The sequence below is a fragment of the Eumetopias jubatus genome, unplaced genomic scaffold (assembly GCF_037043125.1).
Source record: "Eumetopias jubatus isolate StellerSeaLion01/CBP00866 unplaced genomic scaffold, mEumJub1_p1.0 scaffold_5, whole genome shotgun sequence".
In the NCBI taxonomy this organism is placed as follows: Eukaryota; Metazoa; Chordata; class Mammalia; order Carnivora; family Otariidae; genus Eumetopias; species Eumetopias jubatus.
The window spans coordinates 108,302,867-108,445,375 of record NW_028274811.1 but is presented as its reverse complement, the minus strand read 5'-3'; the positions used below and the strand labels follow the sequence as shown (position 1 = coordinate 108,445,375).

General features: G+C 47.6%; 2 protein-coding genes and 1 long non-coding RNA gene across 5 annotated transcripts; 2 read left to right on the top strand and 1 right to left on the bottom strand.

Moving 5' to 3' along the window:
• Positions 1 to 59,176: 59,176 nt before the first annotated feature.
• Positions 59,177 to 111,105, top strand: LARP1 (La ribonucleoprotein 1, translational regulator). Of its 3 annotated transcripts, none has more exons than XM_088023489.1 (19): positions 59,177 to 60,065; positions 90,632 to 90,693; positions 90,937 to 91,002; positions 91,985 to 92,159; positions 93,102 to 93,230; positions 93,307 to 93,513; positions 93,613 to 93,775; positions 94,674 to 94,818; positions 97,896 to 98,070; positions 98,220 to 98,362; positions 100,191 to 100,583; positions 101,533 to 101,656; positions 101,782 to 101,987; positions 102,437 to 102,543; positions 103,399 to 103,550; positions 105,980 to 106,124; positions 108,862 to 108,971; positions 109,169 to 109,296; positions 110,869 to 111,105. In XM_088023489.1, exons 1-19 carry the CDS (start codon positions 59,624 to 59,626, stop codon positions 111,076 to 111,078), a joined length of 3,282 nt encoding a protein of 1,093 aa, XP_087879615.1. In that variant the 5' UTR covers positions 59,177 to 59,623; the 3' UTR covers positions 111,079 to 111,105. The 3 variants fall into 3 exon arrangements, with proteins under 3 accessions (XP_087879615.1, XP_027962334.1, XP_027962335.1); XM_028106533.2 differs by having other exon boundaries at positions 98,193 to 98,362; XM_028106534.2 differs by lacking the exon at positions 93,307 to 93,513 and having other exon boundaries at positions 98,193 to 98,362.
• Positions 111,106 to 117,287: 6,182 nt separating this feature from the next.
• Positions 117,288 to 137,798, bottom strand: FAXDC2 (fatty acid hydroxylase domain containing 2). The gene is made up of 9 exons (XM_088023488.1): positions 137,676 to 137,798; positions 132,003 to 132,065; positions 127,316 to 127,407; positions 127,081 to 127,184; positions 123,767 to 123,888; positions 119,517 to 119,722; positions 118,913 to 119,018; positions 118,395 to 118,561; positions 117,288 to 117,613 (listed from the first exon to the last, which is right to left on the bottom strand). Exons 2-9 carry the CDS (start codon positions 132,033 to 132,035, stop codon positions 117,457 to 117,459), a joined length of 987 nt encoding a protein of 328 aa, XP_087879614.1. The 5' UTR covers positions 132,036 to 132,065; positions 137,676 to 137,798; the 3' UTR covers positions 117,288 to 117,456.
• LOC148164395 (uncharacterized) lies at positions 127,381 to 137,897 on the top strand. Its single transcript, XR_015768208.1, has 3 exons — positions 127,381 to 128,116; positions 128,735 to 128,782; positions 137,412 to 137,897. It is a non-coding gene; the product is annotated as an uncharacterized LOC148164395 (long non-coding RNA).
• Positions 137,898 to 142,509: the final 4,612 nt, after the last annotated feature.

Sequence of the window (142,509 nt, the reverse complement as noted above, 5' to 3'; positions counted from 1 at the left end):
CACTCAGAGTTGAAGCCGGGGGCCGAGGACATCATGTCTATCCTGCTGTCTATCCATACACTGGGGACCGTCAAGGAGTGGCTTCAGGGTCCGGGTTTCTGCCTAGAAGAGGACCAAGCTGGAACCAAAGACTCCAAGGGAACCTGAGGATCAGAGAGGGCATGAAATGTGCCCAGGGCCGTACAGCACACAGAGCCAAAGCAGGTCACACCTTCTCTGGGTCTCAGCAGCCTTGTCTGCCCAGTGGGGAGACATCTGCCAACCCCTCTGACTTCCCACCCCACCTCCCTGCTATAGACCCTCATGCTGCTGGTCCTCACCAATAAGCCCGAAGCTCCTGTTATCTCCAGGGCCCTGGAGCCTGCTGATTTCTGGAACAGGGCCCTCCCTCCCTGGGGGGACCAGATGGTTGGGACCATCAGGGCTGCTCAGGCCTGATACGGGGCTCAGTGGGCCCTGGCCTTTATCAGTGGAACCTGTGCTCTGAGCAGGCATGTGGCCCCATCTAAAAGAGGGAGCAGTGGGGAGAGGGTGCCCTGATCCCGAGCAGATGAGATACAGGACAGGGATGTTTTTCAGTAAATTTTTTTTTTAAATCTATACTGCTTTCTCTGATTAGGAAAGTAATTTAGGCAAGTGACAGTAAGTTCAACATAACAGAAGTAGATGGTTTTGAAAGTGAAAGTGCCTATAAATCCACCTCCCAGACATAATCCCTGGGCCCAGATTGGGGTCATCTCTCCAGAGTTTGTCTGCACATAGACTAATATTGCCAATTATTTGCTAGATTGGAATCATTCAATAGAGCTCAGTGTGGTGGCTCCGAGTGTGTCCAGGTCCCGGGCGTGTGACTTCATCTCTTTGAACCTCAGTGTTCTCTTCTATAAAAACTCACGTGGACATTGTCAAGGTTAAACAGAGTAAGACACGTGAAGCACTTAGGCTGACCCTGGCCCACACTGAGCTCTGGACAACTGTCAATGTCCCCAGGGTGGTCCCATAATTTGCCTTTTTTTTTTCCACTTAAGAACACAATGTGCACATCTCTCCATATTGATGCCAAAGTTGTAGCCCTCTCTTTTTGACAAATCCAGAGCTTTCCTTGTGTGTGTGAATCATCATTTGTTTTTGGCTTCTTGGGGTATTTTTTAAGATTTTATTCATGAAAGACAGAGGGAGGGAGGGGCAGAGGGAGAAGCAGGCTTCCCAATGAGCAGGGAGCCCAATGCGGGGCTCGATCCCAGGACCCCGGGATCATGACCTGAGCCGAAGGCAGAAGATTCGCTGACTGAGCCACCCAGGCGCCCCAACATTTGTTGTTTGTTTGTTTTTAAGATTTTATTTATTTATTTATTTATTTGACAGAGAGAGACACAGCGAGAGAGGGAACACAAGCAGGGGGAGTGGGAGAGGGAGAAGCAGGCTTCCCGCGGAGCAGGGAGCCCGATGTGGGGCTCGATCCCAGAACCCTGGGACCATGACCTGAGCCAAAGGCAGACGCTTAACGACTGAGCCACCCAGGCGCCCCCCCCAAAATTTGTTTTTTAAATCAATTTTATTATGGTATAATTTGCGTACAGTAAAATACACCCATTTTAAGAGTACTTTTCAATGACCTTCAGAAATTATACAGTCATGTAACCAACCATAATCAAAATCTAGAATATTTCTGTCACTCAGAAAGTTCCTTAATCCCTCTTTGTAGTCAGTCCTTTGCCCCAGGCAACCTCTGGACGGTTTCCTGCCCCCATCGCTTAGATTTCCTTTTTCCAGAATTTCATTTCAATGGATTCATAAGGAGGCACTCGCCGGGGCTTCTTTACCTCGCACAGTGTTATTGAGCTTTTGACCCATGTCGTGGGACCGAGAGGTGATTGCTTTTCATAGCTGAGAAGCATTCCACCGTGTGGATGTACCCAGCTTGTGTATCTGTGCACCTGCTGGCAAACATCTGGATTATTTCCAGTGTGACGCTATTATTCCCATGTGTTTAAAATCCCAATGAGGAGGGACACTGAGATGGCTTCTAAATGTTTACTGTTACCTTATAAATGATACTGCAATAACTAGCCATGCACATTTTCATGGTCATTATTGCCAGGGGAATGTCATGATGCTAGAGGTACAATAGAACTCTTTTAAAAAATGGACCCTCCACCACACACCCCACCCCCACCCCCGTTCCAGCTGGGGACACAGAGGCCCAGACATGGCAAACTGTGCAAAAAGCATCCTGTGAATCAGTTTCCATGCAGGAGACAGAATGCAACTCTACATTTACCCCTCTCTCCCCAGGGCCTTGAACAAAGCAGGGCATTTGCTTTATAAGGAACACTCCCAGTGTATCCCCTAGTGACATGCAAGATCTCACTCATGACGATGATGATGATGGTGCTGGTGATGTGCTCCCCAGGTTAAGAACCAGTATTGAATGCTAGGGAGTGTTCTGAGTGCTTTGTGGGGATTGACTCACTTTAATCCACACGATATCCCAGTAAAGGAGGAAAATTGTGATTTCCAGTCTATAGTTAAGGAAACTGAGACACAGAGAGGTTAAGCCTCTTGCCTGAAGTCACACAGCCTGGAAGTGGCAGGGCTGAGACTGGCACCAGGCAGTCAAGCTCCAGAGCTCACGAGTCCCTGGGAGCAAGGAGGGTGGCATGGCACAGTGGACCTAGCCTGAGTCGGATGCCACAAGGCCTGTGCCTTTTGTCCCCAACTTGCTGTGTGATGTGGGCAGTCTGGTTCCCCTTCTGGGACTCAGGTTCTTCACTTACCAACAGGGAAAGGGAGCAGTTTGGCAGATGATTCTCGGATCCTCTGACAGTATGGTTTAGACTATGTTCTAGAGCAGGGATGCTGAGAGAAACGGGGCTGGAGGCTTCCCACCTTGAAGGGGGTCAAGAGAGGAGGTGGTCTGGTGGCTCTTCTGGGCACGAAATTGGAAGCCTGGTCTCAGTCCCCAGTGTCCAGCTGGCCCTGAGGGCAGCGGATCCGGCCTCTGTGCCCCGGGGTAGGTGAGGCTGGCCCTCCCTTCACACTGCATTTCTCTGCTGGCCAGCCCCTCCTTCACCCTCCAGGCCCCCCATCTTCGCCTGCCTTGGCCCTGCCTTCAGGACCCATGCTAGAGCGGCCCCCTGCCTCTCTCCAGCTTCAGTGAAACCACGTCCTTGACCCTGTTCTCAAATCTATACCAACTAAAAGATGTGTATTCTATATCACATTTATTGAGCACTGTTATAATTTACATGAATTAACATTGAATCCTCCCCATGACCTTGTGATGTAAATATAATATTATCACAGTTTATAGAGGGAGTATCTGCGGATCAGAGGAGTTGAGCACTTTGCCCCTGGTCACACAGCATGTACAGGGCACAGCCAGGATGTGCGTCCAGGAGCTGTTCCCAAGCCCATTATCTTAACCACCACACTACGTCTCCCCGCTTAGGTACCCCAGGACCTCTGGCTCCCTCCTACAACATCTGTCCATCAGCTAGGGGCTGAAGTACAATGTTGCTGTTAGGAACTCACTTCCCCAGAGTCGATTATCTTGGGTTCCAATCTTGATACCACTGCTCACTGGCTGTGTGTCTTTGAGCAAGCCTCATAACGTCTCTGAGCCTCATTTTGCTCATCTACAAAATGGAAATAACAACAGGATGCACCTCCCACGGTGTGGTGAAAATTAAATCAGTAGTGTAGACCAGTGGTTCCAAAGTATGGTCCCTGGGAAATCCTCTAAGTTCCCTGAGATCCTTTCAGGGGATCCATGAGGTCAAAATTGTTTGCACTATAAGACTAGGGTGTTATTTGCCTTTTTACTCTCATTCTTTCATGAGTGTACAATGGGGTTTTCCAGAGGCTATGTGTCATATCTCACAACAGACTAAATACAGAAGCAGGTATGAGAACCCAGCTGTCTTCTTTTAAGCCAGGCATTAAAGAGATTTCAAAAAATGTAAAACAATGCTACTCTTCACAATTTTTTTTGTTTTCAAAAATATGATTTTTCATAAAATAGACTCTTTATATTAGAATGTTTATTTTTACACTAATTAATGAATACTTATTAAATATCATAGTTTTAATTTTTAATACAGTGAATGTTGGTAGGTATAATGACCACAAAAAGAAGATCTTTGGGGTCATCAGTAATTTTTAAGAGTATAAAGGGGTTCTGAGACCAAAAAGTTTTTAGAACGGCTCTGGGAGTGCAAGGCGCTGGCTACATCTGTGGAGGGAGACACCCTTGACCTTGAGCTTGCTAAAACTCATCATTCTTTTTCACCAGGACTGTGTCTCCCCTCCTCTGCCTGCCCTGCTGGAGGTCATTGCTAAACCGCAGGTGACTGAACACTGGCCAAGAGACACATGTCAGACCTTGGCCCTGGTTCCCCCGTGGTTGATTGCTATGTATGTGACCCTGGGATGCTCTTGGTTTTCCCTTTCCTCACCTGAAGGACAGGCATGGTCAGCCAAGCAGATTCCTTGGGTACCTTGAACTGCTAACATGTGGAGAAAGTGTGAACAATAAATCCTAAATCTGCCAGCCTCGAGGTTGGAGCTTGAGAACACCAGTAGGAATGCAGCCATTTGCGCCCAGCCTCAGAGGTGACATTTGCCACGGCCGGGTCAAGAGACAGGATGCCAGTGTGGGAAAAGCTCCACAGTGGGGTCTCCTGGTCCACGTTTCCAGCCTTTGCAAACTCTTTGCAGTGCAGGACCCGCAGCCTCACAGCACCTCAGCAATGGCACCTGTGAATGGGAAGATTGAACACCAGCTTGCCGATGTTCTAGCTGGAGCTTGGGAAGCCCCAGTTGTGCACAGCTCCTTTGTCTTGTCACCTAGAAGGTGGCAGCGTGTAGAGGAGAGAACACTGAACAGAGGGAGGGGCTGGATTGGAAGCTGCGCAGCTTTATCCAGCTCTGCCAGTCTCCCGGATGACCTCAGGCAAGTCCGTGTCCTCATCTGAGCCTCAGCTCCCAGGAATTTAACATGGGCACAGCCTGGTGGAACTGAGTTGGCTTCTGCCTGCCCTGCAAATCGGATGGCTGGTTGGGGGTTCAGCAGACACTCCTTTCTCAGGGCCTCACATCCCAGACTGAGATGCCATCCCCAAACATCCTTGGCTTTCTCCAGAGGGCCAGTCTCTTCCTGAGTCACTCAACACAACTTTATTCAGCACTTATTGTCACCAAGCCACAGGGCAGGTTGGAGCCCAGATATTTTCAATTCCTTGTGTTCCAGTCTACTTAATCAGTACTCCAGAAACATTCACTTGGGGCCCAGGGCTGTGCTAGAGATAAGACAGGAATGAACTCTGGTCTTTGTCTTATAATGAGCCTGGGACCTCACTAAAAGAGGCATTCACTCATTCATTCATTCATTCAACAAAAACATACAGAGCACCTACTCTGTGCCAAGTCCTGTGCTATGAACAAAACAGACACGGGTCCTGCGCTCATGGAAATTATAGTTTAGTAGAGGAAGCAGACATTAAATAAATAAACACACAAGTACAGGTATTATCATGCATTCTGATGACTTACCTGAGCGGCATGAGATGGAATAATAGGGAAGATTTTTTAGTGGGGATTGTGAACAGCTATTAGTAACGCCTTAAAAGGACAGTAACACAAGTGCATAAGAATCTGGAGGTAGCGGCTGCTGGTATTAGTTCAGCAATTCAGGAACAGAAGTCTCTGTTGTACCTCATGTTCCCAATATAGTTGCTGGAGTGTCAGCCTTCACGTTTGTATTCCAGACAGAAAGCTGGAAGGATGGGAGATCAAAAAGGTACACCTTGGTTCTCTATCCCCCTTTTAAGGAACCTTCACAAAAATCCACACAACCTCTGCTTATATCTCATTGGCCAGAGCCTAGTCACATAGCCACACGTGGCTGGAAAGGGGCTGGTAAATGAAGAAATGAGCTGGGCATCCTAATGAAATAAGAATTCTGTAGGAAGAGTGAAAGGGAGAAGGAATATTGAGTAGGTGTATTTGTTCCCTATTGCCACCATAACAAATGACTATAGTCTGGGTGGCCTAAAACAATGGACATTTATTCTCTCATGGTCTGGGAGGCCAGAAGTCCAAAATCAGTATCACTGGGCTGAAATGAAGGGGTTCGCAGCACCCCACTCCCTCTGGAGGTTCTACAGGAGAATCTATTCCTTGCCTCTTGCAGCTTCCAGTGGCTGCTCGCGTTCCTTGGCTTGTGGCCACATGACTCCAGTGTCCAAGGCCAACATCTTCACATCTTTTGCTGCTTCATCTTTATGCTGCCTTCTCCTCCATACATGTGTCCATTCTGCCCCTGCGTCTCTCTTACAAGGATACATGTGATTGAATTTACCCCCGCTCCCCCTGCCGCCAGGTAGTCCAGGGTAATCTCCCCACCTCCAGCCCTTATTTTAATCACATCTACAAATGTTACCCTTTTTCTAAACAAGGTAACACAAGTCCCAGGGATTAGGGCCTAATAGTGTTGGGTTTTTTTAAAGATTTACTTATTTATTTCAGGGAGAGACAGAGCTGAGGGAGGAGCCGAGGGAGAGGGTGAGAGAACCTCAAGCAGGCTCCACGCTGAGTGCAGGGTCCAACACGGGGCTTGAGATCACGACCTGAGCCAACACCAAGAGTTGGGTGCTTAACCAACTGTGCCACCCAGGCACCCCTAGGGCCTGATAGCTTTGGGGGCCATTTGTCAGCCTTCTACAGTAGGGAACATCAGTTTCTATTCCCTGGGACTTCATTTAAACTGAGGGGTCTCTGAAGAAGAGATGCTGCCCCTGAGTTGGAAACAATGTATGGGAGTTAGCCTGGGGAGGAGTGGGGAAGCATGTCCCAGACAGAGGGAACAGCATGTGTGAAGGCCTGAGGTGACAAAGAGCTGGCCATGTGTCCAGTGGAACTGGTGAGGGTGGAGGGCGGTAGAGAAAGATGAACTGGAGTCCAAAAGCCCGGAAGCCATGGTGGGCTCTTTGTCTTGATTTTTATTCTTTTTTAAGTTTTTGGTTTGGGTCTTTGTTTTTTGTTGTTGTTGTTGTTTTGGATTTTTTTTAGTAATCTCTACACCCAGCATGAGGCTTGAACTCACAACCCTGAGCTCAAGGGTCATATGCTCTTCCAACTGAGCCAGCCGGATGCTCCTGTTCTATCTTTAGAAGATTGCTCAGGCAGCCATTCGGAGACTGAGGCTGCTGCCGTAATCCAGGGGAGGGCGAATGGCAGCTTGGCCAGGCCAAGCTGGGGGCTGGGCGCAGTGGTCAGGGAGGGCACAGGGGTTAGTGACAGATTGGATGGGGTGGACCTGCTGGACCCTTTGTGCTGGGCCATAGGATTCAAGGCTCTCTCAAAAACCCCAGCATCCTGTAATTCTACAGTTCAAAGAGACTTAGAGATCGGGGAAACTGCATCCCAGAGAGGGAATTCTACTTGCCCACCCCACAATGAAAGAAGAGCAGAGGAGGGACATAAATATCTAATGATACAAATAGGAAGAGGCCAGAGTGGGCCCATGGAGTCCTGAGGGGCTTCCTGGAGGAGGAGAAGTTGATAAGATCTGGATAGAGAAAGGGCAGGACTTGGGGGGTACATAACACATTTGGCCTTATAATAGCATTTCATTTTTTTCCCCAGGTTTCAGATCTTGCCTTCTCCTTCTAGCTTAGGAGCACTTTGGGCTGGGGATGTGTCTGAGTTTATTTACCAAACCCACGAGTCATGGATGTGTAGGGTAGGGTAGTGTGAAGGTCACAGTGGAGAACAGATGACCTTGGAAAACCCATTTACTTTCTAAGCCTCAGTTGCTCCATCTATGAAATGGGGAAGTAACAGTGCCTACAAGACAGAATAGTTGTGAGGATTCAATGAGGTAGAGAATTAAATCTAGGGGTGGATTTAGCGAGAAGCTTAAACCTTTCAGAGCCCCTCACTTGCCCTAACGCTTCCCCTGAGAGGGGCCCTCAAAATGCAACCACAGAGTGATCTGGAGGGTGAGGGGCCAAAAACCTAAGCTGAAATACAATAGGAGTGTGTCAGGCAGTTAATTAAATTAATAAAATTAAAATAAAATAAATTAATAAAAGTGTTATTTTCTTTATCTGGATTTTGTCATTTTTATGGAATTGGTCATTTTTTAAAAATGTGTTATTTGGGGTGCCTGGCTGGCTCAGTCGGTTAGGCGTCTGCCTTCAGCTCAGGCCGTGACCCCAGGGTCCTGGGATTGAGCCCTGCGTCAGGCTCCCTGCCCAGCAGGGGAGTCTGCTTCTCCCTCTCTCTCTGCCCCTGCTCCTGTACTGTCTCTCCCTCACTCTGTCTCTCAAATAAATAAATAAAATCTTAAAAAAATAAAAAGGTGTTATTTGCTGTGTTTCTTTTCACACGCTATTTAGAATTTTGCATTTTGCATTTCGCACTCCTTTTCCTAAGGAAGGCTCCGAAGATTGCGTGAGCTTCAGGCGTCCCCACACCGGCACCCATGGGCCCAGGGCCATGCGCTGTCCTCATCTGCTCCCTGATGGACGGAAGGGCACATTGCTAGCGGCCTCACCTGATCTGCAGCAAGTGCCTTCAGCCCAGGACTGAACTCTCTGAGGGCGGGGATCTCTCCTTCTTCTTCTTCTTCTTTTTTTTTTTTTTTTAAGATTTTATTTATTTATTTGAGAGAGAGAGCATGAGAGAGGGGAGGGTCAGAGGGAGAAGTAGACTCCCGGCTGAGCAGGGAGCCCGATGTGGGACTCCATCCCGGGACTCCAGGATCATGACCTGAACCGAAGGCAGTCGCCCAACTAACTGATCTGCCCAGGTGCCCCAGGATCTCTCCTTCTTGACCCCTACCAGACCCCCAACCCTCACACAGCACCTGGCACGGGGTGGGCCTGCAGTCCAGAGGAGGTGAATGGATGAACATGAGGGAATGATGGGTGCTATGGCCTGGTTTTCAGGAGGCAGGCATTGGAGACCAAACCTGAAGGCAGGACAGTGCGGGAGCAGGCTGGCCTGAGCTTTCCCAGGGGCTCCATGGGGTGGGGGGGTGGCGGGGCTGACCCTGGACCAATGGCCCAGGGCTGGGGGCCGGGGGTGCTGATTCAGAGGGAGGACTGCACGAGGCCTTAGCTGATGACAACAAGTTCTACACCCATTGCCAAGCCACAGGAGCCCCTCACAGAGAAGACCTCTCCGGTCAGGCCACCAAACCCCTGACTGCACGTCACTGGGATCTGCCCCTTTGTCCCCTGACCTTGGACTGAACTTCAAACTCAGGGCAGGCTACCCACTGGTTCTCAGGGCACAGGGTGGGCAGAGAGCAAATAACCTGGACGTAAAGTGGGAGCTCACACAGTTTACTTAACCTCTCTGGAGGTTGGCGTCCAAATATGTAAATTCTACTTCGCCTTTCTGAACCTCAACTTCCACATCATCTGTGGATGGGGCAATAAGAGTTTGCATTTCACAGACTTGTGGCGAGGACTAAGTGGGATAAGCCCTGTAGAGCATTTAGCGCAGGGCTTGGCATGTGGGAAGGCTCAACAAATACCATTTATTATTATTCCTTCTGCTTATTATTTCCAAATACCAGTCTGTGGAAGTTTTCTTTGACTCAAGGTAAAATGAGAAAAATTAATAGGGGAGAAAGCCTAATTAATATTAATGTCTCCGTTTTTCTCTGTTTATTTTTTTCCTACATTTCCATTAATGTACTACTTTTACAATAAGAAAAAAGGAACAGAAGTCATATATAAATTAGAAATACACTATATATGTTTAATAAATGCTGTGAAGAAAGGGCTGAAATGTTAATGGTAATTACCCCTCTGGGTGCTGAGAATAAGGGTGGGTAATTTTTATTCTGTTCGTGATAAAGTTCCCAAATGTTTTGCAACGAGTATGTATTTCTTTCACTAAGTTGCTGGAAAACAAGAATAAAATGTTATTCAACCCTCTATTCTATGCTTGTCCTTCTCACTAATTTCATGTTAAAATGTTCTTTCTTTTTCTGAAATCATGATCAGAATAGATAATTCATTTATTATTATTTATTTTTCTAGTGCCCTCCCCTTCCCCAATAATTCATTTTTTAAAAACCTATTTTGGGCAAAATTTATTTTTATTTTATTTTTTTTTTTAAGATTTTATTTATTTATTTGACAGAGAGAGAGCACAAGCAGGGGGAGCCAGAGAGGGAGAGGGAGAAGCAGACTCCCTGCTGAGCAGGGAGCCCAACGTGGGGCTCGATCCCAGGACCCTGGGATCATGACCTGAGCTGAAGGCAGACATTTCACTGACTGAGCCACCCAGGCATCCCTCTGGGCAAAATTTAAAATAGACATCCCTGTTTCCAATTTTTTTTTTCCTGAAATTTCACTGGTCTGTGAAGTCCTGGTATTTGATAACCACCCACCATTCTAGATGAACTACCTTATTTTAGAGATGGAGAAACTGAGGTCTAAGAAAAACTGAGCAAGCTTTCATTCTAAAAACACAAACAATACAAACAGTAAGATCACCAACATCCAAGCCCTATTCAGAATTGACAACTGGTAAGAGGTGGTTATATTTGCTCTATCCTGTGTTTTCACTTTTTTAATTACAAATAGAATCAAAGCCCCATTGGCCTGCATCTCTGTCCCATCCCCCCTCCCCACTTCTCCCCCACCCTGTGCAGCCCCCACCATCACCACCCACTATCATATGCAAAGAACAATAGTGTAGTATTGTTTAGTGTATGTATTTTGAAATTACATAAATGGTACCAAACTACACATGTCATTCTGCCACTTGCTTTTTTTCTCCCCTCTCAACATTATGTTTTCTAGGATATCTGCACATAAACTCTGAATCATTTCCCCTTACTGCTCAGTATTCTGGCTGGTAGATCCATTCCCCTTGGAGGTACATTGAGGTTGTTTCCAGATGACTTTTCCCAAGTCACACAGGAGTCAAATGCCCAATGGCACAGACGCATAGTCACTCTGGGGCTGATACAGTTCAGAATTCAGAGTTCCACCAAGGTCACCCATGGTCACGGGTGGGATCCAGTTGTCTCCCTGGATCCACACTCCTCTGTTCTCCTTATATCCTGGGGCCCAGAGATTCAAGGCAACCGGGCTTCATGGTATGGGCAAGACGGGGCTTAGAGACAAGGGTCTTTCCTCAGAGACAGAATGCTGAGAGACACCCAGGTACTTCTGACCTGGACTTAATGGTTCCAAAATGTGGTTAGGATTGTCAGACTATTTCTAAGTGGTCAGTAGACGACAAGGCCTGTGGTGGACATCAGTGCTGTTCACCAAATATTCCAGTTCTCCCCACTTGGGGCAGCTGGAAGAAAACATGTCTTTTCCCCTTTAGAGTTAAGCATGCCTTTGTGATTTGCTTTGTCAAAAAAAAAAAAAAAAAAAAATAGTGAGAGGAAGTAACAAGTCACTTCCAGGTGAAGCTTGAAAAGCCAGTGCACCATTGCCTACATTCTCTCTTGTCTCCTGGAATGACAACTGGCAGTGCTCAGGTTGGTGGCTGAACACACAACAGAACTCATTGCAACCCCACAATGAATGTTTTAAGCCCCTGTCTTGGGGTTGTTTGTCACGGCAACAGAACTTGGACTATCCTGTCTGTTACGGGGCCACGTCTGCTGGGCCCAGGCTGCCGGGAGCCTGGTGATAAGCTACCAAGACCTGTCCTTCTTTTAAATCGATGCCTCTTTCAAGTCCAATGCCTCTCATGAACCTGCCACTGAGCCAAGACAAGTACTCCTCAGGGGCCCTAATGGAATAAAGAACTTTAGGACCGAGGAAGCAAGGAATTATCCATCCTTAAAAGGCACTCTGTGTTAGACAAAAGCCTAAAAGTGTCATTTTCTAGCTGAGTTTCCTTCGGCCGGTGGAGGATTAAATGAGGTACATAAGCATCAAGCACATGGGTGCCTGGGTGGCTCAGATGGTTAAGCGACTGCCTTCGGCTCAGGTCATGATCCTGGAGTCCCGGGATCGAGTCCCGCATCGGGCTCCCTGCTCAGCAGGGAGTCTGCCTCTCCCTCTGACCTTCTTCCCTCTCATGCTCTCTCTCTACCATTCTCTCTCTCAACAAATAAATAAAAATCTTTATTGAAAAAAAGGACAGCCCCTGGCGTGCGATGAGCTCTGGGTTTCAAGGATGCTCACTGAAACCTCATTGTAAATAGGAAAAACTTGGAAGGTAAGTGTACAACGATAAGGGAAACAGTTAACTAATTATGGCATGTCCATACATAGGTGTTCCTTGTTTTTGGAAAGGTTGCTTTATGCCACTTGTAGCACCTACCTTAGTACCTCCTGAGAGATTGCACACCAGAGCCCTATGCAGCTAAATAACTCCCGAATTCCTGATCCACAGGAACTGCGAGATAATAAATATTTGTTTTAAGCCACTACGCTTTAGGGTTATTTGCTCCATAGCAATAAGTAACTAATACAACTACACAATCACAGTACAAGGAAAACCAATGCCTTGAATATCTTTAAAAGAAAACAAAACAATTACCACATGACTCTCTTTGTCCCCTTCAGCCAAGTGTTGGAAGAACTAACACTTGCACACAGACCAACCTCTCTTATACACTCACCTGGCCACGTTCTCACAGCTCCTGTTAAGAGCACCATCTTTCTCTGGCATTAGCTCTACAATGGGCCTCCCATCTGTTCCTGTGACTGAATGCCTTCCGTACCTTTCCTACAACCCAACTCAAACAAAAGCACTGGGACAATATATACCCTGGCTCAGAATAAAAATAAACTTAATGCACTAATAACTTGGCAACACCTCTTGGAGGTCATGAGACCACAGCCTACTTTGCTAGGGATTTCATCAAAAGCTGAAAAAGGGCAACTTCATCCCTTTATTTTTTTAACTTTTTTCTTTTTTTTTTAAAGATTTTATTTATTTATTTGGCAGAGAGAGAGCAGCAGCAGAGGGAGAGTGAGAAGCAGGCTCCCCACTGAGAAGGGAGCCCCACATGGGACACGATCCCAGGACCCCAGGATCATGAGCTGAGCCAAAGGCAGAGGCCCAACCGAATGAGCCACCCAGGTGCCCCTTAACATTTTTTTCTTAAGAGAGAGAGGAGAGTGCGAGCAGCAGAGGGAGAGGAAGAGAGAATCTTAAGCAGGCTCCACACCCAGCATGGAGCCCGATGTGGGGCTCCATCCAGTGACCCTGAGGTCATGACCTGAGCTGAAATCAAGAGTAGGATGCCCAACCGACTGAGCCACCCAGACGCCCTGATCCCTTTTAAGCCAAATCCTTCCTCTGCCCAGGGACCTCCTCCCCCCACCACCTTCTCCCTGTATCCCACATTTCCCCTGCCCACCCCAGCTTGAGAGGAGCCCCGCTTCCTATGGTGAAATCTGCTTTCAGCGGAGAAGATCGGGGTGATTAGGCTTTGCAGGGACAACACTTGGGTTCCGATTCCTCTTAGCTCCGTCACCCTGAGTAAGTCACTTAGCATCATCACATCTGACCTTCCTCTTCTCCTCTGTGAGACTAATAATAGCGATTTCCTTACAGAGCTGTTGAAGGGATCAAATGAGAAAAAAAAAATTGTTCAGGGCAGAGCACAGGGCCTGGCAATTAACAGGTGCTCATGCGCCTTTCCTTGTTGCTAAAGAATAATGGGTCATAGTGGTAGCTGCTCGTCATTAGGGACCCCTAGAGGCCTTGCGTGTAAAGGTACATGCACTATCTCATTTAGTCCTGCCAGACTGTGCCTCTCAGAATCCCCACTTTAGCAATGAGGAAGCTGAGGCACAGAGAGAAGGGCCTTGCCTGAGATCACACAGACGCAGGTGATAGTGTCATAACCCCCCACCTTTAACCGCTTTGCTCTGCAGCCTCCCAAGAGGAAAGGGAACGAGGCCCTGCAAACACAGGCACACTGCCCAGGTTTTGGGGGAATAGAAGGAGGAGAGCCGGTGTGGCAAAGGAGCACGCCGTCAGGAGAAGGAGCTTCCGGAGCGGTGGAGCCGGGTGGTGTGGTGGTCCTCTGCGGCTGTTGAAGCAGGAGCCTGAGGACTCCTGCTTGTGTGGCAGAGCTACACAGGCTGTCTCCTCCACCTGCCACCCGGGCCCCACCCAGCAGCGCGGATACCCTGCCCAGGCCTGGGCATGCCAAGAGCCCTGCTCGTGGCTCCACCTTGCCCCTCCTGAGCACCTGCTCTGGCTACAAGGCAGCTCTGCACATTAAAATCAGGCCCTGATGGTGGGGAAAGTCAGGCTGGTTTATCTGCAAAAACAAAATAGCATAATTATGATAGCATCAAATGGGACCAGCTTTGGCTCAACACTATAGCACTGTATTCTCACTGAAGCAGGAAAGCAAACTCGCAGAACCAGCAGCGTCCACAGCTCTGGGCCAGAGAGAGTTGGCTGGCTTGGGGCCCTCTTTCTCCATGTTCTGACCCCAGGGAACCCCTGTGACTCGAAAGATAAGAATAAGAGCTGTCGATGTGTCAGTGAAGTGCCAAGCTTTCTGTGGCTGGGGTTCAGGGGGGTTGAGTTCCTGAGCAAGGTGGCCCAGCTGGTCAACCTTCTGTTTGTGGCACAAGCAAGTGGCTACCTGAATGAAAGTGAGGATCCCTGTGGAAGAAGAGGGGACAGCTGAAGCCACTGGACCAGGTGGAGGTGGTGCCCTCAAGAAACATTTCCCCAGGGAGGCAGGATAGTCTAGCACAGTGGTTCTCAATCAGGGGAATGATTCTGTCCCCAGGGAACATTTGGACCTGTCTAGAGACATTTTGGTTGTCACAATTGGGGAGGGAGGTGTGACTGGCATCCAGTATAGAGACCAAGGATGCTGCCAAACATCCTACAGTGCCCAGGCAGCCCCATGTTACTGAATTATCTGACCTCCAATGTTAATGGTGCTGAGGCGGCAAGCCCCTGCTCTAGCAGTTGAGAAGGCATGCAGCCTCCGGAGTCCGAGGCACCCTTCCTAGCAGTGTAAACAGGAACAGGCACTTGACCAACTCAGTTTCCCCTCTGAAATTGGGGATACCAGATTTCTGCCTCACAGAGCTGAGCCAATGCCAGTTCACTGTTTTTGGGGGGCTGGTAAACAGCAAGTGAGCCGTAATGTTGCTATTGTTAATTACCAAGGACATGCGCTCTGCAGAGGCACGCTGCCCAGCACCGGCAAGATGAACCGTGACAAGGCCACGAGACACAGACCGAGCACCTGAGAGGGCCCAGGAAGCCAGAGGAGGTGACAAAGACTGGTGCTGGCGTTCAAGGTCTTGCTTTAGCTTACCCTGTTTGCCCAGCCTCCCGCTGCTCCGGATGGTCCCTGGGCCAGCACAAAAAGTCCCAGGGCTTTTTATCCCTTCCACGGTCCACCCCCACCCCACCCCACCAAGGGCCTCTTCCTCCAAGAAACACCTCCACCAGCCCAACCCTTAAGAATCACATGGCCCTAAAAAACCAAGGAAATCCTATCATTTGCCACAATATGGTTGGATCTTGTAGGCCTTATGCTAAGTGGAATAAGTCAGAGAAACAGAACTACTGTATAATCTCACTTAAATGTGGAATCTAAAAACAAAAACAAACAAAAAACAAGTGATAGAAAAAGAGATCAGACCTGTGGTTACCAGAGGGAGAGCAGAAGGGAAGATGGAGGAAGGTGGTCAGAAAACACAAACTTCCAGTGAGAAATAAGTAAGTACTAGAGATGTCATGCACAACATGATGACTGTAGCTAACACTCCTGTAGGATACGCTGGAAAGTTGTTAAGAGTAAATCCTAAGAGTTCTCATCACAAGAACTTTTTTCCCTTTTTTCTTCTTTCTCTTTGTTGTATCTTGTATCTATGTAAGAAGATAGATGTTAGCTGACCCTATTGTGGAATTATTTCACAATATACGTAAATCAGGCTGTACACCTGAAACTTAGACAATGATGTATGTTATTTTTCAATAAAACTGGAAAGAAGCACATGCCCTTATCTCAGACCGAATCAGCAGAATGACTACAGAGATACATCAAGACACATACACAGTTGTATCCATTCAGACTCTGAAAAACACATATGTTCTCACTTATACATACAGACACACACATGCAACCTTAAGACACACTCCAGCCCTGGTCACAGGCTCACAAATGTGTTCTCCTATACACACACACACACACGCATAACACAATCTCACCAAGACACATGCAGTCCCCCATACACACACACGTATACAACATTGGCACATAAAAGCAATACATACCCAAGGACATGTAGTCACATACACAAACCTACAAATTCACGTACATATGCATATTCACATACAAACTCAGGCATGCTCGTAGATCTCATATGTACACACACATTTAACATTGAGGCACATAAACACCTGTGCATATCCACAGAGACACATTATAGGTGCACAAATTCATACACAGCTATCAATGTGCTTACACGTATAAGCATACATAGACATACATCATTCAAGACATACACACACACTCCTATACATCCTCCCAAACATACATGAACACACGTATAAAAAGACATTTAAAAAAACTGTGCCCTCATATACACACATATATGCTCCCATTGCACATTTCATTCATTCATAGATTCATTTATATTATCAAAAAGTTGCTAAGGAAACTTCCTTGGGGCACCTTCCAAATTCAACCTTGTGTTACAGCTATTTGTGTAAGCCCAGCAAAATGCGCCAGCAGATCATTTCTCCCCTCAAACTTGCACTTGTAGGATAGGAGGTGCGGGCTATCTCTCGCCGGCCCGCTAGCCCCCCCGGACGCAGGGCTCAGGCTCCTTCAGCTCCGTCTCTGCCCAGGACCCAGGGCCCCCACCGGGAGGTGCTCACTAAAAGTCCACAGCTAAAGGTGCGTTCCCTCCCGCTAGTCCAAAAGGGAAGGGTGGGCCTGTCGGTGTAGCTAGGAAGCGCGCGTCCACACGCGCATTCGGGAGTGGGAATCAGCGGCGGGGAGCATACGACCCTCCCTTCTCCGCCTCAGCCGCGCCGCTCGGCTGTTCTCCACCCGGCTTCCCGCACCCGCCAGCCCAAACCTCGGGAGGGCCCCAGGAGCAGGGGGCGGGGCTTCGGCCTCCCCCGAGCCCCTCCCCTCCTTCCTCCTCCCTCCCCGAGCCCCTCCCCCCTCAGGCCCCTCCTCTCCGCCCTCCCTCCCCTCTAGCCCTCCCTCTCCTCCTCTCTCCTCCCTCCGCGGCTGCTTCTCGGCCCCCTCCCTTTCCCGTCTTTCCTCCTTCCTCCTCCCTCCCCTCCCCGCCCTCGCCCTCACCCCTCCCCCCGCCGCGCCCCGGCCGCCAGAGGCTGAGTCACCGCTGCGGCGCTGCGGGCACCGCGGGCGAGCAGGTAGGGAGGGTGCGAAGAAAGCGACGTGCGCCCGTCGCCGCCACCACGGACGGGGCTGCGTGCCTGCGCATGGCCCTCTGCGGGAGAGGCCTGGGTGGGGGCACCGATGGGCGCCGGGGCCGCGGCGGGGAGGGGCGGGGGGCCCCGGCGGGCGCGGATTCCGCCGCCCTTGCAGCAGCCGCTTTGCGGCATTCTGAAAGAGCTGCACGTGGGATGGAGTCATAAACTTACACCATTAGGATGGCATCCAGGCCAGGCAGCGCGAGCTGGCGGCCCACGGGCAGATCTCCCCTGCACCTGGTCTGTGTTTGACCCACTGAGTGTTTTTTAAATTTAAGCAGATACCGGTATTTAAACACCATATGATATTCCGTAGGGGGAACATCAGATTCCCAACCCTTGAAAAATTAGAATAACATGGCCACACCGGACCCATATTTCCCAGGACAATAGCCTAATGCTGAGTGCGGCCGCCTTTTTTAGGGCAGTACATCTTTCTTGTTCGCCACAGTCCCCACCACACCTTCCTTTTTCACCTAGGCCACTGAACTTCCTTGAGGCTACCTGCCAAGCCCTTGATCTAGTGATTACTAGCCCTGTCCATCCTACCCATTTCTCAGATGTCAGTGGGGAAGTGGAGATGGGAGTTTCCCAGAGTCACAGAACATGTGGCCTTAACGCTGAAAGGGAAGCCAGCCTTTTCTCACCCACCCATCTTTTCCAGCAAACCATCTTGCCTCCTTTGGTATGAGGACTAAGAAAGGGAATTGTCTTGCGAAAGGTGGGTCCCAGAACATGATCTGGGGATCAGAGTGCGCCCCAAATGGGAGATGATTTGGAGCAGTAATTAAGCAGGAGAAGGGTCAAATAGCTTTACATTTATTCCTGGATGAGAGCAAATCATACTAAGAAATTGAGCAGAAGCAGAGCAGCGCCTCCCTGGAGTTGATGGTACATTCTGGGTCTTTCTCTTGGGGTCACAACAGAAGGCAAAACTGGGGCAGGTGGATGGATGGGGGAGCTGACAGTTCTGGCAAATTTGGTTAGAATAAGCTGTTTTCAAGTCCCTGGAGACTTGGCCCGTGAGACACGAGACTGTTGTGTAAGGGGTTGCAAAAGCAGTTATTGCTTGGATTATTCTCTGGTGCTTCTCAGCCTGTGATGTGTACATGATGAGTCTGGTAAAATGCAGATTCGAAGTCAGTAGGACTGGGATAGAACTTGAAAGCCTGTATTTCTGACAAGTTTCCAGGTCATACCAATACCGCAGGCCCCCAGACCCCACTCTGAGCAAGGCTCCGGACTCTTTGTGCCTTCTAGTTCATTCCTAAGGGTCAGTGCCTCATGGCAACCAAAGGAGGGGCTCAGAATCTCACAGACCTGGGCGTGAGTCCCTGCCCACCGCTGAGTAACCAGGTAACATTGGGCAGGCCGCTCATCTTCTGTGTGCCTCAATTTTCTCATCTGTTCGATTGGAATCAAAGGATACTTCCTCTCTTAGGAGGATGGGAAAGGAAGAATGAACTAGATGTGTGGCCCCAGCACAGTGTGTGGCTTGTGGTAGGTGCTCTGTAAAGGTAGTTTCTGTTACCGTGTGCTGTGTGGGCCAGCCCATAAGCAGTGACACCCATCAGCAACCTGGTTAGGGCGGGGGATATAGAAGACATTTCAGGATAAGGATCAAACCCCGTAATATGGCCTTCCAGGCCTTGCATGGCATGGTCACTACTCGGCCCACCCCTTGCTGCTCTTCTCCATTCTGTCCATGCTTCAGCCGCGCTAGCCGCTTATAGGTCCTTCAGGCATGGTACTTTCTCTCCTCAGAGGCCTCAAACATGCTGTTGTTCTTCATACTTCTATCTGTCTGGCCCCTTATCCTTCAGTTTCTAGCTCCTATATCACTTTCTCAGAGATGCCCACCCTTGATCCCCAGAATCTCTCAAGTTAGGATTTAGGGAGTATATTCTGGTAGAAAGGGAAAGCGGGGACATCTCTTGAGGCTTCGTATATATAGGGAGGTCACCATTCTTACTTAGATCCTACATTTAGAGCAGCTTTTGAGAGGGAGATTGTGGGGGGGGGCAGTCAGAGAAACTAAACACTGCCCCTGCCTTTCTGCAAAATAGAAGAGGGCACAGCCTGGGCAAGCAAGCAGGAACTGGGCTTCAGCTTTCGTCTGCCCTCTCAGCTGGTTACCTTTGTGCAGTATACAGACTGTGCAACCTTATGTGGCAGCCCAGAGGGCTAATGCTTCCCCCAGGCTGCCTCGTGACCTGCTTAATCCTCCTGCCTGGATTAAGCTCCTTTTATAAACTTTCTTAACTCCGTAAAACTCATCGCAATTGGAATTAGGTATCTTGGGAATGATTTATTTAAGCTCTGTCCCCTGCAGTAGACTCTCTATTCCATCAAGGCAAAGTCTATCCATCTTGTTCTAGGCTGCATTCTTAGCTTGATGCCTGCAACAAAGCAGGTGCTTCTTAAATATTTGTCGAATATTCCAGGAGCTCACTGTCTACTAAGGGAGATCGAACTCACTGAAATTAGCTGTGGCATGAGATGGGCAGGCATGGAGGCTGGTGCAGCCCCAAGGAGGGAGAGGTCACTTCCAGCCAAGGTCATCCAGGGATGCTCGCGGAAGACGTGGTGTTCAGCTGGGTCTGACAGAATAGGTGGAGTTCACCAGACCCACATGAATGGGAGGGTGTTCTTGGCAGTGGAAACAGCAAAAGCAAAGGTACAGAGGGAGAAAAGTTCAATGTGTTCCTATGAGAAGTCACAAATTACAGTCAGCCGACTGGCCAAATGTGTTTTGCGAATTAGCTGCCAATATTAAAAAAAAAAATCAGGAGATTTCACATAAAGATCCAGATTTCCGGATTTTCTTTAGAAGAAATTGGAAGGTACCACCGAGGTCTAATTGCCTGGCCCTGGGAAGTGACAGGCCCTTTAGAACGTCTGTGGTTGCTCAGACCACCTTTCCCAGCTGTGTTCGCACACCCAGCTCTCCTTGTTCCTTGCTGTTCCTTCCTGGCTTGCTGTGCAGCTGGCTAGCAGACCATTTGATGGGCCCATGGGAGATGCGAGGGAAGTTGGTTCAGATGGTATAGGCACTTAAATGCCAGACTAAGGAAGTTGGCAGATACCCACCCTGAAGGAAATGAGGAGCCACTGAAGGATCGTGAGCTGCAAAACTTTACTGTAAATCATGGTAAAGCTGTGGGGGACTCCCAAGAAGGTCCTCGAGGCCTGTAAAGAACACGCAGAAGAGGCATAATAACCCAGAGTGAGGGAGCACCAGTGCCCTATTGGGTTTTTTTAGACTGGTAAATAACAGGCCTCCTCAGCTCACTAAGTAAGCTGGTAACTGCAGGGATTTGGGGGTCTTCTCCAGCTCCCCAGGGCACAGCCCACAGCTGCCCTGGCCAAGCCTGACTTCAGAAGCAGGAACTCTGGGCCAAGGAAGCTGGGGAAGTTCTGGAAGCCGAAGGAGTGGTGAGCTCTGCGTGGGGCTTTCAAAGAAAATAAAACATGGACTGACCCAGGGCTAGGGGACAGGGTGCTCCCTAAAGGCAGAATTTTCATCTTAAAGGTTTCTGATTACTCACACACAGGTGACCTCTAACTTGCTTTGGCTTAGCCTTGAATATTTTCAAACACATCATTTTTCTTTAAAGATCACTGTCATTGTTTTCTGTTTATAAAAATAGTATACTTGTTAGAAAAAGGGAAATAGAGAAAAATAGAGAGGAAGACAGTAGTTATCAGTAACCCTGCCACCCAGAGGTAACATGTTGGTGGATTTCCTTACCTTTATTTATTTTTGTTTTCAGTGTATTTATACTCTTTAAAAATGAAGTAAGGGTCATATTTCATATACAATTGACTGCCCTTTTCTGATGATCATTATACCATGAATGTGTTACCATGAGAATATATTAGTGCATCTTTCTGCAAAATCCTTAAATAAGAAATTCACAATAGGGAAGTAAACGTTATATGTTGGCATCGCTTTTCCAGGTTATTAAATATGCTTTGAAAAAACACTTTGTATGTTTGTTTCCTTCCATTCTCAAAGTAGTCAGGAATCTGCATTTCTTCATCTTTCAAAACAGATAAAAGAGGGATTATTACCCCATACTGAATTACAGAGATGAAGCGATTTACCCAAGTGAGTAGCTGTGGGGGAGGGGGAGCGGTGGGGGTGGTGGTGTGCCTGAACTACAAGCCCCAGGCCTGAGTCTAAGTTAGTGCTGGGGGGAAGGGACGGGGACACAGGATGCCCTTCCCCACCCCAATCTTAGTTTAGATCAGGTCAGCTGTGCTTTAAATACTGGAAAGGAAGGCTTTAAACTGAGTGCAGTTGATCTGGGTGGATTTTGTGAAGGAGGCAGGTTTTATTCCAGATCTGGAAGGTTTGTCCAATTCATAGGTAAATTAGTGGCAGACACCCAAGCCTCCTGACTCCCAGGTTAATAATAATAACCAGCCTTTATCATGTGGCAAGTGCCTTACTAGGTCCTTAAATACTACTTATGTTATTTAATCCTCATCCCGAACCTTATGAAGCACTGTTATTTTCACCAATTTAAAAATGATAAAAACAGAAGCACAGAGAGGGGATGTGACCAGCTCAAGGCTGCACAGCTGGTGAGTGAGGGCAGAGATTTGAACCAGGCAGCATGGCCCCAGAGCAGTTCCTGTCACTCCATCTATGCGCCCTCCCCACCTAGGCTGAAGGATGGACCGCAAGGGCCCGGGAAGCGGGGACTCTCCACCCCAGACTGGGGTGGGGGGTGGGGATAGGGGATAACCCAATGGCTGAGAGGATGTGCGACAAGAACCAACCAGGGAGGATACCCCATCCCTCAGAGAGGATTCCCAAAGTGGGAAAATATAGATTAAAAAAACGAAGTATTCCCCAGAGTATTGGGCAACCTGGTAGCTAGTCCAAAGCGGTTGTGTCTTGGTCCCTCTTTGATTTTGAAATAGACTCCATCCTGAAAGAGTAGCAGACTTGGAATTAAGAGACACGACACAACTAGTCCTGTCTCTGCCAAGATCTGACTGATCTTGGGCCAGTCGCTTCCCCTCTTTGGTTCCTGGAGGTTAAGACTGGTCCTTCCGGCCAGTCTTTGCCGCTCAAGTCTCACTGGGATGTGGCCCACAGGTTGCTGGGTCTCTGGGATGATGCAGTGGAACCCCAGCGGCCTGCAGGGCTCTGGGGGCCCAGAGTGTGGGGCCAAAACTGGGCGTCTGCCCTGCTCCCAACGTGCCCCGCCCCTAAATCCTTACCCCCACCCCCATGCCTGGGAGAGTAAGGGTCAGCTCACAAGCCTGGGAGGCACTTGAATTCCTCCCTCCATCTCTGCTTGTCAGGTCCCGCTGGCCTGTAGGAATGCCTGGCTTGCCCCCTAAGAGCTCACCCCAGCAGCTGTCCACTCATCCTTCACAGGCCTGAGTTCCCTGGTGCACGTTCCCAGACAGCCCTGCCGCCCAGACCAGGAAACCTTCACTTGCTCCCCACTGCCGCTGGAGTAACGTCCAAACAATGACTGAGAAGGCCTGTCTCCACCTGCCCCCAACCTGCCTCCCCAACTCCTTTGCCCTGTCACCTTAACATAGAGCTTGGTGATTCTTAAATGCAGAGGCTCGGGAGTCAGGCAACCAGATTCAAATCCTGAGTCTGCCTGTTTCTAGCTATGTAACCTTTGACAAGTTACCACATATCACTCAACCTTGACTCCACACCCTTAAAATGGGGGTGGTAGCACCCATTCCATAGGACTGTGTGAAGAATTAAATGAGTCACTTAGCATAGTTCCTGGAACACAGTAAACTCACCCTAAGTGCTTGGTGTCATTATAACAATTCTCAACCACATTCGGCTACCACCTCCGACTTCCTAAAGCTGGTCATGCTCTTTCCCAACACTGTGTCTCCATCTATGCCTGGAAAACCCTTCCTCTTCCTTTTTCTCCACCTAATAGGCTCCTACACACTCTTTAAAGCCCTATCCAAATGTCACTGTGACGACTTTACCATCCTTCCCAGTTCCTTTCTCCTCTGTTACCACCTTAACCCAGGGACCACACAGCATCGCCAGTGATGGGACAACCAGGTTTCTGTGCCTTCTAATAGGATGCAGTAGACTCCATAGCTCCACCTGTTTTGGCTTTTGCCAAAAATGTTAGCCTAAATCTCATCAGCTCTTTAAAGCTAGCTTCAGTTTACAGGAATTTCAGAGGTAGAGGAACCCACTGAATAACACCCAGAAAAGCAACCAGACAAATCCAGAAGGTGGGACAGTTTAGAAGACAACAGGCATGATCTCTTAAAAGTCAATGTCCTGAAAACAAAACAAAAGCAAAAGCAATGGGAGAGGAGGTTCTAGATTTAAAGAGATCGAAGAGTCTTTAACAACTGTAAGATATGATGCTTGATTGTATCTTGGTTCATTTTTTTTTTTGAGCTATTGAGACCATGTTTTTGGACAATGGGGGAAATCTGACTATGAACTGGGTATCAGATGATGTAGGAAATGATTGTTAATTTTGTGAGTTGAGGTAAGTGTATTGTGATTATGGAGGAGAACTCTTTATTTTGGGGGGGCAGGAAATGCATGCTGAAGTGTTTAGGGCTCAAGTGCTGGAATATCTGTAATTAACTTTCAAATGTTTTAGCCACAAATTTAACATATAGTGAGATAAAGTAAATATGGTGAAATGTTTACGATTGTTGAATCTGTGTGATCGGTATGTAGGTATTCAGTTTATAGTCCTTTCTACTTTTCTGTATGCTTCAACATTTTCATAATAAAAAGATTCTTCATTGAGATATAATTGGCAGATAACTATATTGGTTTCAGGTGTACAACCAATAATTTGATCTATGCATATATTACAAAATGATCACCACAATAAGTCTAATTACCATCCATCACCACACAGTTACAATTTTTTTTCTTGTGATGAGAACTTTTAACTCTCTTAGCAACTTTCAAACATACAGTACTGTAACTACAGTCACCATGCTGTAGGGTATATCCCCAGGACTTCTTTTATTTTATAAAAAGGTCTTTTAAATGCTTTTCTTGGGCTCCCACGGCAAGTTTTTGGGCCTTCATTAAAACATGAATCACAATATATGGAGGTGATGTATACTGGGGGGTCTTGCCATTCAGATTACAGATTATGAACTCCCCGGGGGTAGGAACCAGATCAACTGTATTTCTCTCACGGTGCCAGATTTATAATAAATATTCATTAAACATTTGTCGAATGAATGAAGACTGTGCTATTGCTGTAGTGCATGATTCATCAGTAAACTTACTCTTAGGAATTTCCAGAATGAAAAATGCTCATGGCAAACTTTCATCTAAGCCCCTAATTTTGTTTGTCGTGGATTTTATGCATTAATTTTGGCTTTTAAAATATTGCATTCGAGTATTATTTTTCTAGGTTACTAAGTGTTGGGGGCCTCCCTTATTTTAGTGCTGGAGACACCCTGATATGGGCCCGATAAAACAAGTTTTTTGACACATGGCTAATGCCCCATTGCCCTCTGGGAATCCTTCCAGGTCCTATCACTTTGTCTGACAGAATTGACGTTTGTTTGGCCTCACTGTAACATTGCTCTTGTCATCTGACCTGAAGAGAGGTTTGCAATCTGCAGTGCTTATTTATTTTGCTGCCCCAGCAACATTCTCCCTTCTTTGGCAACAGCAACTCTGTGCGGCTTGAGGACCCTCCTCTCCCTGTCTGCAGAGCCGGACTCCAGCCGGTAACCCAGAGGTGGGCATGTGACTCCATTCCGCCAATCAGAGCCTTGCAAACCCTGGCCATGGTGATTGCTTTGGAGAGGTCATGTGACTCAGTTACAGCCAATGAGACTCAGTTCTGGGGGTTTGACCTGAGCTCTGGGGAAGGGGACCTTTCTCTTTTCTGTGGGGAGCTGGAGGGAGCATGGAAGGCACCCTGGGGACTTGGGCCTCTCTGAGACTGGAGCTCACACAGAAGATAGAATACGGTGATGGAGTCAGGGAGGAGACATCCTGATAGTGTTTGAGCTCCTGGGTCCGGCTGTGCACAAAGCAAGTCTGCTGTCTGAACTTAAGGGATGTGTGGGCCAACTTCGCCTAAGTCAGTTTGAGTTGTGTTTCTGTCACTTAGATGGTTCACTCCCTCTTGCCTGTGGTCTGGCCAGGCTGGCCCCAAGAGATGCCTTGGGGAAGACGGGCACCTAGCACCACACTTCCGCCCTGAAGGTCTCCATCCAAGGTGCCTTTCATCCCTGGGCAGCCTTGGAGGGCAGAGGATTGATAGAAACCACAGTAACTCGATAGAGCATTCCTGAGCACTGGTGCACTGTCAGGTCCTGTAGTAAATATTTACACATCGATTTACTCCTTGTGTCCTGCAACAGTTCTACAAAGTCCATTCCATGAACTCCAGGCTGAAATCATCCATCTACTCCCAGACCAACTGTCCCAAATCAACAACTAGAGGCAAAGAGAAGGCCCCAGTTAACCAGCAGACAAGCCTGCTTCCCACTCCATTTGGTCTCTTTTGTCAATGGGTTGACTTTCTAGGAGGTCGACTCTTAGGTATTAACAAACCCTTCCCCCCACCCTTCCCCATAACACTGTCTGCATCTTGAAGTGAAGGGCCTAAGGGCAGCTTCCTTTAGCCTGGTAGTGTGCTCAGGATCTAGAGCAATGTAGGCTTTCAAGATTGGTAGGTGGGCTGACCCATTGGCCATCTTTGCCATCTGTGCTCATCTGTTCATTCAACAAACATTTATTGAGTGCCAGGTACATGCCAGATCCCATTCTAAGCACCGGGGATACAATCGTGAACAGCCCCCCGGGGCAGTCTCTCCCCCCAGGTTGCTGACAGTCTTGTCAGAGAGGCACGCATTAAACAAATAATTTCACATGCAGTTATTTAATTACAAGAATGGTAAGCACTGAGTGGGAACAGTTCAGGCTGTTAGGATTGTTATGATCGAGCGCTCATTGTGGCGCTGTGTTTGATGCTGAGTGCTGGGCAGAATGGGGAACCAGGCATGCCCCGATCACTGCACACAACACACACAGCGCCAGACAGGCTGTGTGTCTCCAGCCTGCAGCCTGTGAGCAGCTGCAAGGTGACAGTTTTGACATCCACTTGAAAGAACAACTTCACTCCTGCTTCCACAGAACCGAATATATTTAACCGGTTCTGTTCGCCTCCCATTGGTCTTACTGTGTCTTTCTCTGACCCTCAATGGTTTTTACTCTCTAAGGCTGGAGAAATTGGGACCAATGGTCACTGAGCCAACTGAGAATGTTTTGTTGGGCTCTGTAAAAATAGGGTCTTGGGGAGAAATACACATGGTTTCATGGAGAGGAGAAGGCATCAGGAAAGGGAAGGAGCTGGGTTTTTTAAACTCCCTGTGCTCTGTGGCTCCAGCAAGCTGGGGACAGGAGCTAAGCTTAGAGGGCAGGCCTTTTGTGATATTTCTGGCTGCCTGGCCCCAAGGGTGCAGACCAGAGTGTGGTGCCCAGCTCACCACAGGGAACTTTCTGGATGGCTTGATTATTCAGAGCATGTGATGCTTTGGCTCCAGCAGCCTGAGGCAGTCAGGGATTCTGCAGAGCTGGGAATGTGGTTCTCACCAGCAGAGGTGAGCACGCCCGTGTGTGTGTGTTCGTTGAGACCTAGCAGGTCTGGCCTGGTCATTTTTAGAGCCATCTTCCCAGTGGGATGAAATAGAATCACTTGGCCCTCTGGCCCTGATCCAGGCCTGAAATGTGACAGCATGGGGAGAAATGGAAAGGAAGGAGTGGCCTCTGACTGTATCCCCCACTAGACTGAAGCACTCTGAGGGCAGGATATGCAGTTGATTCTTTTTTGTGTCTCCTGAGCCTGACACCCTGGGATAGATGTCTTTCATCAACAGCAGCATTGCTACCATATATTGAGGGCTTACTATATGCTAGGCATTAGTTCATCTAATCCTGACAACAACCCCATGATGTAGGTTCTTTTTTTTTAAGATTTTATTTACCTATTTGAGAGAGAGAGGGTAGGTGAAGGAGGGTTAAGAATCTCAAGCAGCCTCTGCCCTAAGTGTAGAGCCCAATGTGGGGCTCAATCTCATGACCCTGAGATCATGACCTGAGCCAAAACCAAGAGTCAGACACAAATGACTGAGCCACCAGGTGCCCCCATGACATAGGTTCTGCTAGTATCCTCATTTTACAAGGAACTGGGGCTCAGGGAGGTGGCACAAGAGCCACACAGATTTAACCATTTGAGAGCAACATAGAATGTAGCATTTTGTCCTTTTGCCAATGCCTTTCCTTCTATCGATAATAGTAAAAGTAAATAACCTACCCACTGAGGTCTGACTCTTTTACAGTCCCAGAGTTAAGTGTTTTATGTATATCATTTCATTTAATCTTCATATCAACCTATGAAGTAAGTATTACTATACTTCTGAGAAAAGAGAGTAACTTGGCCAAGGTCACAGCTAGTAAGTTACAGAGCCAGGATTCAGCTTAAGAATGTATGGCTCCAAGATCTGATTCTGCTGAGCATCAGAGACCTCTTTCAATTTCTGGTTCCTCCACAAAACAACCGTGTGCCTTGGCAAGTCATTTAACTTCTCTGGGCCTCGTTTTCTGCATCTGTAAAATAGGTAGGTTGGGCTCAATGATATGTGAGGGTCAGCCCCCCTCTAGCTCTGATATCTAGACTTTAAAGCCCTTGAGGGACATCACCTCTGTATTCCTAGAACTCAGAAAAGGGCCTGGCTGGGAGTGGGTACCAAGCTGACATATGTTGAGCCAAGTCTATCCTGATGGGGACCTGGCTCCTCTGTCTGCATAAACTTGCCATTTCTCTACATTTCGTAGCCTCCCCCTACCTCTTGTGGTCCAGAAATTATCCATTTTGGTTGTTTTCCATTTTTCCTATTTAAAAAATGCTTCTATATGTCTCTTAATGGACTAAAGTTTCTCTTGAGTATAGATCTGGATGGGGAATTTTTGGATCATGGGGCATACACAAACAAATCACTCTCAAAAATTGTAGGAATTTACATTCCCACCAACTGTGAGAGCTACCTTTTCCCTGTATCCTTTCCAAACTTTGAGTTTGTCAGATTTAAAAAATTTTGTTGATTGGTTGAGTGTGAAATGTTATAAATGTATTTTAACTTTTCATAGCAGAATTTTTCAAGTATTTACAAAATAACAGAGGAATAGGGTAATGAATTTCTATCTACCTGCTACCCACCATCCAACCCCTTTCCAATTTTGTTTCCTTTTCACCACCCAGGGGCGCCTGGGTGGCTCAGTCATTAAGCGCCTGCCTTCGGCTCAGGTCATGATCCCAGGGTCCTGGGATCGAGCCCCGCATCGGGCTCCCTGCTCCATGGGAAGCCTGCTTCTCCTTCTCCCACTCCCCCTGCTTGTGTTCCTGCTCTCGCTATCTCTCTCTGTCAAATAAGTAAACAAAATCTTAAAAAAAAAAAAAAAAGATTTCACCACCCATTCTTTTTAACCAAATCTGAGTAATCATTCCATTTCATCTCTAAATGTTTCAGCAAATATCTCTAAAAGATAAGGACTCTCCCCTTTAATTTTTTTATTTTTTTAATTTCTTTTTTAAAGATTTTATTTTATTTATTTGACAGAGAGAGACACAGCGAGAGAGGGAACACAAACAGGGGGAGTGGGAGAGGGAGAAGCAGACGCCCCGTTGAGCAGGGAGCCCCATGTGGGACGCTGAGATCATGACCTGAGCCGAAGTCAGATGCTTAACGACTGAGCCACCCAGGTGCCCCAGGACTCCCCCTTTTAAGCATAACCACAGTGTATCATCAAACATCTCCAAATGTCAACAATAATTCCTCTATATTACAGATATTCAGGTCATGTCCACATTTATCCAATCATCCCATATTTTTAAAAATAATTGCTTGAATTAAGAGTCAAAGTCCATACAATGTGATTGGCTAATATTTCTTAAGTTTCTTTTAATCTAGAGGTACCCCTCTCTCTCTCAATTTTTAATATCTTGACATTCATTTATTAAAGAAATCGGGTTGATTTTCCTGTTAGGCTTTCCCCTAGTTTGGCTTTTGCATATTGTGTCCCCACGGTATCATTTCATGTATTCCTCAGTCCCTGTATTTCCTATAAACCAGTAGTAAGGCTAAGAACAGGGGTTGGCAAACTATGGTCCATGGGCCAAATCTAGCAACTACCCTTTTTTGGAAACAGGATTTTGTTGGAACACAGCTCCTCCCATTTGTTTAGCTATTGTCCACAGCTGCATTTTGTGCTCCAACAGCAAAGTAGTTGCCACAGAGACCAGACACTGTAGCCCGTAACGGTTAAATTACCTGGCCCACTGGAGACAAAGTTGGCCAACACCTACTCCAAAGGCTTGATCAGACCCCTGCTTGATTCTTGGGGCATGATTTCTTCATAGGAGGTGGTGGCTAATTCCACCAAGAGGCCCATTACATCTACTTGTTTCTCTTTTTGTAGGATTATCAGATCAACTAATTCATAAGGAGTTGCAAAATGGTGATATTCCGAGTTAATCCTTCTTCATTCCTGTTTCATTTAATTTGTTGGAATGCTTACATAAAAAGCACCTTCCTCTCATCTACTCTTTGGTTGCCTGAGGCACAGTTCTTACAGGAAAGACAGAATAAATACTTAATTGTCTCCCTTTATTTACCAGGTTTCAAAATGCAGTGAGTTGATTTCCTAATATCTTTCAGAGATGATCACTGAGGTTTCTTGTTTATTTTTAAAATATCATTATGAACTCACGGATTGAAATATATTCAATGTTTTCTACTCATTGCAGTTCTTTTCTTTACCAATGCTGAAATTGTCTGGACTTTGGCAAATGGGAGTCTCTTCTGGTTGTCTCCCAAGGCCCTTTGCCACAACTCTAGTTTCCTTGATTTGTGGCATTAAAAGTCTATGTATGTGTTGTACATTTTCTGCCCCAAAGCTGGAATCAGCTATTTGGTTTTTTGAGGAGCCTGGGTTCCTTTACAGAAAATCGTATTTAGAGACCACAGTCTGGCACTAAAGGTGCTCACTAAAGTGTTGGTTGTTGTTTCTAGACCTGACAACAATAGGGAACCTGGTGCTTGTTTTCAGACTGGCTACATCAAAAATTCACACTGGGACTTCTGATTGAAATCCAGGATTGTAAAATTTTTACTTAACTCTTTTTGTCTTTCATTTGTCTCTCCTTTCTCTCACACCAAAAGTCCTGGTTCTCAAAACCACCAACAGGAAACTCACTTGCTTTACCGCACACTACCCATCCGACAGTTTCAGAGTAACAATCCCAGCGTTCCCACCAACAACAGGAGGGCTGAGAACAGGCAGCCCTTTTTAGAAATCAGAGTAAAAAATTCTGAAAACAAAAATGGAAAGGAATTGAACAGGAAGGGTCTGTGCTGACCCCGTGTCACCATGTGGCAGTTTGCATTGCTGCTGTGATTTTTAGTCCTATGTTGTTGGTCAGGATTTGATTCCTCAATGTAGGAAACTCCTGAAATCATAGCCCTTGCCCTTTGGGAATTTACACATGTCTACAGAGTGGAAGAAACATGAGGTAAAAGCAGTGTAGGCTCGTGGAATGATTTGTTTTATTGGTAACTCAAGTGTGCTGATGAACTCCAGACTTCAGTTTCCCTCCATAATGAGTGAGTCTCCAAATACACCTGCCTCAGGGCCTTTGCACTTGCCGTTCCCAGTGCCTGGAACACTCTTGCTCCAGCTCTTTTAATGACTGGTACCTTGTTATTATTCAAGTCTCAGCTTCAATATCACCTCTTCAGAGAGGGCCTCACTGACTACATAATCTAAAATAGCCCCCCCATTACTTTATCATATCAGCCTATTTTATTTCTTCATGGTACTTTAACCTACCTAACCTATTTACTTGTTTATGTCGATCTGTCCTCTCTCTAGAATGCAAACTCAATAAAGTCCTTGACTTTCCTGTTCACCGATGTAGCCCTAGGACTTAACACAGGTATGGCACATAATAATTGCTGAAGAACAATGCCTGTAGAATGAAGGTATGCCTGCTACATGAATGGATGAGCTAGATAATCCCCCAAGTCCTTTTTAGCTCTACGTCTATGATACACTCAATAAATTGAGTGGAGACTCACATACAAGCATGACTGCACCATCTTACAGATGTGGAAACTGAGGCAGTGAGTGGCTTGCCAGAGGCCTCACCGAGAGGGAGGTGGTGTGGTCCAGGAGCAGTGTATGGAAAGTCAAAAGCAGGAGACTCAGGTTTGGGTCCTCACACCCTCCTACTCCATCAGCCTTCCTTCCAAGAGCTGCGTGAGCTGGACAAGCCATTTCATATCTCCAAGGACAGTTTCTCCATCGACAGAGGAGACATACAAATAACTCTGGTCTAGGGTTACTGTGAGATAGTGAAGCTTTGAGAACTGAATGGCACTAGGCACTTTGCAGAATGTTTGCCCTTTCTTTACCTCCAGCTGGTCCTGTGGTTCGGTTGGGGATGAGGAAGGAAGCCCAGGGAGGAAGGGCTGTCTGTGGAGGAAGAGAGAGCCAGCTGGTTGCCACGGTTTGTTTTCTCACCTGAGTCCCCAGCCCTCCCCTAGCCTTGCTTCTCTCACCTGCTCAGGTAAAGAGGTAGGGGGAGCCTTGCTCAGCCAATGAACTGCAGTCATTCTCTTAAAGGCACCCAGCCCCTAGCAGGAAAACCAGCCATACCACCCGGAGAGCTCCCCGGTGGGGGCCAGAGGCAGCTTGTAATTCAGCCCTCCGTGGCCACCCGGGACCCCAGGACCTGGTCATCTGATGTCCTGGAGGGTGATTTCTTCAGAGAGGCCTCCTTCACCTTGCCCAGAGCTGGCTTTCCAGGAGGCTCCCATGCCTTGCTGCCCTGGCAGAGGGAAGAAAGACAGCATGGCTTTGGCAACTGCCCACCAGGAAGGAGCCCACAGGTGTGAAGGAGAAGCCATTTCCCTGTCCTGACCCCCTGCAGCAACCCTGGTGAGTCCTGACAATCCGGGCTTCTTGAACCTCAGCCCAGCAGGGTCTGGTGGGAAGATCCTTCTCCAGAAGGGCAGAAACCTTGGATACTGGTTCCAGCCCTGCTGTGTGACCTTGAGCGAGTCACTCCAGCTTTCTGAGCCTCAGGTTCTCCATCTGGGAAAATGAGGAGCTCCAATTTTCATGTCAGCGTTCTCCTTTTCTTATTTTCCCCTGTCACAACACTTGTTTTGAAAGACTTTTTGTCTGCCAAGCTGTACCTGTTACATAATATCATTAATTGTCCCCCCCCCCCCGTCTTTGCTAATTGGTACCCTATACTAGCCAATCAGTGTTTCCTGGTCAGCAGGAACAAACCGCGGTGATACCATTGAGCTGATACAAGTTAAACCAAAAGCAAAGAAATGTGGTGTTTTAGTCTGCCTGTGTGAGCTTATCTAGAGTCAATACTGGCTTTTCATTTGGCCTTTTGAAATATGAGAAATAGGGCAATTTTCAGAGAATGGGGATCCTAAGCGGGAGCCCCTAGATCTAGCTTGCATGGTTTATAAGGGCACCAGGCAGAAATACTGCCTTCACACCCCAACCCGGCTTTGGTCTCTATAATACATGGGATGTATTCTTGAAAGTGGGATCCTGTGGCCTGAAAATTTCCTATTTGGGGCCGGACTGCTCCTAGGAGACCCCACACTGGGTTCATACTCCTCTGCCTGAGGTTGGACAACCCTGGATGGGAGAGCTGAGGTGTCCTTCAGTCCTCTGCTAGGGGTCGGCCAGTGGGGTGATGTAAACAGGTAGGTGTGAGCCCAGTATCTGGAGTCCAGGAGCTTATGGTGGACCCAACTTGTGCTGAGAATCAGGACACAGGGCTAATCTGCATTGACTGGCTTTGTAACCTCAGGCAAGTTGCCTAACCTCTTTGAACCTCAGTTTTCCCAGCTGTAAAATGGGGATTGTAATCTTGGCAATGCTTGCCTACCAGGATTATTCTTAGGGCCAAATAAAATTGTGTATATCCTGGAAGCTCAGAGCCCACAGATTTTAAAATGCTTCCCAAATTCAAAGCTTGAAAACAAAAAACCCACAGACATGCATTTTAAAATTGACAAAATAGAGTAATGGATGTTTTATAAAATGTGACTTCCACTATAAAGAATTTTTCCAATTATGATGGAATTGTTGTTGCTTGTTAAGTTCTTTTACTTTTTTACAATACCATTTATTGGGACTTTTTTGAAATACAGACTCATATAAACACAAAGCAGGGGCAAACAGCTCACTGAGTCATGGTATTGACTCCTGGAACTGAACCCCAGGCCGGGAATGTGGCCCTAATGCACGAGGTGGTGTAATATGTGGTTGGAACGTGCACTTTGGAGTCAATCTCGAGTTCAAATACAGACTTTAAGACCTACTGGTGACCTTGGGTGTAAGTCATTTTTCCTGCCTCAGTGTCTTCTAAATTCTAAATTGAGGTAGAAGTAGAGGAATAGCAAAAGTGTTGGCTGGCTAAGTGGTAGCGGTGTTGTTGTTAAGTTGTGGTTCAGCTTAGGACAAGGACTCAGAACCCACATACTTGTTCCATTAGAGAGTCCCAGATCGGGAGGGCTCCTGATCCTTAAAGTGGACTGGGTAAACTGATTCAGAGCAAGACATTTGAGTCTGTCTCCCCATCCATGAAATGGAGCCCCTCACAGCCCTTCCATCATCTGGGGGTGGCAGGAGACTCCTGGAGACATTGGATGAACAGGTATTTGGAACCAGTCAATTCCCCTGAGTCCAAGGGGCTGTTGTCACTTTTTGCTCCAGGGGCCCGGATAAGGTACCAAGGTTCTTCTATTCAGTCATCTGAGCTTCTTTGCCCTGTCCCTTCTCCCACAGCTCCCTGCTGAGCAAAGCAGTCTCAGGGAATGCTGGTTCAGGGTCTTGATGGTACCTCCCTTCCCAGTGAGGCTGCAGGAGAATGAGTGGAGTGAGAGCTAGAATAGAAGTTTCCCAGGAACGGGAAAGGCAGCCCCTCTTGCCCAGGCTCTGGGCAGATGGTGTGTGAGAGCATGTATGTGCGTATTAGTGCACATGAGCTAACAAAATTCAAGTTGAAAAATTCTAATGCTGTGAAGGCCCCCAACAGGTCATGTTAGCCAACCCCCTGCACTGTGTAGGCCTCTCTTCTAAACACTAGAAGGTTGCAGCTGCACCCCTGGGAAGTCTCCTAAACATCTTTCCTTGGTAACCAAACTTGCCATCTCTAAATCCTCCCAAGGGTGTATGCAGGGTATGTGTGAGCATGTTTGAGGGCCTTGCGTATCTACGTTAGAGTTCCATGGACACTGAGCACCGAGACCTTGCAGAAAAATAAGCTTGAGGTAGATGGACTGGGGTGCCTTGGGGGTTGGGTATTCATCTAATCACTGTGAAGCTTAGAGGCACTTTAGTGGAGGAGCTACATCTATTGAGCACCTACTATGATTGAATGATTGTGCTAATTGTTTAAAATTCATGATCTCAATCCGTACAGCAGTCCATTTTAGTATTCCCATTTTACAGATGAAAGCTGCAGGGCTCAGAGAGGCTACAGATCTTGAGTAAGATTGCTCAGCTGACAAATGGCCGAACCATGACTCGGGTCTTTGTACAGCTGAATCCAGAGGCTTAGCTCTCACCTGTTCCACCAGAAGTTGCAAATCAGGCCAAATACTAAAGTTCCCAGATCCAATTTGTTTGGTCTACACAGTGTTTTGTTTTGTTTTAACCTCTTAAAATTTAGATGCCAACATTTGAAAATGGAGCTGTTTAATATAAAAAATCTTAATTCAGACTTCTCTTTAAAAATCAGGAGAATGGGGCCCTCTAGGTCCACACCCTCCCATGCCAACCATCAACTTAAACTGATAATCAGCTGCTGCCTCACAACAGAACACGTGACCTAGTTTGCCACAGTTCCCATCACTCCCTACAATCTATCCAGCACACTCTCTCATTTATGTTACCGGCCCAGCCCCACAGGTCTGCAGAGACCTGGGCCCTGGTCCTAGCGCTTGAACTCTGTGACCTTAAGTAAGTTAAAACACTTGTCTGGGCTTCAGCTGTAACCTGGGATAGTGAACACTCTGAAATAACTTGCTAAGTGGCTTTTTGTGCCGTTTGGGAGAGAAACAACACGTTTCCAACATATCCACATCTTGACCACCTGGCTGTGCGTGATGTACAGCCACGTAGGTGACACTAGGAGTGGTGGGTGTTATTCACTCTTTGTCACCATCATTCCACTGCACTGCATGTCTGATGCTTCTGTGACAGGAGATGTTTGCGGGCAGGTAGGGCCTGGCAGCACTGGTGCTGGCATGATGCCCATTCCCAACACTGCTCAGAGTTCGACTTCCATGTGCCTTGGCTCATCTCTTCTGGGAAGCCTGATTGAGATTTCAACATCCGAGTGTCCTGTTCTGACCCCATTTTTGCTCTAGAGTGTACAAGAGAAAATCTACAGCCCAGCTAAGAATGTTCTCTTTCCTGTTACACACGCACACACACAACTCTGAGTGAGAAATAGCCATGCTTTAGAAGTCTGCACTTCTATCTAGAGTCTTACTCGAGTTCCTGGGATCAGATCTTTAGAGACACGGGTGGACTAGTACAGATGGAAATGTGTAGATCATCTAGTCCAACAATAGCAGATACGTTTCACTTCATTTGCTAATTCCAGTCAACTGGTAGAGGGTTGAAAAGGCTTCTGAAGCTACATCTGAGCATGGAACGATTGATGCTGAGATCTATCAGCGATGTCTACTGTGGACTTGACAAAGGCTTGTAGCAGGACTTGCGCCAGCAATTATACCAACACGAAAACTGGGGAACCGAGGTGACTTGCCCAAAGTCACTCAGCAAGGCAAGGAAGAGTCCGATCCGGAAGCAGGGTCTCTCTTCACCTTGAGGCCACTGTTGATTCCACTGTATTAGCTCAGTGAAGACAATTGAGACTGGGCAGGGAAATGAGAAACAGGACTCCGACCAATGAGTCCTGGCTCCCCCGGAAGCCTGGCTGGGGTCGGGGCTGAGGAATTCAGTTCTGTGCCACTAGACCGAGCCCTGCCAGCCTGGGCCTGATGCCTTCTGCTCTACTTCTCAGAGTCCCTTTGCTCCTGCCCCACTTTCCTGTCTCACTTTCCTCGGGCTCAGAGTGTGCACGTCGGAGCATGGGGCCTCCGGGGATCCTGGGTCCTACGTGTCCTCTTTTGGCAGAGCCTTCAACAAGCTCCCAGCCCCCTCTGTTCTGGAAGAGAAGTCCTAGGACGGGCGCTTGTAACCTACCAACGCCATGGACTCCTCCAGCAGTCTGTGAAGCCGGAAGGACCCCTTTTCAGAATGTTTTTAAATGCCCAAAAGAAAATACCTAGGGCTGTACAGAAAACCAATCCTATCAAAATACGGTTATCAAGATATTTTCAAAATTGTATGGCATCATAATAATGTGCCATACTTTTTAAAAAGGTACTTTTTAAAAAAGATTTTATTTATTTATTTGAGATAGAATGAGAGAGAGAGAGTGCAAGCAGGGGCAGAGGGAGAGGGAGAAGCAGGCTTCCCGCAGAGCAGGGAGCCCGATGCGGGGCTCGATCCCAGGACCTGGGATCAGGACCTGAGCGAAGGCAGACGCTTAACCGACTGAGCCACCCAGGTGCCCCTCAATATGTACTTCTTTATTAATAACTTAAAAATGAGATCTGGCAGCAGATATAATAACTATTGTCATTTTAAAATAATGAGCATAAATGATATTTTGAAAGATCTTTGACAACTATAATGTGATACAGAAATATCTGAGTTCTCCTAGTGACTCAGTCACAGGAACTGTCAGTATTACTGTGGTCACTGCCGACATTTGTAATGGAACAAAGTATTTAACTTGAGTTAGAGGTTAGTGAAAATAAAGATGGAATTTTTTCCTTCCAAGTTCAGACAGTTCTATTTGTGGACCCAGGTGGAGAACCCCTCACTCTAGGATGCTCAAGTAGGAGTCCTCCTGTCCAGTGGTTTACAAACAGTGGGTTGTGGAACCCTGGGGATTCTGATAGTGTCACGGAGGCTGCCAGATGGTGGGGGCAGTCAAGACAACCAGCTGACCAGATAGCCACCTCTGCCTCAGCCTGAGAAGGTTCTTATCTGAGTTCACGTTAGTGATTCGTAAGATTCCTTTGTAAAAAAAAAAAAAAAGGGTTCACTTGTTTGTGTATGAATGTCAAGAACCTTCACTTGGCTCCACCCACCTCTTCATATGAGGATGAAGCCGGGAGCAGGGGCAGGAAGGTGCTGGAGGCTTGCTGCCATTTGGTGGGGCTGTGGAGTGCAGGGGAGGCAATGGGAAGCAGCGGGGCAGGGGCAAACTTCCCACCACCTCTCTGCCTGCCAGTCAGTTCAGGGAAGCCATTTTTGTAGCCAAGCGTGGGGCCAAGAGTCAGGAGACCTGAATTTGAGGTTCTAATTGTGCCGCTACCTTAAGTTTCTCATTTGCAAAACAGACAACTGTTGGGAGGGACAAATGAGAAAACATTTCCTTAAGAAAAAGTCATAAAGAGCTATTGAAGGGATTTTAATGTATCTGTCTCTAAGCCTGAGACCCTTTTCTTTGCTCTTCCTCGAGGTCTTGTTCCCCATACTGACAAAGCAGATAGTCCCGCTGACCCAGGGCGGTGTAACTCCAGTTACCCAGCACGCGGCACAGTCAGATTTGTGGTTGGGCCGCCAATCAGGAGTCACCCAGTCTGCCAACTGACTTCCTCAGTTCCTCCTTCTTGCTGGCCCTACTGCCATGTCATGGTCTCTGGCCTGCATTCTCGAACAGCCCCCCATCTCTCTCTCTCTCTGCCTCAGTCTGCCTTCCATGGAGCCCAAGTACTTCGTGACTCTAGGTTTCTTCTGCTTCAAGGCCCATGGTGTCTCCTCCCTGCACACCAGACCCACTCCAGCCTCCAGAGCATCATAGCCCAGGTTCTTTAGGATCTGCCTCCAGGCTCCCCACACTCTCTCTCCCCCCCACCCCCCATCCTCTTGCAAGGAGGCTGCTGTGGCCCTGCTACTGGAGTCTTCCCTGCCTTTTCCATCTGATTCTCCCAAGCCCTGGGAGCTGTGGGAAGAAGAGATGATTCAGGAAACCAGGAGTGCTTCTCTCCCAGAGGCTGATCTGGAGGGCAGGAGGAAGCTGAACATGCACAGGACTTAGAATGAGTTCAGTTGATGGGGGCCTGGGGCAGGTGTGGCTCTGCCCCGTCAGGAGCCGGCAGAGGCTAATTTCAGAGACCAGCCAGGAACGTGTGGTGAGAGCTGGGAGCACCTGCACAGTCAGAGAGAATCTACTACTTGCTACACTTATCTGAACCAGAGGCAGGAACCAGGTCACCAGGAAAAGAATACTGCTGAGTGATGGGGAATTCACAGAATCCCTGATTCTTAGAAGGTCAGAGCCAAAAGGGACCATGTAGCTCTTTCCTCTAGTCTAATTCTTTTTTGCTTCAGACGGAAAAGTAAGGCCCAGAAAAGAGTAACGGCTTGCCCAAAGTCCCATGAGTTTGAGGCAGAGCCTGGACTGGAGCCGACATCTGATTTTCTTCCCTGTTTTCTCCATGTTCTGGGCTCTGGCCTCTGGACCCCTTCCAGAAGACTGAATAACTGGTCCAGGACTGATTTACCAACAATGCGTTAATGTGTCACTTTTGGGCAGTGCAATGTTGGCTCTTACCTGGGGCTGTCAACATCTTAACCCAAAGGGCCCCAGACAGGTTATAAGTATGCTGAGATATAGAGCCCTCAGGTCTCGAGTGGCTAGGTAGAGCCTAAGGCAGCCAGAGTCCCCAAACCTGATGACACAGTCACCTGCAGGCCTCTAACAACCTCATTAGCATAGCCCAGGTGGTATCCAAATGTTATCATGTACGTGATAGGAAAAGTTGGGAAATAATGCTTTAACCCTAGAGCAGGAGAAATTTTAGGGGTGATGTGGGCAAAGGTGGGGAAAGGGAGAGTCTAAAGACACAGGTTCTATCCTGGTACTATAGAGAGGAGAAAAGCATGGTTTCTTTCCACTTAAAAATATAACATAAATGTTAGATGAGCAAGGATTTTTTATTTCCAATAATTATGGCATAGCTTGTTGAAGACCAACCCTTCCACTGAGAATTGTTAAATGAGCTGAACAAATAAATGTGTGTGTGTGTGTGTGCGCGTGTGCATTAGAGAGCTACCAAAGCAACAAGGACCTGAGGGTTCAAGATTCCAGAGATAAAAGAAATGCACAGAGGTAAGATCCATATTCAGCTGCCACTTTGCCCTTCAAGGCATAGGCCACTTCTCATATGCCGTCAGATTTGTGGTTGGACTAAGAAGCTAAGCAGAAGCTGAACATCTGAAGGTGTCATAAAACTAAGATATAAAAAATGGATTTCAGGGTCCACCAAATAGGAGTGTCCCTAACAGACACCCCAGGCTTTCAAATGGAACCCCTAAAGGGTTCCACCCTAGGAGTAGAGGCAAATCAGAAATAGACCAGCCCCACAAAACTGAAGACTAGCATATAATCAATTCAGTACCTTATAAAACTTATAAGACTCTTGCTTGCCAAAAGTAAAAATTTCTCTGAAGGAAGATAATACTATTTAGGGTCTCAAATTTTCTTATAATTTTTTATACACAATATCTAGCATTCAATAAAAAATTTCAAAAAATCTCATTAGGCAAACCAAATGGCCAAAAACCAGAAGAAAATATAGACAATAGAAATAGGTCCACAGAAGATCCAGATATTGGCATTATAAGATATGGATTTTTTTTTAAAGATATGGACTTTAAAATGTGATTTATATATTCAAGAAATTAACTGACAAGATGGAGAATTTCAGCAGAGAACTAGAATCTACCAAGGAAGCTTCAAATAAAACTTGATCAAATGAAAATTCTAAGCCTGAAATACAATAACTGAAATTAAGACGTCACTAGAGGGATATAAGAGTACTGTATCTTAAGCACAGCTGAAGATAAAATTAGTGAACTGAAAGATAGGTCAGTAGAAAGTACCCAGACAACAGCACATATAATAAAGAAGAGAGTCATATGGACCATGGTGAAAATGTCTAATTATGTATAATTGAAATCCCAAGGGAGAGTGGGAGCAAAGTGGGACCGGGGGTAGAAAAAAGGAAAAGGAGGGCAGGGAGAGGAGAGGGGGAAGAAGAGAAGAGAGACTCAGAGAAATGAGGTGATACTGGAAGCAATATTTTATGATAGTCAATAATTTTCCAAACCCGGTGAAAGACATCAAGCCACAGATTTAAGAATCACTTTAAACCCCACACAGAATAAAGAGAAAACTAAACTAGGGCCTATTATGGTATAACCGCTGAAAACCAAAAATAAGGGGAAATCTTGAAGGCAGTAATAATGAAACTGACAGCTTCTCAACAGAAATAATGAAAGCCAGAAGGCAATGGAACAATATCTTCAAAGCAATGAATGAGACCAGATATTGCATGAGCATAGATTAATGGTTCTCAAGTTTTATTATGGGTATGAATCACCTGGGCTGGAGTGGGAGGAGAGGAGGAGTGTTTAAAATTTTAGACTCCCAAATCCTATCCTAGATATTTGGACTTAGCAGCTCTGGAGCAGAGTCAAGGAATAGACTTTCAAGAAGTATTCTGCTGTTTCTGATGCTGTTGGGCTGTGGTAGATTGTTTGCAATGATGGCTGCAACATTCCCACCATTCCTGTGCCTGTGCCCATTTGCAATGTGACTTTGCCACGATAGAGTTTATTTTTCCTCTTTTTAAATCTGGGCTTGCTCTATGGCTTATTTTGACTGATAGATATCAGTTAACCTGATGTAATGGGACATCTGAGCCTTGGCCTCAAGAGGCCTTACATTTTCAGCATTCACCTTTTGGGACACAGCTGCCATGTTAAAAAAAAAAAAAAAAAAGTCAAGACTATCCTGCTGGAGACATTTGGAGAAAAAGGCACAGTCAATAGCCAGCACCAACAACCAGACAGATGAGGGAGGCATTGGTCCAACCAGGAGAGAGAAACCATATAGTACACTGAACAGGAAAAGTTTAAAGAATTAGGACTGACTAATAAGAAATAAAGAGAACTCTAAAGAATACAAGAATAGCAAATATAAGGAGCCCCTATTATCCCTTGGGTGGACAAAGAGCACCTGAAGAAGAGCCTCCCCAACTGCCCCCATGGCTGAGATCCAGATCTCATCACAGAGGACATGACTGTGGCCTCTAAATGGCAGAGAGGTCACTGTGGTACCATGCCAGGCCATCCTCTGAAAGTTGCTGGAATTGTGTCCTGTCTTGTTCCAGGAAAGCCATTCATAGGGAAATGTCTCTCCAGAGACACTCTGCTACAAAATCACTTAAGAGAGATTCCTAGGGAAGCTGTTGGCTGCCAGGTGCTGCCGGCCACGTGTACTGCCAGAACCTGATGCTGGAGAAGCCATGCTCTGCAGGAGCTGGCCATGGGGGACCCACGCACGCCGCAGGAGGCTAGTGAGCTGGCACACTAACACCAGGAAGCAAAACGCTTTCTTACTTTAATGTCTCCCCAGCTCCCTCTACTACTGACAAGAGGGAGCATCCTGCCAGCCGGCAAAGAAAACAAATCTAGAAAGGGCCCAGATTCATTTTTCTGGAGCAGGCAAAAAGGGTAAGCAGCACAGGCCATCTTAGGCTAGGTAGCCCCAGTCTATCTCTCTGACTACAGTCGTTTGAGTGACCTTAGAGGAGACAGCACTATCTAGCTAAGCCCAGCCCAAACTGCCAACTTTCAGAATTATGAGCAAATAAGGGTCATTGTTTTTAAGCCCTAAGTTTTGGGGTCATTTGTTTATGGCAAAATATTGTAATACCAATGTTGTAAGCAAGCTGGATTGCGTCCCACTCTTGCAACTTTCTTTGTGCTATTTCCTCTGCCTGAAGTGATATCCTTGGCCTTCTCTACCTGATGGATGTATTTACCTGCAGCTACTTAATTAATTAATGTTTTATTGACTTGTAGAACATATGTAGAAAAGCACACAGTCAGAAGTGTACTGCTCAATACATTTTACCACGGGCTTATCTGGTATTACCTACAGTCAGATGCCCCCCCCCCATGGTCCCTTCCAGTCACTAGCCATGTCCCCAAGGGTAAACAGTGTTCTGACATATTTTTTTAATTTAAATTCAATGAACCAACTTATAATACATCATTAGTTTCAGATGTAGTGTCCAAAAATTTATCAGTTGTGTATAACACCCAGTGCTCATCACATCACATTGTTCTGACCTCTTATATCATGGTCAGTTTTGCACTTTATATCACCGGATCGTACAGTATGTTCTCATTTGTGCCTCACTTCTTTTGCTCGACATTGTATTTGTGAGATGCATCCATGTTGCTATGTGTGCTATGTGTAGCTATAGTTCATTTTCATCACTGTATACTTTTCAATTTGGGAAATATAGTACAATTTATATATCTATTCTATTGATGGGTATTCAGGTTGTTTCCAGTTTGGGGCTGTTTTGAAAAGTGCTGCTTGCACATGCCTTTGGGTGAACATGGGTACGTTCACATTTCTTTTGGTTATTCTTATAATTAATGGGTTATGGAGCACTCTCATAGTATATTAAAACTTAAAAAATCAAGTTGGCTCAGTCAGTTAAGCATCTGACTCTTGCCTCAGCTCAGGTCTTAATCTAAGGGTTGTGGGTTCAAGCTCTGCATTGGCCTCCATGTTCCATTAAAAAAAAACTTTATAAAAATCAAAATATAAAATGACACACATAGATTAACAACCATGAGAAAGGGGGAAAAAACCAAAAATCTATGCATAGAGTAAAAAGATATTGGAAGAGAAAAATAAAATGTTGACATAGCTTATGGGTAAAGGAAATAGGAGTGATTTTTACCTCTCAATATTCTGTCTTTCCAAATAATTGTAAAATGACCATATATTACTTTTATAGTCAAAGAAACGTTTAGTCCATTTGATCTCCAAAGTCTTGCTCAAATGCCACCTCCTTCCCAGTAGCCTCACCATGGCCATATTCCTGTAGCCAGCCAATGTCTTACTTCATTTTTATACTCTGGAGCAAAACCACTTTGCAGTAGGAGCACAATACCTTACCTAGAGAAGGTGCTCTCAAAATATCTGACCCTTTCCCTACAGTCACAGAAATTTCAACACCAGCTCACATTTCTCAAAAGAGCACCCCAGCTTGCCAGTAAGAGAGGCAGGAATATGAATCCACATGACTGTCTCCATTTTCAGCTTGAAAACACCCAACACATGGGGCACCTGTGTGGCTCAGTCGTTAAGCATCTGCCTTCGGCTCAGGTCATGATCCCAGAGTCCTGGGATCAAGCCCCACATCAGGCTCCCTGCTCTGCAGGAAGCCTGCTTCTCCCTCTACCAGTCCCCCTGCTTGTGTTCCCTCTTTCACTATGTCTCTCTCTGTCAAATAAATAAAATCTTTAAAGAAAAAAAAGAAAACACCCCACACACAAAGATTTTAAGCAATAGGCTTGCTGCTGCTGGGCAAATCACTGGTAGGGGCATTCTAAACAGCTCAAGCAGGAAAGAGGAATCTGGTGCAAAACATATGATCTATTAAGTATATTCTGAACAGAGCAAAAAGGCAGGGGTGGAGATTAAGAAAAAAGCAAAAATATGGAAACCTCAGCTTTGCATTACCAGCTGTGTAACTTTGAGCAAGTTAATTTACCTCTTTGAACTCCAGTCCCCTCTCTATCACGTGGGAGGGATGGGAATGGACCAATTTCCAGGATGGCAAATAGGGTTTGACTCTGATTAGGTGGTGGTAGCTGCCTGGAGTGCTATGTTGAGAAAGATTCTAAGGAAAAGTCCAGGCTTAGTAAAAAAGAGTGCTGTGATAGATTAATAATTTCCACCACGAGCAGGGTATTTGAAATTGGTCTTATGTTTATTACATACTTATTTGTCTTTTTTGAACAAACTGCTTGTCAAGATCCTTTCCAGCCCTATGTTCAGCGTTCCCGAGTTTAGATCGATTTATGTGTCTGGTGGGCCCCATATTCATCCCATAGGCAATTCTCTTAATTCCAAAGGCAAAGGAATTTTAATTATCTTCTAAAACTCTAGACTTCGGGGTGCCTGGATGGCTCAGTCAGTTAAGAATCCGACTCTTGATTTTGGGTCAGGTCATAATCTCAGGGTTGTGAGATCAAGCCCCATGTTGGGCTCCACGCTGGGCAAGGAGTCTGCTTAAGATTCTCTCTCTCCCTCTGCCCCTCCCCATCCCCCGTACTCTCTCTCTCTAAAAAAATTAAAATGAGTAAAAAATAAAACTATAGATTTTGTCTCCAACAATATATGTGATATATATTTAAACAATTTGTAAGACTCTCAGAGAGCCTTAGAGATGAAAATGTTTGAATACAATGTGTTAATTACATAATCATAATCATTCTTTTGAAATCATATTATTACAATTCCCATCTTTGACAGCCTTTCTTTCCTGTCTGCCCATTGCCCTCCTCAGGTTGAAGCTGGTCTTGAGAGGGGTGTGTGTGTCCTGCTTGGTTGTAAAGGGTAGTGGAGTTAGTATCTACATGAATAAGGTGAATGTCCTGGATACAGTCCCACAATCTCAAACCACTCAATCCCCAGGATTGGCTCATTCATTTGCTTTTTCGTGGACCCATCTGGAATGTAATGTGGCTTGGGATTTCTGGCGGGAGGTTGACCTTTGCCTTATCTGAGAAACAAATATCCTACAACCATCAGGAGAGTGGTAGGGATGCTGACTGGACAATGTAAATAACACATAAATTGTATGTTCATGACTGCTGAAGGGACCCATGCACAGGATGCCAGGTGAGTACATAATGTGTGTCTAGCAGAATAGCCAGGCTATCAGAAACACAGGCTTTGGGATCAGACTGCTGTGGGTTTCAACACAGCCCTGATGTTTATAAAGGAGTTTGTACCAGCTACTTAACCTCTGCTTCCTCATCTGCAGAATGGGTTTAATAGTGGTAACTACTCTGAAGGGTGATTGTATGAAATAATTCATGAAAAGCCCAAGTGTTGAGCACAGATTAAGTTTGCCCTACATAGGAAATATTACTATTGCTATTGTTTTCTTAAAATTATTAGCAGTGATTTCTAATTATATATACCATAAAACCTCAGGAATGTGAGTTTCTCTTATGTAAATTTTGTGGACATAAAGATGGGCTGGAATGGGATGAAGTTTTTGTTATTGTTTTAGTAAGGAACAAAATGCTTCCTTAAAGTTAGAAAATACAAATGGTAAAAAGAACAAAATCAGTACTCAGAAGTAGTCATTGTTAATCATTTGGTGTATATTCTTATGATAATAATGACTATATAGTAGAATGGAAAGGGACATTTGACAAAAATAGGATCACACTGAACAGGCTGTTTTATAACCAGCAGTTTTTCAGTGAGTAATGGGAGGTCTACAGGCAAATGTATTGGTTTCTTGTTTATTTGTTGTAATAACAGACGTCTGACATAAAATTTACCATTTTAAAGTGTATAGTTCAGTAGTGTGATATATTCACATTGTTGTAAAACAGATCTCCAGAGCTTTTCCATCTTGCAAATCTGAAACTCTATACCCATGGAACAACTCCCTCCTCCCTGTTTCCCCAGCCCCAGTACCCACCAGGCTACTTTCTGTTTCTGTGAATATGACTATTTTATCATTATTTTTGTTCAGTGCCTATGCCCAACATGGAGCTCAAACTCACAACCCCGGGATCAAGAGTCTCATGCTCCACCAATTGAGCCAGCCAAGCGCCCCTGAATTTGACTACGTTAGATAGCTCATATAAATGGAATCACACCTATCTGTTGTTTTGTGACTGGCTTCCTTCATTTAGCAGGGGGTCCTCAAGGTTCATCCATGTGGCAGAACTTCCTTCCTTTTTCAGGCTGAAAAATACTCTTTTGTAGGTAAACACCGTATTTGTGTGTCCATTCATCCATTGCTGGACACATGGGTTGTGTCCACCTCGGGGCCATTTTGAATACGGCTGCTATGGACATGGGTGTACAAACATCTCTTCAAGGCGCTCCTTTCAATCCCTTTGGATAAATACCCAAAAGTGGAATTGCTGGGTCATATAGTAACTCTATTTTTAATTTTTCGAGAAAGCTACATACTGTTTTCCATAGCAATCACACCATTTTGCATTCCCACCAGCAGTGCACAAGGGCTCCAATTTCTCCACATCCTCACCAACACTTGTCCTTCCTCCCTTCTCCCTTCCTCCCTCCCTCCCTCCCTTCCTTGATAGTAGCCATCCAAAGGGGTGTGAGGTGAACAAATGTATCATTTGAATACAGCTCTAGGAAAAATGTTTCAAGTCCTCAAAAGAACAAACCCTTTGGACACTGAGCAGCCTGGAATCTTCCTTTTTATACAGAAACAACTAACAAACTGTTCTGAAACATATCAGATCTAATCTCATTAAACATGTTCTGCTTTGTGGATTAACCTCCTCCAGCTCCATCACTCCACATTTTAGGTTGTTTACTTATTAAAAGATAGTTGCTAGTTTTGTCACATTGCGGCAGGTCAACCGAGGCTACTTGGTTTGTCCTCAGAAACCAGGCTGCCTCCGAACAGTCTCTCTTCAGTGTCCTCCAGCTGTTTATCTCCTACTCCTTCCTTGGTTCCCCATCATAGCCCTCACTTCTTGAATGAGGGGTTCTCCATTGTGCCAGCTTTTTCCAGCCCTGCTCCAACCCCTTCCCCTCAGCCCTGCCCCTCAGAGGCCCCGAAATTCTCCTGACTTAACTCACATGCTGGGTCCCAGGTTCCCTCAGATCCTTGTCCCCAGCTTCAGGCCCTCTGTTAACTTGCTCCAGCACCTGCTCAGGGAGGTCCGTGTGCGTGCGTGCGTGCGTGCGTGTGCGTGCGTGTGTGGTGCGGTACCAAAAACTACCATTCCCTTAGCAGTCTTGGTTCCCACTTGTGCCTCTCCCCACACCCCATATCCTCCTTTTGTAGAGCTACATTCTTTCAGTCACAGCCTGCCCCCTACACGGCAGCCGGCCTCTCATCTGGACCTTCTGAAGCAGCAGCAGGCTGTTAACAATGCTTGCAGAAACACCAGCTAAGAGACCATGCTGCTCCAGCTGAAGGGTTTAATTTTGCCCTAATGCTGGCCTTAGACACCGACTCCCTCATGAAATAGGACTCTTCCACACCATGTTATCAATTTTAAAAATTGAGGGCGCCTGGGTGGCTCAGTTGGTTAAGCGACTGCCTTCGGCTCAGGTCATGATCCTAGAGTCCCTGGATCGAGTCCCGCGTCGGGCTCCCTGCTTAGCGGGGAATCTGCTTCTCCCTCTGACCCTCCCCCCTCTCATGTGCTCTCTCTCTCTCTCTCTCACTCTCTCTGAAATAAATAAATAAAATCTTTAAAAAAATTTTTAAAAAATTGAGTTAAATTTAACCCCAAATACTGTTCAGGTTTTAAGTGTATGGTTCAATGAGGATTTGGGTTGTTTTTTTTTTTAAGATTTTATTTCTAAGTAATCTTTACACCCAAAGCAGCGCCTGAATCCCAACCCTGAGATCAAGAGTCACATGCTCCACCTACCATGCCAGCTAGGCACCCCCAGTTCAATGAGTTTTGACAAATATGAACCCCCGTGAATTACAAGATTTTGATACACAATCAGCTAATTTAGAGAAATCGCAAGATTCTGTAGAACTGTTGGAAGGAGTATGGGGTTTGGCGTCAAGAGACCTGGTTACCTGGTCAAGCCTCTGCCATGAACCAGCTGTGTGACTTTGGGCAAGTACCTTCCCTTCTCTGAGCCTCTGTTTCTGATCTATACAGTAAGACCAATTCTAGGGGGCTTCTTCCCGCTGTAGGCCCACATGACATGACAGGTGTTGAAAGAGGTCATACCAGACTTCCTGAAATTATGCAGAGCTGCTGTGTCCTTGCCTACATTTGCAAAGTGAGTGCACCCCACCTGGATCCTTCCAATGAGATTCTGGAAGAAGAGAAACTGAAGAAATAATAATTACAATAATAAACAAAGAGGTCAGAAATCTGCCAAACCGAGCCCTGCATCCTATAGGAATGTACCAAATGCTTATAAATAAATCCTTCTCAAATTTGTTTGCTCCAGTGCATTAATGAAGGAAGATTCTAAAGGGATTAGCTTCGAATTCACAACAAGTATCAAAAACACACTGTTTGCCAAATAGGTTGAGTTTAGCTAATTTTGCTGTTTGGGAGCTAATGTGCCTTGCTAAAAGACGAAAGTGCTCTCCTAGAACATAAGACAAATCCCTCACATCCACAGAGCATTTTTTCACTTCCCAAAGCCTTCGTGTTTATTTCTCCTTTGACCTATACATCAGTTCTGCGACAGGAAGCAGGACAAGGGTTATTCTCTTTCCCTTTTTCAGGTGAGGTCCCAAAGCCTGGAACAATACAGTAAATATTCTCATAATTACCAGTGAGTCCAACCCTCTGGATTCCCAGCCCTGTGTCTTTGGACTGGGCCCCACTGTCTCTTTTGCAAAAAAAATCCACCAACCCCAAGAACAGAGTCCAAGAAGATCTGAAAACAATAATAACAAGGAGAACTCTCATAGGTAGCAGTTAATAGAAACAGACATTTATCACCTTTACACTAGGTATTAATGTTTATAATTTTCCCAACAGCCCAACGAGGGTTGTCCCTATTTTGCAGAAGATGAATGGAGGCACAGAGACAGTTCGTGGCTTGCTCAAGCTCACACAGCAAGGAGGTGCCAGAGCTAGGATTCTGCCCGGGGCCAGTCAAGGCCCAGACTTTTTGCCCCTATGCTACACTGCCTCATGTTCCACCATGCTGCTGAAAGGGCTTCCTAAAACTGTTCATTGGTGAGATGAGCGGCCCTAAGAGTCGGCGAGGGCCCTGTTCCCAGCACTTCAAGTGGAATCCGCGTGATCATGATCACTACTGAGCAAGGTTTAGAGGGCAGTTACGGCCAGGCCAAGGGTCCCGGAGGGTCCCTTCTACCCAGAGATTATAGGATTTGTTGAACACTCCCAAAGAGTCCAGTCTTTCCTATCACGACAGTGACAAGTCTTCTTGGCCCCTGAGTTTCCAGACAACATCCTCTCCCATGTGGCTGTGCAGGGATCATCCTGGAAATCTGACAGCATTGTTCCCAGCCCAGGGACTGGGGAGGAGGGACAGCAAACATGAAATTACAGGGTGTCTGCCACCTGATTAAAGCAGCGTGCTGTGTGCAGTGCGGTGGCAATGCAACATACCAGGCTCACTCCTGGGCCCAGGGCCCAGATATTAGTCACAGAACCACAGTCAGAACTGCAGAGGTTCTCAGCAGCACCTCATTCAAGCACTGCTTTTCACACGTGGGGAGACAGAGGCCCAGAGAGGGGAAGCGACTTGCCAGAGGCCACATAGCATCTGTTCAACCAAATATTAAGTGCCTACCAGGTGAAGCACTCTACTTGGGACAGGGAATTCAGGGTGAACAAAATAACCACAAGCTCCAGTCCCACGGAGTTTATACATTATTGGAGAAAATGGGCAAAAGGAGATAGGCACATAAAGTCAGAGATTGTGATCTGTGGTTTGAAGAACATGGAGTACTTCAGCCAAGTCAGTCGAGGGTGGTCTCTCTGAGAAGGGGGTGCAGCTTAAGCTGAGGCTTGAAGGATGGGAAGTGTATGGTGTTTGTGTGTGTGTGTTGGGGGCCATGTGGTCTAGGCCACGGGAACTGTGCCCTAGAGCCCCCAGGCTGGGGAGAGCTCCATATGTTTGAGAAGCTGGTGCTGGGCAAGGGCAGGGGAGGGGAGCAGAGACGGGGAGTCAGAGGTGGATGGAGTCTGGAGCACGTGGGTTCTTGTGGGCTGAGGTGACAGGTATGGAGTTTATTCCTGCTGTGTTACAGAGTCGCCGGAGGGTCTCTTGCAGGAGAGTGGCAGGCATGCCGGCACATTTCCTGCTTTCCTTGGTTGAGGGGCCCCCTGGGAGCCCCACCACCCTAGGGGCTGGCAGAAAACACATCAGGCAGTGCTACTCAAAATGAGCCTGGCTATTCCTCGTCTTTATCTCCTGATCTCTGTGCACTTTCTCCACATTAAGTAATGAGGCCACTCACATAATTTGAGGTTCTCTCTTCCTACCATGTGTTGCAGATCTAGAAACTCAAGTGCTGTGGGACCCCGTGGGAATTGGCAAACCTCTCTGATCAAGTGACTGTTGCTGGGACACGTAGCCAGGCAGCGTCATCAGCTTGCCCTGGCCTTTTCCCACCTCATTCCTGTGACCAGCACTCCTCCTCTTTGTCAGAGAGGTAGGAAATGTGAGTAACTGAGGCACCTGGACGCCTGGGTGGCTCAGTTGGTTAAGTGACTGCCTGTGGCTTGGGTCATGATCCTGGAGTCCCTGCTCAGCAGGGAGTCTGCTTCTCCCTCTCCCTCTCCCTGCTGCTCCCCCTGCTTGTGCTCTCTCTTTCAAATAAATCAGTAAAATGTTAGAAACTGCTATCAAGACTGCCAGAATACGAAGAACCTTCCTGAACATTCAGACTCCTTTTTTTTAAACGGAAAACTGAAGTCCAGAGAAGAAAAGAGACTTTTCTAGGTTCCATAGGAAGTAGCAGCAGAGCCAGAACTGGGAGGCAGACCGCTTCCTACATCCCTTTGTCTGATACCACCCCAGCAGAAAGGGAGTCAGTGTTTCTCAAAGGGGGTTCCACAAATACCCAGCTCAGATTTGCTCTGTATTACATGAGTTTGGGGAATGCTCTCTTTCTGAGAGATTCACCGTGAATGGTAAAAACCCCGAGCTATCCCACAGCAAAACATTTATTTAACATTGCTTAAACCCAATGTCTTCCCAAATGGTTTGGTGACAGATTCCATCCTGGTGGACTATCTATTCACATTCTGGAGAATTTACCTTGGGAAGTGCCACCCTAAACAACAACAACAACCAAAAAAGCCTGTTACAGACCCTGCCATTATCCTTATTATTCTTGCTATTATCACTGAGGGCCAGAGCCCTAGTTCATACTTTGGCTCATGTGATCACATCTCTCTCCAGGTGCCTTGCACAGTGCTGGGTACCCAGGGATGATGACACAGATCAATTCATCAACAAACACTGACAAGGCGTATTGACTCTGGACCTCCTGAGTCACATGGCCTCATCTGAAATAAGGGGCAGCTTATTTCTTTTCTCTTCTTGACTAAGGGAAAAGCCTGGGGAAGCACTGCCAAGGAAATTCATCATCCCTGAAGGTCCCCACATGCTAAAGTAATCTTCTCCACCTCATACCCTCCCTTCCATTCTGGACAAAGCCCACTCCCTCATTCTAAATTTTGGCTCACGTACAGCCACCTGCAGGAGGGCTTCCCTGATTACCTCTCCCCTGCCCTTCTGGCCTATGTTCATCTTTAGTCTCCAGAATTTGTCTACACCATGTGTTGTATGACTGGGACCGTATGAGCCTATGCTCATGAGGGTAGTTGGCTGCTTGGCTGGGAGTAACAAACACCAGAGGAGGGCTTAGGCCTGACCCTCACGAGTGTGTGCTAGGCCCATCTAATCACACTTAAATTCGATTAAAAAAAATACAGTGTGGGCCAAACACACGCCTGTGGGCTGAAATTGGCCAGGAGGCTGACAGCTTGCGACAGCTAGAATATGACCTGGAGAGGGAAGGCTTTGCATTTGGAATAGCGGTCTGGGAGCTGCCATCAACTAGCATCAGGGTTCCAGATAAACACCTCATCTTTCTGAGAGTAGGTTTCCTCATCTCCAGATTAGGGTATCATTTGTTCTTCGTTTTGTGTGTGGGATTCGAAGAGTGTTTCTCTTGATTCTGTGCCAATGATAATAATAGCAAACGTTTATTCAGTGTGTACTATTTGTCAGGCACTGTTCTAAGCACTTTGCATGTATTTACTCACTTAATCCTCACAATAACCCTAAAGGTCAGCGCTGTTATCATCTCCATTTTACAGATGAGAAAACCGACACAGAGAGAGGCAAAGGAACTTTCTCAAAGGCATAATGAATTTTCTCAGGCAAGTATTTTCCTTTCACCATTTTATAGATGGAGGCAGTAAAGTTCAGAGAAGTGAAGTAACTTGCTTAACATCACACAGCTAGGAAGTAGGCAAACCTGAATCTGAACCTAACTCTTTTGACCTCAAACCATTTACCCTTTTTTTCCTGTGCTATAGGTAAAGGACAGGCAAGTGGTCTGTGATGAGAACACTGCTAGTGTACGGAGTTTTGTTCCCTGGGACAGAGAACATGTCTTGTCCTTTATTGTTTCCACTCTAGTCCCCAGGTCAGGGCCCTTCTGTTCTGGGAGCTCCGTACTTGTGACTGATGTCATGTTGTCAGGAAAATTGCCTTCTGCCTTCATTTTGGCTGCTAATTTCCAACTCTCTCCATGAACTTGGATGTTTCCAGACCCTGGAATGATTGAACGTGGTTGTCTGAGTTTGTCTGACTGGTGGGGCAGGGGGGTGGGGGGTTGCATTTCAAAGTGTGCTGTGTCTCCTGTGGGGTGGTAGAAGGGTCTGGAATGGGAGGGGTATGACCTGGGTTCTCACCTTGATTCTGTTGCCCCAGCATCCTGGAGCAATTAACTGAACTGGGAGCCTCAGTTCTTCAGCTGCCAACTGGGGACCATCACATCTGTCCTTCTCCATGAAAGTCCTTTGGGAAATGCAGTATAGCACAAACAGAAGGTGGGCAGCTGTGAAGTAAGGCAAACCATAGGTGCTCAATAGATGACATAACTTACTGTGGGAAGGGAATTTGCAATGATGTGGAGACAGTGCTCATAATACAGTGTTATGGTGGGGAAACAAAAAATAAAACTGCTGAATGTGCAATATGATCTCAATTATGTAAAATATACATAGAAAAGGGGTGCCTGGGTGGCTCAGTCGTTAAGCGTCTGCCTTCGGCTCAGGTCATGATCCCGGGCTCCTGGGATCGAGCCCCACATCGGGCTCCCTGCTCAGTGGGAAGCCTGCTTCTCCCTCTCCCACTCCCCCTGCTTGTGTTCCTGCTCTCGCTGTGTCTCTCTCTGTCAAATAAATAAATAAAATCTAAAAAAATATACATATATACACATAGAAAAAAGACTAGACGAAAATACACCTACATGTTGCCAGTAATTGCCCCTGGGCTGTGGGCTTATATGCGGGTTTTGCTTTGCTAGACTTAAAAATATTTTCTGTTTGTTAAAGTTAGCACATTTTATTTTCATATTTTATCATTTAAAAGTACATATATAATTTATGTATAATTAATATATTTATTACATATAACATATATTAAGTATATATAAAATTTAGCACTTGGCCCTTGATAGTGTCACTCTAGCTACCAAAACATTGATGTGATCAGGAATGATCTTGTAATCATTCATTCATTCATTTTTTTTTCCAGAAAATACATTGAGGGCCTGCTGTGCATTAGGTACCACTGGTGAGTGCAATAAGGGACACTAAGAAGAATGGGGTGCAATCCATACCTTTAAGAAACCTTATAATCTCGATGGAGAATAAGGCATACTCATAAGTAACCATAATTGAAGGCAGAAAGAAAGTAAAAAATACCATATGCTTTAGGGAAATTGCCACTAGGAGTTAAGAGTGGGGACAAATCTATTCTAGCTGTGGAAATTAAATAAGATTTCGTGAAGAAGTTGGCATTTTGTGCTGAGCCTTGAAGGACAAGTAGAATTCTGGACAAGTGGAAATGGAATGACATTACTGGCAATAATACATGTAATGAAAGGTAATATTTACTTACCACATACTATGTGCAGGCATAGTGCTATTAAATTACACACATTATCTCCTTTAAAGATCACTGAAGCTCTATGAGATAAGTAGTTTATTATCATTTCCAATTTACAAATGGGTAAACTGAGGCATAGAGAGACGTTAAATATTTGCGCAAAGGCACCAGATGGTTCAGCTGGGATTCGCACTCAGGACCTCGCTCTGAGCAGGAATGTCACAGTAAGAGGAATTCCATGAATTGAGGCAGGAAAGCATGGGGCCCACAGGGTGAGACCGGGAGCTTCCCGAAGGCAGGGAACCTGTGTATCTTGCTCACTTGTCTAAGTCCAGGGACTGGGCAGTGCCTGGCACATCATGGATGCTTAATAAATATTTGTTGAAGGAAAGAAACACCGAGTGGTCCCCTGCTGCTAGAATATAGGGTGTGGTAGAAGTGGCAGGACAGGGTGGGGTGTGAGTAGGGAGATTTTAGGCAGAGGCAGGGCTCATCAAAGTCCAGGAAAGAGTCAGAGAACTGGCTCAGGCAGTGTGGTAGGCTGCACTGCAGCGGGGAGAAGTTAGTGGGCAAGCTCATCCTGTGAGACCATTTGAGAAGTGCAGGCATGCCAGGGAGGGGAGCAGGGCTGGGGGAAGAGGGCAGTACCGAAGAGAAAGAGGCTGGGATGAGGCCGGTCTCTAACTCAAAATGGTGAATGTGTTAGAAGTTAAATTCTCTGTCTGACCACCTTCATTACAAACCCATTCTCCTCGTTTCCTAACCCCCTGGGGAAGCTGGGCTGCCTCTGAGCCTACTTCCTCATCTGTAAAAAGGGGATAATCACACTTACACAAAAGTGTTGCTCTGGGGGTTAACCAGGTCTCGTGGGAACAATTAGTATCCCCCCATCCTCACCCCACTGAACTATTACTCTTTGCACTGACTTCACAAGAAGAGGTCTAGGCTGAGCCTCCTCCCACGAACTGAAATAAATTTCTTGGCATGTGCCAAAGAACCCAAGAGTTTTCAGAGTTTGGAATAACACTCCCTGGCTGGCACAGTTCGTATTGGCCAAGGCCCCTCCCTTGCTAACCCCACCCACTCCTCCATGTCTGCCTAGAGGCCTCCTGCCCAGGAGCCCCTGATAACAGAAGATAAGTTATACAGCCCAAGTTCTTCCAGAAACACAAGTTCCTTTAGAAAATCAAACTGAAAGAGGAGTAAAACTGGACCTTTTATGTGTGCTCCCCACAAAAGAATGAAGTTTCATGGAAACTGTAGCTTTCACATCCATAAACCACATGGATGGAGAAACGGAAGCCCAGGAAGGCAGAGAGCCTGCCCAAAGTCATTCGGCAAAGCCGGGGATGGGCTGCAGTTTATCAATCAGGTCTCCCTGCTCTCCGGGGTCCCTTGGTCCCTGGGGTGACTTTCTCTTCTCTCTTCAGGAAGTTGTCAGCACTGGGGGCAAACAAAGCACATAATTAAATACAAATAGGTATTTGGACCCACTTGACAATTTTTAAGTTTGATTTTCTCACTCTGTGTTTCTGTTTTTAAACACATGTGTGTTGAAGCCCTGGGCACCACACAAGTTAGTTTGATCCCTGTCACTTTCTGCCCAAAGTAAATCTTGTCTTACCTCTTTTTTAGCCTGGGGTCACATATTGCTTAATTACTTGCCCTTCTCCCTGCCATTGGAGTTTGCTTTTTGGGGAGGCAAGATTCAACATTTTTAACATCTTTCCCAGGCCCATGTATTTGATGGTTTTTGTGTAATTACTTGTGGATTTAGCAATGGGAGGAAGAGAGTCAGGCCTTACAGGGTGGTGTGGGTAAGAACAAGGCCTAGGAAGTTACACTGCCCTTAAACAGGTCACTCTGATATTTAGCTGCTGCCTGTGACCCCAGGCACCCACCTTACTTTCTTTTTTAAAGATTTATTTATTTGTTTTAAAGAGAGAGCACGAGCGGGAGGGGGAGAAGGAGGAGAAGAGAGAATCTCAAGCCGACTCCATGCTGAGTGGGAGCCTGACACAGGGCTCAATCTCACAACCTTGAGATCATGACCCTGAGATTACTACCTGAGCCAAAAGCAAGAGTCGGACGCTTAAACCGCTGAGCCACCCAGGCATCCCAACCCACCTTCTTTCTTTTCTGAATTTCAGTGACCTTTTGTGATTGAAGAGTACAGCCACCGGGCCTCGCCATGCCAGGCACACAGTAGGGACTCAGTAGATATTTGTGGCAAGAATTAATACCTATCTCCTTGGGTTATTGTGCGAATTAAATGAGATAATGAATGTCAATTATTTCTCACAGAACCCAACATATAGTAGCTACTCAGTAAAAGCAGCTACTCATAACTGGTTTTGGTCATTATTAATATTTAGAACTGAATATAGAATGCCACAGTGGGTCAGGAATTTTAAAGACCTGAACTCAAATCCCGATTCCATCATTTTATGTAGAAAAATCTCCTGGATTTAGGATCAAGAAATGCAGGGGTGAGACCTGGCTCTGCCCTGAACTAGCTGTGTGACCTTGGTTAAGTAACTTCACTTCTCTGAACCTCACCGTCCTCATCTGCAAAACAAGGAAATTGAGTAATTGTTAAGATTCCTTTTTCCAGCTCTAACAGCCTCAGTTTAAGATGTAGTCTTTTCGTTTACTGTCTCTGGCCCCAGTTTGCCCATCTGTAAAATGGCACACTGGTGGTTAGGAGCCCCTTTCGGGGACAGAGCAGGCCCCGGGGAGATCCCAGTGTCCCTCCAGCCTCCAAACAGCAAGCTCAGAGGTGCTTGTTCAGCTCAGGCTGACTGCTGGGTAGTGTGAACAGGCTACTCATCCACAGAGTCCTGGTCCCCTCACAAGCTGCATGGGGGCACCTCTACCTTCTACCTCCAGTTACAGGTATATGGAACAGAATGACCAACAATGACCCTAATGGCCCTTATTAACAAAGTTCGGAGAGGGCTTAGTGTAAATTACCTCTTCAGGAAATACTCATCAGTAAGTACGATAAAAAATAGTGCATTTGAATGGCAAGGTGCAATAATTTACCTTCTGATTAAGGGCATATATAATACAATTATGAAGAATCCTGCTTAAATTCATTGAGATTCCTGTAATCATTAGTAACTTTCTTGGTACCTCTTTTGAGGCACTGGACTCCGTCTAATTTACACAGCACTTTGACTAACACTGTCTCACTTGACTCCTTACAAAAGCTGAGAAGGTAGAAGCAAGTCAGGCCTAATTTACTCCCATTTCACCACCAGGAAAGGGTACCCAGGGAAGAGGGGAATGCTGACCAAGGTGCAGAGGCTGAGTTGCAAGTTAGGGAAGAGCTGGGACTAGACATCAGATAGCCCGGCTGTCCCCAACAGTGCCTCTCCCCAGTAGTCATGGTTACAACCACTCTGCAACCAACCTTGTCCCCTGGGGCAGTTCCAAGAGGCTATTCAATAAGCCTCCTCCCATATCCAGCCCATCGAGTGTTCTAATTCTTGCCTTGGAGATGGCCAACATCCCAGGCTGTTAGGTCTGGAGCAGGTGGGATCACAGCCCGTCAGAGAGGCCAAGAATTCTCCAAGTGAAGTGTAGGACCGGCTAATCGGTAAGCACCCAAGGGGGCTTCTTAGACACGCAGGTTTCTAGGTCCCATCCCAGACATACTTAATTCCAAAATGTTTGGAATCTGCATTCAGTTTCCCTCATCATCCAAACTAAAGTAGCTGATGGAGTCTAACCTACCCCTGTAGTAGTTATTGTCTTCATAGATACTAGACAAGCACTTGTTTACCACTTTGTCTTTCTCCACCTTAGAGTGTAAATTCCATGACGATAGAGACCTTGTTGGCCTGATTGATTGCCAAACCCCGTCTTCTAGACCCCTGCAGGCCCCCACAGTACGAGGTTAATAAGAATTTATTGAATGTGCACCCAAGTTTGAAATCACTGTCCTACACAACTGGTTCATTTTACAATAGAGAAACTGAGGCCCACTGAGGAGACACTGCTGCAGTTGGTAAAGGGCAGAGCCAGGGCCAGGATAAAATCTCAGATCTCCAAGTCCCAATCCTGCATCGGTTTAACTCCGTCCAAAGCAATTCTTTAGAAAAAACGAAATGCACTTGAAAGAAAAAACATTTCCTGCCTATAAACACGCGGTTTCGGGGGCTTGGCCGGGCGGGGGGCTGTTGGTAATTCGGCTCCCACTTTGAAGGCATCCTTGTCCCCAAGGGTTAAGGGCCTGCCTTCGGGCCGCGCGTCGAACCCAACTCCGGGCAAAGTCCCAGCCAGGGCCCGCGGGGAGGAGCCAAGTACGGCCCGCGGAGGTGAGGGCGGCTCGCCCAAGGTCACCCAGGCGGCGCTCAGAGGGGCCAGGCCCAGGGGGCGCCAGGGAGCCGGCAGCATCGGTCCGTCCTCGAGGTGGATGGGCACCCCTATCCTTCACCCTGTAAATCAAGGGTGACATTAATGGCTCCTTCTCCCGAATTTGGCGCACCCAACCTAAAGAGCGCGAGCAGGCCCGGTCGGCCGCGTGGCCCGTTCCCATGTGCTCCACCTGCGGACGCTCTGACGCGCTGGCCCTTTAAGACACCTCCCCCTCTTCACCCACCCATCTCTCCTGCCCCCCTCATTGCCCTCCCTCCCGAATTGCATCAGGCACGTGCTCGCCCCCGTCCGGTCAGAGCACCCCTCACCCTCCAGCCCGGGAGGTGCTCCGAAGAATCGGAGGCGAGGGGCGGGGCGGGGCGAGGGGCGGGGCCGCGAGTCTGTGCGCGCGCGCTCCCGCCGCCTTCGCCCGCCCGCCCGTCGCCAAGGGCCGGCCTCGGCGGGCGCGTCCCCGCTGCGCCGTCCCCTCCCCTCGCCCGCCGCGTCGCGAGGCGCGCGCCCGCCCGCCGCCTGCCGCGGATCGCGTGGTCGCCTCGGCTCGCCGCGCCTCTCCCCCGTCCGTCCATATTGCTGCAGCTCCCGAGCCGGGAAGCCCGGGCCGCCCCGGCGGCGGGGGGGAGGGAGGGACTGGACGAGAAGCCTGCCAGGCTCGGGGTGGGGGCGCCTTGCGAGGAACGGGCGGGGGGGGACGCGCGCCGAGGAGGCCTGGACCGCAGAGTGGGGGGCCTTCCTACCCCCCCCCGCCCCGCCAGCGGGCCTCGGATCTACGGCGGCTGCATCCCACCGCGAGGGGGGCCGCGCCTAGCGTGAACCTCGACCCTTCTCCGCAGGGACTGGGGCCCAGCGCCCCGGAGGAAGGCGTCGCGGGTGCCCTGAAAGCCAAGTTCGAGGCGGGGGAGGCAGCCTCGGGCGCGCCCGGCTTCTCCGGGGGGGCGGGCGCGCAGATGGCCACTCAGGTGGAGCCGCTGCTGCCGGGGGGCGCCCCCCTCTTGCAGGCCGAAGAGCACGGGGGTCTAGTGAGGAAGAAGCCGCCGCCGCCGCCGCCCGAGGGCAAGGGCGAGCCCGGGCCGAACGACGTCGGAGGGGGGGAGCCGGACGGCGGCGCCCGGAGACCTCGGCCGCCCTGCGCCAAGCCACACAAGGAGGGCACCGGGCAGCTGGAGCGCGAGAGCCCGCGGCCGCCGCAGCCACCGGGCGCCGAGGGCCTGGCGGCCAGCGACGGGGAGGAGGGCGGCGGCGGTGAGCCGGGCGCTGGCGGAGGAGCGGCCGGAGCTGCGGGCGCCGGGCGCCGAGACTTCGTCGAGGCCCCTCCGCCCAAGGTGAACCCGTGGACTAAGAACGCGCTGCCGCCGGTCCTGGCCACGGTGAACGGACAGTCCCCTCCAGGTGGGTCTCCCTGTTTGCTCTCCTGGGTCCGGGGACCTCTTCCGGGGACTTGAGCGTCCCCTCCCCCAGCGGCCTTCAGGGCCCGGGGGTCCGCCACTGGTCGTGGTGACTCGGGATTTTTTTTTTTTTTTAATTGCCTTCTGGCTAATTTGGGTCGCCGTTCCCTCTCTCACACACTCGGGAAGCCGCCCCTGCCGGAGGGCCCAGCCCCCGGGAGCCCATGGCCACTGCCTGGGCCTCAGCGGTTAGTGGGCAACGGCGTGGTCCGGGCCTACCTCGCCAGGAGAGGGTGGGCGCTGGTTTCGGTGAAAAGAGCCCACCCCCCCCCTCCCGCGTGTTGGTGCCGAAGACGGTTTCTAGCCTAACCCTTTCTCGGGAAGCCCCTCTTCCCACCCCGCCCCACGTTCCCCGTTTTGGTAGCGTTGCGATCGTCCCCATGTTGTAAATGTTTAATGAGCATATGTCATGGGCAGCGAAGCGCCCGGTGATGAGTTCATACCGACCACACGGATTCGGGCTTTAAAAGTTAACAAGTTTTGTTCTTTGGTAGATGATATTAGGTGGTAGAATCGCCATTGGCGACGGGTTGAGGGGTCGGTTACGGGGAGAATGATAAGAGGAAACCCAGGGTGTCATTGAATTCGGTGGTTTCCCTTCCCGATCCCGGGGACCTTCCGCCTCGAGAGGGAGCCGGATGGCGAGTGTGCGGGGATCCAGTTAGGGGTTGGCGGAAAATGTGAGGCGAGGAAGGGGGCATGCGGCGACGCGAGGGGCGTGTGGCGGCGGGGGAGGGAGTGGCCGGGCTGGGCGGGCGGGTGACAGTTGGGCGCCATGCGCCGCGCCGCCGGCCCGCGGGCTGCTCGCGGCCGCTGGGCCTGTGCGTTCGGCGCCCGCCGCCGCGCTCTGGGTAGAAGGCGGGTGCGGGCCGGCGGCGCGGCGCGGCCCGGAGTGTGCGTGTGCGCGAGTGTGAGTGCGCGGCCCCCCTTCCCGGCATTCCTCCGCAGCCGGGACAACGTGGTGCCTCCCCGCGCGGGGAGCGGCATGTGACCGCCGGCCGGCGCTCCTCGCGCCCTCCCTCTCCCTCCCTCGGGTTTTCGGTCCTGTGGACCCGGTCCCTTGGGAGATCCCAGGGGAGCCGTGTCAGCGTGGAGGAAAGGCGGTGAAGAATACGGAGGCTCGTCTCGGCCTCCCTTTGCCGAGACCAGATCGTCGGTTGGGTGGGGGGCGCGCCCTGCCGCCTTCCTTGGCCGGCGCGTAGAGGCACAGCGGCTCTGTTTTGGGTCTTTGCGAAGTGGACCGGTATCAAAACCCGCTTGTAGGTAGAATGTTGGGCCTGTGGCCGTAGCCCTAGTGCTTTAGCAAAACTCCTCCCCTTCTGCAGTCGCTGGTTGAGGCTGACTGGTTTAAACCATCAAAATGGGGAAAGTTGAAGAGGGAGCTTAATGTCTTCACATTCGAGGGATTAGGATCACTCGTAGTCCAAGGGAAACCAGAACAGCCAATTCTGGAAATAACATGTTGCAATTTTAATTTCTTTTAAGGTTGCTTCATTTGGAGGAGGGGACATTTGGGGTTTACTAATAATACTTCAAACTGTATTCTCTTCCTTCTGCCCTCTCCCCTTCCCCCCTTTCCTTTCCAGAACCCTCTTATGCAAAGGGCAGTGCTGAAACCTCCATTTTCTTGCATATCCCTCCTCATCCACCCACAGAGGGAGGGAAAGCAACTTTAAGACACTCTTTGGTCCTTCCCCCCTCTTTAAACTCAGGGGTATAATCATCCCCAGGAGAGAGCACACCTCAGAAGTTTAAATGGGGCTACTCATGCTGCTGCTGCTGCTTAGCTAATGGTGAACCTGCCTTGTGGGTTTTAAATCAGCCATGACATCAGGTGGTACTGGGTGCCTGAGCTGGCGTTTTGTGCAAGTGCAGGGGCCCTTGATAGGGTGCGTCACTGGGGTTATTGATCGTGGGAAGAAGACAGCTTGGCTGGCATCCCACCTTCCCTGGAGTGGAGAAGCCAACTTGCTTTAAGTGCCCAAAGCAAAATTCTGAGTCTGGTAGTTTTGCTCTGTTCTTGTTTTTCTGGAATCTTAAGGCAAGAAGGTGTCTTGTCTACTAATTGGTTTTTGAACCTTTGGACTAGTTTTTGACAGACTAACTTTGAATTAATCTAGTAGTTTCTCTGTTTAAGTCTGTTGTTAGGGCTTGGATGCTTTTCGAGGGAGAATTCTGTGAATTGTCTGGTAAGGTTGAGATAGTGGCCCTTTTTTTGGAGAGTCTACATGGACTGCTAAGGCCCTTTTTCAGCCCTGATTTTATTTGCAGCTTGGACAAGTTTAAATGTGACATCAATGGAGTGGCAGTGTGGTCTTGGGAATTTTTGTGTTCTGTGATGCATATGTTTTTGGGAGTCTACAGAAATGAGTGCCTCATAAGCTAAAAGCTTTCCAGAGTTTGTTGCAAATGCCTATTTTTAGCCTTCCTTTTGGCTCTGATGCTAGTGGTTTAGTGCTTTAAGGGACACATGCAGTAACTAGTAATAAAATATATTTTTCTATATCCCCCCATTTTTGTGGGCTTGTCTATTCTGGTTTAAGCTTCCACATCTTAACGTTTGTAGTTTTCATTTTAAGTCAGGATTTGCATTTTGGCTTTTTGTATGTCCGTCCCCTAGAATATTTTGAAGACCTTTACATTTTTTTCCTTATTCTAGCCACAATTCTTGTGAGTATGAGGGAAGCAGGATGGGAAACGTTCTGGGGTTAAAACTGCATTGGCCCAAATGCCAGCCCTACCAGTTGCTAGTTGTGCCACCTTGGGCAAGTTACTTTACCCATTCTGTGTCTCAGCTTCTCCGTTTGTATAATAGGGATTAAATTATGATTTATCTGCTTCATGGGGTTGTTGGAAGCATTCACTGTGGTGATAGCCCAGTGCCTGACATGTGGTAGTTTTTCTCCCATGTCTGGGAGACTGGGAGACTGTGGGACTTTCCAGGACTTTTTCTGGGTCTTCTTTTTTTCCACCTGTAAGATGAGGGGGGTAGAGAATGCAGTACTTTCCTTTTCTGGTATTGTGTCAGTACTCCATGAAATATATGGGATCCATCTCCTTAAAAATGGAGTTTTGCTTATCCACAGACTGGAAGGCATATTGTGTATAATCTTAAAGGTTGCTGACCCAAGGAATTGGCTATTTTTGCTTTGGAATGTGGGATGATGAATGCTTTAAAAATAAATTTTAATTTGTTTATTTGCGTTTCATAAAAACTACCTTTGGTAGAGTGCACATGTGCTCTCAGGGCTGTGGGGAAAGAGCATAACTGAACTAAGTTTGCTGTGGCTAGTGCACGTGCAGTGGGTTGAGACCTGAGAATGTATCATCACCACAAGCTTCTGCCTACCCCAGCAGGGGGAATCAGTGGGTTGGTTGTGTGGGACTTCTAACTTCATGTAATAAGAAAATAAAGCAGTGGTGTAGTCCTTGACTTTTTTTTTTTTAAGACTTTTTAAATTTATTTCTCGGGGTGGGGGCACAAGCAGGGGGAGCAGCAGGCAGAGGGAGGAGCAGGGAGCCTGACGTGGGGCTCCGTCCCAGGACCCTGGGATCATGAACTGAGCTGAAGGCAGACGCTTAACCCACTGAGTCACCCAAGCGTCCTAGTGTTCTTGACTTTAAAGGGAAATCTGGCCAGGGTCTCAGACTTGAGCATTTGTGTTCTGGGCATCACTTTTTTCTGTGTTCTTTTGAAGTGCAGCTAACTGATGGCACAAAATAAAGAAGAGGTAAAAATCTCAGCTGACCCAGGGCAATCCCAGGGATCCTCCACCCCACTGAACTGGCCCCAAATAAATCTCTACTCTCTTTCTCTACTTTCCTTCCTAGGTTTAGGCCCTTTCCCAGTCTCCTCCCAGTTGCACTAGGGTGGGACATCTGTGTGGATCTGGGGTATCAGTTTTCAGTCTAGCATCAGAGCTACATCAGACCCTTGCCTTTTCCTTCCCCACCATGAGAAGTGGACTGTGGAAGCAACAGCCCCGCCTAGGAATCCTACAGTCTGCAATTTTGAGTCCCAGCTTTGCTGCTTTTGCTGCTACTGCTGCTTTTTTTTTTTTAATTGAGGTAAAATTGACTATTAGTTTGAGATCTGCAACGTGGTTTCAATATTTGTATATATTGAGCTTCGCTTCTAACTTGCTATGCAGTCTTGGGTGAATTACTCAGCCTCTCTGAGCCACCATTTTTTCATCCTCAAAATGAGAATAATGATAGTTACTATTTCTAAAGGTTGTGAGAATTAAAGAAGATAATGTTTATTAAAGCCCTTAGCATAGTGCTGGGCACAGACCATCTAATAGGTGCTACCTATCCAGTATTTGCTATTTTAAAAATTTTGCAATAAATGATCACCATTATTCCACTTCTGATTCTGTTGGTGAGCAGCATGGTGGATACCAGCAACCCCCATGCTTCCTCTGCTTTTTTTTCTTCATCTGAAAATGAGGGAATCAGATTAGGTCTAAATGTCTTCAAAGTATTTTTAGTATCCAAAAAAAAGTTTTTCAGTAACCCGCTCCCCCCACACACACAAAAGAAAGAAACCAAAATAGAGCTTTTTATATGTGTTTCTGTTTGCCATAGCGGTTAAGAACTCAGTTTTGAATCCAAGTTCTGTGAGGGCTAGAGAGACTTCTGGCTTTAGGAACCTAGGCAGATCGCTTGGGGTACATATCAGATACTGTGGAGCAAGCAGACATTATGTGCTTTGCAGTGCTGAGATAGAAAGTACACAGCACTGCCTGTGAAAATACCGCCCCCCGCCAAAGAAGAATTGAACCCAAACCTAATAGAGCCCTAGATCTGTGGACATGGAGGAACAAATTTTTGGACCTTGAGGTAGCAGTCCTCTAGTTTCTGAATGTGAAAAATTCTGCAGGACAGATTATCAATAAATGACATTTTTTAAAAAAGAATTGAGACATCAGTCAAATGCATTGTGTGGATCTTGATTCGAACCAGTTTCAAGAAGACGTTTTGGTGACAACTGAGGAAATCTGATCCCTTTAGATTTATTAAGGAATTACTTGTCAAGAGTGATGAGCTCCATACTGTTGATATAGTGCACCCTCAGCTAAGAACTGCTAGGTTAGCCTCCATAAATGAGGCTTTAAAGCTGTTTTCCTGAAGTTTAAATTACTTTACCCCCTTCTAAAGAAAGCACACAATTAGGACCCTCTGAAAGGGTGGTAGGGGGAGGCTGACTGCCCCCTCAACTTCAGTGTGGGGTGTTTGAGTTTTATACTTCCTGGGGAAGAGAGTGCCTGCTAGGAAGGAAGAGGTATGCCCATTCAGGCTGGGGGTAGGGGGTGGTCTCTGCAGTCTGAAACCCTGAACCTCCTGAGGGGTGGAGTTTCTTAGCTGACCCACCCCCTGTCTGCAGTGGGCCTAGGCTAGAGTAAGCATTTTTAGAGCTGTTACTCAGCACTTAGTTCCCTCCCAGAGGGAGGTGGGTAGAGGAGGAACGGGCCTGAAACCACAAAAACCTCTTTAAAATGGAGAGCTTGGCAGATGGGAGTGCCCCTGTTTGCAAAATCCAAGACAAGCTCACAAAGGGGGTAATTAGGGTGCTGGGACCTTGAGAGGGCTCACAGGTGCCTCAGTCTGGGCTCACAAACATCCCTGGCTGGTCCAGAGTTACCTGGTGGAGTGGTCAGGAGAGAGGATGGCCTTACCTTGCTGGAGGTTCCCGAGAGGAAGTAAGTTTTGATACCTGGCTAATGAAAGCGTAGGAGACAGCGGGAAGAGGGAGCAGAAGGATACGTGGTGATGGGATTTAAATCAAACATGGGTAGAGTACCTCTCTCCGTTCTTTCTCACTTGGTGACTTAGCTTGCCTAACCTCTGTTTTTGTTAGTCACAGAATGGGACTAATCCCTGTGCTGAGGTTGTTTTGAGGATCAAATTAATTTAATTTGAGTATGGGGTAGCCCCGTTCATTAGTTAAAAATGTCCCACAGAGGTGTAAGTGGTATCTGTTCCAGAAGATGCATTCCAAAGCCAGATATATGTAGTTTCAGTTACCCCTTCTGGGGGGTTATTCATGACTTTCCTAAGTGAGGATGGATAATCAGGAGTTGGCTTAATTTTCAAGTAGTGCTATTTGCGGAAGTTACCAGGGCCATTTGGCCAACTTATGTGGCAGACAGCCTAGGGTTTCTCCCTGAGGGATTTTCTGAGAATCACAGGGACAGTCTTGACTTGGCATCTTTCTTTTGGCTGCACCTTTGGACTGGCAAAGCCATAGGTGTGGGATGTGAGGAGTGTAGGCCTTTATTGATGAATTTTGTAAAGCCAGCCACATAAAACTGTCATGTGTAGTGAGGGGCTTCACCATCTCAGTATGAGGTACTGTTAGTAAACCCAGCTGACCCCCCTCCATCAGAGGCCTCGTTTAGAGGGCACTTTGTTTTTTGTTTGTTTTTTAGTTTGTTGTTTTAAGATTTTACTTATTTGAGAGAGAGCAAGAGTGAGAGTACAAGCGGTGGTGGGTGGGGGGGAACAGCAGAGGGAGAGGGAGAAACAGGCTCCTAGTTGCGCAGGGAGCCCCATGCAGGGTTCCATGGCAGGACCCTGGGATCATCACCTGAGCCAAAGGCAGACACTTGTAATAATCTTCCATACTTGTGATAACCACCTTACCCTCCAGACATGCATTCCAGTAACTCGAGGTAGCCTTTTCTCTTCTCTGCTTTTTAAAATGAAGTTGCAAGCATCTCAGAGGAGCTGAAGTCCCACCGTGGCCAGGAGCCATCTGGATAAATGGTCCACCTGGGTTCTGTATTGTTTTTGCTCTCTTTTTCACGTATACCAGCTTATTTAAGTTCCTGGTGATCCCAAGATATGTAATAGTGATACCATAGTTACCACTTATTGGATATTTGATGTGTTCTAGCCCATGTAATCTGCTCAGTAGGTGGTCTTTTTACCCTGCTTCACAGATGAGGAAAGTGAGACTCAGAAATTAGTAAGCAACTAACTACCCTTCTAATTGCTTGGACAAGAGTCTTGGGTCATCCTTGTCACCTTACATATAATCTACTAGTACATACTTTTGGCTCCTAAAAAGTCTGTCCAAAGCTAAAGACTTTTTACCACCTCCTCTTTTGTCAGCCGAATCCACACACCATTGCTTCTCACCTAGATTGCTGAAGCAGCCTCCTACCTGGTTTCCTGTCACTCTTTCCTCAAGATCCTCTCATGGCTTCTCATCGTGGAATAAAATCCCAAATCCTTAGAGTATTCTCTAATCTACCCTTGATGTGGCTCCCCACATCACCCATTCCCCCCAAGCTCTAACCTTCTCTTTCACCACTTTTCCCATCCAACAGCATTGGTCTTTGCTTTTCCTAGAGTATGTTGTGTACTCTCTGCTTCAGGGGTTTGGTTCTGGAATGCTCTTTCCCCAGATAGCCACATGGCTCACACTGTCATTTTGTTCAGGTTCCTGTTCAGATAATTAGTGAATGAACGGATAAATCTCATACTTTGACAGAATCACACAGCACATTTTGAGTTCGGCATAGAAAATACCACAGTGAATAACAAAAATCTGTGTTGGGAAGGAGTACATGCACTCACAATCCAGTATGGAAGGTGCTGTGTTAAGAAAGGGTTGGGATTCTCTGGGAGTGTAGCAGGGGTATCCAACTCAAGTCTAGGTCAGAGAATTCTTTTTTTTTTTTTTTTTTAATTTTTATTTATTTATTGAGAGAGAGAATGGTAGAGAGCATGAGATGGAGGAAGGTCAGAGGGAGAAGCAGACTCCCTGCTGAGCAGGGAGCCCGATGCGGGACTCGATCCCGGGACCCCAGGATCATGACCGGAGCCGAAGGCAGTCGCTTAACCAACTGAGCCACCCAGGCACCCCTAGGTCAGAGAATTCTTTCTGGAGGAAGCAACAGCTAACTCCCTTGAAATGGGAAGGATGGGTAGGAGTTACTTGAGAAAAAGCCTGGAAAGAGCTCATGCTTGGTGGAGCGAAGGCCTTAGGGTTCAGGGAATTGAGTAAATTCCCTGTGGCTGTTGTGTAGATGACTTAGATAAATTGTGATTTTAACTGGAAGGCATAGAGAAGCCGTTAAAGATTTTAAATGAGGGAATGGCATGGTCAGAGTTTTTCTTTTGAAAGATTATCCTGGCCACATGAGAACCTCTTAAGAGTATATGGTTTGGGGTTTCCTGTCTGATCCTTTGGGGCAAGGTTCCCAGATTACAAAAGGGAGCAGATTTCCAAGTCATTCCTGAAGTGTTGGGCAATTATCAGCTGTCATCCTTTAGGCATAGGGAGCGGCTCCAGTTTATGAGATTTCTCTGACCTTTCAGAAGGCCACATTAGCTGGAATGCATCTCAGTTGCCGGAAGAAGCCAGTTTCTGATGGAGCTGAGCTCACGCTTGAACTTAAAGCCACCAGCCTGCTTCACCCTGATGCGGCGGCACAGGCCCAAAAGAGGAAGCCCTGGAAGTAGCAGGGAACGGGGCTGGCGTGGCAACTCCCACCTCCACCAGGGGAGGCACCCCTGTGGCAGGACTTCCTGGGCTCACGTAAGCTGCCTGCCGTCAGCCCCTCCACAGCTTGGCTTTGTTGGCTTTTCCACAGATGGCCGCATGCACAAGGTTTCCTTCCATCAGAGCCCCCTCCCCTCAGCTTAATTCAGCTCGTTTTACACTTGGGCTGGGAGTAGTGGAGCTGCATTTGATAGAAGGCTATAGTAAGTCCCTGAGAATGTGGGGCTATAATCAGGCTCACCCAGCCCAGTGCCCAGTTGTCAACTCTGTCCCCATTGCTGTGCTCTCTTTCCCTTCTTTTATTTATTTTTTTTAAGATTTTATTTATTCACTTGACAGAGGGAGACACAGAGAGAGGGAACACAAGCAGGGGGAGTGGGAGAGGGAGAAGCAGGCTTCCTGAGGACCAGGGAGCCTGATGTGGGGCTTGATCCCAGGACCCTGGGATCATGACCTGAGCCGAAGGCAGACGCTCAACGACTGAGCCACCCAGGTGCCCCTCCTCTTTTTTTTAAAGATTGACTTAATTATTTTAGAGAGAGGGCAGGGGAGGGGCAGAGAGAGAGTCTTAAGTACACTCCCCGATGAGTGCGGAGCCACCGTGGGGTGACCCCCGAGATCACGACCTGAACTGAAACCAGAAGTGGACGCTCAACCAACTGCGCCACCCAGGCACCTCTCCCTTCTTTTTGAGAGGAAGGAGTATTTAGAGCTGGAAGGGACCCCAGAGGTCACTGATTCTAAACCCCTGTTTACAGCTTGGTACTTCAGGCCTAGAAAGGAAATAGGGAGTTGCTCAGGATCACAGTTCAAAGAAGGGCTGAGACTTGAACCCAGTCCTCTTGGTTTCCACTCCAGTTCTATTTTCACTCCACCTCTGGAGGCAGAAGTAGAATGGGGTGGTTGAACAGGGACTTTGGAGTCAGTCGAGCATAGTTTGACTTAGCGCCAGCCACTTAGGAACTGAGTGCCCTTGGACAGGTTGGTAATGTCTAGGCTCCAGTAAATGGAGTTATATCTAGAGTACTCACGCATTGGAGTCCCTGTTGAAAATGAGGTAGATGAACATGAGAGCTCAGCCAGAGCCTGGCAAACAAGAAGAAGTGACAGTTCTGAGAGTGTTAAGGACTTAGTTTTGACCTGTGTCTTCATTTGCTAACAGAGGTCAGGTGCCAAAGCCAGTCTTTCTATGTCTTCCTCAGTCCTCTGCCCCTTGATCCCTTCTGTTTGGTTCTGAGCATAGACAGGAAGGCAGCCCATGGTACTTCTTAGAGCTAGCTCTTCAGACCCTGTCTTGGCTGTCAGGCAACTGTAGAGTAGAGGGGGACTTAAGGAGTCACTGGGGGCTATAATCCTGCAGCGAGAAGCCCACGTTGTGGTGCTTAGGAGTGCACTAGTAGTAGAATATCAGTGAGAAATGGTGCTTCGAAGTGAAACCCTCTTACTCCATCTTTGATGTCTTTCTCCAGCTTGGGGTTTGTTTGGGGGGAGCAGAGGTCTCTGTTTGGGGGGAGCAGAGGTCTCTGTTTTTCCTATTCTGTGTATATGTATTAACAGCAGCACGAGAGAGATGCCAATTATGTGCATAGAATAGCCTGGCTTAGGTTTTCCTCCAGGTGGAGCTGAATGTAGGAGTAGAGTTTGGACTGGTGAGAGCAAGGTTCTTGGGTGTGGGAAGCCGGATGCTGCCGCTGGGGAATGTGGGAGGGAGACAGGAAATCAGGAACATAGAGGAGGCAGCTCACTGGGATGCTTGCACCTTTCTATGAGCAGGGAATGGTTGAAGGAACTAGGATTATTAGTCTTTGATTAAAGAATCAAAGTTTGGGGTGGGTGGAAATGCTGGCTCTTCTGAAATACAGCATTTGAATAGACCTGCTTCCTGTGTGCCTGTGGGTAAAGCCGTGATGGCAAATGGGAGGTAGAAGGTCAAGAAGTAACTTTGAACAGTGTCCCCAAATGGATTTAGCTGTTCACAAGGTGTACTGAGTTTCTTGATGTGGTGATAATACTTAAAACGGGTTGGGTGGTGATTTGCCCCAGGGGCCGGCAGCTACAGATTTGCAAAAGTACTTGTCCAGATTTGTTCATTCAGAAATTTTTGAGTACTTGTAGGTGCCAGTCCCTGAAATCTGAATTTAGGTAGACGATTTAGGGGCTGTCATGATGGGGCTTTCATTCTGAAAGGCAGAAGTCACAGATTGGCATCCCTTATCTTACATCCTCAGGCCCATTCCAGCCAACTCACAGGTTTTTAAAAAATTTTTTATTTATTTTTTATTTTTAAGATTTTATTTATTCATCTGTTTCAGAGAGAGCACATGTGAGAGTGGGGGGAAGAGTAGAGGGACAGGGACAAGCTGACTCCACATTGAGTGCAAAGCCGGACATGGGGCCCAATCCCACTACCCCAACATCATGACCTGAGCTGAAATCAAGAGTCAGAAGCCCAACCGAGCCACCCAAGTGCGCCTCCCCCTTTAAAGATTTAACTTATTGACAGGTTTTGATTGGCTTTGAATTTAAAAACAATTTAAAGTAATCACCTATGTTTTAAAAGTCAAGAAAATTTATCTGGAAACTTAAGAAATTTGCAGCTTTAAGAGGGCAGACTCAATACGCAAAAAAGAAACCCCACAAAAACAAAACCCATTGAATTTTATACTTTGAATTGATGAATAACCTGGTATGTGAATGATAACAGTAAAGCTGTTACAGAAAAGAATGAGAAGAGCTGGCCACACTGAACCTCTGTTGCTTTATGAGTGCTGTCCAGTGGCAGTACCTACCCCACTTTAGACTAGGACACCAGCATGTGTCCGCTTGGCCCGGACTTTGAATGTTTGGTCATACAAAGAGAGGATAGCAGTCTGTCCAGCCTGCAAGCTGAGGAGCATCCGTATGGAAGGAATTTGAGAGAGGAGGGGAGGGAAGACTTCAAGGCCTATGGCAGGAATTGGGAGTCCCTAGAGGGGACTCCTTAACCCATGGGGGGAGACCAGACATCACTGGGCATCGTGGCCTGAGGTCCCAGAACCGTGATAGAATGCTGTCTGAGAGCTAAGGGATGGGAAAACTGGCTTATGTTAGGTCCCATTGAGCCTTTCCCCTCCCCTATCTGAAATGGGTATGGCATCTTTGATCTCAGTCTCTAAGGCCCCTTCCAGCTCAAACACTGTTGGTGTGAGAGTGGCTAAGGCAGGTGTTACTAGTTCTTAGATGAAAAGGGAAAAGATCCTGACTAGGTCTTATGTCATTGGAGCATTGAATTCTCTCTGGGAGAAGAGACACTGGAAAGAAGCTTCCCCAAGGCAGGCCTGCTCCTCACACCATTGTTGGTGTGAACCCTGTACTAGGGGTAGGATGGAGAGCTCTGGGCAGGAAACTGGAGACCAGCCTTCTAGTCCCAGCTGTTTGGCTCACTTGCTAAGACACTTTGGGCAACTTACTGAGCCTGTTTGGACTTCCTTTTCCTCTTCTGTAAATGAAAGTGGTTAAGCCAGAAGATCTTTCAAGGTCCTTTCCTCCTAGGGTTAAGTTTGGTATATCAAACTGGAGATGAAAACTACACTGTTGAGAAAGATTTCATTTAAAGGGGATTGCTTCCCCCCACCCGATTGGACCAGCGTTAGTGTTATACCTGAGAGCTTGACCAAGGCTTTGGGATTCTTCGACCTAGGCATGAGACATTCTGCCTTAGGCTTCTGGAAAATGCTGGGCTAAGATGAGCTGCCGCAGAAGGTTATGAGTAACCCATTGCAGTGTATAAACAGTGGTGGCCTGTCTCTTGACAGAAATGTCATTGAGAAGATTCTGCCATCCTGTACCTAGTTACACTTGATTGTTGCTGAGACCACCCCCCTGCTTCTGGCTCTGAGATTTAGAATCTCTGTCTTGCAGAGGCCAGGGTCAAAGTATCCCTCAGTGGAAGGGAAGCTGGCCCACCCATCTCAAGAGACTTGAGTATTCAGAGTCCTCAGGCTAATCAAGAGAAGCACCAGGGCTTGAACCTAACCTTTGTGTGAAAGGAACTAACTTGGCTACCAGCAAAGTGAAAATCATTTAACACATTTGAGTAACCTACTGAGTATTAGACCATGGAATAGTGATGGGAACAAGACAGGGGGGCTGCCCTCATAGTTTACATTCTAGTGGGGAGACATAGTAAACCAACAACGTAGTTCTTGCTATTGCTGCCTAACCAATCACCCCAAACTTAGTAACATAAAAAAACAACCATTGGTTCACTGAATTGTATGTGGGTCAGGATTAGGACAGGGCTCAGCCAGGTGAGTCTTTTCTGTATGGCAGTAATAGAGGTATCTGATGTCATGGTCTGGAGGGCCCACCATGCTTCACTTGCATTTTTGGCACCTTGGCAGGGATGGCTGGAAGGCTGAGGTCAGCTGGAACTCGAGTGCCCTCAGGTACCCTCTCCAGCCTGGGTGTTTCAGAGTAGTAGGACTTACTGTGCAGTGGCTTAGTGCTCCCATACCGAGCTTTTCAAGAGACAGGAAGTAGATGCTGTCAATATTATAAGGTCTGGGCCAGAGCACTAGCACAACATCACTTTACCATAGTGTGATAGAGGTCACAGATCCTGCTGAGAATGAAGGGGAGGGGTCATGGGCCCTGCCTTTCATTGGGAGGAGTGTCCGTTTGCAGCCATCTTTAATACTACAGGGCAGCTGCTGATAGTGCTAAGTGCTGTGAGAGAAACAAAGCAAGGCAGTTTGCAAGAGAAGTGGGGATGTGTGGCTGGGGACAGCTTCAAACACCTGTCAGGGAGGGCCTCTAAGGATGAGCCCAGATGAGATTGATAAGGAGCATGGTGGTGAGCATTCTTGCCTGGAGGAACAGCAAATACTAGGTGGTGATGAGTTCAGAGATCTGCAAGGAACAGACCAAGAGGCCTTTGAATGAGAGGCGAGGGGCCCAAAAACTCAGAAGCAAGAGGCCTTGGGAGGCCAGTTTAGGGAGTTTGGATTCTGTTCTGAAAGCATTGAGAGAGGAGGTAGCGTGATAGGATTTCTGCTTGAGGGTTACTTTGTCTTTTGCAGAATGGACTGGCGGGGGGTGGGGTGGGCACGGAGACCCCTTGGAGACTTCTACAATAGTCTGGGGAAGAGATGGAAAGGAGTGGATGATGGCACGGTGACTGGGCCAGATTTTTTTGACCTTACTCTTTTCCTTTGAGGCTAGGCCACTTAAAAGGAAGTTTTCTGATTGCTGTTTCTTACTTCCTCCTGTGTGTCCAGAAGCCAAATTATTGTCATATGATGCCCATTAATAAGAAGAGGATGGCCTGAGGCAGGCAGATGTTTTACCTGGGTTCTGGGTCTCTTGGCTCCGGGGCAGCTTCCCTTGGTCTATCTCCCGCTCCCTGCCCCAGGGTGGAGGCAGAGTGAGAGTGTGGTAAGTAGCTTGGGGGCACTAGCAGGAGCTGGGGCTGGGATGGTGGGGCTGCAGGGATTGGGAATGAGCGCCATGTGGGCTCTTAGTGTCACAGTTTTCTGTTCTGACTTCTTGTCAGAAACTGCAGTGGCTTTTTAATTTCAGGTAAGATCTTCAGGGTCGGGTCAGAGCAAACTGAAATCTGTGGATCCAAGTTCTGTTTTCAGCCCTGCTCTCTTGATTCTCCTGGCTGGACCTTCATTTCTCACAACTTGTAAGAAGGGATTGGGTATGAATGCATTGCTCATCTATCACTAAAGTGCCTTTATCATGTCCCTGGGCTAGCCAGGTGTCCTAGAATCTGCCTCATGGGTAGCTTGTCTTAAGGACAGATGTCCCAGACCCTCTACTTCTGACATGATTATCAAACTTCTGAGCCACCATACCATCTCATTCATTATCTAGGTTCATTTTCACAAAAACCCTGTGGGATCTGACTACAGTTCTAATCCTCATTTTATGGATGAGAAAACAGAAGAGTTCAGAGAGGTTCAGTAATTTTGCTTAAGTGTATGCAGCATTTAGTAAGTAGCTGGGATTGCATCTCCTGGCACACTGACTCCAGAGACCCTGCAGTACTTACCATCTAGCTTTGCATTCTTCCAGACCACAGAAGTATACATACCCTACCTGGAAAATTTTCTGGGAGAGAGAGGATCCATATAGATCTTCAGGCAGCAGGAATCTGTACAGGACCCTGGTGCCCCAGCCTGGACTTCCAGTTCCGTCCCCTGGCCACCTTTAGTGGGTGTGAGCCAGGCCCTGGAACTTCTGATCTTGCAGAGGAGCCCTGGCCCCACTTTCCCCAGAAATGTTCCTCCTCCGCTCTGTCAGGCATCCCACTGCCTGCTGGAAAGAGCTGTGCTGACTTTGTGGTTTCTCAGGCATGGCCTCCGGGCCAGGTGTGGCGGGGCGGTGGCTCTCTGCAGGCTTTGGGAGGCTCTCTGGCTCTTCCTAGAGGGGATGGGAAATACTGTTATGTGTTGGGCCTTTTAACTTCTTTCAAAGGGGAAATCTTTTCAATTTATTTAAGCGACCAATTCATTGTAGAAAAATGTCCACCAACCACCATAAACACTACTAAGCAACCACATCCTTTTAGACTAGTGTTGCCTAATAGAAATACAACACAAGCTATGTGGATAATTTTGAATTTTTTAGTAGCCATAGTTTAAAAAAAGTAAAGATAGGTGAAATCAACTTAAATGGTATAACCCAAGACAAGAGATTATCATTTCAACATATGATCAGCATAAAAGTTATTAGTGAAATATCTTACATTCTTTGTACTAAATGTTTGAAATTTGGTTTGTCTTTTACACTTAAAAATATTTCTTGATTTGGACTGCCCACATTACAGGTGCTCAGCATCCACACGTGGCTAGTGACTGTTGTATTGGACAGCACGTTTCTATACTTTTTTTGACTCTGGGTGTATACACATGCTTCTTTAAAAAAAAAATGGGATCATAATATGACCTGTACCCCCTTCCCCTCCCCCACATTTAGAAACAAAAGCTTTCAAGGGCACTTATCTGCTTGTAATCTTCAAAGCAGCCCTTGGTAACAAAGGTAGCATTTTCCTGATGAGAACGGTTGAGCTGACCAGTGCTACATCACTGCAGCTGCCTGCACACACGCGCACCCCCCCACCTCTGCTGCCTCTGAAGCTGCCACTCCTTCACTGCCCCCTGCAGGCACCTGGAGTTGCCCCAGCCCACTGAGCCCAGGCCAGAATTCACATGCACCATGTGCACATGCCCGCACATACTGGGCACTTTGCTGAGGAAAGCAGGCCCCCATAGGGGAGGCTATTGACCAAGGCTGCCCTACAGGGATGCAAGTTTTTAAAACACAGGCACGCTGATGCCCAGGTTAGTGCTCTTTCCACCACACTTACCTGTCCTCCAAGAGCTTACTGCTTGGGTTTGCAACTCGCCAGAGTACAAAAATTCAGCCTGGGGGGTGGTGGCAGCAGAGGCTTTCATTTGGGTTTGTTCTGGGGTTCCCCCAAGCCCATGGTACATGCCCCATGAAGAAGAGACGAGCTAGGTCAGAGTGGGTGCAGAAAGGGACATGGTTTGACCTGGAGGAGGTTCAGACTTAGAAATCTCTAAAGAACTTTTTGTCAGGCAACCCTGCCCCCACTAGTGTTATTGCAGGGATGTGTGGGCTTCACACCAGGCCACTTCTATGGCAAGTACCTCATTCCGCAGCAGCTCGGAGATTTGTAGGAGCCTGGTTTCGATCCTCCACCCCCCCCCAACACACACAATTGGGCTTCAGTTTTTTAGACTGTAGTATGGAGCTCCTTTCTAAGTGTATCCCGTGCTATTGGCCAGCCCCTACCCTTTGGTAGGACAGCTGGGGATGAGCAGCAGACCTTGGGTTAGTTAGCCCTTCAGGTAAAAGGGACTGGAGTACTGATGATTGAGGTTTTGAAGACTGGGTAGATCTAGGGAAACTGGCCTTTTCCCCCATTACTGTGGCACCTAGGAGCAGTGAGCCAAGTCTCCACAGGCTGGGAGTGGCCTGCTTCAGGGGATGAGGAGGTGACTTGGTTTGCACTCTTTTGGGAGCTCTATTGCCCTGAAATAGAATACTGTCCAGGGTGGCACCTGCCAAAGCTGAGGATTCTAAGCCATCATCCATTGGTTTATCTAGGGTTTAGTCTTATTTATCAAGTCCGTGGATTTTAAGGGTTGGTACTGCCTTTGGGATAGCCCTTAAGATATTTTTTAAATTTATTTGACAGAGACAGTGAGAGAGGGAACACAAGCAGGAGGAGTGGGAGAGGGAGAAGCAGGCTTCCCGCCGAGCAGGGAGCCCGATGTGGGCTTCGATCCCAGAACCCTGGGATCATGACCTGAGCCGAAGGCAGATGCTTAATGACTGAGCCACCCAGGCACCCCTTTCCCTTAAGATTTTAGAAGACCTCACAAAACATTTCTTTATTCATATTTCACAAGTGCCCTTGAGGTGGGTGATAGTTGGCCCCCTCTTAAGGAGAAATTCCTTCTCCGTAGGCTTATGGTGATTAAGGGACCTACCCAGGGTCAGAGTTAAAAACTGGTAAAGCCAGTCTGTTCTTTTTTTTTCCCTTTAATTCACAATAAAGAAAATAAAAGCATCAGTCTTCCTATTAAGTAAGGTATTGCAGGGGAGGCACTTAGCACAATGATGGTTCATACTAAAGGCTCAATAGTAGCTCCAGAGACATTTTTCTAAAAGATACTTGACTCCATCTTTCCAGGAGCCGTGAGCACAGCAGTTTGTCCACGGAGCTGGAGGCCCTCTTTCCAGGCATGGGGAAGGAGCACGAGGGCAGCAGCGGCCTGGGAATGCAGGACTGCTGGCTGGGAGTGGACAGGCTGCTCAAGCTCCCCATTTGCTGCTGCTGGCCTTGGAGTTGCTCTGGAATGTTCTCTCATTCTAGGTCTTCTCTGTCCCACCCCTTGATTTGCATCATCACTGCCACTCTGAAGTGGCAGCTCTTTGAGATCCTCGAGGAAGGCCAGGATCCAAAGGGGCTTTGGAAGCCATCTGGTTACTTCTCATTTTATAGAAAACTGAGGCCGTCTCTTGGCCAGTCTCCCACATGGCACTAAGGGAATCATGATAGCTGTGCTGGGTCTCTCTTCATTCTGCTTTGTTCTTTCAAGGAAAGAAAAACAGGAGCCTCTTTGCATGGTCGGTGCTGCAGGAGTGTAGATTAGAGGACTAGGTCTGTAAGCACCAGCCTGCAAGGCTGATCTCATACGTGCTGTCATTCCTGGTCCTCAAGACAACGAGCCTTCAGCTCTCTTCTCACCCCCACATGGGCCAGCCGTTGACACACCCTGAGCCCTGAGAAGGCCAGGAAAACCTGCCCAAATGGAGCAGGTGTTGCCCAGAAATGCTCTACATTTCCTGAAAACAGGTCCACCCTTCTACTCTGCCTTGCTGATGAGGTCTTTAAGATAGAGCATAAAGCATGGTTCTGGGAAGACTGGAGGCACTGAACAAGCATCTAGGACTAAGTACCTAATAGGAGGCTCACCTCAGCCACAGCTTGCGGAGGGGTGGAAAAATTTGTCAATGGCCTTTTTAGAGAAAATCAATTCTGCAGTGACTTTTATTGAATTCATAGGGGCATTCCTTTATGAAAAATAAAACTAGAGTTGTACAGGCATGCTTTGTAATGAGACAAACCAGTGATGAAGCCTGCTCAGATACAGAGTACCTCTAAAGTTCCAAGATGATAGCTAACAAAGATTGAGTGCTGACTATGTGCTAGGCATTTTTCTAAACACTTTACAAACAGCAACTCAGTCAGTCCTTATAGTCCCGTTAGGCTAGAAACTATTCCCATTTACAGAAACCCGGAGTCACCAAGGTAGAAGAGCTGTTGGATCCCAGGCTCTTAACCATTGCACCACCCTGTTGCTGGGGGTGAGGTAGGCAGCACTCTGCCTGGTGCTCTTTCCACAGAAGTACCGGTCCCATAATTCTCACTTGTGTTTCTGCATTTTGTTCTTCCTGGGACTTGCCTTTTAATTCCTCCAGAAGAGCCCAGGCCTAAGGGTTTGCAGATCTTTTCTGAGGTAAGGACATAGCAGCTTTTAGAGGGGAAGAGCATTGACCCCACCACACCCATGTCTGCTCTCAGCATCAGACACTAGTCTTGTGGGCTGGACCCCTGGCAATCTTAGCTAATTTCTATATCCACAGTACACAGTATGTTACGTTGTTATTGAGAAGAGTATTTTTCAGTCATTGCAAAGGGGATTCCCACAGCAGATGTTGCTAATTGATCCTAGGCTTTTCTTGAGCCCAGTTACTGCCTGAGGACCCTCAGTTTAACATCCCAGGCAGTTGCAATGAAGCAATCACATGTGGAGGTTAAGATTAAAGCCCTTGTGTAAAGTGAGCCCTCAGAGGAGAGGGACTGTCTTACCACTGCTTCCCTAGTGCCTGGCACACAGACCCCTCAATAGCCCAGTTACCAATGGTCAGGTGTCACCGTAGGATGGTAGGAACTCAGGGTAGGTAGGGATCCCAAAAACCAAGCTGATAGACTTGTAACAAGTCAGGAAGCTCGCTGTCTCAGTTCTTGTTCTGTGATACGGGGAGAACCATGTCTGCACTTCCTACCTCGGACTGTTTGAGACTTCGACACAGTGATGGGTGAGGAAGTATCTTACAAGCTCGTTAGCCCTGGTCAGCAAGGGTAAGGAAAGATAGTTTACCTGGGTGGATGGTGTGTATGCTTTGTTCAGCTTTTCTCTGTGCCCCAGAGCGGGGCCTGTACGAAGTCCCTGCTTTTTCCACCTCCCTTTCCTTTGTCCTATAAAGTGTTCACAGTTTCCTCCATCCTTTCCTTTCTGATCTGCTGAAGGAGGCAAAATCATCCTGGGCTGGGTGCTGGCTAGAGCTCAGGCCTTTGGGTTGCAGGTGGCCCTTTCAATAAACAGTACTTTGATTCCTGACTGTGCTTTTGCCCTTCTTCCCTTATGCTGCGTGATGGCATCCCCACCTGGCAGGTAAGCAGGTTCAGAGAAGTGGATTCTGGTGCTGGTGGTCTCAGTCCCCTGCTGGGCCTACATGGTTGATCTGGAGCCCTTTGGGGACCCGAAGAACCTACTGTTTGTCTCCTGCAGTGCCAGAAGAGGCCTAGGGTAGCCTGGGATTTCATATCCTTAGGGTCAGATACCTTCTCACTGTGACCTTTGGCTAGCCACTTAGTTTCTGAAACTGGGATGGAGTTCCACCACTGTGAGGATCAGAAGACATAATGCGAAAGCCTGCAGCAGGGAGCTTGAGGTGAATGCTTTGTAAGTGGTAGCCATTATCTTGTAGTAGACCCAGACCCCAGGGCCGTTGGGTGAGCAAGGAACAGGCTTAGCCTAAGAGAGTAGAGACTGTTTGGCTGTAAAGGAGGAGGCAGGCAAACCTCCCTTCAAGAGCCTTCATCTCCATAGTTTGGAGCTCGTTGTGAAACTGAACCCCAAGCCCAGCCCAGACTGATCTTTTGTGACCTCACATGTGTCAAGACTCTCAGCCCATGGCTTATTGGCCTGATGAGTCTTGGTTCCTGATGTAAGAGATTGAACTGGTGGGTAAATGGAGGGGTTGTGCTCCTTGTGCACTCCTCTTGTGGCTGCTGTTTGTGTGTGTAATGAAATCATGCTACCTCCTACTCTGGTGAGCCAGTTAATTCCTGTCTGCAGACATGAGACCCTGGACTCAGGGTCGGAGGCCAGGGCTCCTTCCCAGCACTTTCATTCGCTGGCAGCTCAGTTCTCAAACATTAACTGGCATCAGCATTGCATAGGAAACTTGCTAAAACTGCAGATGCCCAAGCTCTGTCTTCCTCACCAAACTGATTCCTGGAGCTCGAGGGAATCCAGGAATGTGCATTTAAACCAAGCCTTCCCTCCCCGCTGCGTGGTATTGCAAGCCTGCTAGCTCACTGGTCCCAGTTTCCACAGCTGTGAGGTGAGGGTTTTTCATACAGGCTTCTGCTCAGGAACTCCAGCTGAGCGGAAGGTAAAGGGGGAGGGGGCTTGGGTTACACGTCCATCAGAACAGCTCTGCTGTCAGTAGAGCATGTGATTCTTGATCTCAGGGTTGTGAGTTTGAGCCCCACATTGAGTGTAGAACGATTACTTTAAAAATTAAATATACTATGTAAAATTAAAAGTATTCAGTGTTTTAATTTTAATGATCCAGTTATGTTAAATTTAATTATAAATATATAGATCTAATATTAATTTTAATCCACATAAAATAGGAGCACCTGGGTGGCTCAGTTGGTTAAGCATCTGCATTTGGCCTAGCTCATGATCCCAGAGTTCTGGGATCGAGCCCTGCTTTGGGCCCTCTGCTCAGCAGGGAGTCTGCTTCTCCCTCTCCCTCTACCCCTACCCCTGCTTGTGCTCTTCCTCAAATAAATAAAATCTTTTAAAATAATAATAATATAAAATATTAAAACGAGATCCATGTACCCACTACCAGGTTAAGAAGTGCAGCCCTGATTTTAAAATGTTAAATGTGGTGTTGTAGTTCCGGGTAGCCTCTGTGAAAATTAACAATTGAAACTCTTTGGGTTCAATAAAATAACTCCTAGGTATGTCCAGAGAAAACCTGCCTTAGAATTACCTAGCAGAATAAATAAATAAAATCTTTAAAAAGGGAGGGGGTCGCCTGGGTGGCTCAGTCTGTTAAGCGTCTGCCTTTGGCTCAGGTCATGATCCCAGAGTCCTGGGATCGAGTCCTGCAGTGGGCTCCCTGCTCAGCGGGGAGTTTGCTTCTCCCTCTGCCCCTCCCCCTACCCCCTGTTTGTGCCCCCCCCAAAATCAATAAAATCTTTAGAAAAAAAAAAATTACCTAGCAGATTCTTTGGCCCTACCATTCCTGAGCAAAAAAATCTGAGCATGGGACCCAGGAATCTACATTTTGATAAACTTCTCAGAGGGTAGGTGATTCTTTCTTAGAGGATGCCTGGATGGCTCAGTCGGTTGAGTGTCTGCCTTCGGCTTGGGTCATGATCCTTGGGGTCCTGGGATCAAGCCCCACTCCAGGCTCCCTGCTCAGCTGGGGGCCTGCTTCTCCCTCCGCCTCTGCCTGCTACTCCCCCTGCTTGTGCTGTCTGTCTCTCTCAAATAAATAAAAGCTTAAAAAAAAATAAAACCTTAGCGCTTACGTCCTTTGTAGCAGTGGTTTTGATGGTAGCTTGTTCCCTTGGGAAGCTGGCTTCATTTAAAGTTGTAGTTAGGATGATCAGTGAATGTGGGGGTAAAAATCAAAGGATGTTAGGCTTGGAAGGACTGCATATGACAGGATCCCCTCCACCCCAACCATAGGCCTCTGAATGGACGGACTGAAGACACCCAGATAGGAACTTATGCCGAGCTCGCACAGCAAAGGCTCTAGCCCCTGCACCAGTACTGGCATCCCGTCTTCTGACTCCTATCCCAGGGCTTTGCTCACCACCCCACTGTCCTGGAACATGGGGCAGTGGTCCTTCCTTCCCATGGTGGCCAGATTTAGCAAGTAAAAATAGGGGACACCCAATTAAATTTGAATTTCAGATAAATGGTGCATAATTTTTTAGTATAAGGTGTCCCAAATATTGCATAGGACACTTACTCTGAAAAATTACTTGCTGATGATCTGAAATTCAAATTTAATTAGATACGTCCGGAGATTTTTTTTTAATCTGGCAGCCATAATCCATCTCATTCTTTTTTTTTTTTTTAGGCACCAGATTGAAGAATTGCCTCAAAGAGATTAAAAAAAAAAAACTATCATGCATTCTGTGTTTAATGATGACCTCATTTAAGCTGTTACATCTGTGAGCTAGCACCTATCATGAACCTCAGAATGAGAGATTCAGTCTGACTCAGGGATCTCCCATGTAAATTGCCTTTTTGCCTCCATCATGAACCCGCTTGTTTGGCCTGTGTGGCCCGGTTAATACCTGTCAAGTTACAGGCTGCATGAAAGGTTGGTCTGATTTGACCATGTCCCTTGGCCTTGTGGGTTACTTATTTGATGCCAGCTGGTGGTTAGAATGTCTTTGGGTGGACTTGAGTCCATGCTTTTAACTGCTGCTCTGCCCTGCCTCTTAGTGTGGCAGCCTAGTAAATCGGTGATGGAGTGGGGTTTGGATAGAGCTTAGGCACCCTCTGCATTTGCTGAAGGGGAAGGGACGGTGGAGTAGGGTAATAGGTACCTGCCAGGGCCTTAGGGATTCTCTGAGCACTGGTGGGGAGTCTGCAGGTGATGCAGCCCCCTCTCCTCACCCGTGGCGTCCCAGGGCTCTACTCTTTCCCAGTTGGGGTGTAGCACGTGGCACTGAAGCGGCCCCCTGGCCTGAACTCGAGAGGCAGATCAGCTGCTTCTGGGAAGCAAGGCCTGACTGGCTGACCTGGATTGGGATAAATAGTCCCTACCGAAGAACTCCAACTTTCGGTCTGCTTCTGGGATACCTGGCAGGTCTCTTCCACTTCTGTGGAGTTGCCCTTTGCCAAATATACCCAGCCTGCAGGGCTGGAGCTGTTAGGGGTCCTGGGATTGAGCACCACATCGGGCTCTCTGCTCATCCGGGAGCCTGCTTCTCCCTCTCCCTGCCTGCCTCTCTCTCTCTCTCTCTCTCTCTCTCTCTCTCTCTCTCTCTCTCAAATAAATGAATAAAATCTTAAAAAAACAAAACAAAAAACACAACTTTGGCACCTTGCAAGGATGTAATACGGCCTCAGTAAGTGATTAGTGGGGTTGAGATACAGATAAAACCATTTCTGGTTGTGGCTCTGAAGACCCCAAGTTATAAACTGAATTAGAATTTGCTCCAGAGTTGCTAGTTGGATAGCACTTTACATTGGGTGCTCACAGGGAAGACTTCCTTGGAAGAAATCTGAAATTAGTGTGGAGTTCTGTGAGTAATGTCGTATAGAATATATACTAGGCAAGTCCCTCTCCTCCATTTTGTTTTCTGAGCGACTGGAATAATAGTGTCTTTTTGAGGCAGCTTAGTAAAGTCGCACATACAAAGCAACTTAGACTAGCATCCAGTAAACCGGGGGTTGTTATTATTACTCTTCTAACTAGAACCAAATGTGCTCTTCAGAACGGCTGGGTTAGGGTACTAGCACTTGGTACTTTTGTGTTTCAGCTGTGATGATTATTAGCTTGTGGGCAGGACTTTAGGGGCTAGCACCAGCCTTAGGGGCAGGGTCCATGTCTGGTCAGGGAGGGGGGCACCAGGCCGCCTGGGTCACCACGGGCTAAAGATAGTCCACTGGGGATGGGCCTGGGCCAGGCCAGGCAGCACCATGTGACTGGAGCCCAGTGGCCCTGTCCCTCCTCCCAGATCAAGGGGCACAGACTGTGGCCAGCAGCTTCCTTTGAGTGGAGCCTCAAGATGGTCTGATGTTCTGAAGGCTCCCCACACCCCAAAAGCTCCACACAGGGATGCCCTCCAGCCCCTTTCTGTGTTTCATCCTCAGGTCTGGTGGAGTCGGGGTGGGAGGGCTGGGCAGAGAGAGGTCTTCGAGGAGTGATGGCAATGAACTGATGAGCAGCAAGAACTGATGAGCAAGGGGGAGGAAGTTAGCATTCTTTTTACTCTGTAGAAGGTTTCTGCCTAAGGGCTCCTAGAGTGAATGGAGATGGGATGAGAGGCCTGTGGTCCCCAGACTCCTCCTCCATGACTCTACCCCATCGCCAGGGTGTGTGATGGCTGAGAATATACCAGGTTTTCAGACTCTGCCCCTGAGCTGGCGTAGGAGGGATGAGCACAGGTGGGCGATGTCACCCAGACTCCTCCTGCCTCACGCATCCTCTTAGATGGTTTTGCTGCCTTCCACAGTCAGGTCCCAGGCTGCTCATGCAGACATTGCTGGCCTTCCCCATATTGGGAGGCTGAGTGTGGGGGCAGAATCCATGTCAGCTGGAACCTCATTGCATTGGGGCCGAGGCAGGAGTGGAAGAACTGGGAGGTGGGCCCGGAAGCAGTGCATCTTCCTCACCAGGGCTGCTGGGGTGCCAGAAGTAGGGACTTCAGCTGCGTGCTTGGTGGCAGTTTCCCTTGCCTGTCTCTGTGTAGGGAGAGGGGAATTGTCAGGTTGTTGGCATCTGGTCATGGGAGTTTTACTTGCCCTGCTCTATGACCTTAGGTTTTCCTGCAGTGAGCCTTGGTTTTCCCCAGTGTATCGAATGATAGCCGTGCATCGCTCCCAGAGGGCCTGCCCTGTTGGCCACAATGAGGAGATAACTCTCCTCCTAGTGGTTAAGAGCACAGGTTTTAGAGTCAGACTGCTTGGCTTCAAATTCTGTTTTACTTCTTGCTGGTTGTGATCTTTGGCAAATAATCTTTCCACCCTGTGCCTTGGTTTCCTCATTTATAAAATGAGACCAATTAGAGAAACTGACTCAGTGTTTACAACAATGCAGGGCATCTAGTAAGGGCTTAGTACATATCATATGGACTTGTTAATATTACGACCATAGCTTGTGGCTAGCATCTCTTCTGCTTAGATGAGAAATCTCTATGGTTGAGGTCTTGCCTTCTCTCCTGTCATACCTCTAAACCTCATGTTACTACCTTTTGTTCGGTTGAGGAAGGTGAGGTTCAAGGAGGATGGGAGATGGTGCCCCCCAAGGTTATACAAGTGCCAGAGTCTGAATTAGAAACCAGCCCTGATTTCGGGTAATCTGGTGCTTCAGAGTCAAGGCAGGGCTGGGCGTGGGGTTCCTCTGGAAGCCAGCAGTGCCTTTCTCTGCCTGGGGAGAGCTCTGACTAAAGGTGAGAGGGTTGAGGCTATAGCCTTGGGAATTAGCACTTGGAAAGCAAATTCTTTGGTGTGAAATCGTGGAAGGAGATGGGTTTGTGAACTCGCTGTTCATTCAGCAAATATCAGCTGTGTTGTCAGGCCCTGAGTTAGACACCGAGATTACTGCTATCAAAACAGCCTGGTTCCTGCCTTCAAGGAGCCACATAATCAAGGGGTGAGGGTTACAGAGCTGAGAGAGCTAGGAGCAGGGGCACTCGACTTGCGGTCTGAGAGGGCTCCCCAAGGAGATTGATCTAATGGCCAGATAAAGGTCCACAGGTGGGTGAGTGTGAACTCAAGTAATGCAGCCCCTATGTAGCCTAATAAATTCCCTTGTTCCCCAAAGTAGAAGTTCTTTCCAGTCAGGGTAAACTTAATCTTTTCAGATGCCAATCTCCAGGAAATGGTGCCAGCCCCAAAATAAACATTAGGCCTTCCCCATTCTGCTGGCGCTGAGGCTGCAATCTCTGGCCACCCACTCAGTCCTACAGGCTTTCTCCCATCTGGCCCAGCCCGGTCTCACCTTTTACCCATGTTTGTCCCCCAGTTTCATTTCCAGCTTCTCCCTCTTACCAGTTCTTTTTACGATGATCTGATGAGTTTGACTCACCCATGTGCCTTCTCCCCCTAAAACCCCTAGTTTCTCACTGGTTGACCAAGTCTTTGCTCTTTAGATCTCCTAGATGTGGCCCCTCTAGGTTGCTTTTATTGCAAAGGATCAGTAGCATTAGGATCTTTCTAGAACAAGACAATATAGAAAATGTGTTTGTTTTATCTGGCTTTATACCAGGTGTTTATGGCTTTGGTCCCTTTGTAGGCTGAGAGATACTCCTCGAGGCCAGGCTCTCTTCCTTCCACACTGAGTAAAAAATTGAGGATGGTGGGGAGGGGACCCAGAAAGGGATGTGTAATTGAAGTCAGAACTCCAAGGCTTCCCTATGCTCTTCCTTCCTCTAGCATGGCAGGGGCTTATACCAAAGCCTCCCCAGGGACTTGTGGTGAATTTCCCCCTCTTTTCTTTCCTCTTTCCTGGGGAAACCTGCCCTGGAGCCCAGCCTGTCTATAGAGGGCGGTGTCCGGAAAAAAGGCAGGCTGGAGTCCGGGGGCGGGGCGGTGCATTTCAAATCTGAATCAGTGAATTGAGCCAATTGATGCCCAGGAGTTTTTCTTCACACATTCTGATTCCTTTCATGTTGAGAGATCATTTGATGGTTTTTTTTTTTCTTTTTTAATGATGAGGGCGAGGATTACTTGGAAAAATAAACTTTCTGTGTGAATCTGAATTGGCATACTTTGCATTTGTTGTGTGCTGGGCACTCTTAACGCTCTGTTCATGTAACTGTCACAGCGGCGCTATGAAATAATTAGGACTTCAGTCTTAGAGATGAGGAAACCAGTTCAGAGGGGTTCTCTGGGGGCAGAGTATGTGCAGTAGATACCAAAGTCCATGGCGTTACGATGGGCTGCCTGCGTTCCTAGACCGTCTTTGAATGCAGGGGTGACAGTTGAGGCAGAGAGAGCAAATCTGAGAGGGTTAGACGGTGTGGTGCGGGCAGCCACTCCACTTTGCAGGGGAGCTGCTCTCTGCCCTTCCCACCCTTAGCACCCACCTTTGGCCTACCTCGTTTCCTGGTATCCTGCATTAGCCGTGGTGGGTTAACTCCCCTGGTCCGCAGCACTCTCAATAATCTGAAGTGAAAATAGTGAGTTGGCCATGCAGATACAGTCTCCTGGTGTTCTACCTCTACGACCACAACCACACAGAGAGAGGTTCTGGTGGGCTTCATTTAATACCCAAATGCACGTGTATATTTAGGAAGCCCCTTAACCCCCTGGAACTAAATCACTACTGACTACTGGCTAAAGATGATCCTGTGGGATAGAAAGTGGCTTTTCTCCTTTTCCAGATACCTGTTAGCCCCGGACTTGCCTTAATCTAGGAGGCAGGTCCTCCTGGGGCCTCTCTCTGCCATCCTGCTCCCTTAGAATGGTGGGCCTCAAGTAGGGCCTGCCTCACCACACTTCGACCTCCCTCAGTACCTGAGAACCTCTCCCAGCCTTCAGTAACTCTGTTTACCAGGATACACTGGGGAAGGGCCCTAAGATGGCACCAGGAAGGAGGATTGACCCTACCAGTGGACACGTGGGATTTGTGGCAAGCCAGAAGAGCACTTGAACCAGGAGAGTTGGGACTTCCGGCTCTCATCCTGGCTTTTCCCTAGGGAGGCCCCTTTAGGGCCTCGGTTCCCTATCTGCAAGCAGAGGGGATTAGAACCATGGTCCTTTTTGCTGCTCTAACCTTCTCTGTTTCCTTGGGCAGGTGCAGGTTGGTGAGTTTAGTGTTTGCTGAGCTGGGTGTGGGTCAGCTGGCACACGTGTCAGAATGCAGAGGCGGAGGAGGGGGCTTGTTCCCTTTTTTGGCTGGGATGATGCTGGACGTGGAGACTGGCACCTGCACAAAGGATTGGTTTTTATTGGGAGCCATTTCAGATGCCAAGCCCTGTATATATTGTGGAGCTGGAGAGAGAGCGTGTGTTGGTTGGTTGCCTGGTGAAGGAGGATGGTGGGGGTGGGGGGACCCAGAAAGGGGTGTGTAATTGAAGTCAGAAAGCCTAGTCTTTTTTCTCGTCTCCCGCAGGGCCTGACAGCTATGCACTTGAGCCTTCCCGGCTTCTCCTAGGCCCCACAGGATTTTAACAGATCTAGGAATTTTACAGAAAGGCAGAAGTAGTTCTCTCTCCCTAGTGGACTCTTCTGTCTCTCTAGGAGACTTTGTTCTTCCTTGGAGTAGGGGCAGCCTGAGGCTCTACCTGCGAGCAGAGCAAGAGCAAGGCACTATGGGTCCTGGGGGCAGAGGGAGGCTAGCTAGACATGGGGCTTTTTCAACAAACTGCACACAGGACTACTTGAAGAATATTCTTGTGTATGCCCAGACTAGCCATATTCCCTTGGTCATCTTGGGGTTGGTGAGGGAATAGGGAATCAGTATGGTCTTTTAGTGGCAGGATGGCTCTCCCATTAATTGGAGACCCAACTTTCAGTTGGGTTACATGTCCCTTTGTGATCTTGGTGAATGAAATGTCAGGCAGGGTGATCACAGGATATGACTCCTCCCAATTTTAAGAGTTTTTATTATTTTTATGAGAAGAAACAGACAATAACCTGAAAAACTTAACCTCATCTTTTCAAGAAAAGTCTTCAGGAACACCTCACCTCTGAGCCTGATTCTCCTTTCCCACTTCTTCTTAATGAACTTGAAGTTGCAGGCCCTTGGCCTGCTCTTGTCCTGATAGCATGCAGGGAGTGTTGTTGGGGGCTGGAGCATGGGTCCCTGGAGAAGTGATTATTGCCCTAACTCCAGTGTAGTCACCTGCAGCAGCAGCTGCTTCCTCCGGGTCCTGGTTCCAAGCAGCAGCCTCGTTTGGGACCTGGGTGGTGGTAGACTTCTCCTGGGCACCCAGGATTGGCAAGGAAGTCAGTGCATAGTAGCTCCCCGGTCCTACAAGCTTCATCCTCTTGGGACTGAGAGATTTTCTGGGTTTCCCCTGTCCAGCACTGAGGATGGAAGATGCTGTGAGCTGGGTTCCACAGCTCCAGCTTTCAGAAGGCATGTGGGGTATCTTGAGGGGGCAGTGGCTCCAGTAGGGTTTGAAAACCAAGAATGCTGTGGCCTCGCAGGAGTCAGGGACTCTCTCTACTCATTAAGAGAACATGGGACTTTTCAAGGAATAGAAAATTCCTTTTGAGGCCAGCTAGGCAGATAATCTCTTCAGGGACTGAGGGCAGCTCTTGCCTTGGCATGGCTGGCCAACAATGGAGGCAAAGTGAGAGAGAAGTGGGTGAGCAGAGCCTCAGGATATACCTTTTCCCATGGGTCTCTGAGGGTGACAGGGTTCAGAAACCCTTGTTCTTCAGAAGTGTGTTTGGAAAATAAGTGTAGGTGTAGAAGGGACCAGACCTATTACTTTCTTAAAAAAAAAAAATTTTTTTTTTTTTTTAAAAAGCCCATGTCTTTGTTGAAATGACTGGAAAATTCCAAGCAGAACTAAATCACTGTTAACATACTACTTTACTCCTGATAATACTTGGTTATATGGCCTTCCAGATATTCCTACTTGTGTATATGTGCATATATATGAGGCTTTTAAAAAATATTTATTTGAGAGAGAAAGCAGGGGGAGGGGCAGAGGGGAGAGGGATAGAGAATCTCAAGGAGACCCCCCCTTAGCATGTGAGGCTCACAACTCTGAGATCATGACCTGAGTGGAAACCAACCTACTGAGCCACCCAGGTGCCCCTAAATATACATGTTTTTTATTTGCTTTATAAAAATAGGGTTGCAAGTCTTCTCATTTATTTTGTTTATCTTTTCATATCTTTTATCTCTGGTAGAGAGCATTATCTTTTTAATGACTAAAAATTGTTAAACTTTAATTTAGCCAGGTTTCTGCTGTTGGACATGAAGGTTTTCAATTTTTTGAAGTTAGAAATAGCACTTCTGTTAAGGACGACATCTTTTTACATAACTCTAAGCACTCATCTAATTTGTGTGATTAGGATAAATTCCTAAAGGTAGGACCATTGAGTCAAGTGGGTCTCACTTGCTTTGGGAACTTGGAGAGCAGAGAGTCTTTCCTGAGTGGCTAGCCCTTCTGTTGACCGCAGGTCCTTGAGGACAGAGCTGGCCCCACTGGGGGGATGGGGAGGCTTAGAAGAGAGCCCTGGACTTGATTGCCAGCTCAGGGTTTTTATCTTGCCTTTCCCGTGATCATTAGCCCAGATCTGCTCATACACAGACTTCCACAGTGTTAGAGCTAGAAAAGGCCTTTCAGATCCTTCCTGGGGAAGGATCTGCTGGGGTTAGGGAGCCTTCGTTATAGAGCCAGTTCTGGCATGGCCCCAGTCTGCCATGGACTTACCCTCTCCAGGGCTCAGGGCCCTCTTTATAGGAGGGTACAGAGCTGGGAGGGCCCTTCTGCCTCAGAGTCAAGTTCCTGGGGTGTTGGCTGCTGATTGTTTCCATGATCTCACTTTCCATGATTTCTTCCGAGAGAGGCTGGTACAGTTGTTACTGGTTGTTGAGCATGTGTCCTTCCCCTCTTCACCATGTCTTCCTCCTTTGGAAACCTGCAGGTTGCTTGATGGAGTAGGGGTGGTAATGAGGTTGAGGAGCTAGTGGTGGCCCCCCATGGGTTTTGCATAACCATCTCTCCCTTCTTATTCCCACAGAACATTCTGCTCCAGCCAAGGTGGTGAGGGCAGCAGTTCCTAAACAGCGCAAAGGCAGCAAGGTAAGGAGTGGAGCGGGCAACCTAAGGGGACTTCTTGAAGAAAAAGGTGGTATGACCTCTTCTGAACTTCGAGGTAGTTATGCTCTCAATAGCAGGGGAGCCCCGTCTGGGCTTCCAGTGTGGATGGTCCTAGTGGACAGACTGATTGTGGCTTCTGATCTCTTGGGGGAATGGTATTTTGAATGACGGGCTAAATGGCAGAAACAAGGCCACCCCAGGGCCCTCATAGAATGTGTCTTGCAGGTTGGTGACTTTGGAGATGCAATCAACTGGCCCACACCTGGAGAGATAGCCCATAAGAGCGTACAGGTGCGTCTCTGGGGAAGAATGGGCAGGTTTGAATGCTGTGGACGTATACACATTTGGCTTCTTAAGTTCTCAGAGCCTTGGGTCTAACCTTTCCTGTTTTTTTCTCAGTTTTTTAAGAGGAGTGGTTGGTATAATATGGCAGCACTGAAATTGCTAAGAATCATCGTTTGAGCCCTTGCTGTATGCCAGGAACTGCCAAGTGCTGCTTACCATTTCACCTACCCCTCACAGTGACTTAGAGATAGGTCCTTCAGTAATTCCTGTTTTACAGATGAGGCCACTGAACATAATAACTCTGAGCCCTTGGGAGAGGCTCATAACCAGCCCTTGATGGTCAAGTGGGGATCGGAAGTCAAGTGTGTTATTTATTCCGGAGCTTGTGTTCTCCATCAGCTATACTTGGGTTGCCCGGCAGTGAAGCAGGAGAGGGTACCTACATTAGGCTAGGTACCCACCTCTAGACCATATGTCTTAGGGACACTTGTGTAGCACTCGTCTGTGCCAGCAGAGGAAGAACTCCGGATCAGTCCTCGCTTTCTGGTGCTTTTGTTCTGGGCTGATGGCCTAGATCCCTCACTAGCTGTGGCTACTGGCCTTCAGTTCACAGATAGGGTTGCTGTGGACAAGCCGAGGGCTAGCATCTCTTCCATCCCACAGACTTCCGGGACGGTATGGTCTTGTATGGTCTTGTACAGGAGTAAATATATGGCCCCCGTGGGCCTCACCCCTGTGTCCTGAGGGTTGTTTCTGTCCCTTAGACTCAAGGAAGATGGAGTGTCCCACCTGCTGCGTCTTTGACCACACTTCCCAGTGGAAGCATCTCAGGCGTAAAAACGGGACCTTAGACTCCGTCTAGTCCAGCTCCTTGTTGCACGCCCCAGCACCTCTGCCCTGTCTTTCTAGTGGCGGGGGTTCCCTCCTCTCCGTCCCAGGAGGCTCTCCGATTCACCCCACCCCCCTGTTCCTCTGTTTCCCCCTGCAGCCACAGTCCCACAAGTCCCAGCCTGCCCGTAAGCTGCCACCCAAAAAGGACATGAAGGAACAGGAGAAAGGAGAGGGGAGCGATAGTAAAGAGAGCCCGAAAACCAAGTCGGATGAGTCTGGGGAGGAGAAGAATGGGGACGAGGACTGCCAGCGAGGGGGCCAGAAGAAGAAAGGTGAGTGGCCTGCAGCAGGGCTCGGGGAGAAGCGGCAGGCAGAACTGTGAAGTGTCTGAACTCGGGGTTGCTGGACGAGTTTCCAGAGCCCTGAGAAGTCCTTGGGAGGCTGACTGACGTAGGCCACTGGGCTAGCAGCCTTCACTTCTGCCTTCCGTCTGTCCGTTCCTTCTGTTACTTAACAAGCATCCGGTAGGCCCTCTTCTCAGCACTTGGGCTCTAGCAGTGCGCAGAACAGATGAGGTCCCTGACTCAGAATAATCAGTGTGTCTTGTATTGCTCTCCCATGTAAGATTCTGTTTGAAGACAAGAGTTCCGTTGCCTTGGCTAAGGTGTTTAGGGTTACAGGTTGGCTGCTCTAACAGAGATTCAAAGTAACAGTGTTTTAAACAAGATAGAAGTTTCTTTCTCTCACCTGACAGCTGGGTCTAAGTAGGCCAGCCCTAGAATGGCAACCATTTCATTTCATTTTCCTTTCATCTTGCGGTGGTATGTTGGCTCTTCTCATCCAAGGTGGCTCACTCTTTCCTTCTCATTCCAGCTAGCAGGAATGGAAAAGGGGGAGAGTAGCTCCCTTTGAAGGACTCAACCTGGAATGGACTACTTTCACGTAGCTCTCGTAGACAGAATTTTGGCATGTGTCTAAAGGGAGCCTGGAAGTGCAGTCTCGATTTTGGGCAGCCACGTGTCCGGCTCCAGAAAGGGGTTCTCTGACCATGGAGAAACTGATATTAGGAGTCAGCCAGGAGTGTCTGTCACCCTGAGGTCCATGGCTTCCTTATTTTAGAGGTAAAAGTGAGGTCCAGTGTGGGAGAAGGAATTTGCCCAAGGTCATCAGATTGTGCATCAGACCTGTTGCTCCAGACAGAGGAGTAACGGGTAGGGATGGCTAGGAGGGACCTCTCCTTCAAGCCGTCCTCATGTCCCCATGCTGTCCTCCAGGGAACAAACACAAGTGGGTTCCGTTGCAAATAGACATGAAGCCTGAAGTGCCCAGAGAAAAACTGGTTTCGCGCCCTGCTCGCCCACCAGAGCCACGACACACACCTGCCAACCGAGGGGAGATCAAAGGTATGCACCGCCCACTGTGGAGTGCCTGGGCATGGGGGTCACCCTCAAGCGTGACCCAGTGCCCCTCTCCCCATAGGGTCTGAGCCTGCCACCTACGTGCCCGTGCCCATGGCCCCCCCCACCCCAGCCTGGCAACCAGAGACCAAACCGGAGCCTGCCTGGCACGACCAGGATGAGACATCGAGTGTGAAGAGTGATGGGGCTGGTGGGGCGCGGGCTTCCTTCCGTGGCCGTGGACGGGGGCGTGGTCGCGGCCGGGGACGCGGCCGGGGTGGCACTCGAAGTACGTGAGGCCCCTTTGGGCTCCGGGATGTCCGAGGGAGTGTGGCGGGGGTGGTGGGCAGGGATCTCCCCTCCCTTATGGCACCCATTTCCCCCGTAGCCCATTTTGACTACCAGTTTGGCTACCGAAAGTTTGATGGTGCAGAGGGGCCTCGCACCCCCAAGTACATGAACAACATCACCTACTACTTTGACAATGTCAGCAGCACTGAGCTTTACAGTGTGGACCAGGAGCTGCTCAAAGACTACATCAAGCGGCAGATGTGAGTGGACAGGAGCCTTCTTGGAGAGAAGCGTAGGGGGTGGGGACATGTCAGAGGATGGCTGCTGGGCAGAGTAGGGATGGGCCGGTCCTTCTGGGGCTGTGCTAGCGGCAGCGGCTGCCCCTGGCTGGAGCTAAGAAAGATCACTGCTGCTCATCCTTTAAGAGCTAATTTTTCATAAAGGTAATATTTATTGCAAAAGTAACACCATATTTGCCTTAAGAAAATTAGAAATTACCACCAACGAAAAGGAGAGGGAATGTCCAGAGTCCACGTCCTTCGGCACTTCTCTTTGTAATGGCAGCATGGTCAGAATGCTGGCAAACACCTACGGAGTTCACCCTGTAGGCGAGGCTCAGTCTTAAGTGCTTACAGGCACTGTCTTATTTCGTCCTGCACTTAATTCCTATGAGCTGGGTCTTACTTATCTCCATTGCGGAGATGAGCAGACAGACCCAGGAACTTACCCAGAGTCTCAGTTAGTAAACAACAAGGCACAGATTTGAATCCATTTCTGTCTAATGACAAAACCCTAGCTCCTAATCACTTTGATATATTGTCTCAGTCCAGTGGGGGAGCCATACAAGGAAGCAGATCGTTTCAGGAGAGTGTCACAGTATTTTAGGAGAAGAGAAAGTCACTGGTAACAGTGGAACTGCGTTTTAAGGGTGGATGAGGGGTTTGCCAGGCATACAGAGAGGCTGAAGGGTGAGGGGAATGGGTCTGATCTGAGGTTAGGGAGCCCTGACAGGATAGCATCTCTTTCCAGCCTTTAATACTGTACGTATGATAGGGTCAGGGTCGGTCAGAGGCTATGTGAGGTGGCGGGGGTGTGCAGGACGAGAAAGGCCGACTCCTAAGTGACGCAGCAATCATCCGTCTTCTCCCCTCCCCCTAGCGAGTACTACTTCAGCGTGGACAATTTAGAGCGAGACTTCTTCCTGCGACGGAAAATGGATGCTGACGGTTTCCTTCCCATCACCCTTATTGCTTCCTTCCACCGAGTGCAGGCCCTTACCACTGACATTTCACTCATCTTTGCGGTAGGTCTCCCTCCCTGGGGCTGGGGTGCAGGGGAAGGAAAGGTCCTTACTTACAGAGCTGGGAGTGTGGGCCCTGGCAGAAGACCCTGGAGGAGTCCTCATCTGATGACTTCTGCTAAAGCTTCAAGGCTTGGCCAGCCTCTTTGCCTCCCTCCTTCTCTCCTCTCCCTCTTACTGTGGAAAATTGCAGACATTTACAGAAGTAGACAGAATGGTATGATGAACACGTCGCCCAGCCTCAGCAGTTACCAACTCATGGCCTGTCTTACTCCATCTATCCCCCATCTGTTTCCTCTTCCAAATTACTTTGCAGAAAACATCAGGTAACCTGACATTTCACCTCTGAAAGATAAATACCTGGTAAAAAAACATAGTCACCATATCATTATCACATATAAAAGATACTAACAGTTCTTAATATGTCCAAACCATCCGCTGGAATTCACCGCACTTGTGGAGAAAAAAAAATGTTGTGCTTTATGAGATTCGGGATCCAAAAAAGACCTATGTGTTGTCTTGCTAAGTATCCCCTTCTCCTCTCCTTTTCCTTGCAATTCATTATTTGAATAACCCGGGTTGTATATCTTACCTAATTTCTCATGGGAGGGACACAGTGCTGTCATCTAATGTGTTCTTCTGTATTCCACATTTTTTGTAAGTTGGTGATCCAGAGGCCTGACCGGATTCAGGTCTGGGGGGTTTTCCTCCCTTCTTTGCCAAGGCTGCTTTATAGATAATGATATGTTCTCTCGGGTGGCACATAGCGTTTCATTTGTTCTCTCTTGTGATGCAAGCTGCTGTTGATGATCACTGCCTGTTATTTCATTAGGGATTGTGAAATGGTGAAAATCTAATTCTATGGATCTGTCTTCATTTGTTAGCTGGAATACCTCTTTAAGGAGGAACTTTGCTTCATCAGCTATTCAGTTACCAAGAGGTATGGTTTGTACAGAAAGGGTGGATAAATGCTTGATCTTTCTCTTTGTTAATCAGTTGTCAAAATTATGAGTTGATCCCCAATAACTTTCAAGGGTTTGGGTTTGTTTGGTTGTTTTTTTTGTTTTGTTTTGTTTTTTGCTTTAATGTCTTAGTATCATCACCAACCTGTGGATTCTGACATACTGCAGTTGTTTGAACCCATTGCAGTTCATATGCTGAATCCACTTGTCCCATCCGTGGCTAGTGGAACCCTGGTTGATCTGGTACGTTTCCTGCCTCAGATCTGGAATAAGCCATTTTTTCCAAGGAGTTCTAGGTCCTCTCTTCTGGGGAAATGGTATTGATGTACCACACGGTCTGAGTTATAGGGATGTTTGTTACTGCTTTGATTGGTCATTGTTTCTAGAGCCTTTTTTTTTTTTTTTAATACATCAGGAGATTATACTGATATTTTCTATTAAAGTTCAGGACTACAGGGTCGTTTCTTAACACCAATGATCTTTTATCGCTAATACTTTCTCCTATACCCCAAGTCCTGATTGCTGTTGACCTCAACATAATTACTCATTTCTTTTATTCAAGAGTTTATATACCTTATTCTCGTAATAATACCTCTACTACTACTAAAAACATGTTTTTTTCTACTTATACACTCAAATGACTGTATTTTTAAGTACTTGGAATAATCTTTGTGTAGTTTTGTCCCTAATTTGATGTACATTAGTTTTGTTAGTTTCATTTTGCTCTCAAGTTTTAGGGATTGCTTTTTCCCCTCCAATTTCTAATTTGTTTTGCATTTAGGTAAAACATTTACATGGTTCTAAAGTCAACACGGTATATTCCTAGAAGTCCAATTTAAAATTCTCTCACGTACGCCTTTCTCCTTTTATTCCCCTGTAGGCAACTCGTTTTGAATCCTTCCATTAAAAAAAAAAAGCAAATCCCTCTCAGTGTGTTTGTATCCTTCCCCTGTGTTAGTTAGATGGCAGCATGTAATGCATGCATTTCTTCACCTCTTCTTTCGTTTTCACTTAATACATCTGGGAGCTGACTGCGTAATAGTACTTCGTTCCTACTTAGAGTTGCATATATATCTTTCCGTATTTTTGCCAGTGTATCTTTGGTGTAGATTTCTAGAAGTGAGAAGACTGCACTACGGGGCAAATTGCAGACTGCTGGGTTCCCTTTCTTCAGTGACTTCTGCCAGCAGTATAGCGGAGTGCCTCTTGCCCCGGCCTCACCGACAGAGCGTGTTGTCATGTGTTGTGCTGTTGAAGTGTTTCCCCTTTCCACTAAAAAGATTTTTAAAGACAGCTCTCCTCCCTTCTCCACTCTTCATCCTTTTTCCTAGAGATAAACACCTGTAGCAGTTTTGAATCCTAGAAAAATATGTATGTAGTTTGTATGTTTTTATTTAAAAATTTGAACACTAGGGGCACCTGGGTGGCTCAGTTGTTAAGGGTCTGCCTTCAGCTCAGGTCATCATCCCAGGGTCCTGGGATCGAGCCCCGCGTCGAGCTCCCTGCTCAGTGGGAAGCCTGCTTCTCCCTCTCCCACCCCTGCTTTGTGTTCCCTCCCTCGCTATGTCTCTCTCTGTCAAATAAATAAATAAAATCTTAAAAAAAAAAAAATTCGAACACCAGTGGCGTCTTAGACACATTGACCTAGACCTGCTTTTTTATGGCTCTTTCCACCTCAGCACATGTGAGGCTATTTTTTAATGTCTGAGTCGTATACCACTGAATGGTAGTGCCATCATTTATTTTAAATTGTCTGTGTGGTGGCAAGTTGAGTAGTTTCCAATTTTCTCCATATTGCAGTGTTGCTGTGAATGGCTTTTTATTCAAATCTTACACATAATGTCATCTGTCTATGGCTGTGTTTCTCTGCGGGCAGATTAATGGATGTAGAGTGGCAAGGTCACAGGGCAGGTGTGTTTTCCATGTTGGTCCCCTTCTACAAGTTTGAACATCTCATCTGTCTGCCAGTTGTGGAAGATGGTGCCAGTTTTCTTACACCCCTGCCAGCACCAGACTCTTACCTGAGCTCGAGGGGCCCAGTCATCTGTCTGCCAGCCTCCAAGACCTCATTCTGTCCAAGTCTTTTCTCTGCATCGTCTCCTTCCTTCTCCCCTGCAGGCCCTAAAGGACAGCAAGGTGGTGGAGATCGTTGATGAGAAAGTACGCAGGAGGGAGGAGCCGGAGAAATGGCCTCTTCCTGGTCCCCCAATAGTGGATTATTCCCAGACCGATTTCTCCCAGCTTCTCAACTGCCCTGAGTTTGTGCCCCGTCAGCATTACCAGAAGGAAACAGGTAGGTCCTGCTGGCCTGTAGGTGCCTTTGTCTTGTCCTTGCCCCCCAGCCAGCAGACCTCCTTAGAGCTGGCATCAGGAGGAGGACTGGAAGGTTGAGGACGTCACCTTTCCACCCTTCAGAGTCAGCGCCTGGTTCTCCCCGTGCAGTCACCCCAGTGCCAACCAAAACAGAGGAGGTCAGCAACCTAAAGACGCTGCCCAAGGGCCTCTCTGCCAGCCTGCCTGACTTGGATTCGGAGAACTGGATTGAAGTGAAGAAGAGGCCGCGGCCGTCCCCAGCACGGCCCAAGGTGGGTGCGGCCCGGGACTCCGAGGGGCTCAGCCCCACAGGCTGGCGGGCTCTGGGGTTGTGATGCGAGCTGAGGTCAGCAGGGACTGTGGGAAAGCTCGTGGATGCCTGTCATTTTCCAGTGAGGATGACCTCTCAGCTCCCGCTGGGTGAGTTCCTGAGTGGCAGTCTTCACAGGAGGAAGTCCTGTGGCCCCTGGCAGCAGTGTCCCAGGTTTCTTGGTGTTTGGTTCTTTGTCTTGCCCCATTGAAATCGCTGGGGCTGCCGTAGTGCCTGAGTGTGCCCCCGTTGTCCCCTCTGTAAGCCACTCGGGCCCTGTGGAGAGCGAAGGGAAAGGGAGCAGACACATGGCCTGGATGTAGAGTTAGTCTAGATGAGAACACAGGTCTCCGAGCACTGATGGCTGTTGACCTTGGGAAGCTTGTTTAATATCTCAAGTCTTCAGTGTTCCCATCTTCAGATGAAAGAAAGAAGGGCTTAGACTGCTCTAGAAATTGTAAAGCAATATGCCAGTAGTACACGTTGAGTCCACCCCCAAGAAGTGTTTCCATTTCAAACTAAAACTGGTGCCTCCCTTCCAGGAGCAGATGTGTACTCCCATCTGCCCCATTCCGCATCTCCTCTTGGGAGATCTCTTTGGTCTGGGGCTTGTGAGAAGGCCTCATAGAGACGACCTTGGACTTTGGGTCTCTGAAAAATCTCTGTCTTCTTTTCCATTGTGCCGCTGTGACTGCCTCCCTCTTGTTCACACCCCAACTTTCCTCTCTTCTGGCTGTGCTCCTTCCCGGAGTGTCAGGGATCAGGCCAGAGTCATGACGAAAACAGTGGACAGGGACCTTATGAGGTCCAGGCCCACAGACTGTGAAGGTTTGGAAAGCAGACAGGCTTAGCCCCCATTCCAGAATTAGAGCCTTGCTTCCACCTGGCCTATCTTGAGCCTCAAAAGAGAGTAGGTTTGGAGTTTATATGAGAAGCTTTTTGCAAAGCAGGGAATTGACTTTTTGGATATAAATTGTGAGGTGGACAAATGCTTCTGCCCCAAAGTCTCAGATAAATTCATCCTAGCAACACTCTAAAATATTTTCTTTTTGCCAAAAGCACCCTGTTTTCTCTTGTCTCTGGAACATGCTGTTCTTTCTGCCTCATACACTCTTTGTCCCTGCCTTCATCTGGCCTACTTATGCTCATCCTTCTTCAGTGATTACGTCTCCCAGGAAGCCTTCCCAGGCTGTTCCCACTCCCACCTGTACTTGGTTAAGTGCCTCTCCCTGTGTAGTCCACAAATTTTATTTATAATCTTTACCAACACCACATTGCATTTGGCTGGCTGGTTGTTTGACTTTTCTCCCACAGAACTGTGAGCTGCCTTAAGTCCAAGAATTGTGTCTTCTGTAGGGCATTGTATCAGTGGGCTCTTGCTCACTCATCAAACAGTCGAGCATCTGCTATTGCTAGGTCCCGGTCTAAGTACTAAGGATATGATGGAAAGCAAGGCAGCCGTGGCCCCTGCCTGATGGAGCTTCCATTTTCTTGGAGAGATTTTGGATAGATGGAATGGATGGATTAACCTGTAGAACTTACGCTGTGTGCCCACCCCCAGGCTAGGTAAATGAGAGCACAGGTGGCTGTGGGGCCTTGTCACCTCATTGTGAATGACTGTGATGTGAGCTGGGAGAGAGGAAACCGAGAGTCCTGGGGGACTGGCTGCAGGGCTGGCAGCTGTGGCTTGCTGGCATGGCCAGGGCCTCCCTCTGGGCGGACAGCTACAGAGGCTGGTCCAAGGACCCCCTGGTGATCTCACCCCCCATCCTTGATCTTGCCCATTTTAGAAGTCAGAGGAGCCCAGGTTCCTCCACACGACCTCTCTGCCTCAGCAGCTGCCTTCTCAGCAGCTGATGTCCAAGGAGCAGGATGAGCAAGAGGAGCTAGATTTCCTGTTTGACGAGGAGATGGAGCAGATGGATGGGCGGAAGAACACCTTCACCGCCTGGTCTGATGAGGACTCTGACTATGAGATTGATGACCGGGATGTGAACAAGATCCTCATTGTCACCCAGACGCCACCTTATATGCGTCGGCACCCTGGGGGGGACCGCACAGGCAACCACACCTCGCGTGCCAAGATGAGCGCTGAGCTGGCCAAGGTCATTAACGATGGGCTCTTCTACTACGAGCAGGACCTGTGGACTGAGAAGTTTGAACCTGAGTATTCCCAGATCAAGGTGAGGCTCAGACAACAGCAGTGGCGGGCGGGGAGCGTGGAGTGTCTGTAACATTTGGGAAGGAGGAAGGCTCATCCGCTCTGTGCCCTTGGGCAGAGTCTCAGTATCCTCGTGTGTGAAAAGGGGGTAGTAATTGACACCCAGCTGGGGCATGAAGTGAGGAGAGATGTAGAGACACTTTGTAAGCTCTGTCACCATGAGAGACGATCACTGTGCCGCCTGAACGTCCATGTTTAATGTCCTGACAGTCAGCCACACTGGTGGGGAAGAGAAGAGAGATTGGATTGTTACTTCTCTTCTTAAAAATTTAGGCCTGGGCCGCCTGGGTGGCTCAGTCGTTAAGCGTCTGCCTTTGGCTCAGGTCATGATCCCAGCGTCCTGGGATCGAGCCCTGCATCAGGCTCCCTGCTCCACAGGAAGCCTGCTTCTCCCTCTCCCACTCCCCCTGCTTGTGTTTGCTCTCTGTCAAAAAATAAATAAAATCTTAAAAAAAAAAAAAATTCTTAGGCCTATATGAAAGTTTTCAGGAGCTTGTTTTGAGTATGGAAGATAGAGAAAAGACAGGTTTAAAAAAAAAAATCACTGCTGTCTGGAAACAGTCAAAACTTGTAGGGTTTTAGAGAGTAGCTCTGTGAGGTGAGCCTGTGTAGTAGTAAGCAGCAGGGCGTTTGGTGGAGGTGAGAGACGAGTCGGGTCTGTAGGGAGCTGCTCATCTGTCTTGCTGCAAAGGGGGCTGGGCAGGCGCTCAGTCCTTCTGGGTTGGCACACTCGTGCCCAGGTAACTGGGGCTGGGGAATGGTGTGGGGCAGCTGAGAGCCTGGGGACCAGAATTCCACGTATGTGGACGTGGGAGCTGCCCTCTGCGACTTCCTGCACGTCTTGATTCCTAAACAGGCTGGGGCAGTTTCTTACTAACATTGTCTCCCCACCCATCTTTTATCCTTTGCAGCAAGAAGTCGAGAACTTCAAGAAAGTCAACATGATCAGCCGGGAGCAGTTTGACACACTAACCCCAGAGCCCCCAGTGGATCCCAACCAGGAGGTCCCTCCTGGGCCACCCCGCTTCCAACAAGGTGAGAGAGAGGTGACACCTGGGACCCCAGCCTGAGTGGGCGAATACAGCCCTCTGACAGGGGGCCTCCCAGGTACAGACGGTCACAGGCCTACCCCTGCTCACTGGCCCGCTCTCCCTCTGCAGTCCCCACTGATGCCCTGGCCAACAAATTGTTTGGTGCTCCTGAGCCCTCCACCATCGCCCGTTCTCTACCAACCACTGTCCCAGAGTCGCCAAACTACCGCAATACCAGGACCCCCCGCACTCCCCGGACACCGCAGCTCAAAGACTCGAGTCAGACATCACGGTTTTACCCAGTAGTGAAAGAAGGACGGACGCTAGATGCCAAGGTGAGGCGCTCCTGCTGGGGGGCTAAGAGTCTTGGGCTCACTTAACTACGTTCCAGTGCTTTGCTGCTTTCCCTTGCCTAAGCCAAGAGACGGCCAAATCCCAGACCTGCTCTGTGTTCTTAGGCTGGTGGGCCCACCCGGGATCGAGTGGCCACATCTGAGAGAGGGACTGGGTGTGGAGGTGGTGGCCCCATGTCATCATGATAAGGCCCAAGGAGGATTGACCACATGTGGATCCTTGGGCTCCCAAGCCTCGATTTCCTCACCTCTGAGACCGGCATACCATTTCCTGGCTCAGAGCTGTGAACCTCATGTGTGAGAGGCTAGATATGAAAATGCTTTGTAAATTGTGAATAACTCACACACATGAGGGGATCTTAGTCCTATAAATGCTTGGTGTTCCTCAGAGTTCTGTGAGTTAATAGCAAATTCTGGACTGACCTTTGCAGATGCCTCGGAAAAGGAAGACAAGACACAGCTCAAACCCGCCCCTGGAGAGTCATGTGGGCTGGGTGATGGATTCCCGCGAGCACAGGCCCCGGACGGCTTCCATCAGGTGCCAGCATGGTGGAGAGGAGAGATGAGGCTGACGGCAGGGTGGGTGGGAAAGCCAGGCAGTTGACGGGACCAAGAAGGAACCTCTTTGGTCTCTAAATTAAAGAAAGGGACCCTTATTAACCTAAATCCAAAAATCGAGACGTCTAGAAAAGGTAATCCAGGGCCTGGGAAGGTTTTCCCAAAGAAGTGGTGTCACAGCCACCTGGGACCAGATTCTCTCAGAGAGAAGAATATCTGTGAATTGATTTCAGGGGTGATATGTGCTGCCTGCCTCAGGATAGCCAGGTCATTAAATAAAAATAAAGATTCCTGGGCCCCATCCTAGATGCACTGACTCAGCTTCTTGGGGGTAGGGTTCAGGTCCTCCCCTCCCCCCCCCGCCCCTGAAAATTGCCCCGGTGTTCCCTGTTCAAGAGCAACATTTGGGAGCCCCTGTCCTGTGCACTCTCCTCCCTGCAGAGATGGTGCAGACGGAGAATAGGCATGGTTAAAGGAAAACACAGATGGACTACCCCATAATAGCTCATCAAAGAAAGTTAAAGGTGAACTTGGGATAAATAAATGCTTCTAAAGCTCGGATTTGGGCATTGTGCCGATCTGGGATGTAAAACAGTCCATGACCCAGGTCAAGTTTCCCAGTCTCTGAGCCTCAGTGGCTGCTTCGTAAAACCCACCAAAGGTCAACTCGAGTGATTCGGGCTGAAGGATGTAAGTTGGCCTTCCACAGTACTTAGGGCTCTTTGTTGCCCTTTGAGAGGCTCGAGCTTGGCTAATGGAACAGAGGGGCTCCTCCTCACCTGATGGCCAGCCGCTCCAGGGAACCCGGTGACACTGTCTCTCTCCTGGCCTCTAGCTCCAGCCCCTCAGAAGGGACACCTGCAGTTGGCAGCTATGGCTGTACGCCTCAGTCTCTGCCCAAGTTCCAGCATCCTTCCCACGAGCTGCTCAAGGAAAATGGCTTCACACAACACGTCTACCACAAGTACCGTAGGCGCTGCCTTAATGGTAAGAAGCACAGGGGCAGAGGGCCCTAGCCTTTGGGGCCACTACTTAAGTCCAGAATTTAAGTGCTGGTGGAGCAGGTGATACTGCTTTCTCTGACCTTAGAGCAAGAAGGATTGCAGTTAGACTTGGGCCAGGTAGTTTTGGGATATAGGAGGCTAAAAGAATCTGATACTGAGAACATTTCTGTTCTTTGATCCTTCTCTATTGATAATAAAAAATACCAAAAGTTTATCTATTTCTGGCATGACTGCTAAGTCAACTATTGTCCACTGTGATCTACTGTTGATCATAAAAGGGTGTGCATGGGGTGGCATAGATTCTCTAGAGCAGGGGTGGCTTAACCATGGCCTGTGGACCAAATCCAGCTAGCTACCTATTTTTGTACAGCCCCTGAGCTAGGAACAATTTTTACATTTTTAAGGGGTTATGAAGGAAAAAGAGAGGAACTTATGACCGAGACCACATGAAGCCTGTAAAGCCTAAAGTATTTACTCTGGTCTTTGATAGGAAAAAGTTTGCTGACCCCTGCTCTTAGAAGACAGTGTAAGGAAAGAATCTCTAAGATATTCCCATGTGTTTCCTTTTATCACAGAATGAGATGTCTCTTAACTGTAGGATTCTGTCAGGTTGGCTGTAAAGATGCTCAGAAGCAGCCTTAGTGCTCCCCTGTAGTTCTCGCTAACTGCCGCACCCCTTTTCAGTTAGCAGCACAGGGCTGCTGAATGCTCACTCATCTGCCTTACTCCGTGTGCTTGTGTGTGGTGACCGCATTATGGAGCTAGAACTCACATACTCCACAGTTGACCCATTTAAAGTGTATGGTGCAGTGGCTTTCAGTATATTCCAGAGTTGTGTGTCTATCCCCAGAATTGATGTTAGAACATTTTCATCACCACCGGAAGAAACCCTGTGCCCCTTACAGGTCACTTCCCATCTCCATCGCTGCAGCTCCTCCCAGGCCTGCACAACCTCCAGTCTGGGTGGACTTACCGGTTCTGGGCTTTTCTTGGCAATACAGTCATCTAATCAGCAGTCCTTTGTGACTGGCTTCTTCTTGAGCATGCAGTTCTCACACTTCATCTCCGTTGTAGCATGGCGCCGGTGCTTCATTCCTCTCCTTGGCCCTGGTGGCACTCCAGCAGAGGGAGGATACGTCGCGTCATGTCTGTCTGTCCGTCACTGATGGGCCTTTGGATTTCCACGTTCCGTTTATGATGAATAATGCCGCTATGAACATGTCCATTTTTTGTGGATGTAGGTTTTCATTTGCAGGGTCATGTGATAACTCTTGTGTTTAACCTTTGGAGGAATTGTGAGACTGTTCTCCAAAGCGGGGCCACCATTTGTTGTTCCTGACAAAGTATGAGGCTTCTGAGGGCTCCCTGTCCTCCCAACACTTGTTGTCTATCTTTCTGATGATCGCTATCCTAATAGGTGTGAGGTAGATAGGTGATACCTCCTCGTGGTTTCCATTTGCGTTTCCCCAATAGCTGTTCATGTTGAACATTTTTTTCATGTGCTTATTGGCCATTTGTATATCTTTGGAGAAATGTCCATTCAGATCCTTTGCCTACTTTTTTAACTAGATTATTTGTCTTTATTATTAAATTATAAGAGTTCTTTATATATTCTAGGTACAAGTCCTTTAACAGATTTCATGATTTGCAAATACTTTTTCCCCACTCTGGGTTGTTTTCTCACTTTGTTGATACTGTCCTTTGAAGCACAGAGGTTTTTAGTTTTTTATTTTATTAATTTTTTTAAGATCTTATTTATTTATTTGACAGAGATAGAGAACACAGTAGGCAGAGCGGCAGGCAGAGGCAGAGGGAGAAGCAGACTCCCCGCTGAGCGGGGAGCCTGATGCGGGACTCGATCCCAGGACCCTGGGACCATGACCGGAGCCCAAGGCAGATGCTTAACCGACTGAGCCACCCAGGCGCCCCTAGGTTTTTTAATGATACTAAATATATCTCTTCTTTTGTTGTTTGTGCTTTGGTGTTGTGTATTTTTAATGTTACCATTTTGTAATTGTTAATATTGTAGGACTCTGAAAATAATGATTGGTGATGAATAATGAATATAAGTTGTTGGATTGCCAAATTATTTGTTCATGCTTTTCCTTGTTCTAACTACGCTTGTGAGCAGGAGTATTTGAGGTGAACAGCTAGACCACGGTGACCTGGTTTAGAAGCTGATGCCACCTGCTTGTGTTGAGGTCAGGTCCAGTGTCCAGCAGCAGGGCCTGACATAGGATAGTGCTCAGTAACTGTCTCTTCAAAGACCAAAAGGACAGGCGATGAGCAAAGGAATTGGGAGGGGAGGGGGTATAGGAGAAAGGACCAAAGTCCTTGATCCCAAGAACATTTGTCCCCTGAATCACAGGCAGTGTGACCCTGATCCGTCTTTCCTCCTTCCTCCCCCATCAGAGCGGAAACGCTTGGGCATTGGCCAGTCTCAGGAGATGAACACTCTCTTCCGCTTCTGGTCCTTCTTCCTCCGAGATCACTTCAACAAGAAGATGTATGAGGAGTTTAAGCAGCTGGCTCTGGAGGATGCCAAAGAAGGCTACAGGTGAGCGGCATGGGGGGGTGCAGGCTGGGGGGGGTTGGGGTCTGGCTGGTGCTTGCAGGGGCTTGAGGAGTCCCTGGTGGGTCCGCCTCCAGAAGTGTAACCAAAAATCTCTGTGTGTATCCCAAATATACTTTATAAAAAGATGATGATTTTTGAATGAGTAATAATGTTCACATGGTTCAAAATGCAAAGAGGTCAAAAGTTATATCATGAGAAGTCTCCTCATCCCTGTTCACCTGCCTCCAGTTCCTTTCCCCACAGATAGCAAGCATGGTCAGAAACCTGAGGCCTTACCTAAAAATACTTCACTTGTGTAAGCAAGAATATCCCTGTAGTCTCCCACTAGGCCCCTGTTGTTTACACAGAGGATAGCCTCTATTAGATACTATTTTGCACCTTTTTTAATACTGTGTTTTTTTAAAGATTTTATTATTTATTTGTTTGTTTATTTATTTATCAGAGAGAGAGAGAGCACAAGCAGAGGGGAGCAGCAGGCAGAGGGAGAAGGATGTGGGGTTCGATCCCAGGACCCTGGGACCATGACCTGAGCCGAAGGCAGACACTTAATGACTGAGCCACCCAGGTGTCCCTAATACTGTATTTTAGAGATCATTTTGTATCCATACGTAAATAACTTTCTTGTTCCTTTTTATAGCCTGTACAGTCTTACCCTGTATGGATGTACCATAGCTTATTTAACCAGTCTCCTGTTAATAGATATTTTGGTTGTTTTCAGTATTTTGCTATTAAAAAACAAATACCTGGGGTGCCTGGGTGGCTCAGTGGGTTAAGTGTCTGCCTTTGGCTCAGGTCATGATCCCGGGGTCCTGGGATCAAGCCCCTCATCGGGCTCCCTGCTCGACGGGGACCCTGCTTCTCCCTCTGCCTGCTGCTCCCCACTGCTTGTGCTCTCTCTCTCTCTGACAAATAAATAAATAAAATATTAAAAACAAAAACAAATACCTTTAGAAGACACCTTTCTTCCCCCCAAGTAAAAGGTTTTCTCTATAAGTGATTTGAAAAGTACAGAAATGTTTAAAGAAGCCGGAGGGAAACACGCTTCAATCCAGAGATAACCAGTGTTAATGTCCTGCCATATTTAATGCATTTAGATCATCACATGAATGCCATCTTGTGTCTTACTCATCATGTATAAGCATGAGCGTTTTTCCGTGTTGTTAAAATATTTAACTTTTTTGCCTTCTTATAGAAACTTGTACATGCTTTTTGCTGGAAGTTTAGAAAATATAGATAAGATCATTTGAAAATCCCAACTCCCAGAGATAACCAGTGTTAATATATTTAAGTATGTACCCTTCCAGACTTTGCATGCATGTGTGGATGTGAAAATTGCATATTTGTTTATAAAATGGGCTCATTCTCCCATAACATTTTGAAACATATCTTTTCCACTTGATAATCTATCATAAGTATCTCTCAGTATCCCTCATTGTATATTTACATTATAATTTTTTTGAAAGATTTATTTATTTGAGAGGGAGCGAGCGAGTGAGCAAGCATGCACACGCGTGGTGGGGAGGGGCAGAGGGAGAGGGAGAGAGAAACTCCCAAGCCGACTATGCTCATTGTGGAGCCCAACATGGGGCTTGATCCCATAACCCTAAGATCACTACCTGGGCTGAAACCAGAAGTTGGACACTCAACTGACTGTGCCACCTGGGTGCCCCTACGTTGTAATTCCTAATAGCTTATATTCTGTTGTACAGATTTACCATGATTTTTCTTAACTACTTCTCTAAGACATTTAAATTTTGTTTAATAATGTCATGAACAGTTTTGTACATCCGTAAAATATAAAAATGTATTTTTGGTCATTTTCTTGGCATGTTCCTAGAAGTAAATTTTTTTTTTTTTTTTTTTTTAGATTTTATTTATTTATTTGAGAGAGAGCAAGCACAAGTGCAGGGGGAGGGGCAGAGAGAGAGGGAGAAGCAGACTCCCCGCCACCGAGAAGGAACCCCAGTGCGGGGCTCGATCCCAGGACCCCAAGATCACGACCTGAGCCGAAGGCTTAGGTGCTTAACCGACTGAGCCACCCAGGTGCCCCAGAAGTAAAATTTCTGAAGTCAGATAGCAGACCTACTAATTGACACAGTCATATGACTTTGTAGAGAGCTCATCCCAAGGATTGGCAAACTTTCTGTAAAGGGACAGATGAGAAGTATTTTAGGCTTTTCAGGACATGGGGTGGGGGGCGGTCTCTGTCACAACTACTCAGCTCTGCTCTTCTAGCACAAAGCAGCCAGTGACTTCAGGAACAAATGAGTGTGGGCAGGGGGCCCTTGTTCATTTGGCTAGAGTTTGCTGACCCCTGGCAAATCATAAACTGCTAGACCCCACTTAGACTAGCATTAAATGTTAGCCTTCTTAAAGATTAGTTACCATTTTCTTTTTTTTTTTTTTTTAAGATTTTATTTATTTATTTGAGAGAGAGAGAATGAGACAGAGAGAGCAGGAGGGGGGGAGGGTCAGAGGGAGAAGCAGACTCCCCGCTGAGTGGGGAGCCCGATGCGGGACTCGATCCCAGGACTCCGGGATCATGACCTGAGCCGAAGGCAGTCACTTAACCAACTGAGCCACCCAGGCGCCCTAGTTACCATTTTCTTGATAATCCATCTGCTTAAACGGTTTCCTAGTTCACTGATGATGCAGGTGCGTTTCCTTGTTTTACAAATAAAGAAACTGTGACCCAATTTCACTGGCTTGTGTTCCACAGATATGGTTTGGAGTGCCTTTTTCGATACTACAGTTATGGCCTGGAAAAGAAGTTCCGGCTGGACATCTTCAAGGATTTTCAGGAGGAAACGGTGAAGGACTATGAAGCTGGTGAGAGCTGAGTTGGAGCTCTGCAGGGCCTGGTCATCCAGGTCTTCTTTCCCTTCTCCCTGCCCAGGTCAACCCGGGTCAGCCTGTGTATCAGTTTCATCCCACCTCCTGCTCCCCTGAGCCTCTTTATTCTCAACTCCTCACCAGTCCGGCTTCTCTCTGACCTTCTCTCTACCTCTGCCTCTTCTTTCCTGTAGGCCAACTCTATGGACTGGAGAAGTTCTGGGCCTTCTTGAAATATTCCAAAGCCAAAAATTTGGACATTGACCCCAAACTTCAAGAATACCTCGGCAAATTCCGACGTCTCGAAGACTTCCGAGTGGATGTGAGTGAAAGTCTCTCATCTTTCTCACCCCTCTCCTGGACAGAAAACTGGACCAGAGATCAGGATACCTGGTTCTGGTCCCAGCTGTGCCACTAGCCTAGGGACCCTTTCCCCCCATCGGTCCTTAGTGTCTTCACCTGTAAAATAGAGGATGAGAAGGTGGACACTGACAGCTAATTGGAGGGGGTTGTATGGTTGCTCCTGCCTCCTTCCCATGGTCCTGTAGCTAGCTGAATATCATAATGGTCTCTCCCTTTTGTCTCCTACCCCTCCTTGCTGGTGAGCCCTAGTCAGCCATTACTAGTTGACTGGGATGAGTACCCAGGTAAATTGGGTTTTTTCTCTCTTTCCTTGCTTTTTCTGGAAGAGGCCAGTTCCAACCATAGAAGTTTGTAAGTTATGTTTAACACCCCACCATCGCCGCCACCAGCCCTATCTTCTTGTAACAGTGACTCAATGGTGCCACCCAGTGGTGGGTCAGGGTTATTGCTACTGGGCATATCCAGGGAAGCAGTAGAGTGATGGATGTCTCTGTTTTAAGTGCTTCAGAGACTCCAGAGATAAGTGAGACTTTCTTTCTTTCAGGGGGTTTGTAATGTAGTAGAGCTGTGCTGGTCATCTTATTCCCTTGAAACCTTTTAGCAAAAAGACAAATATAAGTAAATAGCAGTAAGAGTCCTTACATGTATTAAAAAATTGCCATTGAGTGATTCCTGTGTGCCAGGCACTGTGCTAGGCACTTTATATTGAGCTCCTTGAAGCTTTACAATGTGGTGAGGAGGCAGGGTTTATTGTTGCTTTTGCTGTACCGGTGGGTAAATGGAAGCCCACAGCCGCCCAGTGAGATGGTGGCAGTGCTGCTCAGCCCTCCCAGGATAAAGATGAATCTGTTTTCTTCCATCCTTAAGCACCTCATTGCTTGGGGGTTGGGCGGGGGGGGACACATGTACAGAGAAGCCTTGTAGCAGGAAGACCTGTGGAGGGTGGGACAAGAAGGGCTGAGCTCTGGCCCCCAGAAAGGGAAGGAAATGTCCTCGAGGTCACTGGACCTTTGGTAGCCGTGAGGCCAGACTGGATCATGGTCTGACTCTTAGGTCAGTGTCCTCTTTAGGGCTTAGAAGGAGATGAGGCAGTCCCCTGGAGCATCTGGGCCCTCTGAGTGGAGATGTCTCAGCATATTGCATGCCACAGGCCCCGCATCATCCCTTCTCAGAAAGGGAGCAGAGACTTGTGTGGGTGAGGGCCTGGGCTTCAGAGGTAGGTGGGTCGAGTTCACGTTTTGTTGGCACTGGTTATAAGATGTGGGACCTTGGGCAAATTATTTCTTTGTGCTTTACTTTTGGGATGATCGTGTCTCCATCAAAGGGCGGTGCAGAGCCCCATGAGTGAATGTGCGGAAAACAGCGTGGGGCTGGGCATCTTGGCACAGAGATGTGCTTCATAAAACTGGTAATTAGTTTTTAAGGTTATACCTGTTATCTACATTTGGAGGTAAGAAGTCTCCAGAGAGCCCTGGCAAGGAAGGGGGTGTGGGTAGTGGCCCCTAATCACCTGTGACTCCCTCTGTTACAGCCCCCCATGGGTGAGGAGGGCAACCACAAGCGACATCCAGTGGCAGCAGGAGGTGGCGGCGGTGAGGGCAGGAAGCGGTGCCCCTCCCAGTCTTCCAGCAGGCCCACCACCATGATCAGCCAACCTCCCACACCACCCACTGGCCAGCCCGTCCGGGAAGATGCCAAATGGACAAGCCAGCACTCGGACACACAGACTTTGGGAAAGTGAAAAGCCTGTTAGCCCTGGGGTTTTTGGGGGGGGGGGAAGGGGGGGTGGGCGAAAGTCCATGGGGGTGCCCAGTCCCAGGAGAGGGGACAGAGAAGGGACAGGCCTAGAGTCATTAGAATGGGCCTTCGTGCTGAGTAGCAACATGTACACCATTTGGGCTATCAGAGGTACCCCTGGGCAGGAGCCTCCACACATCCCCTTCTCCCTCCTCTCTCCATGACTCTTCTTCACATCCTAGCTTCTTCTAAGGGGGGGAGGGAAAGGGGGAGATTTTTTTTATATATATATATATATATATATATCAAGTTTTAAATTATTGATAGTTCGTCTGGATTACCAAAATCACTCTGTAGCCCTGCCCGCGGCTGGTAGGCCGCCACCCTGGTTCCCACCCACAGCCTCCTCCTGCTCCCCCTCAAGCCAACTATGCAGCCCACAAGAAGGCCCTGTGGGCCCCATTGCCCAGCACAGTCCCATGGAAGGCTCTGGCAGCGTCCCTGGGCCCCACGAGCACCAGCCCCCTGATCATCTGGGGCTTGCCATCACCATGTTCTCCCCCTGCTGTCCCCACCATGCCCTTCTGCCATCTTCTGGGAGAAGGAAACCAAAGGATCTAGAAGTGGGGGCGGGGGAAGGTTTCATCCTCTCCCCACCCCCCTCTCCCCATACCCCTTACTCCCCAGCCCAGAGAGACGCTGCTCATACCAGAAAAGACTATTGAAAGATGATTTATTTTATTTTTCTCTGACCTTTCCATCCTTGGAAGAAAAAAAAAAAAAAGACAAAATCGACCATAAAAGACCAAAAAAATAAATCAGAAAACCCCCACCTAATCCACAGAAAGTGATGTCTTTCCCCTACCCTTGGATTTTGTTTTTTGTTTTGTTTTGTTCTTGGAAATAATATTTTTTTAAAAGTTGCCTTATTGTGGAGCGGGAATCTGAAATACCCAAATGCCTGTTTTCCTCGGCGGAGTCACCTCGAAGAGCTCACACCTTCTCTGGACGTGCCTGGGCTGGCTTGGCTAGAATCTTTCTCTGGACTGAGTTGCATGTACAGTGCCTCCTGCCTGTAGGCAAGAGAGTTGGGGGCGGCTCCGATCAGAGCCGTGCCCGAAATACCCCTGCTGTTGCATCGTTGGAAGCTGACGTCCTGTGTCTGTACTCTGCTGCCACTGTCGTGTCCTCGCTCTGCTTGCTGTTGCTTCATGACAGGCCCAGTCCTGCCATGACACCCTTCATCCTACCCTTGGAACCCCAAGGCCAGGTTGGCTTCAAACTGTTGAAGAAGAGCATTGGCCTGGACCTGGGACACACTTGGCCTCAGCTTGACCGTCTCCCCCACCTCCAAGGGGAAAGGCGAACACCTGGCAGCTGAGGCTTGGAAATGTGTTGCCCTGAAAGATCTGAGACCTCAAGGAGGCTTTGTCTCCGAACAGGTGGAGAAGGATGCCATTCTCCTCCCTCGGGTCTGGTGGGGTCTCCCCATCTTGCATCCCCCCTCTGCAAGCCATCTCTGCCCACCCTCCAATTGACCCTGCCTGGGAACGAGGGATGAGGAGGATTTGGGGGCTGGGGGGAATCCTGCCAGTTGGAGAAGCCCCGCGGCAGGAAGGTATATGTGGACATAGAGTATACCTGACTTCTCTTCTCCAGCCACTGACTGCTTGGGTTGGGCTGTGAGTGATAATGGAATGGCTGGAGTTCTCCTGGCTTCCGAAGCTGGGGAGGGTGACGAAGGACTGACCCACACAGGTTGAGCTGTGTGCCGGGTGCGGGCGTGGCGACACGTTCACCGCTGGTGGGGGCCGGGCAGCACAGAGAAGCTGATGGCAGTGTCGCCGCATCGCTGACACTTCTCAGCCCTCCTTTTTTAACCGCTTCCTCTGGGGGGCCCAAAGACCGGGAGCGCTAGACAGTATCCCAGGCTGGCACGGGCTTGCCCTCTGCTTTCGGCCTGTGTCCTTCCCCACCTCTGCCCTCCCAGTGGTTCGTATGTGGGAAGCCCACCTCAGTTCCTGTGACCCGCTTGTCTCGGAAGTCAAGGATGAGTGTCTGGTCTCTGCTCTGAAAGTGGGATCTGGGCCTTTCCCTGCTGTCTGGTACCTGCCCCACGTTGTACCAGACACCGGACTCCTGTGCCCCCTCTTCCTTCCCTTTTTACCCCCTTTCTTTCCTTCGGATCGCTCAGCCCTGTACTGTATCCAGCACCGTAGAACCTCACTGTTTGTCCTCTGCTGGGTTTGGGGGCACAAGGAAGCCTTGGGGGTGTGCAGAAAGGCTTTTCTCATCTAGAGTTTACTCCCAGGCCAGGGGGCTGCCATCCCCTCCCTGATCCTCCCACAGACACCCTAGAGAGAGGAAGCCCCTTCGGGGTGGGGAGGTGAGGACTTCATCTCAACGCAGGCTGAGGACGGGGGGAGGGGGCTTTTATTTTTTTCCTTTTTTTGTAACATGTTAGGAGTTAATGTTGCAAAGAGTAGTTTACATCTTCACTTTCTGAAGACACTTGAATTTAGGACCGACGTATCTGTGACAGGCATGCCAGGAGCGGCCAGAGCCATTGGGGCTTGCCGCTTCTCACCCACCACTCTCCCGTGGGGGTCCAAGACCTGAGACACAAAGCAGCAGCCTGCCCAAACCCTTCTCATCCTGTACCCTTCCATGACTGGTCCACTCCAATACGACCTCTGGGCATCAAACATCACAAGGTCTGTGTGCCTCAGCCCTGCTAAGGGGCAGGTTTCTCTCGCCCTCTTCTGAACCTGGGAGCAAATGCACTACCCGTAGAGAGTGGCTGCCTGGCCCTGCCCCAGCCTGGATCCCCGGGGCTCGGGTCCAGGTGCTGAGACCCCATGTCAAAGTTGTTAACGTTTTTGTTTTGTTCCATTGTAGCTCTTCTTTTTTTTCCAAAACCCTTTCCTGATGATTGATTTTACAAAAGAAAGTAAGCTGCTCAGAAGGCCCTGGAAGTGGGGAGGAGGGGCAAGGAAGATGACTAGACTAGACGAGGGGCAAGGGCGGGTGGGGGTGGGTTTTGGTTTTGGTTTTGGTTTTGGTTTTTGCCCAAAAGCCTGGGTACAGCGGTCTGGATCATCTGGTGCCCTCATGAGTGGGACCCGAAGTATGTCCTGTGTGAAAGGGTCCCTGGATTTGCCCCAGCCCCCACGCTCTCCTTCAGCCATGTTGATGGCAGAGGCAGAGAAGATCAGAACTTATAGCCCATTTCTCACTGGAGAGGAAAACTTGTCGTCTGGCTTTGCGGAGAAGGTTCCACCTTATGCTCATAGTACATTATCTTTACCATGTGCTAGGATATCACATTTAAAAGGACAAAATGTAAAATACTTGAATGAGCTTGTATTATAACATTAATATTATTGAGAGTATCTGCTTTCCAGGCTGAAGTGATTCATTCATTATTCTAGTCCTGCTTTAGTCCTTTGTAATTTGTGGTAATTATGCTTTTCTTTTTAATACAAAAAAAATGTATAAAAATAAAAACTTGAAAAGGCAAAATACTGGCTGGTCTCCCATCTGGGGTACAGCTCTTGAGGGATGGAGCCTGGTTAGGGTTCCCTTAGATCCAGGGGAACACTGCACTCGGAATGTGTACATGAAAGCTTTGCAGGGCTCTGCCCTTGGGCTTGTGAGGAATCTGCCTAGGGAACAGACTCCCGAGGCAGCTAATGAATGCATCCAGGTGAATTCCTCAGTGCTTTTTTTTTTTTTTTAAGATTTATTTATTATTTATTTTGAGAGAGTGAGAAAGAGAGAGAGTACATAAGAGGGGGGAGGGTCAGAGGGAGAAGCAGACTCCCCGCTGAGCAGGGAGCCCGATGCGGGACTCGATCCCGGGACTCCAGGATCATGACCCGAGCCGAAGGCAGTCGCTTAACCAACTGAGCCACCCAGGTGCCCATTCCTCAGTGCTTTTGAGAGCTTCTGCCAACCTTGAATTCACACCCATCTTGTGTCTTAGGTGAGACACGGCAGTGATAGCCGGAGCCACAGAACGGAGAGCTGTCAGTGCAGCAGCTCCGGGGGCTTCTGCCCATTTGCCCGGCTCCCAGGATTTCCATCCTCTGGCTGTGGCCTGGCATCTTGTAAGGAGACAGCCAGGAAGGTTGCCGTGATGCCTCACACACGGCCCGCACAGCCGCTCACCGAACAGACTTCCCCGCTAGGGTGTAGAGGACTAACGGTTCAGCACTCTGTGGCCTTAGAGGAATCCAGGTCAGCCAGCGAGCCCTGAGGATTGAAGCTAGGAAAGGCTGGAATGGTGACTATACCCCACCCCACCCGTGACTGGCCCCTGGGCTATTGGTGGCTTTTCACTGACCCGTGAAGCCAGGTACTGGCCAGGAGTAACATTCAGAATGCTAGTCTGGCCTCGATGTAGAATTACAAAACTAGAAGTGAGGCATGGCCTTCCTTACTCAATCTGACAACTCATTCATGCCTGGCACTTGAGCATCCCATCAGAAACATTTTCCCAAAGAATTCCACCATTCTTCATGTGGGCAGGTGCTTTAGGACCACCAATGGCCTCCATAGGCTGAAGGAGAGTTTAGGAGATGGTTACCAGGGCTTCTGCAGAGGGATTTGAGGACAGGAAGACAGACCCTACTTCCACAACCTGGTAGGGATGCTCATGAGAGCGGCCACTAATGATTAATTGCATTGCCGTGGCTCCCAGAGATGCCACGTGATCGAGAGCAACGGAACTAGTCACCGTCATGGAGAGAAAACACAGAAGCACCTACCAGAATTAAAGAGAGACCAGTTTATTTTCCCTTTCACCTTCCCCTTTCACCTTCTTGAGGTCTGTCGGGAATTTGGGGACCTCAGCCTTTTCTTAAGCCTCATTTGTTCACTGGCCCCTCTGTCAGAGCCCAGCCACGTGGCTGCCAAAAGGGATGAGAGACTGACAGCCTCTTGACCCTCTGCAGTACCTCAAAGTCTAAGACATGGGAAAAAAAGGCATCCGTTCTTCCTCTTTCTCCACACTCCTCATTCCCTACCCTTTTTAAGTATACTGAAGATGGGCTATTTCCCAAGTGTTGACTTGTAAGAACAGGTTGTGGGTGCAGGCTGGCAGCTGTGACACTTTAGACCGCTGGTGCCCCAGAAGCTGTACTTTAAGCTCAGGGCATGGGTGTCCTGGGGACAGGGCCAGGCCCACCCAGGCCAGAGTGGGGCGGGTGGGGTTTGGGAAGCCAAGGAAGATACTTTCTGGTAAGCACCTGGTCGGTGTACTGGGCAGGTCCGGAGTTGTAGGGCTGATATGACGGAAGGAGTCTTAGATCTGCTTGGAGACTTGGCCCTACCTGATATTAAGGTATTTTATAAAACAATGGATGGTTTTCTTGACAGAGCTGAACGTTCAGGAATAGACCCAAATATATAACAAGGATTTAGTAACTGATAATGGTGGTCTTGAAACTGTCCTTGGGAGCTGCAGGGTTCCTGACAATGGCTGGCTGCTGAGGGAAGGCCAGGCTGGGGACTGTTGAAACCCAAGCAGCTCTTTGGTTTTGTTTTAGATAATAAGGTTCCTGACAAAGTTTCATTTGAAATAAATGGTGTTGAGAAAGCTGGTTAATCATTTGGGGGAAAATGAGGGTTTTGCCCTTTGGTCAGTCATGTTTTTCTTGCCTTCTCACTGGAGGAAGAGGGTTCTAGCCTCCTCAGTTGGGTGTCCCCAAAGGTCAGGAACTCTGACCCTTCCCTCTGTGGATAAAAGGGCCTCCAGCTTAGCAGGTTAACCCGGTTTGGCCTTTGGTTTCCATGTTTCCATGTATGGCTGAAGGTAGGTGTTGGGGTTTGGTGTGCACCTCTTTGATATCTCAGTTTTAATCCAGGGAGGAGCTTTCTGTGATTGACATTTTTCTTTTCATAGAGGGATGATGTTTGTTTGCAGTGGGGCAGAGTTGAAATGGGGCCTTTGTTAGCTGACCTGTTTTGGCAGTGAGGGTGTCCTAAGCCCTCGCCAGAGTAGGGTATGCAAAAAGCTTTTGAGGACAGGAAAGGGCAAAGCAATACCTTCTGTTTTCCTCACCCCCTGGCACCCGGAGCTCTCCCTGGAGTTGGCAGTAGCTTCCTATCTCGCTGCCACCTTTGCATTCTCTGTCTTGTCTAGGCCAGAAAAAGGTTGCCTGGGGTCATTTCTCCCCTTCCACAGCAAAGGACAGGACCACTATTTTTTTTTTTTAAAGATTTTATTTATTTGAGAGAGAGCATGAGCGGGGGAGGGTCAGAGGGAGAAGCAGATTCCCCGCTGAGCAGCAAGCTGGATGCAGGGCTCGATCCCAGGACCCTGGGATCATGACCTGAGCCGAAGGCAGACGCTTAACGACTGAGCCACCCAGGCGCCCCCTCACTCCATCTTCTTCGGGGCATCCGGGATGCTCTCAGACAGTGGGGTGAAGCCCAGCAGGAGGATGTCTCTCTCATAGGCCTTGGTCTGCTTAAACATTGTGTTGGTCCCATGGAGGTGGTCCAGCACTCCCAGCACCCCATAGCACTGGCTAAACCTAGAGGAGAGAGGAAGGTGCGGGAGGCTGGTGTGCTGTTCTTTTCATTCGTGCCAGCCTCACATTTCTAAGCCTTCTTACCCCAAACCCATCCTCAACCACGCTGACCACCCCCATCAGAATATCCCCGGGAATTGTACACATTCCTGGGGACACTCCAGACTGAAAACCTACAGATCATAGGTTTGAAAAACTATGTGAGTCCGATGCACACAAGTCAGAACGTGTGGCAGAGCTTGCCTTGTTCAGGTAGGTTCAGGGGCCACCTCCATCAGAATCCCCTAGAACACTTAACTAAAATGCAGTTTTTCAAGTCCTGCTGCCCCCTGCACTTTGATTCCGCACATCTGGAGTGGAACCCAAGAACCTGCATTTCATCAAGGTGTCTCAGGTGATTATGGTGCTGGAGGTTTGTAGACCACACTTGCAAAAGCCTGGAGGCTTTCAGAGAGGACAACCCCTTGAATTGTGTGCAGTATTTTTATGTGTATATGCATTGTTCTGACAGTGCCCATAGCTTACATTAGATACTCAAAGGGCCCAGGACCTGAGTAAAGGTTAAAAACCCACAGCTGCAGGAAGACCCAGTGTCAGGAAGAAGGAAAAGAGCAAGGTGATCTGGGTCCAGCCTGTTCATTATTCTCCCAACTTCCAGACCTCTCCCTCCCATAGCACCAGCACATTGAAACTGAAACACCGGGGTCATGTCTGCTCCTGGAAGCTCCAGGAGGGAAGGTGAAGGCTATTGCCCAGGGACCCATAGTGGGGAAGGAGGTCTTACTCGAGGTGGTGGTAGTCATGGAATTCAGGTGAAGGCAGGAAAGGTAGGTGGTAGCCACAGTGGGAAATGGTGGTGATGATGAGGGCCAAGGAGAACCACATGGTGATGGAGGCCAAGTGGGAGCCCATTACTATGGGACCCACCATCACCGGCAGCATGTTGGAGGTCTGCAAAGGGAGGGCTGTTTGAGGGTGGGCCCTCGAGAGATGGAGGGGACCCAGTGGGTGTCCACTTTGCCCCAGGGTGGTACCAGGAAGACTTTCTTGACTCAGATCTGGAGAAACTGAGAGTTGCAGGACCTTGATTCGCTGGAATCATTCAACTTTATAACTTTGGGACAAGTTACTGTTTGAGATAACTTAAACATTGGGCATCTCGCATAGACTAGGTCAACAAAAAATGGTAGCTGCTGAATGGGAAGAAGGGAGAGGGGGCACTGTGGTCTAATTCTCTGCGGGAGGCCTCAGGGAAGGTGGTTGGGGCCCTCTGCCCTTTGCCTGGAGGAGAGCTTTACTGACCACATGATCAATAGGGTGGCTGTATAAAGAGATCACGCCAATGGGAGCTGTCCACTCATGGTGTTTCTTGTGGATTTTCTTGTAGAATGTTGGGTGGTGAAGGAGCCTGGGAAAATAGTAGTTAATAATCTGCCAATCTCCTTTCTCCCTTTCCCACCAGGCCATGAGAAACCAAAGGTAGGACTATGGAGCAAAGTTTCAAACGCATTGGATTGGCACTTGGACAGACCTGCCTTCGAGTTCTAACCCCACCTCTTACGCTGCATAATTCGGGGGTGGGTTACTTTGCGCCTCTCTACCTCAGTTGTACTAGCTGTGGGGCTGGTGGGGATGGTGCCCACAAAGGATTCAATAAGGAAACGAATGGGAAACTGCCCCACTGCACACATGAATGCGGAAGGCTCTTTTTTTCCTAGACATTTCTCAGTTGCCTCAAGTTGTCAGTCGTAGAACAAACAGTTGTGTCCATGTTAACTAAGAAGAGGCTTTTGAGGCCAGGTGGTGTTGGTCTTACACCTACAATTCTGAGACCTCAGTTTCCTCCCTTAAAAGTGAGCCCTAGGAGAGTGAGGAACCAGCTGTGCTTGGGCCAGGACCCGCTCACCGGTGCGAGTAGTAGAACAGGACTTCCTCAATCAGAGTGAAGATAGCCAGCTCCAGGAGGAACCAGTGGAAGGTGGGTAGCTCTCGGTGGCAGGGGTCTCCCCGCAACTTGAGGATGGGATAGAGGAAGACCAGCATGGGCAAAGAGATCACGACCTGGTTGAAGAGAACTGTGTGGATACACTGCCGTAGTTTCTTGGTGTCCACCTGCCCGAGGTAAGGAAGGAGGAAGATGGACAGGAGTGTGAGAACTAGGTCTTTCTAGAAACGGCTTCATGGTGACCTGCTCACAGGAAGCCCTCACTCTGGGGTGGATGCTAGGTGTGACGTTTGGCCATAGCCAGCAGCCCCTCACTGCTGCCCAAGCCCTGGGGTGGAACCATCTGGCGATACCCCTGCTTTTGGAAACTCCCTTCTCAGTAGCCTTCAGTCAGCCTGAATCTGCCTTCTCCTTCCTGCACCTGTCACCACTGTTCTCCCCATTTCTCTGGCCAGGCCCAGACGTACTTCCTGACAGGCACCGTAGGGTGCCTCCAGGGTGCTTAATGAAGGCTGTCAACTCTCAGGTTGATATCCTTATTCAGCCTTTGAGCCCTTCCTCATCCACAGAGGCTTGACCATGATCAGGTGCAGAGCAAGGTCACCTGCCTCCTCATGTGGCCCAGCCTCCCTGGACTAGGCCCAGAGTGATGAGAAGGTGAGCCAGAGAACTGCCTATCCAGGTCTTGACTGAACTTCCTGTGACTTGGTCTTCCTGGTTTTCATGGTGGGGCTGTCCGGATGGGGACCTGCCTGAGCATTCTGTCCAGGTTTTCTTTGGAGAGCTGGCCCCAAATCTCCTACCCCGCTGAGCCTCAATACTATAGCCAGCATTTGCCCAAGAATTAGTACATGATCCTTCCCTTCCTCAGAGCACTAGGGCTCCCTGGAATAGCCCCATGACCACAGGTCACTTCCTGGGTCCCGATGAACTGGTTTGGGACTGGTCAGAAGGAATTCTCCCTGAGTGGCCTCCGTGAGCTGGAGGGGTTCTGGCTGCAAGGTAAGGCTGAGTTCTAAGAGGCCCTCAGGCTTCAGGCCTTGCTCTTCCTCTAGCTTTTTCAAGTACTGCATGCACTAACTGACTCGAATCCACTCTCTAAGCTTTCAGTTCCATCCCACGGTGAAGCCAGGTCTGGCTAGCCTGGTTTGAGAGCACCTGTAGATAAAGCCATCCATCTCTTCTGGAAATCTTTACCAAGAGGAGGGCATCACATGTTTACTCGTTCATTTATTCGGCTGATATTTCTTGAGCACCCTCTACATTGCAGGCAGTGTCCCGTATGCTGGGAAGCAAGCAATGAGCAAAACAAAGATTCCTTCCCTCATTGAGTTTCTATTCCTGGCACCAATAATCTTAAATAGAATGGTCAGGGTGAGCTTTGTTGAACAAAGAGATGAGGATGATGAGGGAAAAGATACCTGGGGGGAGAGAGTCTTCAGGCGAAGGGCGCAGCTGGTGAAAAAGTTCTTGGCACATTGCAGGCATCCTTGACTGGCGAGGAGGCCGAGAAGTAGGAGGTGATGTCAAAATGGTGGGGAGGAGCGAGCACATAGACGGCCTTGTAGGTCATTGGGAAGACTGGCTTTTACTCCAAGGGAAATGGGGGGTCATGGTGAGCAGAGAAGTGACAAACTCTTACAGGATTACTCTGGCCACTGTGTTGACCACAGACTGTGGAGGAGGCAAGAATAAACACAGAATTGCCGTCCTATAGACAGAAGAGAATGACAGCTCAGAGCAGTGGAGGTAGTGAAGGGCAGCCCTGCCATGAACTCAGACTGGGGAGGTTGTGGGTGGCAGTCTTTGAGGGGATGAACAGAAAGTCTCTTGGGGACATGTTGGATGGGAGTCGTCAAAGAGGGCTTTGGCAATCTGAGCCTGGAATTCAGAAGAGAGTTCTGGGCTAGAGATAGGAATTTGTGAGCTGTCGGCATAGAGATTGTATTGCAAGTCACGACCCTGGAAGAGAGACATGCGGGAGTGAAGACAGAGGTGGGCAGAAAGGCCTGAACCCTGGGAAGCTTAGCATTAAGAGGCGGGAGAGAAGATAGACCAGAAGGAAGACCATGAAGGAGCGGCCACTGAGATGGGGGGAGAAGTGGAGAAGCCAGGTAGGAGAATATATAGCAAGAATGCAGAGACACGCAGCTGTGAAGACATGCCTGCCAGGGCGAACGCGAGGAGGCTTCGAGAGCAATGGGGGTGGAGCAGTTGGGGTGAAGGCCTGACCAGAGGAGGTTCACAGAAGAGGTGAGATGATGGGTTTGTGGTTATTGGGGAAATACCAGCTGAGGGATTGAGGGTGAGGTTTGTAATGTTTGGAACTTACTTTCAAATGGTTAAGCTAAAAATTATAGATGCATACGTATTTGTATTTTTACATCTAGATAATGCAAATACTGTAAAATGTTTAAAAGCGAATCTAAGCAGTGCACGAATGAGTGATCATTATACTCCTTTTTTTCAACTTCTGTATCTATGTTTACAATTTTTCATAATTACAAAATGTTGGGAGAAAAGTGTGGACAGAGAGGAGCTGGAAACTGGACAGACAACTCTTTCCAAGAGGCTGGTTGCAGGTATTGCTCGCAGGCTGGTGTGGAGAGAGTCTGTGGGATCTCTCTTCTGCTTGCCTATTTCCTTAGTGAAGGAGGAAGCAAGGCTGTCCTCCTGCAGGTCAGGGAAGGAGATGTTGGGGATGTGAGGAGGGAGGAGAAGGTGCAAACTGGCTATCCAGGGGAGCAGGAGAGCAAACAGGGCAGGGGGCTGGGGGCCTGCGGGGGCCCACGCTGTAGGAGCACTGGACCCGGAGTCCGACGACAGGAGCCCTGGCTCTGCCTCCTAGTGACACTCTGACCCTGAGCTAGTCACTGCTTCTTTCAGAACCTCAGCTTCTACAACATGCAACCAGACCTTCCCTGTGTGGCTTTCCAACCACTGTAGGCTGTCACAATGAGTGTTGTCATGGTAGGTGATACTCTTGATAGCTGATGTGGCCTGCTGGTGAGAGCATGAGCCCCGGGGTCAGAGAGCTGGAGCATGAATCATCTACCCATGTCACATCTCAGAGCCTGTTTCCTCATCTGAACCATGAAGGTTGTGACAGTACCTGGCCTTGAGCATTTACTCCACGGGGTCTGATAAGGACACCGCCATGGTCTGAAAGATGAAGGGCTCTCAACAGCCAAGTGTTGGCTTTGACACGTCAGCCCCAGTCCATGCCTGCCAAACTGGACCTGGAGGAAGCCCCCCTGGCTGGCTGGCCGTTACCATCTCAGGTGAGCGGGGCTGTGAGCCTGGCCAGCAGCCCTGGTTCAAGAAGGGGCTACTCTGAAAGCCTGGGTCAAGGGCATTATTTTTCACCCATTCTGCTTTCTGCAGTGCTGGGCTGGGGCAGAATGCCCTGATGCTGAGATGGGCCACCTAGGCACCTGGGCCGATAATTAAAAGATGATTGTCTTCTCTGGGAAAGAAGCCAGAATGTGGTTTGGGTGGAGCTGGGGAAAGAATCTGGGGTAAAGAATGAACTTCTTGCGTAAGAAAAGGCTCCTGGATGTTGTCAGAACACCAAGCAGGTGACTGGGCTCAGGGCACAGTGGGGCTCCCTTCCAGCGCTGTGTAAGTCGAAGACGTGTGTACTGGTGTTCTCTCTCCTACTGGGCTAGGAGTTCCTTGTAAGCAGGGTGCAGGCCTTGTTCCGTGGGGCTAAACTACGCACTGGCAGTTGAAGTGAATGACTGGGAAGGAGGACCTGCTTAAAAAGCAGCCACCGCCCACACATTCAGACCCCTGTATCCACAGTGGGCCAGCCACCGTGTCATCCGTGCTTTTGGCATCCAGCCACTGCTGTCCCTACCCCGGCTGCTGAGCAGGGAGCTGCCGGACATCTCTGCACTCACCCCAGTACCAGGCTTAGCCCATCATTTCCATTCCCCAAATGCTGACCACAGTGCTGTGGGGGTGGCACAGGCAGGCACAGGGCCAGGGCTGGGAATCAGAAGACCAGAACATTTTGTCCTGCCTGGCTGGCTCTGAGATCTGGGGCAGATTATTTCCTCTCTCCAACCTTCTCAACCAGGGGAACCTTGTACCCAGTTACTTGGCTCCCAGTGGCCATGCTCTCTCCTGGGCCTGTGGTGAGCATTGTGAGTATGGCTTCCGCTCTTGCCTTCTGTGCTTTGCCCAGGAGAAGCCACCGCAACACTTACTGGTTCATTCTTGCCAACCTGAATTCGGTAGCGGGAGATGAAGTTAGGTTTTCCCGTTGTGTCAACCACTAGGAGAAGCCCACTGAAGCTCCAGAAGACTAGACTGGGTACTTCGATGACACCTGAGGTTGGGGAGCAGAAGGAAACAATCAGGGGACTCGAGGTTCTTGCAGCACATGTATTAACTTAACACAGCTTGACGGTGACTAAGGCTGCGTGGTAGACAGTCCCTTGCCAGGGAGGTCTTGGGGCTCCAGGCCAGAGGGCCTTAGTTGTAAAATGGAGACCGCGGGAGCCTGGGTGGCTCAGTTGGTTAAGCGACTGCCTTCGACTCAGGTCATGATCCTGGAGTCCCGGGATCGAGTCCCACATCGGGCTCCCTGCTCAGCGGGGAGTCTGCTTCTCCTTCTGACCCTCTTCCCTCTCATGCTCTCTCTCTCAAATAAATAAATAAATAATCTTAAAAAAAAATGGAGACCGCAACCTTCTAGGTGGTTGAAGACAAAAAAATTTGAAAAAATTTAAAATTGTTAAATAGAAATAAAATTTATAATAAATATATAATCCATAAATACAATAACGAATAAACAAACTACAAATAAATTTAGGTTGACATCTGGGAGTCAGTGCCTATTGAACACTATGAATTCCCAAGGAAGATAGAAGCAGAGTAAGTGCTTGGTAGGATAGGGTTCCCAATGAGCACTGGACTAGGAGTCAGTCAGGAATCTAATCCCTATGACCCTATTAACTGAGCAGTGGGACTTCAGGCATCTAGCCAGCCGTTCCCAAAGTGGAAAACTCCTCTCTCAAGGCGCTCCTTGGTTAAACAGTGTTCATACCCCGCTTTCTTGGAGGGCCATGGTCCAGACTAGCCTGCTAATGGCTCTAAGAATTCCTGCAGCAGAGAAACACATTTGACTTTGTTAAGCCCAGCCTTTCCCAGTCTTTTTTTTTACCGAGGAACTCTATTTTGTCAGAACACCTAATAGGATGGCTGTGCCCGGGACAGTTGCAATTTACATCAGGCTGTCTAGCCTAATTATTAACTAACACCTCATTTATTCTCACAAATGTCCCACTTTGGATGATAAATTGTACGGCCACCCCACCCATTCACAACCCATAACACTGATGTTCTGCAGGATACTTTAGAAACTGCTGATCCACAGTTAAAAAATTGAGATATGGCTTTTTTTTCTCTGCATCCCACCTTCCTGTAAAGTCATTCCGAGAATCTCTGATCTCTGTGAACAAACAAGCACTTTGTTCACGCTTATTGGCAGTTATTCAAATGACAATACAATGTTACCTAACTCTTCCACTATTAACTTTGTCCATGTCTTGCCTCCTCCTAAATATCCCAAGGGGCAAGGGCATTTTACTTTGTGTCTCTGTACTGTTCCTCCCATACCCTTCTTGCCCCTACCAGAAACCCCAGGGCCTGTGGCATTTGGGGCCCGAAAAATACTTGGCCAGCACTGTGGAGAAATATGATTAACACAATATCTTAGGGAGCAATTTGGCAGTATCCAAAGAAGAAAAAGAGAGTGACAGAAACAGGGGGGAAAAAAGAAAGAAAAGAAAAGAAAAGAAAAGAAAAAGAAAGAAAGAAAGAAAGAAAGAAAGAAAGAAAGAAAGAAAGAGAAAGAAAGAAAGAGAAAGAAAGAAAGAAAGAAAAAGAAAAGAAGGAAAGAAGGAAAGAAATAAAACATATACATCCATTAGTGCATTAAAAAAATCACAATAGAACACTTAAGGAGACTGAAAAAAATAGTTGGTACCTTGTAAGTTCACCCATATATCCAATATAGATTCTTCTATATTTATACTAATTTATATACTATTTATACAATTTATACTAATATATTAACTGTGGTTATTTCTTGGATATGAGAGTAGGTGATTTTCACTTTCTTTAGGCTTATTTGAATCGTCTGATGTTTATTTTTAACAATGAACATGTATTTACTTTTATTCTCAGAAATCTCATGCTTTCTTATTTTGGAAAAAAAAAGAAAATGTTAGGTTGGTGATTGCTAGTGGGCCATCCATCAAGGTAGCGCCTCCTTATAGATCCAAAGGCTCCTTGAGGAATACAGAATAAAAGCCCCAGCAAGATGTTGCACTTTTTTCCAGCTGTAACACTTAAAATCGCAAACATTTATCTCCTTTGTATTTGCTTTTCATTGGGCTGAAAGGCAGCTTTCCCATCATTGTAACAGGAATACATCAAATGTTTTCCCACCACTTTCCCCATATGTTTGTAATCTGCATTGTTCTTTTCAGTGACTCTTCAATGACAGCTTGCATTGAACCTGTCCTATCTAATGTTTAGCCTGTTTTCAGAGTTCTTCCAGCTGAAAACAATTGTCAGTGACATTTTATTTGTACTTTTGCTCTGTGACAGCAGGCATTTTTTTTTTAAATCTCCCCTTCTAGACTGTGACATAGTTTTTTTAGTATTATTTCTTAAAAGATTTATTTATTTATTTTGAGAGAGTGTGTACACGTGGGAGGCAGGGGAAGGGGGGAGAGGAGCAGAGGGAGGGGAGGCAGAGAATCCCAAGCGGACTCCCCACTGAGCGCCGAGCCTGCTTTTGGGCTCCATCCCAGGACCCTGCGAACATGACCTGAGCTGAAATCAAGAACTGGGCGCTTAACGGACTGAGCCGCCCAGGTGCCCCTGTGACATAGTTTTTTAAATGAGGTAAACACTTTATCTTAAATATCTACATCCTCTGTAAAAATTTGGCACAGAGTAAATTAATAAATATTCTTTGAGTGAGTGAACCTGTGATTGAGGACATTCATCATTGTAGGTAACGCTGTTATAAATATCTATGCCTTTTTTCTTCCCCCACATTTTCTTTGGCTTGTTGTGAGTCATCCACAATGTCAGTAAATATTTATTAAGTGACCACTTGCTGTCAAGCCCCAAGAGCTAGATTATACCAGGGGTGAGGACACAGTCTCATGGGAGATAGAGCAGCTCTGTGTGCTTGTGGACCTGATATCCAGATGCAGGATTATTACTCTAAACATGCATTCATTTTCACAAACACGTGTTTTTTTTAATTTTTCTATTTTTGGGGGGAGGGGAGTCTCAGGTTCTTTTCTTAGATATCCTTAGGCATCCATTTCAGATTGCCTCTGATTAGCTCTCTTTGCGATTACCACTGTCTTAAACTTTTCAGTCTTCATTCCTTGGAATAAGGAGCTGAGAAATCAAAGTAGAGAAGAAAACCACAGACAAAGAATTAAGCTATGATCATGTACCCAAACCCCAAGCACTCATGGTCTGGGAACCTCACCTATAATGTAGAGGGTCCACTCCTTCCCTTCAAATCTCGACAGCAGCCTCTCCCACTGGGCTTGCCAAAAATAGCCAGAAGTGCCCCAAAATCTCTGAAGATGCCTTGGAAGAAAAACCATTTGGGTTTCTGGGTGAAGACTGGTGGGTGGATAGCTGCTTACCCCGTGCTCCTCCTCCGGACCCCCAGCACACTGCCCGCAGGTCCTGAATGCAAGCTGGCTGCACAGACTTACCATGTGACTGTGTTCCAGAAGGCCACAAGCAAGAGAAGGCCAGAGCCCAGGATGAAAGCTGTCTTTCTCATGGAGGCCCAGATGTGTCCCTCCTAGAGAACAAGGAAGTGTCAGGCCCCAGCAAGCCTCCTGCCATCACAGGCAGCTCACACTGAGTCCTGGCACGGAAGATGTGGGATCGGGATCTCAACCACGTCAGAGTTGCACATCTGCTGGCCTTTTCCCAGCCTCTGTGGGAGGCTCTTCCTTATCAAGAGCTCGTGAGCTGTATATGGGTATGCCAAGAAGAAAGGATGGGAGTTGAGACTGGGTGAGAAGACATTTGGCAGAGCCAGCCTGAGCCCCATACACCTCAGGTGATGGCCATTCCCTTTACCAGCCCACAGCCCATAGCTTACCTAGCCGGGGTTGACAGTGAAGTCCCCAGAACCACGTCAGGAACAAGTCTAAACTGCAGTTTCCTAGGCTCTACCCTAAGAGACTCTGATTTTGAGCGTAGCCTGGAAATCTGGGTTTCAGCCAACCCCCGGGGTGACTCTGATGTAGGGGTTCCCAAGATACATCTGGGCAAACACTGGCCCAATGAACCAGAGCCTCTGCTTGATCCATCTACTCAACGTACATGTGCTACGCACCTCCTATGCGAAGGCCCAAGGAAAGACACACCAGAGAGCCCGTCCTCATGGCCCTTACAGCCTCCCAGCAGAGATCACGCAAGTGGGGGACCCTGTTGTTATTCTCATTTTACAGCGAAGGAAACCGAGGCTCAGAGAGGACATTTTGACCGAGGTCATAAAACCAGTAAGTGATAGACACAATTATGATAGAACCTTGAGGAAAGGTGTCAGATTTCCAGACTCACTGTCATAATGATTCCTGCATATAAATACACCCAGCATATGAATCCTGTTGAACAGTTTACAAAATGCTTCTATTTCAGTTAGCATTGCAAATACAGCCTCTGTGTGCGGTAACCTGAGTTCACAGAGCTTACACAAGCTGTCCACGCAAATCAGGGGCCAGGCCCTGGCTTCAGTCCTGCTGTCTTGGGGCTATAGGCCATCAGTAGTTAGGGCACAGTGGAGATGCAGAGGAAAGACTGCCTCTGAATGAGACAGGGCTGTGCTGAGGCAGGGAGTGAAGCTATTCCAAAGAAGGATTTGTCATAGCTCATCTCGTAGAGAGCCATTTCCATGCAGATGGAGTCCCCCATTGCCACCCATTGCCAACTCTCTGATTCCAGTTACCAATTTCCAGAGGTGGAGCCTGGACAGAGGTTCTGTAACCCCCCAGATGATTTTAATGAGTAGCCAGCATTAAAAACCACAGCAATCCATTCACCTTGACTTTCTTCGGTCTCTACTTCCTTGGTTGCCTCTGAACATGACATCATGACTCACTGGTGCTTTCTTATTCCAGATGAAGGAAGAAGCAAGAAGAATGCAACAGAGTGAGAAGCCAAAGCAGGTAAATACCAACACCATGCTAGTGAGAAGGCAGCCACTGACTTCTTCCATAGCGGCACGTGCTGCATATCTGAGGTCTCCCCCAAGGTTTAGGGGTAGCTGACACATTGGTGGTGTGCTCATTTCAGTAGCTAAGCAAAGACTACTGGACTCCCAGCTGCCGTGTAACTCAAGCCCCTTTGCCCGCATGAAGGAGCATGATTGGGGAGGGAGTAGCTGAAAAGCCTGATAGCTGTCCTCCATTGTCTCTTGGCCCCTAAGAATGTCCCATCCCTCAGGCCTTTGAAACCACCCCTTTCTATAACTGCTCCGGAGATGGGAGAAGCTCACTAGGGGCTGGGGAACCAGCTCTTTCTTTTTTTAAAGATTGTATTTATTTATTTCACAGAGAGACACAGTGAGAGAGGGAACACAAGCAGGGGGAGTGGGAGAGGGAGAAGCAGGCCTCCTGTTGAGCAGGGAGCCCGATGCAGAGCTCGATCCCAGGACTCTGGGATCATGACCTGAGCCGAAGGCAGACGCCCAACGACTGAGCCACTGAGGCGCCCCTGGGGAACCAGCTCTTGACCCCAGCTGACTTCTGCCCTGTGCTCTTGTACTGCACAAAGACCTTTGGCCTGTTTATAGTCCTTTCACTTGGGCTGCCAGAGAGAGAAAACACAATCCCTGAAAAAAAAATTAGCTAATCTTATATGCGAAATTGAGGTTTTTAATTTGATTTAACTTGATCTGATTGCAGTCAAATGAAAAATTCCTAGCAAGTCTGGAAAAATTCATGAAAAGGATCCTCTGAACACTAAAAAAGGAATAATTGCAAAGCCCAAGTTAAATGTCTGGCAAGCTTGAGGGTGACCTTTCAGTGGCCTGCTTAAAAGAACAAGTTCCTCTGATTGGTCCTACCCATCCAGCCCTCAAGGAGAGAGGGAAAAGTTCATTTCCAGAACTCAGGACCCTGAGGAGCACTAGCGCTTCAAAAACTTTTCGCTGGCCACGGAAAACAATTTCGTTCTCTTGGGTCTTTCAATCAGAAGTGGGCGGGGGTAAGCTGAAAATAAACAATCCAGGGCAGACTCAGGGTGCTCTGAATGGGTCAGTCCAAACAGCGTGCTCCTTCAGAGCTCCGAAGTCTGGATTAAAATGTAGCATCCTATTAGAGCAGCTTCTCTTCCCCCAACATCCCCCTGAGCCCGTGCCCACGGTCTGATTCACTACCTGCTGAGGAACTTCAGGCATACACCTAGAGGGACCACCACATCCAGTTCTCTCCCAGGAAAGGATATACGCAGACTCCATCTGGGCTTAGAAATAGCAGAGGGAAGGGACGTTTGTAATTTCTGCCCACGGTACAATGGAAGTTGGTGGCATAGCTGGTAGCATTTTCCTTCTCCAAATCTGGCACCTCGTTTGACCATCGAGCTTGCAATGATCTCTACTTCAGACTCTTGGAGGAGACTAGGTCAGGGACCTCCCTGTCATTGCCAGGTGTTTTTATTTCTCCTGGATATGTGCCTAGGGGCAGAAGTGCTGGGTCCTACAGTCACGACATTGAGCCTTTTTGGGAATGTAAAGTGGTTGCACCATTTTACATTTCCAACAGCAGTGTATGAGGGTTCTAATCTTAGATCCTCACCAACACTATTTATTGTCCCTATGGAAGAGTGTCATAAGCTGGCTGAAGAGGAGCATTACAGATCATGTGGTCCTGCCCTGTGATGAGGATGAAGGAACCTAGATAAAGGAGGGCAGGCAACCTCCCAGAGTTTGTAGATGGCACAGCCAGGATCAGAGGCTAGCTTTCAGTATTTCTAAGGATATTTTATTCTTTTGTGTTTGATTGTTCTCGGTTGTATGATTCTAGGTGCATGTTTACCAGCTATGCCCTTCAGAAATACCGCTTCTCCTTGACCCACATTTCTTGTAGATTACTTCGGCTGGAGAAAGACAACAGTGACCTATGAAGTGTCTTCCAGAGTTTGAGAGTGAGGACAGCAGGAAGGGGTGATATGCAAGCTGCTCACCATCTCCACTGGGATGACATTATGCAGGAGGAATGCGGTCAGCTCAGAGGAAAAGCTGTCAGGGAGGAATACGGGGACATTTTATACCCAGTCAGGGACACAGCACCTGATTTTAGGAGAAGTACCAGAGGGCTTAGTGTGCTGTCAGCCCAATCCCCACTTGGAGGCAGGAGAAAGAATTTCAGCCACTCTTTGGCCCCCACCCCACCTCCCCACTTGAGGCCAGCTTCCTTGTCACCCCTGCTTCTTCTTCCAGCTCCCTCTGTTGCAGATGAACCTGTTAGCAGGCCTGTAAGTGTGGAGTTCTGCCTCACTGTGAGTTCTCATGAAAAGCAAAGAGAAACAATGGATTGGAGCAAAGCCACCAGCATTCACTCTTGTCTGACCCGGGATGGCAGCCAGAAGTTCTTTGCTTGCTTGGGTGCTAGTGAGTGCTCCGTAGTCAGATTCCTTACCACCCGAGGCTTCCAGAATGATAGCTGAGCAGGCACTGCAGGACGGCAAGTTTCAGCCCCAACCTGCGGCGAACACCCTTGCACCCCATCTCGGACGGCACATGTTACTTAATAATCTGGGTTTAAAAGGATTTCCAAAAACTCTCCCTTAAATAACAATTTTCTCCATCTGCACTGTCTTGAGCCATTCCTGTTGGCCCCATTCCAAGTTTGCTCCACATCCTCCATGTGGATGGGGCCCGTCCCGAGAAGTCACCCTTTACACAGCGATAGGATTCTTGGACAAGCCAAAGTAGTTTTCAATCTGGCAGTTTGCCGCCTGGAGTTCTGAAAAGCACAGAGCTTTCAGCATGAGGAAGGTAATGGTGCTAGTACCTTTGCGGCTAAGCCTGTCAAGTGTCTTAATGATAAGGAACCAAGTGTCAAAGGAAGCACCGTAAGCTGAGAAAGACTTGGGGATCTCAATGTCTGCCAATCATTTGCACACAGGTAGAACTTTTCTATCACCTTGCATTTCCCTCCTCAGTTCCTGCTGGGAAGTGGGAAAGACTCTGTTGACCCTGTTGAGATCACCATCTCTTCTGGGGAAGGAAAGAGAAGGATTGGGGGTTTATTTGTTAAGCTTCCAGGACTGCTCTACTGTGGGAACTTCACTTATAAGCCAGACTCTCATCCTAGCTTTTTCCCCATTAGCATCACCATTATCTTTGCCAAGAGCTTGTGAAGCTAATGCGACATGGTTTCTTACCTTTGGAAGCTCATCCATTCCTTCCAGGAACATTTACAAAGAACTTACTTTGTGGAAGGAACCCTGGAGATGCAAGGATAAATGAGAAACTATCAGTTTAGATACATGAACCCATCATTCCAAAATCTGTATGGAAAGTACTTGGCTAGAGGTCCAGGCCAGAGCTAAGAAAATACTGAGTAGGGCAGGAGATCCAGCATACCCAAGAAATCTTTAGAGGAGGACAATGCCCAGGTTTTCTCTGCACTCTTAGACAACACGATCTCCACCTCAAAACTTAACCTTTTCCTCCCGGATTTCATCTTAGCTTATCTAAGGAATGTTGTGTTTTAGTTAGATTATACTTTTTAAATCTTTTTTTTAAAAAGATTTTATTTATTTGAGAGAGAGCACAAGCCAGGGGGGAGAGGCAGAGGAAGAGGGAGAAGCAGACTCCCCACTGAGCAGGGAGCTCAATGCAGGGCTCAATCCCAGGACCCCGGGATCATGATCTGAGCCGAAGGCAGATGCTCAGCTGACTGAGCCACCCAGGAGCCCCTACATCATACTTAAAAAAAAAAGGGGGCAAGATAGATGTCACAAAAACAGACACACAGATCAATGGAACAAAACAGAAAACCCAGAAATGAACCCACAATTATATGGTCAATTAATCTTCAACAAAGCAAAAAAGAATATCCAATGGGAGAAAGACTGTCTCGTCAACAGTGTTGGGAAAACTGGACAGCGACATGCAAAAGAATGAAACTGGATCACTCTCTTACACCATACACAAAAATAAACTCAAAATGGATTACAGACCTAAGTTTGAGACATGAAACCATAAAAGCCCTTGAGGAAAGCATAAGCAGTAATTTCTCAGACATCGGCTGTACAACTTTTTTCTAGATAGGTCTCCCGAGGCCAGGGAAACAAAAGCAAAAATAAACTACTGGGGCTACATCAAAATAAAAAGGTTCTGCCACAGCCAAGGAAACAATCAACAAAACTAAAAGGCAACCTATGGAATGGGAGAAGATATATGCAAATGACATATCTGATAAAGGGTTAGTATCCAAAATATATAAAGAAATTATCAAACTCAATGCCCCCAAAATGAATAATCCAATTAAAAATGGGCAGAAGAGCACTGGGTGTTATACGCAAACAATGAATCATAAAACACTACATCAAAAACTAATGATGTAATGTATGGTGATTAACATAACATAATAATAAAAAATAAATAAATTAATTAATTTTAAAAAATGGGCAGAAGACACGAATAGACACTTCTCCAAAGAAGACATCCAGATGGCCAACAGACACATGAAAAGATGTTCAACATCACTGATCATCAGGGAAATGCAAATCAAAACTACAATGAGAGATCACCTCACACCTGTCAGCATGGCTAAAATCAACAACACAAGAGAACAACAGGTGTTGGCAGGGATGTGGAGAAGAGGGAACCCTTTTGCACTATTGGTGGGAATGCAAACTGGTGCAGCCACTCTGGAAAACAGTATGGACGTTCCTCAAAAAGTTAAAAATAGGGGCACCTGGGTGGTTCAGTTAAGTGTCTGCCTTCGGCTCAGGTCATGATCTCAGGGTCCTGGGATCGAGTCCCACATTGGGTTCCTTGCTCAGCAGGGCGTCTGCTTCTCCTTCTCCCTCCCCTTGCTCATGCTCTCTCTCGCTCACTCTCTCTTTCAAATAAATAAAATCTTAAAAAAAAAAACTTAAAAAAATCAAAATAGATGTATGAATCTACCACATGAATATCAAAACTGCCATTGAAGATATTCCCTACTCCATTTTATCTTATTCTCCAAAAGAAGCAATGTACTTTGTATGAAGATATGGATGCTAAATTCTATAAAGAAATTAGTGTACAGTTTTCCTCTTTGGAAGAAGTGGTATGCTTTTTTGTAAAATGCAAAATTTTGAATCAATCCATTTTGGTCCCTCCACCTCTACCTTTTTGCTTTGGCTGCCAGTAAGCTCAGAGTTAAGTTTAATGCTCAATTACACATTGGGGAATTTTTTTTTCTATTATACAGTCCTATATAAAAAATGATGTATATATAAAGATGTTCAATGTGACAGTTTTTAATGGCTAAAGATTAGAAACAAGTTAAATATCCATCAATAGCAATTGGTTAAATAAATTATAGTACATCCAGTGGTGAACATTTTTCAGCCAGTAAAGGAATAAGGCAACTTTGTGTGTACTCTCCAAGTATTAAGTGGGGGGAAAAAATGGGTGGAACATGTGTGTGTGTGTGTGTGTGTGTGTGTGTGTGTGTGTGTGTGTGTGTCCTGTTTATGTATGCATAGGATAATACATAGAATATTTGACTATAGCTGGAAGAATATCTAAGAAACTGTTTACAACGGTGGCTTCTGGTGAGGTGAACTAATCCACTCGGGGACAGGGTAGAAGGAAGTCTATCTTTTTACTGCATGCCGTTTCCTGCCTTTTGATTTTTGTACCATGAGTATATTTTACCTATCCAGAAAATTACAGAACTGTTAAAAATTTATTTTTTTTATTTTTAAGATTATTTATGTATTTATTTGACAGAGAGAGACACAGTGAGAAGGGAACACAAGCAGGGGGAATGGGAGAGGGAGAAGCAGGCTTCCTGCTGAGCAGGGAGCCCAATACGGGGCTCGATCCCAGGACCCTGGGACCATGACCCGAGCCATAGGCAGACGCTGAACAACCGAGCCACCCAGGCGCCCCAGAACGGCTAAAAATTTTTTAAATAAATCCAATGCCCATTCATAGGAAACATTTTATTGAAGATTTGTAGAGTAATTAGCTCTCTCTTTAATTAGCTTTCCATTTCTCTAAATCAGATTAATTTCAATTCCTTTGAGAAGTCTTTGTTTCCCCTGAAATTGTAGGTCATTTTTTTCCATGTTCATTTTTCAGGATAGAAAGGTCCATAGCTTTCATTAGATTATTAAAGGTAACTCTGATTGAGTCAAGCAGAGAAAGACAATTATCATATGATTTCACTTACATGTGAAACATATGGAATAGCAGCATGGAAGACATTAGGAGAAGGAAGGGAAAAATGAAAGGGGGGAAATCGGAGGGAGAGACAAACCAGGAGAGACTATGGACTCTGAGAAACAAACTGAGGGTTTCAGAGGGGAGGGGGTTGGGGGGATGGGTTAGCCTGGTGATGGGTATTAAGGAGAGCACGTACTGCATGGAGCACTGGGTGTTATACGCAAACAATGAATCATGGAACACTACATCAAAAACTAATGAAGAACTGTATGGTGACTAACATAACATAAAAAACAAAACAAAACAGTGCCTTGTTTCTTCTTTTTTTGCGGGGAAGAGGGTGGGGGGGGAGGGAGGTTAAAAACTTTACATGGTCCTGAAGAAGAGCAATGGCAGTAAAGCATATGGTTCTTCTCTCTATAGATCACAATTCAAAACAGTATGAAAGGTATTTATTGAGTGTCGGATGGTTTCTGATCAGTTTTTACCTATTTGCAGCTGTTCTATTGTATATATCCTTTACTGGAAGCTATTTCAAACTCTTTGGAGATGGAGACTGGGTATAAAGTATAAATAAACAGAACCAGATATTAAAATTAAAAACAAGAACTAAGAGAGAGTAGGTTGACTATCTGTACCATGAGACATTGACCCTGGAAGGAGGCAGCTCTGCTTGATTCCAAAGGCAGAGATTCCAAATGCTTCAGAGATGAAGCATTTCCTAACATTTGTCCTTTGGCTAAGCTAATACGTCCACATACTATCTCCCAAGATACTTACCTAGGTGTTTGACTCCTCTAAGCTACACAACCCTCTATTCTGCTGAATATTTTATGCCAAAGCAGCTTGTTTTCTGTGCCTCTCTACCTGCTGGCAGACATGTTTTCAGTTTTAAGTGGACAGAATCTGTCAGAAAGGTTCTAGGAAAGTCCCCAAACATGGTAGGCTTTTGTGTCTTCAACCCCAGAAGTTCTTAACATCGATTGCCAACAGGAGTGCTCAAGTTAGAAGTTTTGGCAAACAAAATCAACAGCAATTATTAATATTTAATATGTTAAGGTGCTATAATCATTACATTTTTATTGTGCTTTCCCTCTCTGACCTTTTCCTTTACCTTTTAAAGTCTCCTATCTAACAACTAGATGTGATCTCAGAGCCCTTCAATTCTGATGCTACCGTTTCCCATCGGAAGACATGGGGGCATAGAAAGGTTCAGTGCTCAGCTTCAAATTACGCAGCCATTTAGTGGCAGAACTTGATTTCAGTGCTTATTATACCAACTGAGTCCGCAAAAAGTGTAGAATGTGCTGATGTTGATGCATGCAGGGTAGGCATCAGGATTGTGAAGGAACACAAAGGAATGAGATCAGCCTCTATTAGCCATGAATAATGGATTAGATACTGTGTGTGTGTGTGCGTGCGCGTGCAAGTGTTTTAATACCAGAGGGAAAACAACATGTTTTCTCTAAAATATTAGTCATTTTTTCAAGAAACATTTACTGTATGCAAGATACAATGGTAGCCATAGGGGATACAAAGATAGGACATGCTTCTTGCCCTACTTAATAAAGTAATACTATATAGCTTTGATTTTTCAAGTGAGAAAGTATGTAGGAGGAGAATATGAAATTGCATTTACGATGGGAATGCATTTAGGGAAGAGAAAGAAAGAAAGGCACTAAAGGTAAATATTCTAATACTCTGTAACAATGAATTGATCCCCCTTTAAAGGGAATTTGATATATATTGTGAGATTATCCAAATTAGATACTTTTTAAGTATGGTTCTTTTGAAAGCAGATGATTCTGACTATGCAAGCTTTTTATTGCAGAATCCCCAGTCTAAGAAAATGATACGGTGAGGCTACAGATGATGTTCATGACCTCGAGAATCTGAATACAGAACAGAGGAATGGGGTGAGGGTGGGAGGAGTAGAGACTGTTTAAGTTTTGTCTGCAGCCTGAGACTTTCAGATTTTCTTTTTTTTTTTAAAGATTTTATTTACTTATTTGTCAGAGAGAGCGAGTGCACACACAAGCAGGGGGAGTGGCAGGCAGAAGGAGAAGCAGGCTCCCCACTGAGCAGGGAGCCCAAAGTGAGACTCCATCCCAGGACCCTGGGATCATGACCTGAGCCAAAGGCAGACACTTAACGGACGAAGCCACCCAGGTGTCCCTCTTTCAGATTTTCTTTCAGATTCTAGGTCCCTGAATATTCTGCATGGTTGATGAGTGTTCCCATTTTATAGGTATAAGATATATCATCTTTATATGACTGTGTACTGTTTCTTTGTAAACATCTTGTGAAATTATTAGAATTATTTACTTTCAGAGGAGGAAAAAAAAGACAAAGCAAGACATATAAGACCTCATCGATTATCTAATCTACCCCTTCTGTTTTATAAGCAAAGAAGATTGGCCTCAATTAGCAGAACTGACTTATTCCGAACTCCACACAATTTCTGGGAAAATGCAGGCTTCCTGAGACTTCACTGGGCGCTGCCTGTGTGTTTGGAGGAGCACAAATTCTCTTTCATAAGTGGGAAATGACATCGGGCGAGGGCTACCAGCAGGAAGACAAGAACTCCCATTACTTCAGCCTCTGCTCTCAGGCTGTTCATAGTCTTGGAAAAAGCTGAGCAGGCCATCTCCAGGGCTGAGGACACTGACCTGATGAAACGTAGTTGCATACTTAAAGCCTCTGGTGAGGAAGATTCTGAGGAGCTGCTGTGACCAAGGTCTGCGCACAAGCGAGACTTTTATAGGTGACAAGATTCTCATTCAAGAAGATGAAATGCCTGAAAAAAGGTGAAACTCTGAGCCAAAAGACTCAGGATTGTTCTACCAATGTTCCCTTCCCTGCCTTTGCTGCAGGTCTGTGTACCCTTTAAGAACTGCCTGTCCCCGGGCGCCTGGGTGCCTCAGTTGTTAAGCATCTGCCTTCGGCTCAGGTCATGATCCCAGGGTCCTCGGATCGAGCCCCAGATCGGGCTCGCTGCTCAGCGGGGAGCCTGCTTCTCCCTCTCCCACTCCCCCTGCTTGTGTTCCCTCTCTCGGTGTCCCTCTCTGTCCAATAAATAAATAAAATTAAAAGAAAAAAGAACTGCTTGTCCCTCCTGTTGGCTTGCTGTTGGCTTGCCTGTGAAAATGAGCCTGCCCGTCCCAGCTGTTGACTTTCTGTTGGCTTGCCTGTGAAGAGGAGCCTGCCTGTTTACAGCACCAAAAAGAACCCCCTGTCCCGCCTGTTGGCATGCTGTTGGCTTGCTAGTGAAGATGAGCCTGCCTGTTTACTGGGAGAGCCACAGCACCAGACACACGCCTGCCATGGAGCAGATACTCAGGAAGTATCTGTTGAATAAATAAAAGAAGGGGGACTGAATAAAAAGCATTGTTTTTTGCCCTCAGACGGTGTCCAACATTTGCTTTGAATATATCAGCACCTTTCCCTGGTACTAAGGCCTTTCCTTTCTAAGGCCAGAGGCTGATGCTCAGAGCATTTCTGTTTTATCAAATTGAATTCAGAATCGTGATATCTCAACCCGAGAAATATAGTTGGAATTGCACATGAAACGGAAGCAAGCCACAGTCTGTATCCTGTCTTGCTTGCCTGAAGCCCCAAAGGGCCTGGGGGAGCCCCTGAAAACTACCACCCTTAACGTTCATCCCCATCGATGCTCATTCATCCCCATCGCTCGCTGACTACATCCTCTCACCCAGTAAGCTTTGTGGGAATCCTTCCTGGGAACCACCAAGCTTCTAGTAATTCTAAAACCATTGCTAAATCTTACTATGTTGCAACAAGACAGCCTTCACACAGTTCTCCATTTCTAGCTCACACCTTGATCTTGTTTTAAGACAGTTAAAATTGGCTACCTGCCTTCAGGTGATCCTGGCAGGTCAGAGAAGAAATTTGTTGCTTGCAGTTGGGATTTTCCTCTTTCGATTCTGACTTGAGAGTTTCTCCTTTATTCATGGGGTTATGAAGCCAAACCCTGTCCGTCCGACACGACTGTCAGTTGCTGGCAGAACAAGGCTATGGAGGATGGCACAAAGGCAGGGTCTGCAGACATCAGCGAGGGCCATGAAGGGGACTCTGGGCAGCGAGAAGACGTCCCAGGACATTGTTCCTAGGCAAATCTCACCTGTTCTGTCCGTGGGGGAGGGCAGCGAGGGGGCAGAGGGTAGAAGAACGGACTCTGCCTTTCTTGAAGGGAACTCGGAAGCGCCCAGACGGCGGCGAACAGCTCCCTCCCCCGCAGCTCCCCGCTCACCTCTGCGGTGGCCCATGTCCCAGCTCCTCCGAGGTCCCGGCCACAGCCCAGGCTGCACTCCACTTCTCCCTCGGCCCCTACTTAGGCGGCTGCTGTCACTGCATCGCTGTCCGACCGCGCGGCTCCCCAGTGGCTTGAGGAGGCCGGTCATGGTGATCGAGTTACCCTGCAGCCCACTGGCTAGGGCCAGGCACGTGACCAGAGAAAAAGTTTGGGTCTGCATGGACTGGAGACAAAAAACGCCCTTCTTGCCAACGGACGTCTCCTTAAAGCCAAGAGCAAATGCGCACTTCAAGTAGGACCTTGAAAGAGCGCATCTGGCCAAACTCGGGGCTTTTTTCCCCTTCTTTTAAAAAACTTCATTCATCTTCCTCAGCTTAGGATGTTGCTGTCCCAAGGAGGCAGGTGCATTAAAAGATGTGGTTATCAAAAATAAATAAGTAAATAAATTAAAAAATGGAGCACCTGGCTGGCTCAGTGGATGGAGCCTGCAACTCTTGATCTCTGGGTCCTGAGTTCAAATCCCACCTTGGGCAAAGAGATTAATTTAAAATAAAGGAACAAGCAAGAAAGAGGCAAAAAGATTAATTTAAAATAAATAAATAAATAAATAAATAAATAAATAAATAAATAAAAGATGTGGGTATCAGATACTGTGGTGGGCAGACCAAGTGGATAAAAAGGTTACATGGACCAGAGGATCTCATTTGCTCATTTTTTATTACTTCTGTTGCTGCTGAGTGCAAGCAAGGGAGGAAAGATGCATCAACTATTACTAGTGAGTCTAGGTGCAGGAAGGGTACACCTGTGGAAGTTAAGCGTACTTGTTGACTGAAACAGGTAACATGAGGATATAGGATCCATAACATGAAATGGTGAGCACCTTTGAAAAAGAACGGAGTTTTGTTTGGAAATTTCTAAAAATTATTTTTGGAGAGGCAATATGTGCAACTGATATAAGATACAAAAATATTGAAGAGTGTATAGTAAAATGCCTTTTTATACTCTTCCTCAGTCCCCTAATTCTCTGAAGGGATACCCCTGTGACCACTGTTTGTATACCCATCCAGAGCTTGTCTGTGTAAATACAAACATGCATGCCTCCCCCTCTTCCTTGGAAACAGCACACTATATATGCTTCTTCTGCTCCTTGCTATTTTCACTCAGCACGCAAACATGGAAATTGTTCCATATAGTTCCTTTAAGAGTTACCACATTCTTTTTAATGGCTCATGCTGGCCCATTACCTACATGTGTCATTATTTGGCCAAAAAAAAAAAAAAAGGACCAAGGGTCATGTGTTAGTTAACTTTCCTTGCCTAAGTCCTGACACAATGCAAGGGCTCAGGAAACATGGAATGCTTGCTTGCTCACAAATTAATTACATTTTGTACAACTTGCTCATGTTTTCCCTCCTCTCTCCTTTTGGAGGTAACAATATTCTTTTCATTATTCCAGATATTTATATAATGTATATATTCCCCCACAACCAAGTCTGTCTCATGCACTGTTCGACCTCGCTAACTGATCCAATGCCCATCGTAATCTAGCTCCTCTCATATAACATTATTCCCCACTACTTCCTATTTTCTAATGCTCTGAGTACCACTGTCATGTGTAAACGTTTATCGATCACTTACTATGTGCAAAAATTTTTTTTTCTATTTTCTGTTATCCCTACCTCTATGTCATTGCTCATAGACTTTCCCATCCAGATTTTCCTTCCTGATCCTGCCCATTGTTCTACCTCTGGTTCTTTTCTTTCCGAACTTTTTTAGCTTATGTGGTCAGTGCTTCCCTAGAGTAGCAGGCATTTTTTTTTCTATAATCATTTCAAGTAAGAGCTTTATGTATTTCTATGGCATAACTCTGGCACACAGTAGGTCCTCAGCAGAACCTGCATAAATGAGAATCTCTTTCTGGTCCTCCTGGGTTTTCTCTCCATCCTGCCTTTGAGGAATTGCTCTTGGCTTTCTTGTTATCTTAAGGTCGCTTCAGACATCCCCCTCCCGGCTGCTCTCCTTTAAAGGAAGTGCTCTTGAGGAGAGGTCCAGAGATCCTGGAAGAAAGTGGGTCTGGGTTCAAACTGCCATCCACCAACTTTATGACTTTGGCTTCTCTCAGTCTGTTTCCTCATCTGTCCTTCTTTGACCCCTCAGTAATTTCCCCTATCTTCCCTCAATCCAAGTATTCTCTGTCACTTTACCTCATTAGTTTCTTTCATCATAGCTATCACCAGTTCTCATTGATGGGGTTTTGGGATATAGGTGAGGTTCAGTGGGGTGGTCCGGAGCCGATGACTCAGAAAGAATTCTTGAGACGCCTTCGGTGCAAAATGGTGGCTTATTAAAGCACAGGACAGGACCCGTGGACAGAAAGAGCTGCTGCCCCGGGGCTGTGAGGGGTGGCTGATTATATACTATGGGGTCGGGGAAGGTAAGGAAAAGGGAGGTTTCAAGAGGATTTTTGTATGTTAAAGAAGACTCACAGGATACCAGAGGTCTTGCCATTGTCAAGTTAAGGTTGTTTATCCTTCTAGGAAGGCATTAACAGAAAGATAGTTGGGAGCTCCCTGGAGAAACATTACACTTTGCCCGCTTCAAGTATCTGTGAATGGGCTGCAAATTATAAGGACATTTCATTGTATCTACATTCCCTTCTGGAAGCTAGGCCATTGATAGAAAGGCTTTGTCCTCGTAAAATTGCTAAGACTTTTGTAAACTGAGGGAGACTCCTGTCCTACACGACTGTGATCTCTATCAGTTAACCATTTGTTTTTCCTTTAGGGCAGCCAGGAGTGCCTGCGCAATGTCACACATACCACATGGGGGTGGGGGTGTAGACTGTCAGCTTTGGGTTGGTCCTCAGCGAGCCTTCTGCTCCCGCATCATCATCATCATCCTTTTATTTCCTACTTGAATGCTTGTTTACCTGTTTTACTGTCAGTCCCTGCCACCAAATGTTAAGCTCCATAAGGCTAGGAACTTCATCTGCTTCCAGTGCATCCTCCAGGGTCAACAAAGGACACAGCATGTAGCAAATGGATCATTAATATAGCCCGCTGGATGAACACCTAATCTCCTCCTGGACTGAGAATCAAAAGACTCAAATCCTGGTCCTATCTCTGGGAGCTGGGTGACTTTACTTGGTTCCTTTCTGTTAAATTGGGGGAATGTATTAGAACATCTTTATGGACCCTCACAGATTTGGACATTTAAAGGTCTATGATTATT

Coding starts and splice junctions, on each gene's coding strand:
- LARP1 (XM_028106533.2), top strand. CDS start 59,624: ATGGCCACTCAGGTGGAGCCGCTGCTGCCGGGGGGCGCCCCCCTCTTG. Junction 93,776..94,673: donor GACTACATCAAGCGGCAGAT/GTGAGTGGACAG, acceptor CCCTCCCCCTAG/CGAGTACTACTTCAGCGTGG. Junction 101,657..101,781: donor GCCACCCCGCTTCCAACAAG/GTGAGAGAGAGG, acceptor CTCCCTCTGCAG/TCCCCACTGATGCCCTGGCC.
- FAXDC2 (XM_088023488.1), bottom strand. CDS start 132,035: ATGTTCCTGGAAGGAATGGATGAGCTTCCAAAG. Junction 127,408..132,002: donor GAATGGATGAGCTTCCAAAG/GTAAGAAACCAT, acceptor CTTGTTCTCTAG/GAGGGACACATCTGGGCCTC. Junction 127,185..127,315: donor TTCTGGAACACAGTCACATG/GTAAGTCTGTGC, acceptor TTTTCTTCCAAG/GCATCTTCAGAGATTTTGGG.